This window comes from Felis catus, chromosome D4 (assembly GCF_018350175.1).
Source record: "Felis catus isolate Fca126 chromosome D4, F.catus_Fca126_mat1.0, whole genome shotgun sequence".
Classification (NCBI taxonomy): Eukaryota; Metazoa; Chordata; class Mammalia; order Carnivora; family Felidae; genus Felis; species Felis catus.
In genome coordinates, this window is record NC_058380.1 from 88,443,707 (window position 1) to 88,549,970 (window position 106,264).

Below are 106,264 nucleotides of genomic sequence, written 5' to 3' on the forward strand. Positions count from 1 at the left end.
TGGGGAGGAGGTGGAGATCGGAAGGAAAGGGCAGGCTCTGGATACACGCAGAAGATTCGAACTTCTCAGTGTCTCCGCTCGGTCAGACGTATGTGCCACTGTCCTTTTAGAGGCACCACCCAAGGTCACTTACCTAGGAGGTGTGGAGGGTCCTTCAGGAGCCCTGACCTGGGTGTGGGTGAAAGGTAAAGGTCACGGTGGCTCAGCGCCAGGTAGGGGAGCCCCTCTGGCCAGGCCCCGGCCGTGGACCCACGACCTGTTCTGCAGGGTGAGGGCCGGGGCAGGGTGTGGATGTCCACCTGGCAGGTGGAGGGGTGCATGATGAAAGTGGCTCATCCAGAAGCCGGCCAGTCCATCCTGGCCTTGATCTCTGCCTCTCAATCACCCTGGTGCCCAGTGGGCGGGACCCCTGCTAGCAGTTGGGCCCATTTTCCTCTTAGGAGAGCTGTGTCACCAGCTCCTGTGCGTCAGAAAGGGACAGTCCCCTGGACTGGAGCCATTTCTGCAGCAGAGCGTAAAGGTCCCTGCAGCCTGGGACCCTGGGACAGAGACCCTGGTGCCTCTATCAATTCAACCCAAGCCTGAGCTAGAGCAGAGGGTTTGGCCGGAGCTTCAGACCCTGGGGTCTAGTCCTGCTCTGCCACTAACATGCTGTGTGGCCTTGGGAAAGATATACCCTCTCTGTGCTGCAGGTTCCTATCCGTAAAGTGGGGATAACAGTCATAGTGGCCTCATATAGGGGGATCATGAAGAGCAAATAAAGCTAGGGAGAATAAAACCGTGCTTGGTGATATCCACAAGGGTGTGATTGAGCCCCAGATCCACCCAGATGAACTCACTTCCTCCTCCATCCCGCTGCCCCTCCCCCATCTGACGTAGACCGACAGGGGCTTATCCCTCACCCCTCCCTCTTCCTAAGGTTTGGGTAATGGGGCTTCTCTCTGGAGCCACCACTGGCTCTGGAGAGCTTGGGGGAACATCAGGCCTCCCTGCCTCAGTTTCCCCCCCCCACTTGCTCTGCAGTAACTCCCAGGAGGTGGTCCCTATTCACCCACACCCTCCCCAACTTTCTCAACCAGCAGTGACATCTTAAAGGAAGAAACAAAGACCCAGCACAAAGTCACAGGACGGTCCTTCCCCACTCCTGCTGGGGAAGGAAGCCGCCCCAGGCCGCACGCCCCGGGCTGCAGATATGTAGTGTCGGCCCGTTCCTCACTTGCTTCCTGCTAGTGTGGAAGGCCAGGGGCTCTGCGAGGCCCAGAGGCGGCTGAGCGAGTGGGTTCAGGGGCCAGCCGCCATCTCGCCTGCTGGCAGGAAGGTGCCTGAAGTCACCCAGCGCCACACAGCTCTTGGGGCGCTTCCTCGCCATCACGGCCACTCCTGGGGTTTGGGTGTCTGAGGCTGGGGCGTTCACAGGGACCAAAAGCCGTGGTTCTGCTTGTCAGTTGCTTTAATGCCTTTTGCCTCCTGATGGGCTCACAGCCACTAACCTGGCAGACGTGCTTGGTGGCCAGGCAGGGATGCCCGGGGCTGGGATGGGCCGGGGCGGGGGCGCTGACTGGGAGGACTAAGTGACTAAGCCAGCCGCCTTCACTCCTCTCTCTGCCAAGGGTCCCCTTCTCTGTCTGCTTCTTGGTTGCAGGAAGGGGACAGGGCTGCCTCCCCGACACCACCTATCCCCCACCTTCGCCCCCACTTTTACGAGATGGCTGAATGGCAAACCAGCAGTATGGTCTGGGGCTCCCACCTCCCGGGGGGGTCAGGGCCCAGAGGACTTGGGAGTCAGTCCTAACCATGGCGTTGCCTTGGACGGGTGGGCACCTGCCATTTTCCTCAGCTGTAGCGGCAGGGATTGGTGCTTTGGGGCCTCTAAACCAGGCTGGGGAACTTCTGACGCACGGAACCTTCTGCAGGCCAGACCGGGGTGGCAAGTCCCTGTTTCTTTTTTGCAAGCAAGAAGCTTCGCCTCTGTGAACCTCAGCTGTGAACCCCTGCTGCCCGCCGGCTTAGCAGTTGGCCGGTCTTCTCTTCACTATTTATGGGGTGCCCTGGAGGGGGGTGGCCCGGTGCCAGGCTCTGGGGAGACAGCCAAGAACCAGCCCTGGACGGAGGGCTGAAACCGCGGCCTTCTGGGGCCACCTTCACCTGGGCTCCGGCTCCCGGGGGGGCCACTGTGGGGGAAGGGAGGTCTGCAGGGAGGCCACCGCGGGATAAAAGCGGGCACGAGATGCACCGCGCCTAAGGGACTTCTGTTCCCACTCCCACCCCCGGGCGGTGGCAAGCCTCTGGCAGGACCGCCGGCCGTGGTCACCCTGCCAGTTGCCCGCGTTCCAGCCACTGCCGCGCCCCGAGGGGCCGCCTGCCCGAGGGTCAGGGCGAGAGGACCCTGGGCGCGTGCGCCCTCGGGAGAACGTGCCCCGGGGGGCGGGGCGGGGGCGGACAGGGAAGGAGGGAGGGAGGGACCGGGCCCCGCCCACCTGCAGGTGGCGGCGGCCGCCAAGCGGCTCTGCGTGGGGGCCGGGCCCGGGGGCGGGGCCTGTCGCGCGCGTTTCCCCCCCCCCCACGTGTCCCTGGTCCCGGGCCCTGCCCCCGGGCCGGGTGTTTATAACCCGGGATGCGCCACGCAGCCGGCCCTGCTCCGCCGCCCGCCACCGCAGCCCGGGCCACGGTAAGGAGCCCCCGGCCCAAGACTCCGCTCCCACCCCCTGGCCTAGGACACCCTGCCCCCGGGTCCCGCCGACAGCGAGCCGAGGAGGCCGAGGGGACCGCGCTCCAGTCGCCCGTGCAGGCGGGAGCAGAAGTCGGCCCTGAGTGGCCAAGCGCCCCGCGCTCGCACCTGGACGGGAGGGCAGGAGAGCGACGCCGGGGCTTCCTTCCTTCGAGGGTGGGGCCGGGGCGCGAGTCTCGGACAATGCGGGGGTGGGGGGGGGGGCGGCAGGTCAGGTTATGCGTCCCCTTTGCGGGCCGAGGTCTTTTCTAGATTCCCCGTGTCTAGCCCAGCTTCCTCTATGCCGGACCCCCCCAGATGGAGACCTTGGGAGTCCGGAGGGTGGGGTGGGGTCCGGATTCTCTCACCCCTTCTCTGACCTCCCCCTCCTGCCCCGGTCTCTGTCTCCGCCTCGCTTTCTCTGCGTGAAACCGGAGTTCCCGCCCGACCTCTGCCCCTCTCCCCGGGCCTTGGGCGCATGGGCCCCTCCCACAGCCCCGAACCTCAGTTTACCGCGGGCAGATGGGCAGCGGGACGCGGAGTCTTGGTTGTGACTGCGCTCCTTCCCCCGCAGGGGGCGTCAGTCTCTGCCTCCTGAAACCTATTAGCCTTCTCCGCCCGGGGGTTGGGGGCGGTGGCCGCGCCGGGTCACGGTGCCCGGTTTCTGGCTGGCACTGGACTCCGGGGCTGTGGGAGGGGCCGCTCTGCAGGAAATGTCCGCCGTCCGGGTTGCTGTTGCCTTTGGCCCCTTGGGCGGCTGCGCCCTCCGGAGAGGGAGGGTCATTGTGAAATGGAGGAAACTCCTCTCCCATCCCGCCAGGGCTCTTCCTGAGGAGGTCCCGTGACCCGCCACCTCAGTGTTCCTTTCTGCGCAGTGGGGGCGTCTCCTCCGGGGCATCGCGGCCCAGAGCTTGCACAGAGTCAGGCAGGAACAAACCTGTTCTTTCCCCAGGGTCGGATCAAATAGGCCCTGGGCTTTGATCTTTCCTTCCCAGCCCACGGCTGGTAACAGGGCAGATTCTGGAGCCAGCAGACCCAAGCCCGGAAGGCAGGCACGACCGGGTGAGACCTTGGGTCAGCTGCCAGCTTCCCAAGCCTCAGTTTCTCCGTCTGTCAGAGCTGGCACAGGCTCAGCGCTCAGGAAGCAGGAAGACGGCGGGGCAATCTCTGTAGACTGTTGGGAACTGTGGCTGGGTCCATTCACTCAGTAACTGTCTGGGGCATGCCTCACCACGTGCCATACAGGGGACATGAGACCGGAGACCGGATCTCTACCCTCCTACGGAAGCTTCTAGTGAGGAGACCGTAGACAGAAAGGGCCACAAGCGGAATGGATGGGTAGGGCGGGAGGAATCTTCATCCTACAAACCCTTCCCTCCTTCCATCCCCCCTCTCAGAGCCCAAGCAGGGGAGCCAGGGGGTGGGGTGGGGACCTGTCCCAGTTGGAGCCATCTGTGCACTGTGCTGAGAAGCACTTCTCATTCCGCTCAGTACAAGTTGAGTGATGCAGGCTGCCCACTGAGCACCTAGACCCTGGGCCAGGCACCGGGTGGGGCAGAGCAGGGAGGCCCCCACTCTGTATAGTCCAAGTTCCCCCGGGGACTCACAGGGGCCGCATCAACTGGCTGCCTGCTCTGGGCTTTGTGGTCGCTTGGCTGTGATGGTAGCCATTTCCCCTGACCTGGGGCCCCAGGAGTCTGACTCACGGAGGGGAGCCAGGCCCAGACTTACCTGCTGTGCAAGCACTTTCCCAGGTCCCATTTCTTCTTAGCCTCATGGGTCCTGGGAGGCGAGCCAGGACAGCCAGATGCCTTTATTGGAGCACAGAGCCCCTGAAGAGAGTGCCTTGCCTGTGGGCGCCCATGTGGAAAGAAACTCATTGGAATTCAGGGTCTAAGCCTCTGAGCTCTGCTGTAACACTTTGGGAAGGGTTGATCTTCCAGGCCCTGGTGCGTCCCACCCCCCCACCCCCCGCCCAGACTTGGGGAGGCGCCCTCCCCAGACTTGGGGGTAGGCCATGTACCCAACAGGCTTTGTAATATTATTGGTAGGATCAACGAATGAATGAATGCACTCTCCGCCGTGTGCTCCAAATGCTCTTAGAAGTTTGCCTGTCTTTTACCAGAGTCTGGTGAGATCTGCTTAGTCTCCCTACCACCTGTCTCAGGGGCTTTTCACCAGAAGTAGAGACTCAACCTTCCCAGCCACGGCAGACTCCCCAGTGACCCCTAACCCTGGGTGGAAGATGTTTGCTGGAGTGCCACTGTCCCCGAGAAAGCCAGTGTTCCCGATTTGATTCTCAGGCCCCAGGAATCCCGCTGCTGAGAGCCAGCTCATTGTCTAGCCTAGGACAAGCCCCTTGACCTCAGCTTCTCCCTCTGTCAATTGGGAAGAAAATCACTCACTGTCTTACCAAGGATGTGCAGACAGATGAGCTGAGCCCATCAAGTGGATGATCGGGCTGAAACCCGACAGCGACACCTCCTGGTCAAAGTTTGGAATTGCAGCCTAGCTCTGTCAGACACAAAAGAGGGCCCCAAAGTGCTAGGACCTCCAAACCCAAGAATGAGGAAACCCCAAAGTCAGAGAGAATTCTTCCGGCTTAGGCGGAGCTAGGGTTTTTAAAAAAAAAAAAAACTAACGAACCCAGATCAGCAGAGTTAGAATGTGAGGGAGGGGTTCCAGAAGAACATTCGCCAAGCTGTATCCCTGACTCGCGGAGAAATACACTACTGGTTGGTGATGCTTCATTGGGGGTTTTGGTTTCTGGAAGACAAAAGTGAAGGGGAGGCGATCTGTGGTCTGCGTTCAGCCTAGGCTTCAGTCCCAGTTCTGGCGTCTGGCAACCTGAGACCCGGGCAAGTAGTTGACCTTTTCTGAGCCCCACGTGGTAGTGATAGCTGGTATAATTAATTTTTAGGAATAGTCTCCACCTTGAAATGGCACCTGTGTGGCACCGAACAGAGTATCTGCTCTTGTCATCGTTCTAGCTTTGACGTTTAGGAGCCCACGGGTTTCATTAGAATTGAGGAAGTATCCAAGGCTGGCCTAGCAGGTGCATGGGAAGCTGGTGGGGTGGCCCGGGCTGGGGCCACGGAGAATGCCACCTGCCTGGGCAACTCAGACCAGGCTGGTAGGCGTCTTGGCATGAGGCCACCTTCTTCCCTCCTCCCAAGGTGTCCGTCCTCCGGGGAAGGGTGTCAGGTCTGGCGTGGGAGTGGGGGAACACGGATCTTCTCGGCAATGGGCACGTGCCTGGGAGCTGGGGAGGGGGGCAGGAGACTGCCCTGGGCCCTTCATGGAGGGTGGGGTGGGGACGAGGGTTTGCTAGACACCCCCCCCCCCACCAGGCAGGCATCCCAGGGTCCTGGGGTGTCAGAACCAGAACGGCTTCCAGGTAGTGCCGATGGCTAGACTGAGCCCTGGAGAGTGAGGGACTGGCCTGAGGTTAGCCGTGGCCATGGTAAGGGGAGTCTAGCTTGGTGCCCAACTCTGGCTCCTCCCCGCCTACCCCCCACCCCCCCGCCCCAGCATCTCACTGAATCCTCACTGTCGCCCGTCGACTGGTGGGCTCTTCTTACCCCCGTTTAGCAGGCGAGCAGCTGAAGCAGCCTGAGCCCAGGTCTGGAGGACCCAGCCCCTGGGCTTTACCCGTAGTGGGTACTCACTGGACTGTACCCCCCCTTCCTGCTCCTCTGCCCATCTCCCGCCCCCAACTCGAGGCCTCAGCTCTTGTCAGTTTCCACTCGCGGAGACAGACATCAGTGTCATCACACAGCCCAGGGACCGGGCTTGCTGGGGGAGGAGAAGCTTCACCGGTCCGGGGATGGGGGGTGGGGGCGCTGGGAAGACGCCAGGGTCAGATTGCGTCATTTCCCAGCCCACCTGCCCCGCTAATCTCTGCACACACAGGCCCAAACATCCCCCACGCGCGCGGGCGTGCACACACGCGTTCATGCTCCTGGGCACACAGTCCTAGATACGTGCATTCTTTCACACAGCTCAGACCTCGGGGCCAAGGTCCTCGGTGGGCATGCAGGCACACAGCCTGGCAGGCAGGAGGGGCGCGCCAGTTTCTGGATGAGCGCGTGCATAGAATTCTAGGCTTCGGGGGGACTTAACCCTCCTCTTACGGGCAAGGAACTGGCCTCTGGACAGTAGAACAGAAGCGTCGTTCTGAGTGCCTGCCAGGTGCCCGGCACTGTCCGTGAGATGGTCCCTGTCCTCGCGGAGCTCACAGTTATGGGAGTGGGGGTACAATTAGAATGCAGTGTGCCTGTGCCGTGATGGGACCACGGGGCAGAGGGGGGCGGGCACAGTCTGTCTGTCTCCGTGGGGCTCCCTCTCCCTTACTCCGGTGCCCACCTTCTTGGCCCTGCATCACCTGTCCCTGTCTTGAGCCCACCCCAGCCACGCCAGGGTGTCTGAGCCACCTGTGGCTTCCCAGACCACACCTGGCCCCAGCGGTTCCCTTCCCTGGGCCTTGTGCCTTCCAGCAGGGGGCTTCTGGGGCCCAGCTCCTCTGGGGTTGAGTCCCAGCTCTGCCACTTAACCAGCCAAGCAAGGCCTTGAGCAAGCTCCTTAACCTGAGCCTCAGTTTCCCCGTCTCGAAAATGGAGACAACACAAAGGGAAGGGCTCCGCACATGACGGGCATGTTCATTTATGTGGATTGTGGGACCAGCCGGAGAGGCCAGGTTCAGGGTCTCTGGCTTCACCTGGACTGCCATTCCAGACGGCTGAAATAGCTTTCGCTTTTGCAGAGTGGTTCGCCGAGCCGTGAAGTCAGGTTCCAGAAGCCGGGAAGCCGCACGTCCCATCCAAGGTACTTTCCGAGTCCTTCCTGCCTCCTTCCCTCCATTAAAAAAGAAATATTTTTTTCATGTTTATTTTTTTATTATTATTATTTTTTTATTATTTTTTTTCAATGTTTTTATTTATTTTTGGGACAGAGAGAGACAGAGCATGAACGGGGGAGGGGCAGAGAGAGAGGGAGACACAGAATCGGAAACAGGCTCCAGGCTCTGAGCCATCAGCCCAGAGCCTGACGCGGGGCTCGAACTCACGGACCGTGAGATCGTGACCTGGCTGAAGTCGGATGCTTAACCGACTGCGCCACCCAGGCGCCCCTCATGTTTATTTTTTGAGAGAGACAGAGCGCGAGCAGGGGAGGGGCAGAGAGAGAGGGAGACCCAGAATCCGAAGCGGGCTCCAGGCTCTGAGCCAGCAGCACAGAGCCCGACGCGGGGCTCGAACCCACGAACCGCGGGATCATGACCTGAGCCGAAGTCAGACGCTCAACCGACTGAGCCACCCAGGCGCCCCTCCTTCCCTCCAGTTTTGATGGTCTGCTCTTGCCATGAGCACCGTCCCTGGGCCCCAGGGTCAGGGTCTGCTGAGTCACCAGCAAGCCGGGCTGGAGACAGGGCCTGGCAGGCGGTCGAATGCCCAGTGGAGGCAGAAGTCGTCTGCATCCGTCAGGAACCCCCCCAACCGCACTTGTCCATGAGGTGTTCTCCCTTCCGCGTGCCAAGGGCCGCAGGGTGTGCGAGCCCTGGGGCCGGCCAGGGGTCTGCACACAGGATGCGTGTTCTAGTGTCACAGTCGGGCCCTGTCCAGGCTCTGCTGCGCAGGGCTGGGTGACTGGGCCAGCACATCTCCTCCCTGGACTTCCGGGCCCAGGCACAGGGGAAGTTTTCAGTACACGGGAGCCTGCATCTTCGTGGTCGTGATGATGGGGTGCCCCTTGTGGGCTCCCTCCTGTGGAGGGGCGTCCACGGCTTTTCCCAACAGTGCCTAATAAAGGCCTTGACCTTGGTCAGACTCCAGTGGGAACGCCTCTCACCAGACACAAGAATCCCCCCTACAAATGCAGGATGCCGGGGCCACGTCCAGGGAGGCTGGGACCAGATGGTTTGGGTCCAAATCTGGGCCTGCTGCCTGCTGACCGTATGACCTCCAGCAAATGACCCCACCTCCGCGACCCTCAGCTTCCTCGTTAGCAGAGCGGGCATGATAACAGCACCTACTCTCGGGACCTCGTGGAGAGTGCCGGGGGACACAGGGCAGGTCCTAACGGCCCAAAGGCTTAGGGAGAGCCTCCCGGGTGGAAGAAACAGTGGCTGCAAAGACAAGGACACAGGGGTCTCTGGTGCCTCAGTGTAGCTGAGGAGACAGATAAGGCGGGACGCATCTGTCCCTGCTGCAGAGGGTCAGGAAGGAACTCCCTCCGCCCGTCCCCTTCCTTCTCTGGACCTCAGTGTCTCCGTCTGTATCCTGGAGCAGCCGATCACTGAGGCGCCTTTGAAAAGAGTCTAAACTCCCAATGTGCGAGGGCTCGCTGGGGCACCAGGTTGGGGGGGGTGGGGTACGTGGAGGCAGGGACTCTGCACCCTAGCATCCTGTTCTGCTGGGAGGCAGCATTGCATGCTGGGGCGAGCTCTGTGACCTTGAGCCAGCTGCTCACCCGTCTGAGCCCCAGGGTCTGCCGCCCCAACGGACACAACAGCGGGTCACGGTAGGGGCGGGGGTGAGCCACGTGAGGCCCCCCAGGGCCATGCCTGGCAATCTCTGAGCTGCCCAAGGCTTGGGGCCAAAGCCCCGCCCAAGTCTGCAGAGCATGCTGGCCCTGTCCCAACAGCTCAGCCTCCAGCACTTTGTCTACCTGGTGAGGGATCGGCTCCAAGGCGTGCTTCCTTCCTCCCCCAAGCCCCTATCACCCCCAAGCTGCTCTCAGTATTCCCAGGGCCTTCCCCGCGTGTATGTAGGTGTGTGCGTGCAGTGTGTGGGGTTGGGTCCCCCGGGGTAGGGGTGGGGGAAGGGATGAGGCCGCAGGAAGGAACAGCTTCTCAGCTAGGCCTTGAGAACAGGTGAACACCTTGTTCCCATCCCTCTCCTCCCCGCCCCCCCCCCCCCCCCCGCGGCAGCTCTTCCGAGGGCTGAGGCTGCCCAAGGCCAAAGTGGGGGCTGCTGGCCGGTTGGGATGGGCTGGCTCTGAGTCACTCTCCTTCCTCCACGACAACCTCCCCCTCCCCCAGACGAGATGTCCAGCAAAGGCTCCGTGGTTCTGGCCTACAGTGGCGGCCTGGACACCTCCTGCATTCTCGTGTGGCTGAAGGAACAAGGCTATGACGTCATCGCCTACCTGGTAAGGAGGCTCGCAGTGTGTCCGTCTTTCTACCTGTTTGTCCTGCTGTCCGTGAGCTCGCTCTCACTGCCCCCGAGCCCAGCTTCCCCTCCCTAAGCCTGTCAACTGTAGGCAAATACTTCTTGCTGTTCTGCCTCCCTTTCTTCCCCGGCAAAATGAACATCCGTGGTGTCCCCAGGTCTGGGGTGCCCCACAGGGCACCGAGGAGGCCAGCCTGCCTGCAAGGGGCCGTGGGCTCTGGCCTGCAGCGGGGACCATGGAAGGCACACCGTCTTCCTGTTTCCGGAAGCCCCTTGTCAGCACCCAGGAAGTCTGCAAAGATCGTAGACTCCTGCAGTGGCTGAAGGGTTCTGACTGACTAGGCTTGGATCATGGGGGGATCCCTACCTTGAGCAGGGGACGTGGTTTGCTCCCCTCCATTCCTATGGAAAGAGGCCCCCGAAAAGAAGTTTCTGGTCCCAGAGGAAGCGAGGACAGTGCTCCACATAGACAAAAGTTCAGCCGTTGCCAGGAGTGATTGGTTTGCAGTTGAAGTCAAGATACCTAAGAGCGCCCGGTCCCCTTGTCATTCAGGTAGGGGAGGGTGAGGCCCAGGGAGAGAAGCGTCTCGCTTACAGTCACCTGGCAAGTGAGAGCCACCTCCATTCGAGGGGTGTTGTAGACAGCTTTGGCAGGGGGAGAAGGGGCTGAAATTCTTCTCCAGCTCTCCTTCGTGCCCCCGGGCTGATTAGGCCTCTCTGCTGCTGTTTCTCAGGCCAACATCGGCCAGAAGGAAGACTTTGAAGAAGCCAGGAAGAAGGCGCTGAAGCTCGGGGCCAAAAAGGTACCAGGTGGCGGCAGGATTTGGGGTTGGAAGTGGGGTTTTGACCTGGTGGAGGCAGCAGTGGGCATGGCTGCCTCAGGGTTCCTTGTCCCCTGCATCCTTTTCAGTTGGGTCCTCTCGCTTCCAAGAGTATGGGCTCGATTCCTTCTGTTTTCAGGTGTGTGGATGCCATCATCTCCCTGCCTTCCCTACCCACTTTCCCACCACGTCCTCATCCCCCCTGCCCTTCTGTCTTCCTCTTATCCATCCGTCGGTCTGCCTGCCCATCCCTCCTTTATGCCTCTGTCCCTCCACCCATGATTCACTCATCTATCCATCCATCCAACAATCATCCATCCAGCCAACCATCATCCAGCCAGCCGGCCATCCATTCACTCATGTATCGCCCCATCCAGCCAACCTTCTTCCATCCATCCATTCATCCGTCCACCCATCAACTATCCATCCATTCATCTGTCCATCTATCTACCCATTCTCTCATCCATCCTTCGTCCATCTACCTGTCCATTCCTCTTCTATCTCTGTCCATCATTCCACCCATTCAACAGAATCAGAAAATTCCAGTTGACTTCGGTGCCCTGGCTGAGCATCTAATCATGTGGCAGGCAGGCCCTCTGTGGGGTGTGGAGCCCATGTAGTAAACAGGGCCAACATGGTCCCTGCTCACTTAGGCTCACAGTGTAAAGTCTGAGCTGCTCCCCGGGGCCGTCCCTGGTACCCTCACCCCTTCACTTGGGCAAGTGGGCAGGGGACACAGCAGGGGTGGTGTGAAAAGCCATCAGCTCACCTGCTTGGTCAGAACTGGTCCCCTCTGCAGGGCACTTCCTTGGGGTTCTCAGAACCTAAAAAGGGGCCTGGCACATACAAAGAGCTCAATTTGCACATTAAAATAATGCAGGAGTCCCATATCCCATCACTGGCCGCAGGTCTAAAACTGGATCTCCCTCATGTCTCAGAGAGGAGAGGGGTTGTCTGAGCAGGAACCCAGAAGGTGGGATAAGAACACTTGAGTGATGGGGCGCCTGGGTGGCGCAGTCGGTTAAGCGTCCGACTTCAGCCAGGTCACGATCTCGCAGTCCGGGAGTTCGAGCCCCGCGTCGGGCTCTGGGCTGATGGCTCAGAGCCTGGAGCCTATTTCCGATTCTGTGTCTCCCTCTCTCTCTGCCCCTCCCCCATTCATGCTCTGTCTCTCTCTGTCCCCAAAAATAAATAAACGTTGAAAAAAAAAATTAAAAAAAAAAAAAAGAACACTTGAGTGTTGAAGATGAGCGGGGCCTTCACATGAGTTGGGCTTTTGTGTAAAGATCTGTCCTTAATTCATTACTCTAGATCATTCTTAACCTTGTGCTCTGAGGATCCCAACTACTTCTATGTATTTGGAATTGGAGTGGGAATTTCTTGCCCATACCATCAGGGTATAGCCTCGTTGCTTTTCTTTTAATTTTCATTTTCTTTCGTTCTTTGAGTCATTAAAAAAAAAAAATAGTTTCTTTCTTTTTTGATTATTTTTTAATGCTTATTTATTTTTGAGAGAGAGACAGACAGAGCACGAGCAGGGGAGGGGCAGAGAGAGAGGGAGACACAGACTCGGAAGCAGGCTCCAGGCTCTGAGCTGTCAGCACAGGGCCCGACGCGGGGCTCGAACTCGCGAATTGTGAGATCATGACCTGAGCCAAAGTCGGGTGCTTACCTGACCGAGCCACCCAGGCGCTTCCCCCCACGAAATGGTTTCATTTTAAGCTAAATAGAGGCTCACAGGAAGTTGCAAATATAATATAAAGAACCCCATGACCATTTCCCGCTCTTGGAAATACTTGAGTGCCCCATAGTTTTGTGGATTACGTCTGCTGATACGACGTTATAAATAAAAGCTGAAATTAAACACAGTAGCCCACTTTAAAAGACCAATATTAAACACATCCTATGTTAACATCAGTGACATTTTCACCTCAGAAAAATAAGTATTTCCAAAACAAAAATGTTTGGTGAAAGCAGGATTGTATATGTTACATTTTTATAAATCTTTCATGTCTGGTTTAGCAGAAGACAGGTGGATTCTTATAGCTGTGTCTCCATTCATTTTGCGATGTGTTGTTTTGGTTGACATTGTGAAGAAAATACGGCCTCATGAGTGTAGCCCCGGAAGAGAGAGGAATATTTTATTTTATTTTATTTTTTATTTTTTAAAATTTACGTCCAAATTAGTTAGCATCTAGTGCAACAATGATTTCAGGAGTAGATTCCTTAGTGCCCCTTCCCCATTTCGCCCATCCCCCCTCCCACACCCCTTCCGGTAACCCTCAGTTTGTTCTCCGTGTTTATGAGTCTCTTCTGTTTTGTCCCCCTCCCTGTTTTTATATTATTTTTGCTTCCCTTCCCTTATGTTCAACTGTTTTGTCTCTTAAAGGCCTCATATGAGTGAAGTCATATGATATTTGTCTTTCGCGGACTAATTTCGCTTAGCATAATACCCTTCAGTTCCATCCACGTAGTTGTACATGGCAAGACTTCATTCTTTTTGATTGCTGAGTAATACTCCATTGTCTATATAGACCACATCTTCTTTATCCATTCATCCACGGATGGACATTTGAACTCTTTCCGTACTTTGGCTATTGTCGATAGTGCTGCTATAAACATGGGGGTGCATGCGTCCCTTTGAAACAGCACACCTGTATCCCCGTGGAGAAACGCCTAGTAGTGCCCTTGCTGGGTCATAGGGCAGTTCTATTTTTAGTTTTTTGAGCAACCTCCATACTGTTTTCCAGAGTGGCTGCCCCAGCTTGCATTGCCACCAACAATGCGAAAGAGACCCTCTTTCTCCGCATCCTCACCAACATCTGTTGTTGCCTGAGTTATTCATGTTGGCCATTCTGACAGGTGTGAGGGGGTATCTCAGTGTGGTTTTGATTTGTATTTCCCTGAGGATGAGTGATGTTGAGTATTTTTTCATGTGTTGGTCGGCCACCTGGATGTCTTCTTTGGAGAAGTGTCTGTTCATGTCTTTTGCCCATTTCTTCACTGGATTATTTGTTTTTTGGGTGTTGGAGAGAGGAATGTTTTAATAGCCTTTTCAGAGAGTTGGGGATATTTTCTGATACTGCACCTAAACTCAGCAAGGGGTGGTTTCTTAAAGATTAGCGTGATGGGGAACTTGACCCTGTAGCAATGAGTTTTTCATGCATCAGAATCCACTGGTGCAGGAGCACCTTGGTGGTCCAGTCAGTTGAGCATCTCATCCCAGGGTCATGGGATCGAGCCCCACATGGGTCTTCTCACTGTGCATGGAATCTGCTTAAGATTCTCTCTCTTCTTCTCCCTCTGCCCCTCACTCTGGCTTGCGTGCTCTCTCACTCGCTCTCTCCCTCTCTCTCAAATAAATAAATAAAATACAAATACATTTTTAATTTTTTTTTTTCAACGTTTTTTATTTATTTTTGGGACAGAGAGAGACGGAGCGTGAACGGGGGAGGGGCAGAGAGAGAGGGAGACACAGAATCGGAAACAGGCTCCAGGCTCCGAGCCATCAGCCCAGAGCCCGACGCGGGGCTCGAACTCACGGACCGCGAGATCGTGACCTGGCTGAAGTCGGACGCTCAACCGACTGCGCCACCCAGGCGCCCCCAAATACATTTTTAAAAACCCTGTCCATCTTGCACTTTGGATGGATTTTTTTTTTGTCTGTGCAAGATTGTGTCACATCATCCATCCACCGATCATGTAAAAACCATTATTTCATTGAGTTATGCAGATCTTCCAAATGTCGGTACATTTCATAAGATATCAAAACATCGCATTTGTCAATCTCGCCACTACCCACGGAAATATTAGGAAGCTGTCAGATGGACGTTGTCCATAATTCTAACTTTTACTGGAAAACCTGAGTTTTCTCATTGGTAACAAATACTCAAGTGTTCCCTGAAGTGACAACAAGGTCACTTCATTTTTGTGAAAATGTCAAACACTCCAGTCTGAAAGACCATGTTTTGTCTGTCACGCTTTCAAGTAAAAACGATGTTTCATGAAAAAAAAAACATGGCTACTTCGGCTTGTAACTCGCTTTGGAAGGCACCAGAGGGACTTCATGTGCATTTCACCTTTTGTGCTTGAGATTCAACGGAAGTAATCCTTGCTGCAGCTTCGAGACCGTTCTTAAGAGAAATCATCGCGGTGGAAACAAGACGTTAGGAACACAGTGGCGGTGTCTCTGCCTTGATTTGGGCTGAGGCGCCAGTGTGAACGCCAACCCTAGTGAAAAAGGCAAATGACAGCTTAGCATCATCATAAAAAATCTTTCCGGGGCGCTGGGTGGCTCAGTCAGTTGAACATCTGACTCTTGATTTCAGCTCTGGTCATGATCCAGGGTCGTGGCATCAAGCCCCAAGTTGGGAGAACACCTGTTTAGGATTCTCTCTCTCTCTCCTTCTGCCCCCTCACCTCAACTTGTGCTCTCTCTCTCTCTCTCTCTCTCTCTCTCTCAAATTAAAAAAAAAAAAAATCTTTTCACTCACTCAGTCTCCTTGAAAGGGTCCTGAGGGTGTCAAGAGGTCTATGCTCTGAGAACCATTCCTTTAGATCGGGGCCTCTCAACCTTGGCACTCTTGGGACGGAGCTGGCTGCCCTGAGGTTTCTGGGATGTCTAGCAGCATCCCTGGCCTTTGCCCATGAGATATCAGAAACCCTCTCCCCCAACCCACCTGTGTGAGAACCAAAAATATCTCCAGCTATTGTCACTGCTCCTGGCGGGCAAAGTCATCCCTAGTTGAGAGCTTTTGTGGATTACTATCTCCTATCTACTGCTTTAGATCTTAGGTGACAACAAGTTTCATCTCAGGCCCAGAAGGTTGGGCTGGGAGGGACTTAAAGTCCGCATATGGTTTCAGCTAGATGGCCTATCAGGATTGATTAGCAATGTCTGCCATGAGTGCAGGAAGGGAGTAAGAATAATGTGTGCTAGGGTTGATTAATGATGTCTGCTGCAGATCAACAGAAGGTAAAGTGGAGGTGCCTCTGGCCAGGATCCATTAGTAGAGTCTGCCGTAGACACAGGGCTCTGTCGTCTGGCTGGGCCCTCTCCTTGTCGAGCCTCACTCCATGGGCTCCTCTCCCCGTAGGTGTTCATCGAGGACGTCAGCAAGGAGTTTGTGGAGGAGTTCATCTGGCCCGCCATCCAGTCGAGCGCGCTGTACGAGGACCGCTACCTCCTGGGCACCTCTCTCGCCAGGCCCTGCATTGCCCGGAAACAAGTGGAGATCGCCCAGCGGGAGGGAGCCAAGTATGTGTCTCACGGCGCCACGGGAAAGGTGAGCCAATGGGTGGACGGTGCTGGGAAGGGCTGGGCAGAGACGGGGGGAGGTGGCAGGGAACCTGCAAAGGGGACTCGGGAAACCAGGGTGGTTGCAGGCTTCGCCCCCAGGTGAGCAGCGGACACATTCGCTGTCCACACTGCCTGTCCAGTCTGAGTAGGACGAATGGCATTCATAGGAGCGGGTACCAGGGCGTAGGCAGCTGGGTGCTGTGGGTCCGTGTGTGTCTTCTGTCTACGGGGGGAGCAGTTTGGCGGACTTGACCCTGCGGCTCAGGGCAATCACCCCTGGCCCGGGTCACAGAGCACAGGTCACCATGCAATGCGGTGGAAAGGGCTGGAAACCCCGCATTAGCAAAGCGGGGTGGATCCCACCTGGGTGGCCCCTGTGGGTCTTTGTTGGCCAGGACCGCCGCCCCACAGCACCACAGGCCTGGTGGCTCCAGCCATAGAAGTGTGTCGTATCACGATTCCAGGGCCGAGGTGTGGGCGGGGCCAGGCTCCCCCGGTGGAGGGGGGGCGGCGAGGAAGGCGTCCATCCAGGCCTCTCCGGGTTTCTATGGGGCCCTCATCTGCCCTCGGGCATGGCTCGCTCTGTGTCCAAATTCCTCCCTTTTATACCACACCAGTCCTATCAGATTAGGGCCCACCCTTCTGATCCCATCCTAACCCCATCACTTCTACAAAGACCTGTTTCCGAATAAGGTCACGTTCTCGGGTACTGAGAGCTGGGGCTTCAACCTGGCTCTTGTGGGGGACACCAGTCGACCCGTGACACACCCCCGCCTTCCGGCCCCTGCGTGGCCAGTGACTGAGGGAGGGGGCCCGGTGGGGGACAAGGCAGGAGAGCCCTCTGCACGCTGTCCCACAGGTGGCCGTGCTCAAGACACAAGATTGCAAGGCAGACAAGTCTTGGGCGATGGTGTCAGCAAGGCTGTGTGGTCACGGGCTCTCAACGTCACTGGACGCCAAGCCAGTAGCCCCCCCGGTACAGGGCTTGGCTCCCTGACAACCCCACAGTCAGCAGACCCTGCCCCTCCCCGCGACAGGGAGCTCACTACCTTCCCCGTGCGCTCGTGCTAACCTGACCCAGGCCCCGCCCCTGCCCAGGCTGGTCAGGGCAGTGGGAGGGGAGGCAGACTCTGGCTCGCTGTGACACAGGGACACTTGTAGCCTAGATTATGACAGAGCAGACGTGACTTGAGGGTGGCCTCGCAAGCCAGGGTGGCCCCGGTTCCGGTCTACAAGAGCTGATGCGTTCATTCGGGCGCTTGGGCACGAGGTCAGCAAGCTTATACGGGGGCCTGTGGAAAGGGTTGGACACAAGCCGGGTCTGGCAACAGTATTGAACTTCTGGGGCTCCTCCCGCCCTCGGGGAACCTGTGTGTCCTAGCAAGGGAGAGGAGAGTGGACAGACAGACAGACACGGTAAGGTGGCTGTAGGGGTGGGGCCTCTCGGCCGTGGGGGCAACAGGCAGGGGAGGGAGGCTGATCTCCAGAGCATGGCCCTGCAGGACGAGTGTGGGTGAGTGAGTAATGGGATACGGGAAGAGTGTGCCCGGCAGAGGGATCCGCCTGTGCCAAGGCTTGGGGGCACGGAGCGCCGAACAACAGCCCGTCTGGGAGCATCTAGACAGAACTGTCGCTGTGGGGGGCAGCAGGCTCAGGGCCGGGCCGCGGCCATGCTGAGGGGTTGGCTTCTGAGAGCACTTCATCAGGGGGCACGGGAGGGCCCCAGGCTGGGCGGGGGGTGGCCAGCGAGTCCCCCACTGGTGTGTTGGGGATGGTTCTGGACTGAGATGGTAGGAGTTCCTTCTACGGAGGAAGGGGACTGGTATCTCTCACGCAGACCTGTGACCCTAGAGCCTAGTCGTGAGCGCATGGTGAGCAGGGTGACAGAGCTGGGCTGTTTGCACAGGGCGGTAGGACAGAGTGCACGAGAACCCGGAGGTTCGGGCCGTACGGCTCTCAGAGCTGTACTGGGGGCTCCTGCAGGCAGAGGAAGGTCAGTGAGAACACATGTCCGTGCGGAATAAAGAAGTTTCGGAGCCGTAGCATCCACCCCGGATGAGCTGAGCTGAGCAGTGAGCTCCCCGTTCTACGAGGCATTTAAGCTGAGACCAGATCAGGATTCTGGAAGGGCTCCTGCCTGGAGAAGATCCCCCCAGGACTGAGGATGGGTGGCGTTCAGGGCTGGCGGAGTGAATGGTGGGTCTGGCCCTGGTATGGGAGACTCGAGGGTCCAGGGAGAGACCCTCCCTGACCCCCCCCCCCCCCCCCCCGGGGCAACTAGCCCCACAAGGCGGTGAGCAGCCACCTGCAGCCGTGCGCACCCCTCCGTTTGGCCACAAGAGGACACCAGAGGCTTGGATTTGAGGCCTTCGGGTGAGAAGGTGTGTGCAGTGCTACCCCGGGTCTGCTGTCCCTTCTGGGGGTTGATGGGCGAGGCGTACTCCTGTGCCTTAGTTTCCCCTTATCTGCAGAACCTGAGGAAGCCCCCCAAAGTCTCTGAAGACAATTTCCTAGCCCCGAGAGGTGTGAGTAGAGAGAGCCAGCCAGGAAGGCTTGGGGCCGGGTCCAGAGAAATGCCAAGTTTTTGAGGGAAGAAGGAGCCGGGACAGGGGCCGGCGGCCTGCAGTGGGCACCAGCGATCAGGAGGTGGGCTTTGCGGGCAAGCGAGGGAGGCTTGTGACCCCAGATGGAGGCACCTGGGCCCCGTGGGGTGTGGCCGGCAACCCCAAAGACAGGGGCCAGAAGGACGCTCGGCGGAGTTTTCTGAAGGGGTTCACGGTAAAGAGAGAGCTGGGGTATAAACTGCAGCCCCGCGCCCCCTTGCAGATGTAGGGGAGATCCCAGCGTGGCCAGTCCTGAGGCTGTGGCCATTTGGAACACCTAGCCGCTGGCCTCTCCCAACTGTTGGCTCCTGAGTTGCGGATGGTGGAAACTCGTTCCAGCCTCCCGGATAGATGTCACCTTCCCGCGTGTGTCCATTCACTCCTCGAATACTGATCCAGCACGGGCCCTCCTCCACGCACGGGGACGCTGGTACAGGAGGCGCTCGGGACTTAGGAGCCCTAACCCAGCAGGGGCTGGAACAGGGCGGGAGCAAGAGTTAGCCAGGGATGCGGCAGGGAAGGGCATCCCAGGCTGGAACAGCCCTTGCGAAGGCCTGGAGGCGGGAGGGAGGCAGCCGGTCGGCAGCTCGTACTGAGCTGGACCTGGGGGTCCCCCCTCCACGCCCTGCCCTGATCCCTCGCTAGCAGAGAGCTGCACAGAAGCTGGGGTGGCCCTTCCGGCACCCCCCCTCACCCCTCCAGTTTTGGAAGAAGGGCCTGGAAATATGAGCCAGACTCAGGCAGGGGTGCGGGGAGCAGGTCTGTAAATGGCGCCATCTGTATGGTTAGCCGAGGAACAGATGGGCGGACCCCCCTCCCCCTGCCCCTCCGGGCCCCGTGGGCGCTGCACCCACACTTACGCACACCTGCACGTGTATCAGCGCGTGGACACACATGGCTACACCCCCCCCCCCCGTCTCCCGCCCTCGGGGCCGCCCTGGTGCTGAGGGTCCTGGGGTTCCAGGGGGAGGAAGGACTTAGACCAACTGGAGTCTTAACCTGGGACAGAGTTTGAAGCAAGGGGGCCCGTCTGGCTTCTGCGAGGGTCTCCGACTGTGGAACAGATGGGTGTCCTCGTGTGGGTCTGGACAGGCAGACACCAGCCCGGGTGTGCCTGTCCGAGGAGGCACAAGTGGCCATTGTACTGGGGAAACGTGAAGCCACGGTGGGGGGGGCGGGGGGAATCACCAGGAGACGCAATACCGTGGGCTTCGTGGGCTTCGCAGATCTGAACCGAGCCTGCTTCTTCATCGGCTGCCTTTGCTCCGGGCGCTGTGCCCGCCACGGGTCCTTGGGCAGGCGTGCCACCTGTGCCTCGGTTTCCCCATCTGTCCGGCAGGGACGATACCGGAACCTATCTCGGCTGTAAGGATTCAACGGGTTTAAGTCCGGAGCTCAGACCGGTCGCTGGCCTGTGAGCTGTTGGGACAGAAACGTTGTCTGTCGGCTGCGCGGCCCTGGGCAAGTGGCATCACTTCTCTGAGCCTTGTCAGCAAAGCTGGGTTAACTATCCCCCTGGCCCCAGGCGGCTTTCCCCTGTGGCCGCGAGCACATAGTAGGTGCTCACTACGGGGCTTGGCTGGCGGGCGGGGAGCCGGATGGGCCTGGGAGGCATCGAAGAGGGACGGCCTCGGCCCCTCGGCTCCTGGCTCCGCAGAGAGGGGCTGCAGCCTGTATTTCCACGCCGCCTGACAACTCTCTGGAAAATAACATGTTATTCCCGCCGCTGCCTGGCTGGGCCCGTGCAGTTTTCACAGTAGGCGAAAGGCCCCTCTGTTATTTCCACAGCTTAAGTCCCCCTCTGGGCGCCGAGCTGACGGGAAGCAGGCAGGACGCCGGCAACCATTGTGTCTGCGGCCTTCTCTTCCTCCTCCCCATCGTCAGCGCCCTGGGGTGTCAGATGAGTCTTTATTTTACGCAGGCGCGGAGAGGCAGGGCAACCCTCCCAGGGAGGTGGACTCAGTGCCCTTGAACTAGTTCCTTCTCTTTGGACCTCAGTTCCCTGTCCGTTCAGAGAGGAACCGAGGAGCAAAGAGCCCTCGGGTCACCTGGTTGCACCCATTCCCTGCCCCCCGCCCCCGGCAATTTATAGATGGGGAAACTGAGGCTCAGAGAGGAGACGGGATTCCCAACTGGATGGATATGAGTCATCAAAGGACCACGGAGCCCCAGCCCTGGGCTGGATCTCTGGGTGGGGGTTAGATGGGGCCAGGTGGGGGGAAGAAGGCTGAGGTGTGGACAGCTGGGGGCTCCCTAGAGGAGGACGGGGATCTCGGCGGGGCTAGACCCCCCGCCTCACACATGTGTGCACCCCCTGAAGTGTGCACAGACGTGATGATACGTGTGCTCGCCCTACCGTGTTCCCAGACAGGTGTACCCCCGTCGGGCCACACGCCCCACACCCACACCACTCGGCTGTGTACTCGGAGTCCTGGATTCTGATCTTGACTCCACCTAAAGGGCAGGGGCCAGGGCTTCCTCTCCAGGAAGGAGGCTCATAACAGTCCCCACCTCAGAAGATCTCGGGGTTGGAGGTGGGCCTGCCCTGAGCAGCCCTCAGGCAGGTTGTCGGCCGTCACACGGTGCCATCCCTGCCCCCAGCCCCTGTCCTGTGGCTCCCAGTGATCCCCCCCCCCGCCCCGTTCCGTGTTTCAGGGAAATGACCAGGTCCGGTTTGAGCTCACCTGCTACTCACTGGCCCCTCAGATTAAGGTAAGTTGTTGTTCCTCCCCCGAAGGTGGGTGCTGGGGGCTAATGTCACCGGCGGGGGAGGGCAGGGTGTGGAGTTCTGGGAGGTTCCACAGACAGGGACAGAGTGCCCCTGAGTCTCCAGGTGGGTGGTTCCCTTCTTGCTCGGGAGAGACGCTGTGCTCACGCCAGCTGAGAGGCCACAGCACCCTCTCTGACCATTAGTCCTCCTGGAAGGTGCTGCCCAGGGGCCTGGGTAGGTCAGAGCACTGGACAGAAAAGACATAGCCGCCCTTTGGCCAGGGTCCTTGGTGCTCCCGGGTCCGGCTTCTCGGTTCCAGGCCGGAACAGTTCTGGGACCATGTTGGCCTGTTTCTAGGAGCTCATAGCACACCCAGGGTCGGGGCCACCCAGCTAAGGCTCTGGCTCTGCTCCGGCTGCCTGAGCCCTGACCCCCTGCATCCTGGATCCTTTCCTGGTTGGAAATCACCAGGATCTGGGGAATCAACCGCCCCTGCCCGTGGCCTGTCACCCAGGCATGAGAGCACACATCAGGGCTGTGTGTCGGCCACCGCTGCCTCTGTCCCCCCCCCAGGCTGGCCTGGGGCCTGGGCCTGTGTCCATCTATCTTATCTGTTCCCTTCCTCCCTCCCTCTCTCCCTTCCTTCCTCCCTCCCTCCCTCCCTCCCTCCCTCCCTTCCCTCCCTCCCTCTCTCCTTCCTTCCTTCCTTCCTTCCTTCCTTCCTTCCTTCCTTCCTTCTGTATTTACTCAGATCAGACCCTGGGCCAGGCTCCAGGCATACAATGAGTAGACAAGCCTGGGCCACAGAGCTGTAATGTGCCACCAATGGGAGCCCTATGGGTAATTTACATTTTTCTAGCAGTCGCATTAAAACAAACCGATAAAAAAACACAAGATAAAAAGCGACGGGTGACCTCATTGTAATAATATGTACTGCACGTATGTCCTGAACCCTGTGTACCCCAGTGGTGTCATTTAATCTGCCATCGATGTGAACACATTACTCGTGAGATGTTTTCCGTTCTGAGTCTTCAAGCTCCTTGTGCTTTGCGGTGGCAGCACGTCCCAGTCGGGACCGGCCACGTTTCGGGTCTCGGTGGCCACACGTGGCTCCTGGCTGCCGGACTGGGCAGGACAGGCCTAGGTCTGAGCTCCTTCGAGGTCCCTTCAGGCTAAAGCTGCAGAAGATGTCTCTCCTCCTGAGCACTGAAGGAGCCCTAAGAGGTTTCCTTCTTTGTTTATTTAAAAAAAAATTTTTTTTAATGCTTATTTTTGATAGAGAGAACGTGAGTGGGGAGGGGCAGAGAGAGAGACACACACAGAATCCAAAGCAGCCTCCAGGCTCCCAGCTGCCAGCACGGAACCTGACGTGAGGCTCGAACTCACGAGTCGCGAGATCATGACCTGAGGCGAAGTCGGACGCGCAACCGACTGAGCCACCCAGGTGTCCCTTTTTTAAAGTAGACCATCTTTCTCTGTCCCTTTAACCAGCCAGCAGCTGCTTGCTGGGTGGGAGTGACCTGGAGGTAAGCTCTAATGGTCCCCAAACACGGGGCAGCTAAGAAGCCCTCAGCAGTGGCTGCTTGCTAGCTTGTCGCAGGCCGGTGGCCATGGGGGCTTTCTCTTGACCCCCCCCCCTCCCTGGGTTCCCACAGCAGCTTGGGGGAGGAGGGCAAGGTGTCTGGTTTCTGGATCTCGGTCTGCAGAGGCCGAGCCGAGGGGCTGGGATGGGGCTGAGGGCCGGGGCCAAAGCTGAGATGAGATGACACCAGAGGGTGCCCCCCATGGCCGAGCCTGTGCCAGGGGCAGCTTGCCATCAGAGGCAGGGGCCTGGCTGGCTCCAGGGCTGGGGGGGGGGGCTCTTCTTGGGGGCCTGACCCTTACACCCCCAGGCTGATGGGGCCCCCCGCGAAATGAGCTCAGTCCCCTCAGTCAGGCTGTGACTCCTCTCCCTTCCCCACCCGGCGCAGCTCCGGCATGCAGAAGGCAGGAGGACAAGAGAAATGGGTTGAGAGCACCATGCGTTGTCTCTGAGCCCTGCAGGGCTTCTGCAGTGGTGTGGACCGCCCCCCACCCCGACCCCGGGCAGGGGTCAGGGGTTGCTAGCCCTCTGACCGGGGGTCCTAGTAGGAAACCCGAGGCCTGTCTGGTTTAAACCCTCAAGTCTCAGAGAGATGGATGCCCGGAAAGCCAGGGAACCCAGCTGGGGGCCACAGGGCCATCCTGCCGTGGAGATTGGGCCTCTAAAAAGCACGCCCCCCTCTCCAGTGTAGCAGGTCCTGTCCTCCCCGTGCCTAATGGGGTACCACTGGCCACCCCACACGGACTGTATTCTCTCCGGGGAGGATGCAGTGGGGGACTCCCCACCCAGGTGACCGTTGGAGTCTTGGGCCCCTTAACAGAGAGGCCAGCTCTGTGGCCCCAGGGCCAGAAGAAGCCAGCATCTGGGCTCTCCCACATCTGACTCCTTGTTCCCATGCCCAGGTCATCGCTCCCTGGCGGATGCCTGAGTTCTACAACCGGTTCCAGGGCCGCAATGACCTGATGGAGTATGCAAAGGTATGGCTGAGTCCCCCCCCCCCCCCCCGCCCCATCACCCCCAGCCCTGGCCCTCCGGGCATATCCCTTCCAAGGGGCTGGACCAGCAGTACAAGGCTAAGGCTGATCCTTATCCCGGGGTGGCGGGGGGGGGGGTGGCGGGGGGGGGTACTGAATCTCTGTCCCAGCTGCCTCCTCCCCTGTGACACTTGTCCCCTGGGCCGGCCCCACGGCAGGCGCTGTGGTCACTACCTGGGCTGGGCATCTCCACGGAGAGTCTCCAGTCCGCCAGGTCAGAGGGTGACAGGCACCCCGTGCCTCCCCCTCCGTGGGAGGTGTGAGTGAGGTGTTCTTTGGCCCTCCGTTACCTGGCTGCTAATGGTCCCCGGCGCTTTGCAGGGAACAGGTAGGCACGCTGAGGGGCAGTGGCAGACAAAGGCTTGTGTCGAGCCAGCCCTTTTGAAGTACAAGTTGCAATAAAACATATTAGAAGTTTTGCATCAAGATCCTTAGCCGCTCCCCAGGGCACCTTTCTTTTTAGCGACTCAATGGCAGCTCTTGACAAACAGCCTCAATCAATCAGACGTGGTGGGGGGGGGGGGGAAAGCGACTCGTTGCACACGCCAGAAAATTGCTCAGGTTTTAAATAGCAGTCACCAGGGCTGGCTGTGAGCCCTCACCGCAGCCAAGGTGCCGCGTGGTAGGGGACCCGGCGGGGACGCGGCCCTGCCCCTGCCGCCAGCATCCCATTAAGACCTGGAGGGCTTGGAGGAAAGATCTCCTGGGCCATCTGTTGTCTTATTATTAAGAGGGGAGTTTACGAGAGGAAGCCCATATGTTGCCAAACAAATTGTCAAATAGCAGAGCTATTAAGAGAACCGGGTTGACAGGGCCTCCCCCCCCCCCCCCCCCCAAGCCCTTCGTCTCCTTGATCCTGAATATGGAACACGTTTCATCTTTAAGAATAATGAATTGGAACCCCCACCCCGAACTACATTCTCACGACTGCCGTCCTGGTCCTGGTTCAAGAGAGGGCCAGGACGACCCCACGCGTGGCCCTTCGTTTCCGTTAAGCCCCACACAAAAGCGGCTCCCGGTTTTCCCAGCAAAGATGCATTTCCTTCCCAGGTTTTGGGGGAGAAGTCACTTCACTGAGCTTCTGTCCCCAGTAACCTTTGGACAGGAGAGCATGGCGGGGGGGGGGGGGGGGGTTGGGGAGGGGGGTGAGGAACAGGCGAGTCTGGGGCCCCAGGCCTTGGGTTCTCCTCCCCGCCCCGCCCCTCCACGGGCGGCCAGTATCTGCATTGAGCTCCAGTGAGTCTGAGCGCGTTCTGGGAGGGAGGCCGTGTTTCTGCACCCAGGAAATGACTAGAATCACTGAACAGCAACCAGGCTTTGTCCAAAATTCAGAGCCAGGCAGCTGATTCAGCTGAGACAAAAAATCAATGGGGCTTTGAAAACCCCTGCTTTCAAGACCCGTAAGTTACCAAGGCCAAAAGGTGGGGTGGGAGACCCGCAAACATGTGTTGCCTGCATTTTCCATCCAGCCCCCCCAAGCCATCGTCCAAGGGGGAAAACACTCAGAACCACCCGTCCTCAGCATTGTCACCCTAATTAGTTTCTTTTAAAAAGCCAGCGGACAAGCGGGGTGGGGGGGGGGGCTACAAAGCAGGGCAGTTGCTGCAATACATGTTGACGAGGGTTTTTTTTGTCTCAGTTGCAGTGAGAATTTCTTTGCGGGCGGGGTGGTGGGGGGGGAGCCTCAGGACAGAGAGGGGAGGGGAGACAAAAATCTCTTTGGAGGGGCTGCCCATCCTGCCTTCCCTCTCTCGTCTCCTTGCTCCGACCACGACCAAGGAGCCCCAGTGGGAAAGAAGGCAAAAGTGTTTCCAAACCATCCCCCCAAACGGGCTGCAGGGAACCCATCTGCTGGCTTTCTCCGCCCCCAGCCCGGGGATGCCAGCGCCCGCACAGGGTCCCGGTCCCCACAGCTGGCCCACTCTACCTGGAGGGAGCGTAAGGCCAGCACGTGCGTTTGACTCTTGGCAACCTGGCGGGGAGACAGGCGGCCCCCCAACGCTGAGCAGCCCTCTAAATGGGGTGTTCTGTTTGCCCACAAATTCTCGAGTAGGTACGGACTTACAGTAACGTTCCCCTGGTAAAGCTTGAGACAAACAACTTAGAGGGCTTTTAGCTTCATTTACCTTGAAATTTTAAGGTGGGGCTGAAGGAAACCCAGGGGCTCCCTGGAGGAGGCTGGACTCTTACAGTCGTGGGAATAAGTGTGGCTCAGGGTGGCCCGACCAGGAGAGGCAGAGTGGTGCTGGTGGGGGCTACGGGGCTGGGGCTGGCTAGGTCTAGGACCACAGAGGGCAAGGTGCCGAAAGGGGGCTTGGAGGCAAAGCGTCAGGTGTCACTGCCTTAAAGGGGCCTGGCTGGGCCCCTCAGCTGCCTCTGCCCAGTAACGCGTATGCACTAGATTCCGGCCAAATATCCACCCGGGGCGGCGTGGGGTAGCTAAGGGGGTCAGCCTCCTCCTTATTCGGAAAGGGCCTTCACAGTGAGATCACCAACAGCCTTTCAGACCCAGGGTCTCAGGTGGGATGAGATTTCTCCTTGCACGACGGATGGAACCATTTGGGAAGCAAAACACGATTGGAACCAAGAGAGGAGGATGGAGAGGGTGCGGATCGGCCCAGGATGTTCTTTGCAGGGTTGCAGAGTGATGGGTGTGGCCGTTGCTCCAGGCAGGGGGAGAGGGGTGCCTCCCAGAAAGTGCCAGGCCCGTATCGTAAACAAGTGCTGTGGGCTAGAGGCCCTTTGCTTGGGGCACAGAAAGTACCACGCGGGCACAGATGGCTTCCGCGGTGGAAGTTTGGACCCTTCCAGCCCCCTCCCCTCCCGCTCAGAGGGTCGGGGACCCATTCTAATGCTCAGAATCTTCTGGAAGGAACCTCCAAGGTCAGTATCCACTCCACGACGTCGCAGACACCATCTTGCGGTCTCTGCACGGGCGCGTCCAGCCGCAGGGCCCTCACTCTCCGTGCAGCCTGGAGGAGGGGAGGGACACTAGAGCGGGGCCCTGGCCTTGACTGCGTGGTGACCAGTGTGTCTGAAGCCTGGAAAAAAAACCAAGGCAGCTGGACCTGCCCCTCAGGCCTCCTTCACGCTGCCTCACTCCCGCCCCCGTGTCACTTCTTACCTACAGCAACACGGAATCCCCATCCCGGTCACCCCCAAGAACCCGTGGAGCATGGACGAGAACCTTATGCACATCAGGTAAGGAAGACGTCCCCCGCCTGTCCGCTGCCCCGCCCCGTGTCAGGGAGCACCTGCCTGCGCGGGGCAGATGTCACGGTGACCGCATGCGTGGACCGACCCACTTGTAGCTCATTGCACGGCCCTCTGGGGGGTAGATGGATGATAGGCACCCGGCCTCCGCGGGGGTATCCGGAAGGCTTCTCGGAGGAAGTGACATTTGACATTCAAACTTCGATGAGAACGGACTGGACCGGCCGAGGTGCACGCAGTGTTTCAAGCAGAGAGAATAGCATGTCTGAAGCGCCCCCCATCCAAGATGGGAAGCCCTGGGGCGTGCCCCCCCCAGAAGATTGAGGGAAACGTCCCAGGGTCTTTTCTACAACCTGCAGTTCCCACAGACAACTATGGTGGGCTCAGAATGTTCCAGGCGGGGCTGGCAGCGGTTGCTTTGGCAGAGAAAGAAAGGCAGGGCAGACTTGTGTTGGGCATGGTGGGGGCGGGGGGCGTCTCCCTGCCCCTCCCCACCTGATCCCCTGTCTTCCCTCCCCCCCTGCAGCTACGAGGCTGGAATCCTGGAGAACCCCAAGGTAATCCCCCCCACCCCGTTTCCTGTGAACGGGCTGATGCTGTCTGATGTGATTGTAGCCTAATTTGAAATTTCACGGGGGCCGGGTGTGGGCCTGGGGCCGAGCCCTGCCTGCGTCCAGATCCTCCCCACCGCCCCCCACCTCCCATCACCGCCTCCCCACTCCATGCTGCTGCGTTTTGAGACACCCCCCCCCCCCACTCCCTGGCTCTCTTTCTAATTGCCGCCCGAGATGAATAGGGGAAGGAAATATTTCAGGACAGCATGGAGAGAGTGTGTGATTGTAAGACAATAAAGAAGCAATTAGGCAGATGAGACACTTGTAGGAGGGCCCAGGCTGTGCCCACCAGCTCTCAGGCCGCTAGTGCTGCAGTGGGGTGGGGGGTGGTACAGATTAGAGCCCCAGGACCCATTTGTCTGCGTTTTCTGCTTCCACGCAGCCTGAGGCAGGCCGCCCTGATCCCGGGTCCCCAGCCTCCCAGGCTGGCCAGGCTGGGCCTCAGCCCTGTTTGAAGTTTAGGATTTCTCTCCCTGGGGGGTTTCCCTTTGTATCTCCCCCTGCCACCGTGGGAGATGGGGGCTGGGGCGGGGGGGGGGTGGGTGGTGAGGGATGGGGGGGACCCGGACGAAATCTATCCTGGGAAGAGAAAAATCTCTTTGTCCCTGAGGGAACGTGTCTCCATTCCCTGGCCCAGCCCCACACCAGGGCGGCTGGTTTGGGGGTGGGGTGAGCTGCTGGGTGGCTGACGTTAGGGAAGAAGTGTGCTGTGTGGGGTGGGGGGTGCTTGGGCAGCGGGGTCTGGGGGATCCAAGAAGGCCAGCTGGAGCGGGGGGTGCCCTGGTGGTGCCGGTGAGGGTCGGGGAGCTGGAGCCCCTGCCGGGAGTCCTGGGGGGGGCCCCCGGAGGGACCAGGCCTCTCCGGCATTGTGGGTGATATTGTAACAGCTCCCAGTGACCATTTCTGGGGCCAGGCCCGGGTTTAGCTTCTTCTTGGATTCCTTTCCTTGGCTCCTAGCCATAAGCCAGTCCTCATCTTACGGGAGAGGAAAGGGAGAAACCAAGGCCCAAAGTTAAGTGGCTCCCCCCACCCCACCGCCTTGCTAGGGCACCCCATCTCGGGAGCTGGCCCTCCTGCCTCCGTGGTTCCCCCATTGCCCGCCCCCACCCACACTCGGCTCTGCCCAATGTGTCACTCAAGAGAGCCCGCACCCTTGCCCCCTGGGGGCTGATGGCCCCATGGGGCTGCTGCCTGCTGGCCACAGGTTTTTCCAGTTCATGCTCTGCTGACCCCGTGACACTCAGGCCAGCCACCCCTAATTAGCCAGTCAGTCAGCGCCAAGGGGGGCGGGGGAGGCTGAGCCTGGCAGAGGCAGAGCTGTGCAGAGGCAGGCTGTGACCCCGACCCCTCTCCAAACATCCTGTGGCACTCTCACCCACCAAGGGGCGGCTGGGGGGCGCGGGGAGCAGAGCCAAGGCCAGAGGGGAAAGTGCCCCTTGGGCAGTGCTAGGGGTGCAGATGGCTGTGTGACCCTGGGCAGACCCTCCCCCTCAGGCCTCCTGTCTAACGAGGGCGGTGGATGGATGCGTAAGGGCCAAAGAGTGTCTTTGTAGGAATTCTGCCACCCGCTCAAGTTGGGAAGGCTGGGGCCTCAGGCCCAGAGCTAAGAAACCGGGCTCTGAATCCTGACTCTGCCACTTGGGGCTGTGCCGCCTCGGGCAAGTGACCCAACCTCTCTGAGCCTTTGATTCCTCATGCACACAGTGGGAGGCCCCGGCCAGCCCTTCCCTTCTGCGGCTCTTGGCCTGTCCCTAGCACAGGGCGACGACACCTCGATCTTAGAGCCGAGCTCCCCGCCCCCCCCCCCTTACACAAAGATTCTTTGGGGGATAAAGGGGCCGAGATCCTCGCAGGACCCCTCTCATCGGGCAGGGAAGGCTGGGCTGGGTATGAGTGAGAGGAAACATCATTCCCGCTGAGCAGTGTGGGGTAAGGCTGAGGACCCCACGGTCCGGCTCTCCGGGGCCTGCCCGGCTTGGTGGCAGGGGTGGGGGGGCTCCCCCAGCCTAAACCCCAGGACCCCCCCCCCCTTGCATCTCTAGATGCCCTGTGCATGGTGCCAGCCTCCACCACCCCCCCCGCCCCACCGGCAGCCCTGGCCCCCTTGGGAGGAGATGGGGAGACAGCTCAGGGGAACAGGGGGCCCCCCGCCCCCTCTCCAAAAAAAGCCCCAAGACCTGCCGAAGGGAGGGTCTGAAGGCAGATGGCGGAGCCATTTTCTGCCTCCGTGAGGGCTGATTGAAGGGCAATGAGGCAGCTAATGCGAAGAAAGATAGAAATTTACTTGCTTTAACTTCATACGGCACACAGTGAAAGAGTTCATTCAGTCGCCGGCCCGCCATATCTGATGGATGAATAAACCATTTTCAGCATCGATCATGCCTCTACATCATGGTTTAGTTCATGGGCCATTTGCTTCCAATTTCTCCTCCTCGGCCCTGTTTCATGCTTTCTTTCGGCCTCTCCCCCCACCCCACCCCCCACTCTCTCTCTTTTTTTTTCTTCACTCTCTTCCCTCCCCCCAGCCCCCCCCCCAGATGACATTGGAAGTGAGCCCTCCCGCTGGGAGGGATAAATAGATAGATGGTATTGATACTCGGCAACAAACTATTTGTCATTTGAACTGGGCTTTTAGGAGGGAGAGTAAAAAAGAAGGCAGGCGCCCAGCCACCTCGGAATGCAAAGCAAATGTCACTTGATTTCTATTTAGTTATTTTATTTAATCGGCGCTGTCAGGGTGTCGGAAGCCGGCAGGACAGCTGCATCCGACGTCCACCGCGGAGTGTGGGTCGCTGGCCGAGCGGCTCTGCCCGCCTCCTCTGTCCTCCCAAGTACAGGCCATCTCGTCCTCCGATCCCAGCTTCGCAGAGAAGCGCGGCTGGAGGTCAGGCAGCGCTGGGGTGGGGGGGTGGGGGGGTGGGAGGAAGGAGCCGTGGGTGCGGGACCGGGGACTCTCAGCGCTGGCACCCCGCTTTGAGTTCATCCTGGGCTGTGGGGAAAGGGGCTGCGGAGTCAGGGGGGACACCCAGAGGTCCAAGCCCTGCTCTCCACTTTGCCTTTTGGCCAAGGACGGTTTGTCATCGGGCCTGCCTGTGCCCAAGGAATGCGGTGGTCGGCGGGACCCAGCGGTGCCTGGGGACCCAGCGGTGCCTGGGGAGCTGGGCATTTCTCTGAAACCACGCGAAGCCTGTCCCCACCGTGCACGATGGTGGCTGTCTCTGGCCCAATCCCTCGCGCTGTTTCTCAGCCCTTTGGTTTCGAAACCAGCTGGGGAACGGCAGGGGGTGATGGGAAGAGCACTGAACAGGGAGTCTAGAGTCGACACTGGGGTGGGGGGGGGCAGGCAATATGATTGGGTCAAGCCACTTCTTCGGCCTGGGTTTTCCATCTCTGCCGTGGAGGCATCAGGTCCTGAAGGACCCTCTTCTGCCCTGAGTCTGTCTTCGAGGTCAGCTCCGGAGGCTTATTCCCACCCTACAGATGGAAACAGGTGAAGGGATACAGACGGGCCCAGGTCGTGCAGCAATCTGGAGGTGAGGGGTCCACCGCAGACCCCTGTGTGAGCTCAGAGGTGGAGCTAGAAGCCCAAGCATCCCCCTTGCCCAGGACTGAGGGGTGCCTAGGCGGGCGGGAGCCAGGATGGCTGGTCACTTGGGCATACAGCCAAGAAGCAAAGCGACCACAGGTGAGGGGGCCCAAGGCACCTCTGCCGGCCCACCTCTCCTGGACAGGCTCTTCCTGGAAGCAGACGCCACCGGGGGTCTGTTCCAGCTGCCATACCCCCCCTGCAGGGCGGGTCACAATTTGCACCCGACCTCCCTGCCATTTTCTTGGGTGATGTGCACGCCCAGTAAAAATTACAAAAACCACCCTGTGTGCTTATGGTGGAAGATGGTCAAGGGCAGGGATCGTTTCCCCATTTTGCAGGTGAGGGAAACAGGCCCAAGGAAGCAAAGCAACTTGCCCAAGCCCCCCCCCCCCCCCCCCCCCCCCCGCCCCGGGCTGGAGATCCTGACCCCTGGCTGAGGGTATTTCCCACCAGTCTAAAACCCAGCTCGTGTCTGTGGCTGGCCTCGGGGTTCCCTGTCCCAGGCAGGGTTCAGGCTTGCACAGAACCTAGTTGCAGCCATGGTCCACCCCCCCGCTCCCTGCTCAGCCTCTATTTCTTCATCTATAGATAGGATGATAGCACTTGACCTTACCAAAGGGGGCTGCTGGGAACCTGAAAGAAACTGCAGGTAGAAAGAGACCCGTGAATGTCTGCAGGGTTCTGAAAGCAAAGATTTAAGGAACTATGTGTCCCAAGGTGTCCCAGGTGGAAACTGCTAGGTCCGGGGTGCCCACAGAAGAGACTAGAGCAGTCAAGCTGAGAGGCAGGCCCCCTTCCCCTCAGTGGCAAGGATCCTGGGCCGGCGGGGAGTATGTGTGTGTGTGGGGGGGGGGGGGGGCGGGTAGCCAGGGCCTCGGGAGCCCCAGGCAGTCAACGGTCCCTCTGCCGCTGGATCAAGACGAGAGGCCCATTTTCCAACACGCCCAAGGAAAAATATACATAAAGGTTGATGTGCTTTCAAATGGGTTTTTGCTTTACTCTTCTCTTTTCTCCCTGTGAGTATTAACCTCGGGGACCCCGGGGACGGCTCGGCCTGCCGGAGCACCTGCTGGGGTCACGCGTAGTCATTAGCTTTGCGGTCAGTGCAGAATAAACCCCAATTCCCGGCGCCTGCGAGAGCGAGCGCCCGCTCCCGGGAAGCCCGCTGCCACCCGCCCGCCCGCCTCGCTCCTCCAAAGTCACACTTTTCTTGCCTGACTTGTTCCTCTGCTGCTATTCTATTCTATTCTACCTCCAGCTGTGGGGGCGTCGAAGAAAAAGATGAGATCAAGTTGAGGGGAAAAATTGTCTGATTTCTTGAGCCCTTTGTTTCCCAGGCCCCTGGCAAGTGGGGGGGGGGTGCAGGGGGGAGGCCGGCTCCTGGCTGGGGGGCTGGGAGGACCATGGGTCCGTGCCAGGCGGTGGCAGGGGCCGTAGCCCCCTAGTTCCGGAGAAGGGGTGCAGATCTCTGCGGGAGGTGGGTGCGGGGACTGGCAGGGCACAGCTTGGCTCTGGGCACCCCGGCCTCCAACCTCTTTCTGTCTTTTATCAGAACCAAGCGCCTCCAGGCCTCTACACAAAGACCCAGGACCCCACCAAAGCCCCCAACAGCCCTGACATCCTTGAGATCGAGTTCAAGAAAGGTAGGTGCCCGCCTGTTGGGACCCGAGGGGGCGGGCTCTCGGGGCCCTGGGGTCCTGGCTCCTTTCCCCTGTGCCCAGGCCTGGGCATGAGCCCTCTCCATCCCTCCTGTGTTCCCGGAAGCCAGAATTCAGGTTTCCCAGCCCCCGCTTCCCCAGATGGCGTGGTCCACGGAAGCCCCCCAGGCTTCAGAGAAAAGCACCCTCAGTGGCCCATCACATGGGCTCACGGGCACCAGCTCTGACGTGACAGCATTCCAGTCCCCAGGCAGTCATTTGCCAGCTGCTTTGGGACTCGGGGCAGTCATTCAGCTATCCTGGGCCTCAGTGTCCCCTTCTGTAACCTGGTGACAAAAGCATCCGCCGCCCGGCATCTTCATGGCATGGAATGAGGTCTGAAAGGGGCGTGTCTGCTACAGGGTTCCGGCACCAAGGAGGTGCTCAGTAAATGGCGGGTCTTAGAGAGCCAGCCTCGGGGGGCCCCTCTGACCCCACAGCGAAAGCCGCAGCTAGCCCTAGGCTCGATGCCGTCCACACCCCCTAGCCCAGACTCAAAGCTGCCACCACTCTTGTTCGCTTTGGCCCTGGGTGGGTGTCCTGATCTCCCTAGCTTCACTGCTAGCAGCAAGACGTGTTTGCTGGCCCGGCCTGAGTGCCCAGTCTCGAGCCTGGCACCAGGCACACCTCTTGCCATAGAGGACAGACGGGAAGGCAAGGTGAGCCTGGTAATGAGGAGGGCGGGACCAGGCTCAGAGTGAGGGCTCAGGGCACCCAAGGAGAGGACCTGCCCAGGTAGCTGTAGAAATCGGGGAGGCTTCCTGGAGGTGGTGCTAGGCAGGAGCTAGAGGATCCAGCAAGGGGTGGGGGGGGGGGGCATCCTGAGTCTGGACAAGGAGGCTGGACAGTCCATCCACAAGGCCACTCCCTGGGCTAGAACAGAGCGGAGGGAGAGGGACATGGTCCCTCCCAGGGCACCTCAGAGACCTAGGATGGGGAAGGGGAGGTGGGGGTTCAGATCTGTGCCTCACTCATGCTGGTGTGACCTTGACAGCCAACTTCACCCCTCTGGGCCTCGGGCTCACTTTCTTATAAAACAGGCCATGGAAATGATGCTCGTAGGTGCTGAGTATGGTGTGTGGAGCGAGACAGTGGGAAATAGAGGCTGTTAGTACGCGGATCATCCGCCTCTCCTGGCCTTTCCCAGGAACCTGGCCAAGCCAGCGGGCGTCTTCATTGACCCCCCGCATCCATTCAAACGCTTGAATTTCATGCCACTTGGGAACCAAAGGGCCCATGGTGTGACGCCCCCGCAGGTAGATGAAGCCCTAAGTGCCCATTCTGTCTGACCCAGGTCTGGTCCGCAGGCATGGGGCATCTCCGGGCACCATCTCGAAGAAGGTGGCAGGAGGGGACCCAGGCAACACCTCCGGCAGGTTCCGCCGGGGAGCCTGGGAGAGGGTGAGAGGCGGGCAGGCGGCAGCGGGGTCCCGGACACAAGGCTCTGGCAGCCTTTCTTCCAGAAATAGGGCAGCCCCAAGGGCTGAGCTGGAGAAGAAACGTGATCCATTTTAATGATTGGGGGAACCGTCTGGAAAAAAAAAAAAAGCAAAAACAAAAAAACAGACGGGAGGAGCCGTCCCCGACTACTCCCATTCACTCTCTAGTTAATTTATTTGAAGTTTTAATCTAATTATTAACTATTTTTAAAGGCTAAGAGGCTTTCTCCGGCAGCAGCATCGACAATGTTAGCTCCTCTCTGGGGCAGGCCCCCATCCAAGGCCCCTGCGAAGGCCATAATAGGACCGGGAGGGAGAGAAAGGGAGAGGGGAGAGGCGGGCAGCGGCGAGAGGGGCTTAAGGTTCATTATTGGGCAGACTTACATTTAATAGCAATTTACAACCAAGTTATAAAACCCCTGGAAATGGGGGTGAAGAATGGCGAGGTGACAGCGCCTTGAGGGAAGCCCCTGCAAGCGGCGCCCGGCTAATAAAGACTGGAAAGCCGCTATAGAGGCTGATTGGCCCCCGGTCGCTGGCTACATGGTAATGAGCCGGGCAGATGGGTGGGGGATTATCCGCCAACTTTGAACAGCTTTTCTTTGTCACTGTTACAGCTCTCTTGTTAGCCCCCTGATACATTCATTGCTCATTTCACACCGCTCCAGAAAAGTGCCCCCTTGCTATTCAAAGTCAACCCTGAACCCACCCACTGCCCCCCTTGACTCGGCCCTGCCCTCCCCTCCCCAAGCAGCGGCCACCTCCCTCCTGCCTTCCTGCTACCCCAGCCCCGACTTCTCAGAATTCGCGGACCCCTCCCGACACCTCGCCTGCTGGAGCGGGCACCCCTTTACCCCGGCGATCGGATGGCTGTGGCTGTGGAGGTCTGGGGTGCGGGGTCCGGGGGGTCCACCTGGCAGACGTGGCAGGGGGCTGTGAGTGTGTGTGTGTGTGTGTGTGTGTGTGTGCGTGCGCATGTGCGTGCATGAGCCCGAGCCCCTCCGCATCTCGGCCAGGCGGCCTGGGTAGCTGGTGGGACAGAAGGTGCCCGGGCGTAAGACAATGGTGGAGCGTGAAATTCAATTAGTTCAGGGCTGGTTCCAATTTCACAGCCCCTAAATGCAAAAGGGACAGAGAGAATGGGAAGGGTGGGGGGCGCGTTTTTATTGCATTTTCCCTTTCATTCTGGGGGGCGTTCTCGCCCCGTCTCTCCCTCCAGCAGGCCCCAACCTGCACAGGGCTTTTCAAGGAGTCATTTGGAGTCTATATCTGTCACATCCATTTAAGGCGTTGCGGGTGGAGGGAGAGGGCGGGGTGCCAGGCACAGGCTCCTCCGAGCTCCGGCCCCGCAGGCCCACCGCCCTCTCCTCCTGCCCTAGGGGTCCCCGTGAAGGTGACCAACGTCAAAGACGGCACCACCCACCGCACGTCCCTGGAGCTCTTCATGTACCTGAATGAAGTCGCGTGAGTGCCCGCAGCCTTTCCCGGCCTCCTGGGAGACCACCATCTCGGGCAAGCCCTGGCACAGGCCACTGTGGCTGACGGTCACGGCCTGGGGCTTCGGGGCCAAGGGGGATGCGCCTGGGTCCTGCCGGCGGCCGTTGGCACAGCCCGTAGGCAGGGGGTCTCCTGGTTTGAGCTTCTGAGCCCTCCGTCCGACCCGAGACCGGGACAGAAGGAAAGATGAGCAGGGGGTAGGGCTGGTGCCAAGCAAGGCCTCAGGACGGAGGTAACAAGTGGCAAACTCAACTGCGTGACCCGGGCGATCCTTTCCACCCTCGGGGTCTCAGTTTCCCCACCTGTGCAATGGGCGGTTGAAGCAGGTGACTTGGCTCAGATGTCCCTTGAGTCTTGGATCCTGCGATGGTGCCGGGCACCTCCCCCCCCATGTGGCTCTGTGGCTCTGGCGCCCCGCAGCTGAGAGCCCAGCCAAGAGGGCGGCCTCCGACTCGCATCCTCGCGACGGCATCTGGTTTTCAAGAACCCGCTCTCCCCACAGGGGCAAGCACGGCGTGGGCCGCATCGACATCGTGGAGAACCGCTTCATCGGGATGAAGTCCCGAGGTGAGTCTGCTCTCCGCCCTCGGGGGCATGTCTCAGCTCCCAGAGACTCCAGAAGCCCCCCCATATCGCCATCCCATCGGGGCGTCGGGGCAGGTTCCTTCCCCCCCGCCAGACTCCGTTTCTCCCCTGTGAAGCGGGGATAGCGGGCCGTGTGTCCCTGACTCCCAAGGGCATCGTGAGAGGCACTGTCCCAAGAGTGAGGAGGAAGCTGGGGGTCCAGGAGGGGCTCAGAGGCGAGGGGAGGCCAGGGACGGGCCTGGAAGCCAGGCTCTCCTGTGCCCTGGGTGGGTCGGCCAGGTCTGGAGGCAGACCATGCAGGGCCGATTTCACAGTCATTAAGGCTTCTTTGAGGAGGCCGCCAGCCCAGCAGGGCAGGAATCCTGCCAGGGGTGGGCGCTATGGGCTGCGCTGCTGGTCACGAGAGGGGGGCCTGCGCCTGGGTTTGGGGCAGCTGACTCCTCGGCTAGGCGGCCCGTAGCTGCCTTTGGCTGGCCCAGGAGTGGAGAGAGGTTGGTCCCAACCAAACGGGTGCCTGTATCTTCTCTTTAGTAAGCAGAGCCCTGTGGCTTTCCGGCCATCGCTCACAGGGGCGTCAGACCGATCAGTCCCCAGGCCACACCCTCCCCTCCGGGACTCAGTTTCCCCATGCAAGGGGATCTCAAATCCCCGCAGGTCTGGGTCTGTCAGCATATGATATAAAGCAATGCTGCCTCCTTAGGGAACTTTAAGAGGGAGAGGGAAATCTTGCAGCAGTGAAAGCCCCCAAATCGAGCCCCTGATTTTTTAAATACTGGTGGTGAGCTCGGGGGGGGGGGGGGTCCCCTGTTTTGACAGATGTTCAGCTTGCTTTGCTTAGGTTCGATTTATTTTATGTTATTTTTTATTAAAAACATTTTTTTTTTAATCTTTGTTTTTGAGAGACAGAGTGTGAGCAGGGGAGGGGCAGAGAGAGAGGGGGACACAGAATGTGAAGCAGGCTCCAGGCTCCGAGCTGTCAGCGCGACCCCGACGCGGGGCTCGAACTCACGAATGGTGAGATCATGCCCTGAGCCGAAGTCGGACGCTCAACCGACTGAGCCACGCAGGCGCCCCGTATTTGATGTTATTTTTGAAAGTTCATTTACTTATTTGGAGAGAGGGAGCACGAGCAAGAACACGCGTGCGAGATGAGAGGGGCAGACAGAGGGGGAGAGAGAGAAAATCCCAAGCAGGCCCCACACTGCTATCGCAGGGGGGGACGTGGGGCTCGAACCCACAAGCCGTGAGATCATGCATGCCCTGAGCAGAAACCAAGAGTCAGATGCCTAACCGACTGAGTCACCCAGGCGCCCCTTCTTCGGGCCAATTTAAAAAGATAACACAAGCCAAAGGCAGCCAGGCCAAGGGATAGTCACGGCGCTTTGTCCTTTAGGACATTTTTACGAAGATTCTCAGATGCAGAGAGTTGATGGCCAGATTTCAGCTGTCAGAACAGCGTGCTGGGCCGGGAGGCAGGGCGTGGGAGCTGTCACTCAGGCTCGCCCAGGCTTGCCCGGTGACCTCTGACTTGTCAGCTCGGGGCCCCGGTTGGCCCACGTGTGCCGTGGTAGGCACGGGGGTGGAGGTCGGATCTTTTTGCCTATGACCTGTTTGGATGTGTCTCCAAAGGTGCGGGGAGGAGGGAGGCAAAGTGACTGCTTAGCCTCTTTCCCATGATTTTTTTTTTTTTGTCCCCTCCTGGACACAGCTACTATCTTCCAGAAGCAACCTAATTGAAACTCTCAGGGAAGGCCTTGTCAGAACAATATTGCTAATTAGCTGCTACCTTTTATCCTCCCTTACCTTTGTCTCTTACCTGTATTACCGTCTAATTAAACGTCCCTTTGTCTCCGTCTGCCCTTGGGAGACAGCACAATGTAAAATCGTGCGAGGCAGATCTAGGCGGACCTTGGGGAGCCACAGATCCGCAACTTTCATTTGACAGAAGGGGAAACCAAGGCCAGGACGGATGCCCAGACCCAGAGAGGCGTGGGGCTGAGGCCAAGAGCTGAAACTTGGGGGTGGGGCACACCCAGGTTCCGGCCGTGTTGCACAGTGGGATCAGGTGCCCCACAAATGACAGCAGTCACAGAGGCATGCTGGAAGGTCAAGGGTGGCCTGTGCCCTCGGGGAGCTCAGTGTGGCTCAGAGGCATCCTCTATGGCACCTGCCGTCATGACCTTCCCGAGCCATCGTTCGTGGATTGTGGACGTGTCTCGGTGCTTTGGAGAGTGACACCAACCGACCGGGACTGGCACTTGTGGTGAAAACGAATCACCTTCCGGGTAGGGACTGGCCTGAGGTCACTCTGTGGAATGGCATCCCGCAAAGTAGGGACAGTCGAGTAAACTTGAAGGGGGTAGTAATGAAGGCCTGGACGGGGCTATGCTGAAATGATACCCTGGAGACAGTGGCAGGAGAATGGACTTCAGCGGGTAGACGTGGAAGAGAGAGGGTGGAGTGGAACATTCTGGGGGGATTAGCGAAGAAGTTAGGGGGCACCCCAGGTGGCCTGTTAGGTCTGAGGGGGAGCTGAGCCCCTGGAACCTGACGGAGGCACATTGGAGGGCTGGGCTTCGATAGAAGATGTGAGTCCCTGTCTCAGCTCCATCACCACTGGGAAAGTGACTTAGCCTCTCCGGGTACTCTGCGTGTACCTGTGGGGAGCCGTCCCTAAAGGCACAGAATTGAGCCCGAGAGCTGTAGAGCCTTTGGAGCAGACAGTCGACATTCGGCTCCCAAGAACTTGCTGTGTGACCTTAGCAACTGGCTTTCCCTCTCTGTGGCCCCAGCTGTCGAAGGTGGGGCCGGCCTGGGTGATCTTACCCCCTGGAAGTTGTAATTTGCCTGTTTTCTTACTTGGATCAGAGCGGGTGAGAGGAGACAGCTGCTTCGCGATTTCTCGGGCGGTGTCCTGTTTGTACGTCTCCACTCTGAGTAATTCGTCGGGAGGATGAACGAGCAGGGGGGGAGTAAATGAGGGTGCTGGGGATGTCCACACGACAAGGTCTTTATTAAGTCTACCGTAATGGGAGAAGCTGTTAATTGTCAACGATATTGAGGGCAGAACAGGAAGACGCTATTGTCCGTCGCTCCGTGTACAAGGGGAAAATGTCGTTTGTATTGATTTTACCAAGCTCATAATTGAAATTCGTTAAAGGGCTTGGTTTCTTTTTTGGGGGGTGGGGGGGGTGGGAGTTGGGTAGGGAGCTGGGCAGTGCCACTGCCCTGAGCCTGGGGTGGTCGTGGGGTCAGAGGGGCAGGGGGCTGGGGAGGCTGCAGACGGAAGTGCTTTTGCTGTATTGTGGCGGTTCACGTTGTCATTATCACATTATCTTTTTAACTCTGGAGGGGGGCTAATTAAGTGAAGTAAATGAAATCAGTGGGGAGGAGAAGGGGGGCAGGGCAGGCAGGAGGGGAGCAGGGAAGGCGCCAGCTCCTGTCCTTCCGCTCACCTTCTTCTCCAACCACCTCGGCTCCCTTCTTCGCTCCCAGCCCTGTCCCTCCCCGGCTCACTTCTGCCTGCTGCTGCCTCTTCGCCCTGCCGACTCCCTCCCTCTCCTCCTCATTGCCTGCTTCTCCTCTTCCCTCCCCTGTCCCTCTCTCCTCCACCCTTTCCATCTCTCTCCCACTCTCCCCTCCTGTCTCACTTCCTCCCGATGATTCCTCCACTTTCTGGCTAAGAAAAACCAAGGGCTGCCCGCCCACTTACCCACCTGCCTGCCCACCTGTCCGGGCCTCCCAGAGGCTCTGCTCAGATGGAATGTTCCAGATGGAGAGGAGAGAGAGAGAGAGAGAGAGAGAGAGAGAGAGAGAGAGAGAGAGAGTTATGCAACAAAGATGTCTGTACCCTCAGAGGCCCACACTGCTCACCAGGCTGGGGTTCGCAGGGCACCAGGAGCACAGAGGACGGCTGGAGACCCACCATGATTTGCCTCCCCATTACCATGGCAACCGCTTCCATCCTTGGCCCTGGTACCTAAGAGGGGAGCCCTTGGGCTCCAGCCAGCCTCCCTTCCCCGGGTCTTTGCAAATCTCTCCCTCTGGATCCTGCTTTCCCAAAGCAGACCACCTCTGGTCCAGGCGCCCTCACCCCTATCCCCACCCGCTGCCCCGGACCCCAGCTCACTGGTGGATCTCACTCAGTTCTGCCAAGCTGTGCGGGTCCGGTTAACCTGGCAGCCTCGGGAACAGAGAAGCAGCGGCAGGAGTGTTTTGGTCCCCACCACTTCCTCCTCGGTCCACTCTCGCTCCCACCCCCCCCCACCCCCGCCAGCCTCCCCTAGATCCCTGCCCTTTTCCCCATCCCCCCCCCCCGCCCCAGCAGTAATTACGGTGTGATTGAGGCTGCTCCGCAGAGAGCCGTTGACACCCCTGTCTTTTTCCTGTAAACACGGGGAGATGAAAATAGACACTTGGATCCGCTGTGCATGTCACTGCGAAGATGTCTGTTGTCTCTTCCACCGCGACAGCGACTCACCTGTCATTTCCTCCTCCTTTTTCGCGCAGTGGTTTGTATGCCGACTGTCAAAAGCCCCAAATCCATAGTCTTTTAGCATCAGGTTTCTGTCACTGTTTGTTTTTTTTTTTTTGAAGTCATTTTTTTTTTTCCAGAAGGAATACACAGAAATCATCTGTACCCCCCTACCCCTGTGGAGAGGAGAGGGGAGATCTTTCAAACGCTCTCTCTCTCCCTATCACACACCATACACGCACACACACACACACGCACACGCACACGCGCACACACGACAGCAGCGACCTGAAAACAGCTTTTTGATCAGTCACGGTTAACTTTAACACCTAAGAAAGGGAGCAGGAATATTAATTGTGCTGCTGCGCGTCAGGGGCCATGGCTTTTCTTCTTGCCCGGATGCTTCCCGCAGCCGTCGGGCACGTTCTTTGCTCCTTTCCTGGGAAACAGCTATCCTGGGCCAGCAGCAGGTGGCCCTGGGGCAGGTCACAGGTCTTCCTGGCTGGGCAGTCTAGGTGTCCTCCTCGCATCGCACGTGACTGCTGTTCAGGTGATACTGTGGGGTCAGCCCCCCGCCGTGTTCTAGAGACAAAGCCAGCAGGGTGCGCACCCGCGATGGATGTGGGTGTGCCTGGGCGCTCACCTTCCAGGCAGGCCTCCCGTGAAAGTTGGAAGGAGGAGCAGTTTGCTTGGGGCTCAGAGAGGCGAGTGACGTGGGCCAAGGTCACACGGCAAAGCTGAGCTGGGAGCTCTGCGAAGATATCCTGTCCGTGGGACTTCTGGTCCCCAGCCTCAGCCCTTTGCAAATACGGCTTGGACTGCGCCCCATGCCTGGCCCAGCCAGACAGAAAAGCAAGGAGGAGTCAGGTTCCCCGGGAGCCGGAAAGGAAGAGGGCTCCAGGGCTCTAGCTATTGGCCCGCCCCGGCTGGCACTATGGAGACTGACCGTGCCAATATACGGAGAGGCTTTGAAAGTATCTGGGTTCTTCCAAGACGTGGCAAAACTGATCATTAGAAGGCCTGTTTGCAATTCAATAAATACCGAGTTCTTAGCTTGTGCCTGAGACGGACGAAAGGCCAGTAAAAGCCTCTGTCGGTATCTTGCTTTAGGTGGCTCTTGGAAAATTACTATGTTCCCGATGCTAAAGTTTCTAGGAGAGTTGAAAACCTGCCACTTGAGTATTGTGCTCATCTCTGCCATTCCGGAGGCCGACTTTGTTGATTTATTTATTTTGTTGATTTATTTATTTTGAGAGGGGGGAGGGGCAGAGAGAGAGTCCCAAGCAGGCTCCACGCTCATCGAGGAGCCCGATGTGGGATGGGACTTGATTCCATGACCATGAGATCACGACCTGAGCCGAAATTAAGAGCTGGGACCCTTAGCCGACCGAGCCACACGGGTGCCCCCGGAGGCAGGCATTTCTCAGTGTTCCCAACATGTCTGTCTTCGTAAACAGACGGCTGAACCTGTCGGGTCTTTCTCCGTGGCCCCGGGGGCCACTGGGAGCCACGCGTGTGTGGTACCTTACTGCCCCAACTTCTGTGCTAAGCTCTCGTAGGTTTTCTGTGGCTCCCCGTTCTCATGCTCTTGGCTTTTCTCAGCCATCCGTCCGCCACCAGCCTTTCTACCCTTTCTGGCTGGGGGCTGGGGGCCGCTCCGAGCCCATTTGAACCGCGTTTGCCAAAAGCTCGGTGAGGGTCTGAACAACTCTCCAGGGCTTGGGGCCGGTGCGTGAACTTGGGATGGTGGGGTCTTCCTGCTGGGGAGGCCGTTTCCCCTGCCCCCCTGAAAGGTCACAGTTGGAGCAGGACAGTAGACCTTGCCCTGAGGGCCACACAAGTGGAATGGGACAGGCTCCTTCGTGGCACACTGTGATCATATCAGCACCTGGCCTCTAGGTGGGGCTTTGACATGGATGTGCCCACCCCCCCCAAGACCAGGATATCAGAGGTTTGCAGATGAGAGACTCACCACCCGCCCCACACACACCCCAGAGAGGCTTTTTTTTCTACTGGGGAACACCTCGGAGCCAGGGTGAGCGCCCAGTCTTTTCCTCCTAAGCCACTCCTCAGATTTGTTCCCTTTCATGCCCTGGTAAGCGCGGGATTGCTTTGCCAGAGGCCCTGAGAAGCAGCCTGGGGCAGAGAAGGGAGGTCCAGTGCCGGTCCCACTCGCCTTGGGCAGGTCCCCTCCCTCCCCGGCTTCAGCCTGCCCCTCTGTAAAAGCGGTGTTGGACCCGGTTGGCATTTAAAGGACTTCTTGGTGGAAGCCCAGCGTTTTCAGAGGGGCCTCCGCTCCCCGCAGCGGGGCCTGGGCCGCGTGTTCTAAAGGCCGGGCTTCTGCCAAAGCCCATCTGAATAATAGGTTTGGAGCTCAAAGTTAGGACAACAGGGCACCGGCGATCCGAAAGGGCCTGTCCTCGCCCCGGCATTTCTGCGACTCCCAGACGGAAAGATCCAAGGCGGGCAGGTTCTCGGAGGAGGGCGTTTCTGGCCAGGGACAGCGCACTCAGCCGTGTCCTCGGCCCCTTGGGCTCCAGGGTTGAAAACAACCTCCTTTCTGATTTGGGCTCGGGGCAGGGGAGGCTTTTTGAAACCTTTTTTTGGAAACCGTGGTACAATACACTTAACAGGTGTATTTGAACTATTTTCAAGCCTACAGTCCAGTCCGAATACGTTCACGCTGCTGTGCAGCCGGCCCACCGGCTACCTCTAGCCTCGTTTTCGCCTTCCCGAACCGGAGCGTCCTCACCCTGTAAACCAGCGGCCCCCCCAGCCCCTCCTCCTTCCCAGCCCCTGGCGCCCACCCTTCTGCGTTCTGTGCCTATGAACTTGACGACTCTGGGGGGCCTCACGTAAAGTGGAACCGTGCAGGATCTGTCTTCCCACGACCGGCTGGCGCTCCTCGTGCCCTGTTCCCCGGGCGCATCCCCGCCGGATCCCGCGTCAGAACCCCCTCCCTCTTTCAGGCCGGATAATAATTCTGCTGAGTGTGTTTGCCACATTTTGTTGAGCCGTTCGGCCGTCGGTGGGCATTTGTGCTGCGTCCACCCTCTGGCTGTGGTGAACACGGCCGTGCAGGTCCTTTCTGGTTTTTAGAGCAGCCAGTGTGGCCAGACCGCGGTACGTTTTCAGGATAACCAAAATTATCAGGGAAGCGTCACACAGAACCGGAACGTTATGCGGTGGGAGGAGGGGAACCTTTTGGAGAGGCATCTGCGGAAGGGGGACGGTTACGGCCCCGCCATCGGGACAGCAGACTCTGTGGTCAGCTCAAGGCGCTGCCCTGAACTTCACCCGAGAGGCTGTACTGCTCGCCCCAAGAGGGGGTCTGACCGTGCGCGCGCGCGGGCGGTCCTGCCTCTGGGCACCGCGGTGTCCTCCCCTCTAGGGAGGAATCTGTGAATCACACCTTCCTCCCGGGACCGCGCTCAGCTCGGGGCCAGGCGCCTCAGTGTCACTTCGGAGACCGTCTGGTCCGAGCAGGCTGTTTAGGAAACGGAGGGGCTGGGCCTGACGTAATAGGGACGGAGGGGGGGGGCCCTGAGCAAGACCAGCCTCCCCACGACCTTCTGGGTTTGGGCCCCCACCGCCAGCTGAGCCACAGGGCAGCCGACAGCACCGGTCAGGGACGTGGCCCCACGTGGGGCACGTCCTTTCTCCTCCCAGGCTCAGTTTCCCCGTCCGTGCGTGGGGCCAGCACGGGATACCGCCGAGCCCTCTGCGGCTACCCCAGAGGTGAGGGCTTCTCTGCAGAGACGTGACTTATGAGGGAGCCTCCGGCTGAAGGTGGCATGTGTGTGCACAGCTGTCCCCTCCCCTGGCTCCCCCAGTGGAAGGGAGGAAGGGATATTTGGGGCCCTGGGCTCCACTGTGGTTGGTTTAATTATAGGTTTTCAGCCGCGGGCCGGTGGGCACGCGTTGGGGGGGGGGGGGGGAGCGGCTCCGAAACCCTGTCATTTTCCAACGTCTGAGGGCCTCTTCAAAGGGGGGATCCAGACATTTTCTCTGCAAGCTGCAGAGTGGACTGTCGCGGCCCCAGCATGAGCATAATGGCAGGAGCGTTTTGCGGCAAGCTGGGAGTGAATGGGTCCGACCGGCTTGTCTCCTGTCAGACGAGTCATTATTTTTTTTTTTTTCCATTTTTTTGTCATTTGCTGACAGTTTGGGTTTCATGCGTTTCTCTCTTTTTTTCTCCTTTTCCCCCTGCCTGGAAAAATGGCTAGGTATCTACGAGACCCCAGCAGGGACGGTCCTTTACCACGCTCATTTAGACATCGAGGCCTTCACCATGGATCGGGAAGTGCGCAAAATCAAACAGGGCCTGGGCCTGAAATTCGCCGAGCTGGTATATACGGGTGCGTAGACCCCGCTGCCGCCCTCCCCTCCCTAAGCAAACAGCACCCTCCTCCGGTCCCGCTCCACCCACCGCCATCCTCGCGAGAGCCCGAAGGATGCAGGCTGAAGGGGGTCAGGCGAGGCCAGGGGACAAGGAGCGAGGGGGGCGGGGGCGCCAGAACCTGCCTTCCTCGCAGGCTGTTGAGGGGAATGCGTCGGTCCCCCCAGGACGTCCAGCCGCTCCGCCACCTGCGATTCGCGTGACGTCAGCGGGGGCCAGGGAAGCGTCACACATCATCCCTGGGGTGGCCGACTTTTACGCGGCACGCGTGCCAGGCACTGCGTGGGGACACCCGCCATGCCCGGGAGTCCCTCCCAACGTTCCTAGGAGGGCTCCGGCCAGCTCTCGTTAGAGACGAGGAAACTGAGGCTCAGAGGAAAAGGACCTTGTACAAAATGACACAACCGGAGGTGGCCTAGGTGGGTCTGGCCCCAGGTCAGGCTGTCTCCAGGCAGAACCTGGAACCACCTCAAGCGAGGGAAAGGCTGCCTTGACCAAGAACTCGGCCCCAGGTCCGGGCATCGCACGAGCCAGATGTCACTAACCCACGCTCGGAATGACATTAGCACGCGGTATGGGTGGGCCCCCGATTTACCGTTGAGACTCGGGTTTCCGTGCCTTATCTGTCATCCCAGAGTTGGAATCCACATTGTAAAACACTGGTCCCCAGGTCCGGCCCATCTTCCATGCCTGTTCAGCCCCTGAGGGGAGCCTAGTGGTTTTTTTTTTTTTTTATACTTCTTAAATAGTTGGGGGAAAGTTAATGACACTCTTTCACGTCACAGGAAAATGACAAGTAATTCGGATTTCAGTGCTCATAAATAGTTTTGGGGGCACGGCCGCGCTCTTTGGCTCCCATGTTGTCTCTGGCCGCCTCTGAGAGATAATGGCAGCGCTGAGTAGTTGTGAGAGAGACCGCACGACCCGCAGAGCCTGGAATAGTTACTGTCTTCAGGGCCCTTTCCGGAAGATGTTCGCCAACCCTGCTCTATGACATTCACCGGCTCCTTAACGTGAGCAACCACATCACATCAAACAGCCCCTCTGAGCTGTGGCAGGGGACCGGCTGCTGCTGACACCTATGGGGTCCTGGACGTCAGGGGGACCCTGGAGAGTGAACATTAATAATCCCTACCTGGGATAAGACTCCGCGGCTCCTACTCACCCCCTCCTCCTCCACCCGGAGCTTTTATTTCCTTTGGAAGCTCCTAACCACTGTAACTCATCTTGGGGCTTCAAGGGGACTCGGTGGTTATTGGCTGGGTGATCTCTCCCTCCCATTGTATCCGGCAGCTTTGAAGCCGGGTCCCCCTCCTTCCCAGGTAGAGACAGGTGTTTAAATATCATTGTCTCCTGCGGGCTCTCTTGCTCAGCAGGGTTTCAGCTGGAAGGTGGCTTCTGGTTACAAAGGAGGAGCGTCGTGAAGCATGGCAGGCCAGTGGGGGAGAGCACCTGGCCTGGGCGGCGGGCTGCTAGCTCCGAGGCCCCGGCCGCTGCGGGGAGGCCGAGCGGGGGCAAGCCACCAGTCGCCAGCCACCTCCCTTCTCCTCACAGAAGGGCTGCTACCTCTTGCCGAGGGGCCCCGAGCTGGGCCCTCACGGGTATCACCTCATCTGGGCTGCACAGAGGTGAAGACACTTGAACGGTCTCACGGCTGACGAGTGGTGGCTTTGAGCCCGGGACAGGCCAGCTTCGGAGGGCAAGTGCTCAGCCGCTCCAGTAGATCCCAGGAGGCAGGAGGGGCGTGGGGGGCAGGGAAAGTGGGCTGGGGCCCTTAGGAAAGGGAGATCAAGGGTGGGGTGGACGGAGCATGCACGGGGGGAGGGGGGAGGCGGAAGAGGGGCAGAGAGAGCCGGAGACACAGAATCCAAAGCAGGCTCCAGGCTCTGAGCTGTCAGCACAGAGCTGGAGGCGGGGCTCGAACTCACAGACCTCGAGATCATGAACCGAGTGAAGTGGTAGGCTTGACCGACTGGGCCACCCGGGTGCCCCAGGTGCCCCGGGTTTAAGCAAGTTACTGAACCTCCCCGTGCCTCAGTCTCCTCATCTGAAGAGTGGGGATAATACATAAATAGTGAGGACTAAATGCGTGCACATTTGTAAAGCATCTAGAACAGGGCCTGGCATGGCGGGGGTGGGGAGGGGGGGGTTGCTACTGCAAAGTGTATTGAAAACTACAAATGCCTGGCATGTTTCCCAGGATAGAGGCAGGGACCAGGGCCATGCCTCTGGCTGGTTTGATGACCTTGAGTAGGTCTGTCTACCCCAAGCCTCAATTTCCCCTCCTGTAAAACTCAGGGCACCAGGCCAGGACTCTTCACGGTTCCTAATTCTAACAGCTCAGTCATATAGCCACTCTGCTGTGACACTCGGCTTCCCCGGAGCACAGACAGGGAGACTGAGGCACGAGGGAGCCCTTCTGCCTCAGCCCCACTCCTAGATGCCCTGGTGACTGACCACTGTTCATTTCCGTCTCCTCACCCCATCCCCAAATCTCCCTACGGGCTTTTACAGATCCCCTCCCTCCAGGCGCAGACCCTGGTCCTGACCCACAGGGTCATCCTGGCAGGATCCCGGCTTCAGGACCCATCTCCTTTAGGGCACATAAGCAGCTCACCTCCTCTCCCCTCGCCTCAGTTACTTCAGCAGAAAAATGGGTATAACGCACCCCTCGTACAGAGGGCCGTTATCCCGATTGGCACAGTGCCTGGCCCAGCCCAGAGCTGAGATGCCCATTGCAACGCACCAAGTTCACTGCCCCTCTCCCCAGGCTGGGTCCGCTGGGAAAAGAAATCTGAGTGCACGACCGCCACGTAGTTGAGGTGGGGAGGTCCCGAGATAAAGCCCAGGCTGGGTCTTCTTCCCGCATGGGTTTCAGCCCCCTATCTCTGGCTCTGTCTTCCAGCCTGAGAGCTTAAAGGTCTAATCATCCTGACTTAGAAAGATGGCCAAGCCCCCGGGGCATGGCAGGGAAGGGGCGCGGGGGGCATCAGTGTCCCCTCCCACAGGGGTCTGGGCCAGAGTCGAGAGCACTCTTCAGGATCTGACTGTGGCTTGGGACAGCCTCTTCCTCTCCGGGTTTCTGTCTCCCTGTATGCAGTGAGGGCTGGCGGAGGCCGAGTTCAAATCTGGGATTTAAAATGCTTAGTGTTCGGTCCACATCCTGTCATTGAAACCACACAACTCCCCCGGAGAATGGTTAGTACTCTCTCACCATACAAACGAGGAAACCGAGGGACAGAGAAGTTGCATCGCTTGTCAGCATGGAGCGGGAGGTGAACCCAAGTGACAGGTGGCTGGAGAGCGAGGACCCAGTCTCTTCTCTCCCTGCCTGGCCCCTCCCCCACTTCTGCAAGCCACCGGACCCCATCCTGGAGAAGGCCTGCTCCGCTTTCCCACGGAGAGCCTCAGCAGGTGCCCCCCCCCCCCCCGCCCCTACCCGGAGGCCCGGCCTCCAACAATAGCTGCAGACCCGGGGCTGACCTGGCCCTTTATCAGGGCAGGAGATCGGGCACCATCTGGCCCCACAGCTGCCCAGGTGGGGTCACCTTCCCGGCTCCGTTTCAAAGAAACCCTACCGCCTGAGCTGCCCCTCCCCCAATCCTGCCCGTGCGGCCACCCGCCCTCCACAGGGACCAGAGAGGAGATAGCTGTCTGCAGGTCTGAGCCTGTTGGGGCTGAGATACAGGCCCTGGGGCAGCCTGGGGACTGAGCACATGGCCTTCGCTGGCCTTAGGGCTCCGGGGGTCAGAGCTTGGGGGCGGGGGAGGCGGCACATTTCTCAGGCACCTTGTGCGCTGATGGATGTTCCATCCCGGGACAGGAAAATTCCAAGATTATCATGAACTTGGGAACTAAGGGCAGACCCAGGCCCCTCAGGGTCTGCTTGGGTGTGACCTTGGAGAAACCTCAACTTCCCTGAGCCTTACTTGCTCACCCAGAGAAGAGAGAGGCTAAGAGAGTTTTTCTCGTAGGGCTGTTTATGCCCATTCGAAGAGCCAGTCCAGGATACCTGTGCTTCATTCATAAAAATATTTGCATATGCAAATATTAGCAGTATGTTGACAGGTTACTGACATCCAGGGAGTGGGGGGGGGGGGGGCGGGGGATGCGTACTGGCTCTTGGCCAGGACGCCAGTGTGTGGATGCCTAGGACTTCCACACCCAAGAAGCCCACTAGTCCTGGGAGGGTGATCTTGTGTCACCCCAACTCCAGACATGGGGAAACAGAGGCAGAGAGGTGAAGGCCACGCACACGTGGCCTTTCTGCACCCGAGCCACCATCCAGCTGCCCGTGCTGGGTGCTTCCATTGCTCAGGCTGGGGTCACACACATGCCTGAGTCTCAGGAGGCCTCCTGCCCCACCGCTGTCCGCTGTCCTCAGGAGACTGAGCTCCCAGCGGGCAAGCGTCCCTTCACCGCCGTGTCCCCAGTGCCTGGCCCGTCGTGCTCCCTGAATGTCTGGCATGAGGCAGAGGGTTATAGCTCCCCTCCTCCTGATCGTGGCAAGGGTACCTCCTCACCCACAAGAGACCTGCAGGGCCACAGGCCCGGCCTGCGGGCTTATGCACAAGTGTGCGTCATGCCGAGACTCGGCAGTGAACAGGGCCGACCCACCCCCGAGGTCCACCATGATGGGCTGAGGCGTGCGGTACCCCAGCACCGTGGGCCACCCTAGCACCCTCACTTTGTTCCCCGCTGCAGGTTTCTGGCACAGCCCTGAGTGTGAATTCGTCCGCCACTGCATCGCCAAGTCCCAGGAGCGCGTGGAAGGGAGAGTGCAGGTGTCTGTCTTCAAGGGCCAAGTGTACATCCTCAGCCGGGAGTCCCCACTGTCCCTCTACAACGAGGAGCTGGTGAGGTAGGTGCCCTACACTTGCCCCAGCTGGGGAACAGACCCCCACAGCCAGTGTCTCTTCCGACGGGCTTTCTCAACAAAGATGAGCACGAGCAGGGCACGGAGGAGACGGTCACGGTCACGAAGAGAACAGACATGCTGCCTCTGCCCTCGGGGCCCTTACAGGCTAGATGGGGAGAAAGGCACCAAGCCAATGATCGATTGAATGAGGAAAGGGGGTGTTAGGCTGTGGCGAGGTGCAGGGTACTCTGGGTAGAGTGTGGAGAAGCTTCCCTGAGGAAGTCACCTTGGAGCTGGCCTCCAAAAGACAGGAGCTAACCAGGTGGAGAGGCAGCAGGCAAGTTTCCAGGGAGGTTCTGGGCCTGGGAAGAGCCTAGAACATTCCAGGCACTGCCAGAAGCCTGGTAGGGACCAGAGCATGGGGTTCCCGGAGCCAGATCTTAAAGGGAAGGACCCATCAGATCTTTTGTTTCCCAAGGGTCCCTTTCTGGCCGCCCTGGAGAACGGATTCGGGCGAGGAGGGAATGAGCAAGGGTAGAGCACATAAAGCACCCCATGGGACATGCTGGTGGCTGGGACCCGGCTGATGGTCCTGGAGACCGAGAGAAGCAGAAGGATGTGACAAATGGTTAAGAGGGAGAATCGAGGGACAGCTGGGTGGCTCAGCCGGTTGAGCCTCCGACTCTTGATTTCAGCTCAGGTTATGATCTCCAGGTTCATGAAATCGAGACCCCCGTGTCGGGCTCTGTGTTGATGGTGCAGAGCCTGCTTGGGATTCTCTCTCTCTCTCTCTCTCTCTCTCTCTCTCTCTCTCTCTGTCTCTGCCCCTCCCGCACGCACTCTTTATCTCTCAGAATAAATAAATAAACCTTAGAAAATTTAAATAAAAGAGGTAGACTCGAAAGGGCTTGGACGTGGACGAAGATGAGGAGGAGGTATGAATCACCCAGCACGAACAGCTGGGCGCGCTTTGGTGGCAAGTCCTGGGTTGAGGGAATTCTTGAGGAAAGAGAGTGCATTTGGAGTCAGACACCCTGAGGGTGAGTCATCTTTGAGACTGACCAGGAGAGTGCCTGGTCAACCCTTGGACACACGGGTCTAGAGGGGAGGAGAAATGGGGTTGAAGACAGTGGAGAATGGCGGACAGCTGGATGTTTTCCGAAGCCAGGAGGAAACTGGCTGGGGGCTAGGATCAGACTGAGAGGGCAAGGGAGCCAAGGAGGGATCTTGAGGCCAAGCCGAGGGTGCTGACAAGGCCCCGGGGGACAGGCTGCGGAGGCCAGGTGGGCCGGGTCAAAGGCAGCCTTTGCATTTGAGCTGCACCTCCACGTGTGTAGGAGAGCGTGGCCTTCGCCGATGATCAAGGCATCCCTTTTGGAGGTCATCTGGCCAAACCAGAGGTGGGGACAGACAGCCCCCCCACTCCCCCGACTCAAGTCCCAGGCCTAGGTCAGCCCCCCCGGGGGGGGGGGGAGGCCCGTTGGGAATTAGTGTGTGAGTTTTGTTTGGCAGCCAATATTATTTTTCTCTTTCCCTTCTCCTAGCCGTGTTGAGCGTCTCCCCCCCCTTCCATTTTTCTAAACACTCTATAAGCCATAAATATAACCGAATCAGTTTAGATCAGTCGGGGTAAATGTCAAATTATCTTCTCTCTTTCTCTCTCTGGCTCTTTCTTCCCTCCCCCTCCGAATCAACAGCCTCTAATAATCTGCCCAACCCTTCATTAAGCCTTACAGCCTCACTCAGGGAGATTAAATGAAGAAAGTAAAAAGGGGAAGGGAAAAAAAGAGAGAAAAGCAGGCGCATTTATTCTCACTGTGTCTCCGACCATTTCCCCTTTCTTTTTGATTTCTACATCGCTGACTTGAAAGCCCTTGAATGACAGCGTCACAGGGACCAGCGAGGAAGCCGTGAGAGGTAGCAGGGCTGGAAATGCCGAGGCACAGTAGGTAGAAAGTAACGTAATTATAGAGCAGGTCAGAGCCACTCGAATGAACAAAAATAAAAGCACAGAGGTTTTCTGTAGACCGTCAGGGGAGGTAAAAAAAAAAAAAAAAATCATTGTAAACTCTTTTTCCACCACCCCCCCACCCACCCACCCCAAACCACGATTTTAAAAAGAGGTTTTTCAGCTCCTGAGAAACACCTCTCGGAAACTCTTCGGCAGCCTTGCGGGACAAGTTGGTCCCTGGACGTGGGCCTCCCTTTGCAGGGGCTGCTGGGGCCGGTGGACGGGCCGACGGGGAGGGGGGAGTGGGGAAGTTTGTTTTGACACGTGCAACGAGATGGTGTCGCAAAGGCAGGTGTGCATGGAGGGGAGCTGGAAGCTCGGAGCCCTGGCTTCTCCCTGGGCCGAGCACAGGGGTCCTTCTGAAGGGGATCGGTGGTAATGTGTTCCACAATTGGTGGGGGGAGGGTGGGGGGAGGGGTAAGCTTCATTTATCATCCAGGGCAAAGTCCGCAAAAGGGATCCGTGGAGGCTGATGCTTTAGTTTGGTCCGGCTTTTTCTCCGCCCAGTCAGGGGCGGGGGGCAAGAGGCAGCCCCCCGAAGTCTGTCATCTTCCCCCTTACAGGGGAACTTGCTGGTCGGCTCCTGGTGGCTTCAGCCACCTGAGACCTGGAGGGGCCAGCGGAGGTGAGGAGGAAGGGAGGGGTGGGAGTTCGTGGGCAGCTTCACAGCCCCATGAAGGTCAGGGCAAGGGCATGGTGTGGGTCGGGCAACAGAGCCCACGTCCTGAACAAGTTTCAGGACAGCGGAGCCCAGAGACCCCATTGGTCCTTGGAAAAAGCCCACATCCACAAAGAGCCAGCCAGAGGCACAGCCTTAGGGCGAAAACACCCGCAGATTCTCCCCTGCCCTCCTCCTCCCCGATCTCACCCCGGGGGAGAAGGGCTCCTGAGGGGACAGGCCGCCCCCCTTGTCATTGAGAACCTCGAGACTGCTTTGTCCCGAGGCTGGAGTTCTGGAGACGTGAAGACAAGGGGCTGATTCAGAGCAGGATGCGTGAGAAACCGAGGAGGGTCCTCTGCCCACGGGGGGGCCTTGGAGGGTGGCCGTGTGGAGACAGATCTGAGACCGCAGCGCCCCTGAACTTGTCCTCAAAGAGCTTATCACAGTCACAGTTAAGGAAGGCAGGTGGGTGCTTGAGTGCTCCCCTTCTGCGCCACCCACGCCCCGCGGGCCCTGTTCTCGTCTCCCTCTCGGTTGCCTCGTTTCCTCGGCACCTGCGGGTCCTGGGTGCCTAGAAGACCCCCAAATAAATGAATGAGTGAATGAATGAATGATACAAGTAGCAGTGAATGCTTGCCATGAAGTGCAGTGACACCATTTCGGGCGGAGCCAAGTAATGACATTGAGAGCCCCCGTTTGGCAAGTAGAAGCCTGAAGTTCAAAGGACAGGAATATTTGCCCTAAGCTCCGTGGCAGGGGGAAGGGGCGGCAGAGCTGAGAGACAGGCCCCTCCCCACCCCACCCTGAAGGACTGTGGTTGGGAGGGGCTTTGGAAGCTAGGGAAGTGAAAACAGCCCCAGAGAGGTCGAATCTGGAAGATGAAGGTTGTAGATGGGGGGGGGGGGGAGGGAGACACTGGTAACAGCAGTGGTTAACCAGGCGCTTCTGGTGGCCAGCTGGCGTGGGGCGGGCACCAGGTTCGTGGATGGGTCAGGCAGGGTCTTGCCGGGACCCTACCTGCCCCTTCGTGTAGCAGGGATGAGGCTCCCCGCTCTCCAGCCCCGGACACGGTGCCTGGCCCGTAGTAGGGCTCCTGAATTGGGACGGAAATGCAACAAGAAGCCAGAGTTTGGGCCAGCAGGGCAGAAATACCCCGGGTATCTGGGAGCCTGAGCTGTGCCCAGCCCCAGAGATCCTCTGACATCGCAAAGCAAGGCCCGGGGGCTGTGCTGACAGGCTTCTACTGTCTCCTTGCAGCATGAACGTGCAGGGCAATTATGAGCCCATCGATGCCACCGGCTTCATCAATATCAACTCCCTCAGGTGAGCGGCTCTGGGCCCTGATGGGTCCTTAACACCCCCCCCCCCCCAGGTGTGGGCAGCAGGCAGTGACGGGACCTCAGCTGCCCTTTCCTAGACAAGCCCCACCTTTCTGTCCCCCTGCCCATGGCGTCTGCAGCGCCCGCTTTGGACCCAGCCTGTTCCTATTCTCAAAGAGGCAGAAGGCACGGCCAAGAGCCACAGAGGGTCCTGGATACTTAGGTTCCATGTTTCCGGGTCCTGCCCTTTGCCTCTGACACTTACTCCCACCCTCTCCAGCTGCAAGAAGGACTCCGCTAGGAGCCCCTTGCCTGGGTGGGTTAGAAAGGGAAATGGCCAAGAGGTGGAAAGGAGCCTCAGAGAGTCACCCGGCCACAAGGCACCCGTCGCCACAGCCGAGCTGCGGGTCTAACTGGAAACCACCCTAGCCACGTGGATCCCCATGGCCTAGCGGGGTAGCGAGTACCATCTGAAGCCACTCAGACCTGGGTTCAAATCCGAGCTCTGCAGTACGGTCTCAGAGCCCTTGCCGAACCACCGGGAACCATGTGGGGTCATTGACCATAGCCACCTCACCGGGGTGGCAGCCCAGACCCTGGCCTACAGGAAGAGCCCAGAAACTGGTACCACGTGCTCAGCCCGGGCGGGGGGGGGGGGGGGGGGGGGCGGGCTGTACAAGGGCAAACAGGGTCATTTATTCCCAGCAGTCACCATACACTAAGCCACTCCCAAGGCACTCTCCTAACTTGTCTCCTTTAACTCTTACACAAAGCTGTGACGCCAGAAACAGGCCCAGAGCGGTTAAGTAACCTGCCCACAGTCACACAGCTAGGAAGCCATATTGCTGAGTCCAGAAGGTGTGTCTGTCCAGCTCTGGGTGCTTAGCCACCAACTTCCTTCTCTCGGGACTTGGCGTTGGGTAGAAGGCACGAGTCTCTCTTGTCTCCCTGACGCATGCACTGGGCACAGAGCCACCGTTTTCCCCCAAAGCCCGGCTCCTGCCCCTGGTGCCGAGACCGGCGGAGACGCTGAATCCAGCCTGACCTTCCCGGGCGCTCTCCGCTCCGACAATCACCTCCGCCAACCCGCCTCCTTCGCCCTCTGTATTTTATGATTATAAACCCTTTTTCAATGGCTCCAAACACATCGGGTTTTCATAATGGCCTCTTCATCTCTCCCATTGCCAGTTAAATGCTTTGTCTTCAACAATGCCAAGCAATGTTTTCCCCCAAAGATAAATTAATTACATTATCCTGATTGGAGGGCAGGAGGGGCCGGGGGCAGGAGTGGGAACAGAGGGGAGAGGGGGGGGAAAGACAACTTCACACACACACATCTTAACAAGCAGCTGCCCCCAGCCACCCGGGTTGGGCCCGAATTAATTGAACCGAGTGCATGTTGTTATTGTTAATTTACATTTTTCTTTGTTTTGAATCTGGTTTACAGGCTGAAGGAATATCATCGCCTCCAGAGCAAGGTCACTGCCAAATAGACCGGTTGACAATGAGGAGTTGGGCCGCCTCCTTTGCCCATCTCCCAAGTACAGGCGCTAATTGTTGTGATAATTTGTAATTGTGACTTGTTCTCCCCGGGCTGGCAGCCTGGTGGGGGTGCCAGCCCCCAGCTTTGTTCCCCACTCCCCTGCAGCCTGCAGAAGTGGGCACGGAAGGGAAGGGGGGGGGGTGGCTGCAGTGGGGAGATGTAAAATGACAATTAAAAAGAGATACATTAGTCTTTTGTTTCTTTATTTCTGCAGAGAGAGGGTGTGTGTGAGACTGTGTAGTCAGCGGTGCCCTTCGTAGACCAACCTTTGTGATTTAAGCGCTACCAAAGCCACCTTTTTGCCGGGGACCCTGTGTATCTGGAAGGATCGGACCGTCTCTCCTCCCGCAAAACCCCCCCAGGGAATCCAGATTTGGCCCCCTGGGTCAGCCTGGCATTTTGTCACCGACTGTGGCCCCGTGCCATGTCACAGGGAACCAAGGAGAGTTTGGGTGACCTCCTGGGGAGCTGTCCCGCCCGCTGCCCACAGAGAACAGCTGGGAATGGTGGCCATGACTGCCCACAGGAGGCTCCCCCCAACAGCACGGTGGCCTTATGTGGCCCAAATTATGGAGGAGGAGGAACCCTGAGTTAAGAAGAAAAGCCTGAACAGAGAACAGAAAAGGACAGCCACAGAATTTAGTGTCAACCCTTGGGGGGAGGCCACCTGGCCTGCAAGTTTCCCCCCATCCTTCCAACACAAAACAAGGCCCAAGGCGGCCATGTCTGTGCAGTGACTCCGCCCCCTCAGCCATATCTCATTGGGCCGGGCCTGGACACCTGACCCAAGCCGGGCCAATCAGAATCTTGCTCCCAGGGACACAGCAGGCACAAATAGGCAGAAGCCAGGCCAGGTGCCCTTGGGCTGGTTGGGATGCCTCGTTCCCGGAAAAACGCGGAGGGAGAAGAAAGCAGGTGGCAGGGGGATGGGAGGAGTGGGCTTCAGGGTTAGAATCCCAGTTCCCATCCCGGGGCGCACCATGGCAGTGGTGGCGTTTCTTCATCCGGATTCTCTGAGACAGCCTGGGGTTCTCATAACCCAGTATCGTGTGGGGCCTAAGCTTGAGGAGGGAGTGCCTGATACTCCCAACCAAAAACCGCTTTACTGGGAAGACTGGAGTGCGGGTTACTCTGGACCCTGCCCTGGTTCCGATCTCCCCTCTCCTGCCTTGGCCAATGAGGGTTTCTTTCAAAACAAGTTTTGTCTTTGAAACTTCTTTTTCTCTGCTTATCGGAGTTATCGGTGAATTCCTCAATACCACCGTTGCCAAACACTTTGCTATACGCTTTATTCACGTGGTTTCCCCGGACCTTCAAAACACCGTGTGGTTGACACTGTCCCCTCCATTTTACAGAGGAGGCAACGGATGCAGAGAAATTGATTTGCCAAAGGTCCCTCAGCTGCAAGCGACAGCCAAGGACCAAACGCTGGCCTGGCTGCCCCGCAAAGGCTCCCGTGTTATGTCGTGATAGGCTGCGTCTTACTAAAATTAATTGAAATTTTATGGAAAGAATGAACACTCATCGGCCTGCCACCCAGTTACAAACACTGCTCATACTTAGTTTATTTCCTTACAGTTGTATTTTTCTATGCTTATAAATATTTTTGCAGAGTCCTTTAAGCTAAAATGTTTCAAAAAAATTTTTTTTAATGTTTTATTTTTGAGAGAGACCGAGCACGAGCGGGGAAGGGGCAGAGAGCAAGAGGGAGACACGGAATCTGAAGCAGGCTCCAGGCTCTGAGCTGTCAGCACAGAGCCCGACGCAGGGCTCGAACCCACAAGCTGTGGAGATCATGACCTGAGCCGAAGTCAGACGCTCAACCGACTGAGCCACCCACATGCCCCTAGGCTAAAGTATTTTATTTTTTTTTAATCTTTTTTAACGTTTTATTTATTTTTGAGACAGAGAGAGACAGAGCATGAAGGGGGGGGGGGGGGCGCAGAGAGAGAGGGAGACACAGAATGGAAGCAGGCTTCAGGCCCTGAGCCATCAGCCCAGAGCCCGACGCGGGGCTCGAACTCACAGACCCCGAGATCGTGACCTGAGCTGAAGTCGGACCGGTTAAGCATCTGACTCTTGCTTTTGGCTCTGGTCATGATCTCGCGGTTCATGAGTTCGAGCCCCGCATCGGGCTCCACGCTGACCGCGCAGAGCCTGCTTCGGATTCTCTCTCTTTGCTCCTCCTCTGCGCGTGCTCTTTCTCTCAAAATAAATAAATAAACTTTAACATGTTAACATTATATCACGAATGGTTCCCCACATCATGAAATCTCTTCTCGAACACTTCCAAGAGCTACGTAACATTCCATTACATTGAAAAAAACAAAAACAAAAACCCAAGTTACTCACTTACAGATTTATAGATTTAGTTTTTTTCCACTCCTGAATTGTTTCCCTCCCCTTTGTTGGATTTCATTGGGTATTTTTGGTAGTTGGTTTATTAGCTATACTTCTTTTTGCCTTTCTGGTGGTTTCTCTAGGGGTCACAATATCTATCTTTAGCTTAACCCCAGACTACCTTCAACGAATACCGTACTGCCTCATGTGTAAGGCGAGAATCTCACAACAGAGCCATCTTTGGACATTTCCCTTTGTGCTGTTGTAGGCATTACTTTTCTCAAACCCCTACGATACACTGCTATTTTTTTTTGTAATGTTTTTATTTATTTGGGGTGGGGGGAGAGGCAGAGAGAGAGTGGGCAGAAAATCCGAAGGGCGCTCAGTGCAAGCACCAGAAAGCCGGATGCGGGGCTCGAACTCACGAACCGTGAGATTGTGACTTGAGCCGAATTTGGACCCTTAACCGACTGAGCCACCCAGGTGCCTGGTTCAGGGTGCTTTTAGTGCCGCTTCTGTCTGAAGGAGCATCCTTCTGTAAGCCTCATTTTTCCTCCTGTAGGCTGACAAAGCCTTTTTAATGTATGTGGGATTGATAACGGTGTCCTTCTTTCATTATTCACCTTGGTAATTTGTGCCCTTGTTTTTTCTTGACTAGTGTCACTAAAAATTTACCATTTGGGGGGCGCCTGGGTGGCTCAGTCGGTGAAGCGGCCAACTTCAGCTTAGGTGATGATCTCACCGTCCGTGGGTTCGAGCCCCGCGTCGGGTTCTGTGCTGACGGCTCGGAGCCTGGAGCCTGTTTCGGATTCTGCGTCTCCCTCTCTCTCTGCTCCTCCCCCACTTAGGCTCCGTCTCTCTCTCTCAGAAATAAACATTAAAAAAAATTTTTTTTACAAACATCGTTTTTGTCCTTGTACGTATAATGTCTGTTTTTCCTGCCTGCTTTTTTTTAAGTTTTAAAAAAATGTTTATTTATTTTTGAGAGACAGCGGGCGAGTCGGGGAGGGGCAGAGAGAGAGAGGGAAACAGAGAATCCCAAGCAGGTTCCCCACTGTCAGCGCAGAGCCCGACTCAGGGCTCGAACTCATGAACCATAAGATCACGACCCAAGCTGAAATTGAGAGTCGGTGGCTCGAGTGACTGAGCCACCCAGGCACCCCTTCTCTGCCTGCTTTTAAGACCATCTCTTTATTGCTGGTCTTCAGCAACCTGATTATGACGTGCTTTGTTATTGTTTTCTTATGCTTATTCTATTGGGGTTCGTTGGGCTTGAATCTGTGGGGTTTTATCCAATTTGGAACATTTTTGGCCGTTTCTCCTCTCAGTTAACACACGTCGCATAGTTCCCCATCCTTCCTGTTTCCACCACGTCTCCTATCTCGCTCGGCACAAAAACCCAAATCCTTCCTCCAGCCGGGACCAATTAGCAGACACAGAAGTGAGACCACATGGGAACTCCGGCTCCAGTCGAGCCACAAGATGACAGCGGTTGCCTGAATGATCCCACATAAGACCAGCAGAAGAATCACCCAGACGGGCAACCTCTGGGCTCCTGAGAATGAATACAGTTTTGTTCCGTTGCATTAAGTTGGGGTTGCTTATGACGCAGAAACAGATCAGCAATCCATTTACTAGGGCCTGTGAATCCCTTCGTGGCTCCCTACTGCCTCCCTCCCTCACCTCCTTCACTGCCCCCCTCACTCTGTCCAGCCCCCTGCCTTACTTGCTGTTCCCCAAGCAGGCCCGGCTCTGCCTGGAGCCACCTGCCCGAGACGGCCACAAGTCTCACTTGTTATAGAGCCCCAAGCTGGCACCTACTATACCCTTCCCCCTGCCTTTCTCTGCTCCGTATTACCTATCACCACCTGACACGTTATGCGTTGCTTTGCTTTGTGTGTCTAATAATTTTTTTATTGGATGCTGGGCATTGTTGAGTGTCTCTCCCACCAGAACAGGGAGCTCCGTGTGGGCAGAGACCCGGTCTCCGGGTCAGACCCAGACAAGCCGTGTCCCTGGTGCTGAAACCGTGTCTGGTCCATAACAGGTACTCAGAACATTCTTGTTGGATGTTGAATATCCACCCAATCTTGATTAGCTCAGAAGCCACATCCAAGGAACTTTAGAAGCACACATTCCCTCTGCCCCCAGTTCAGAGCCCATCCCTGATCTCGAAGTACAGGGAGGGAATGGTGGTTAGGCACTCGGGAGCCGTTCCAACCCAATCCTCGTGCCACAGCCCAGGTTCCTGCCTTCACTCGCCTCCTGTTTTTCCTGTAACTTCTCTCCAGCCACTACCTACAAGCTTGACATGCCTCCGCCCCTGCTCTCAAGAGCAGGGACCCCCAACTCCACTGAGAAGTGGGTAGGACACCACCACCTTAGGGGATCCAGAGTAGGGTTGCTTGGACACTGAGATGTTAGAACTCCTAGCGGTTCACACACCCAGCGCTGCCCCATCTGAGCACGCGGATGTGGCCAAGCGGTCTGGGTTGCTGGTGGTTTCTACCGACAGCCCCCAGCTCTCACTAGGACCGCCCTGTCTTCCGGCCACAGACCTTGTTGCAGGGCTTGGCTCACCGGGACTGACCCTACTTCTCTCGGGGTAGATTTTATCCTTGGGAGACCCTAGATTCCCTCACCCCCTGGCTATAGGCTTCCATGACATGGCCCCCAGACCACCACAGATGTCCAGGTATGTCTGAATCAGGCCATTCCCAACATTGGAGTTCTTTCTCCAGGCATGTCCTCAGCTCTCAAGTCAATCAGGAAATTCAAATAGATATTGGATTGTAGATGGGGCTGTTGGTAGCTCACATCCATTGTTTACCTGGGCTCTGCCAGAGTGACCGAGCAGAGTGATACTGAAAAGTACAGAAACTTTGGAAAATCGTTGGGAAGAAATTCATTTCTGCATCCACATGGGTTTTTTTTTTTTTTTTTTTTGGAGGTCTTTTGGTTTCTTGGTTTGTTTTTCTGTGTGCGTGCGTGTACGTAATTTTTATTTTAGAGAGAGGGGGGAGAGAGGGGCAGAAGGAGGGAGAGAGAGAATCTCAAGCAGGCTCCACACTCAGCATGGAGCCCAATGTGGGGCTCGATCCCATGACCCCGGGAGCATGACCTGAGCCAAAATCCAGAGTCGGCCGCTCGACCAGCTGAACCACCCAGGTGCCCCTCTGCATCCACAGGTTAGCGAAAATATTTTGGTGAATATTTTTATGTTTCCTGTTAGTCATGTTTGCATATGCACATTTGCTCTCATGCGTGTGATGTAATATGTTTACGTTGTGTACTCGCACATTTCATTTTTTTTTTCACTTAACATAATAGCATAATTAATTTTCCACAGTGTTAATATGGGCTTCATAACAAACTTGCATTATATGCTTGAAATGGGTAAATCTCGTCTGAGGTGTAAATCACGTTTCAATGTGAGGAGGAAAGACGGCCAGCATTAAAGAAGGATGGGTGGGGCGCCTGGGGGGCTCAGTCAGCTGAGCGTCCGACTTCGGCTCAGGTCATGGTCTCGCGGTCCGTGAGTTCGAGCCCCGCATCGGGCTCTCTGCTGTCAGCGCCCCGAGCCTGCTTGGGATCCCCCGCTGTGTCTGCCCCTCCCCACCTGGGGCTCTCTCTGTCTCTCTCAAAATAAATACATAAACTTTAAAAAACAAAAAGGACGGGGAAGAGCATGGGCTGGAAAGGTGGGGCTGGATGGAACCTCGGGCCGGGGAGGAAGGTGTCCAGCCAGTGTGAAGCAAAGGGCTCTCACAGAGCAGCTATAAGCAAGGCAGGGGGGACGGGGCCAGGGGGACAGTCCAGGGGCCAGACACAGGCTACCCACACCACATCCTGCCTACTCCTCTGTCCCCCTGAGCTTTGGTCTCTCCAGCCGTAGGATGGGACCATAATGGGTCCTTCCTCCCAGGGATCTCAGGGGACCCTCAGAGGCACACGACGGGCCGTCGGGACACAGCCTGGCCTCAATCACTGCTCCACCCGAGAGGCACTCCAGTGTCACGGAAGCTGGTCACTGCAAATAAAAACTGCCCCTTATGTGCCCCCTGGGTGGGCCGTTCAAAAGGCTTTTTCTTCTCCTTTACATCGTGGGAGCTTGACCATCATCATGGTGAGAAAAGGAGGGGTGGGGGGAGGAGAGCCCTCATTTCACAGGTGAGGCTGCCCAGACCTGGGTTCAAATCCTGCCTCTGCCACTTCCTAACCAGTGACCCGGGCTGACTTCTTCAGTATTTCCGATTGGCCTCCGCATCCTCAGCTATAAAACCGGGATAATAACCGCGTCCGCCTCGTAGGGGCACTTTATGTATTATGCAGCAACCGTAGGTCTCCGGGCTCCCGGCTTCCAACCACGTCAGCCCATGTGGCATGCCTACAAGGGAACAGGCACCCCTCGATGTGGGTTGGGCCTGCGACAATCTGACCTTTTGCATCTCAGCAGCCACACGGCCTCGGAGCTGACGAGCCCCGGGCCCTGACGAGTGCCACTTCCTTGGCGTTCAAGGTTGAGGAGCGCATCCTCCAGCTTTCCCTAAATGCTCAGCCCCGGCCATTCCCGGGGTGGGTCCCAACTACCCCGCAAGGCTGCAGACACCCCGAGAGCAGTGACTCTGCGTCCTGTGTCCATCGCTGGACCACCGGGCGCTCGGCACAGGGTTCGGCAGCTAAGAAGTTCTCGATGAGATTGTGTCGAATGGGTGAATTCTCCCATCTCGTGTCAGTTATTATCTTATTGTTTCCAAATCTCCCCCCCGTCCCTCCTCCAGCTCCCGGCTGGGGGAAGGAGGGGCTCTCGTGTCTGGTGCTGGGGTCCCGAGCCTGGGCGGGACAGACTGATCAAGGACCCCAGACCCCTTTCACCTTCTGGGGCTGGGGAGACAAGGAGGGATCTCCTTGCTGGCCAAGGAGCCAGGCCAGCCAGCCAGGCCCACCCCCTTCCAGGCCTCCCTGGTCCTAGAAGAAGCCAAACATTCTATTCGAAGGCAGAAGATGGGGTTGGCTTCCGTCGAGGCACCATATACGTGCACGCTAATGCATATACACACACGCACATGCACACACGGTAAAGTGCATAAATCTTTGATGGACAGCTCGATGAGGTGTATTCATCCGTGTTAACACCACTGAGATGAAGATATGGAACATCCCCAGCGCCCAGAAGGCTCCCTAGTGCCACCGTGAGACTGTTAGAAATCATAGGGTTGGGGCGGGGGGGGGGGGGTGCGGCGCGGGGAAGGAGAACACCTTGCTTCTTTTAAAAAATTTACGGAGGCAGGCTGGGCAAATAAGAAAGTGGAGAAAGTTCAAAGGCACCTAGGCCGCCCCCTCACAGTGCCGGTGGCAGGGATCACCAAGGGCTCGTCTGTTGAGAGCTCTGGGCCGTGGCTGGGTCCTACCCCGCGGGATTCCCTGAATGAGTCAATGAGAGAACGAGTGAATGAAGGAGCTTGCACCTGCCTCTGATCTCTTGCTCTCAGCTGATTTCTACGGAGACATTTGGCTCCCGTGGGGCCTATGTGCGCAGCCTCGGGGCCGTGGTGGGGGGCGGCGTGGTGGGGCAGGCCACTGCTGGTGGCGCCGGCCTGAGGGTACCCCCCCTCCCTTTCCATTTCAAGTGCTCCGGTGCCTGAATTTCAGAGGGAGAAAGAGCAGACCTGGGGAGCTGCCAGGAGGCCGGGCTGCCTGGGACCGGGAGGCCGAAGTCTCGAGTGACAAAGGTGAGGTTGAGATCTCGTCACGTCCTGCCCCAGGGCTCGCACCGCTGGCCCAGATGTGGCATCAGATTGGCCGCCCCGACGGCGGCCTCGCTTCCCCCTTGTCCCCATTCCCTGGCCAGACGTTGCCTCTGAGGACCTAGGCAGACCGTCCCTTCCCACTCACATGCCTTTGTTCACGGAAACGCCCCTCTCCCCAGCCGCCCTTCACGGGGATTAAAGGCCCAGAGCCCAGGCGTTGGCCAGCCCACAGGCCCACCTGGTGGGGCCACTGCCAGCCTCACCTGGACCCCAAGGCCCCAGGCAGCTGCAGGGAGGGGCTTCAGGGCCTGGCAGCCAAGGTCCAGGCACAGAACCGCTCGGCGCGCCTCTCAGGCTGGGGAAAGGGCTCGCCTGGGGTCAACACAATCGATATCTCATCTGTAGCTCTCCTAGCGGAAGTGATGGCTATTGGAACATGGTAATGGGTGTTGTCTTGTGGAAGAGACTAATCTTCCCAGCTGTGGAGGGGCTCCGCAGGTGGCCAGCCACGCTCTGCTGCTGCTGGGGCCCTTTTAAAGCCACAGCAGCCTCACTGCCTGGCGGTGGCCGTCCTGCTTTCCCAGCAGCTTCCCGGCACAAAACCTCGGGGGTGACCCCGACCCGTCCTCCAGCGCGTAGACGGGGAGGCTGAATGGGTCGTATGTCCGAGGTCACACGCTCAGAAGATAGCCAGAGCTAAATCCTGGTCTCCAGACTCCGCATCCAGTACACTGAATGCTGGCTGGGGCCAACTCATGGCCATAGACCCCGCTTGGCCGTGAGGGCACGTGGGGTTTTTCACTGGCTGCCTCAACACTTGTTGAAAAATAACTAGGTTCCGGACGCCGTTGCCGTCGGCCGCGGTCACTACCGTTCCTTAGCGTCTCACGCTCAGCAAGCTTTCACGCATCTCATCACCTGTCTGAACTTGGACTAGTAAAACTGAGGTGTTAGCCCAGTGGGATGAAGAGGAAGAGAATTAGCCACGTCCCCTGGAGAAGTGGGACCCCCCCCCCACTCCGCGCGCGCGCGCACACACACACACACACACACACACACACACACACTCAGCCTTCCTTATCCTGGCTCACAAGCCATGGAGGTGACAGGCTGTGGGCCCTGGGACAGCAAGGGTTGCATCTCTCTTATTCACTGCTGTGGAGGACATTCAGCGCACATTTCAAAAATATTAACTGAGTAGCTACTATATGCCGGGCCCTGGGCACATGAGCCCAGCTAACACGAAGCCCTTTACATTAATGCCTCCCGGTGCGCTCCCGGGAACCTGGAAGCAAGTACTGACCCTCAGGTGGTGGAATTGTAGACACCTGTTACCCCACGCAGCTTGACGTCATAGCAATTTGCGGAACTGACTCCACCACTCATTTGCCGTGTGACCCTTAGGCCCCTGAGCCCTTCCGGGCTTTAGTTTCCCCAAATGTAAAACCAAAGGGCCAGGGTCCTCACAACTCCTAGGTTCCCTTTCTTTCCAAATGTCTTCTTTCCAGCTTGTGAGGCTGCAAAAGTCCCTCACGAAGCTCCAGGGGTCCCTGCTGGTGACAGCCGGGAGCGCTCAGTGGGACCAGGCCACAGAACTTAAAAAAAAAAAAAAATTTTATGTTTTTATTTATTTTTTAGAGAGAGACAGACAGAGACAGAGACTGAGTGGGAGAGGGGCAGAGAAAGAGAGGGAGACACACAATCCGAAGCAGGCCCCAGGCTCCGCGCCATCAGCACAGAGCCCGACGCAGGGCTCAAACCCACAAACCACGAGATCATGACCCAAGCGGAAGCCGGACGCTTAACCGACTGGCAGGTTGGAGTGCTATCTGTTGAACCCGGATGGTGCGGGCTTGGCCCCCGCTGGCCAGGCTCCTTAGGGAAGGCCTTTGAGGGTTCCCTGCACAGTCAGTAACAGCCGGGAGCGCAGAGGGGGCAAGAACCCAGGAGGCAGAGAGCGTCATCTCTCTGAGTCTCCGTTTCCTGGTCCATAAAATGGGCCCAATATAGCACTCGTCTTACGAGGCTGCCCTGCGGAACGAATTATCCACATAAAGAGCTTCAAACGGGCCAGGCACCTGGTAACCCTTCAACAAGTGAGAACATAGTTAGTGGTTATCACAATTGGCGCCCTCTCCCGGCCCCTCCCCCACACCCTGACCCTGGGAGTTGGGGGGGGGCACCAGTTGTGACTAATCACGACACTAGCCACCCCCCCTGGGGCTAACAGGGACCCAGCCGGCCACTCAGTTAATACGGTAATGAAGCGACTGGGAAACAGGAGGCCTTTCCATCTGGGACCCCGGCTGACCCGAGTCCTGCCTGAGGTTCGAGAAATCCCTGTGCGCACTCTGCCCCCAACCCCACCTCCCACAGCCCAGCTGTTTATCCCTGGTGCGATCATTTATTGATGTCCGCGTTACCCGTGCGCAGGTCCCCCACCCCCCCACCCCGGGCCTCGCTCTGTCCCTGCCAGGCCTGTTCGTGGAGACAGATGTCCAGGGCCACGGCCCTGATGGAAGCAGCCCCCAGCCCTTTGGGACCACTCAGAGGAAGGGGTGGGTGTGATAAGACAGAGGTAGGGGTACGACCCCCTCATTCTTGGGGTGGGAGTGGCCCAAGGGAGACCCTCCACAGTTATGGAGGGGAATCTGACAGTTGCTTCCACTTGCTGGGCAACGCGCCCCAGGGAAACAGAGATGCCTATTCGTTCCACGGTTACTCATCGTATGTGTCCTGTGTGTCCCTGTGCTGGGGACACAGAGGTGAAGGAAACACGCTGCCCCGTGTACGAGAAAACAGACCCGAGTTGGGGGGGGCGGTCACTTAGGGCGGTCAGGGAGGCCTCCAAGGGTGGCGAGCAGCGGCAGCCATGTGAAAAGTGCAGGGAACGGCGTTCTAGGCAGAGGGAACGGCACGGTTAAGACCCGAGGTTGGAGGAACCAAACGGGTTGAGTGGGCGCAGGAAGAGAGAGGGAGAGACACAGAAGGCCTGGGGAGGTGGGCACAGCCGGGTCACCTGAGGTCTCAGGGGCTTTGGCTTTACTTTAAGAGCACTGGGAGCAACGGGGGTCTCATGTGGCCAAGGAGAGCCCGGTGAAAAGCTGCCAAGGCATTCCCAAACCCAGGAGTCCAGCTCCCAGGGATCCAGGCCCCTCGGCACCCCCAATTCCACCCTCGTGTGCCTGGGGCTCAGTGAGGTCGATGGCCCTGCCCCTGGGAGCAGCTGGCCCCACGTACCCTGGACAGCGCCTGAGGGGCAGGGTCTCACCAGGGAGTGGGGTCCCTGCTCCCTCTGAGTCCAACCAACAAGGCGGCTTTGTCAGGCGGCGCAGAGGACCCCAGTGCTCCTCCCGGACCCTCCGAGGGCCCCTGCAGCGGCCCGAGGGGGAACTCTGAAAGGCCGCTTTATCTGTGTCCCAGGCCAGATTGCTGGGAAGCGGGCGGTCTGGGCTGACACACGGAGCCACGCAGCCGCAGCCGTGGCCGCCCTGAGTCCTGGGGCTGCAGATGCGGAGAGAGGCCGGGGACAAAAGGGTGCCCTAGGGGAGCAGCCGGGTCGGAGCCTGGCCTCGGAGGAAGCCAAGAAGACCACACAGGCATCCCTGTCCCTCCTCACCACCCCTGCAATTTGGTCCCTCGGTTGCAGTGGCCGGTGACACGGCCCTTTGTGTGGCCCCCCATCCCGTGGGAGGCAGGAGGCAGGTAAGGCCGGGGCGCCCGTAGCCGGATCTCCTGGGCCTGCTCCCCGCTCCTCTTCTCTGGTCCTGGCAAGCACCGGCGAGTGGGAACAAACCGGCCAGGAAGGCAGTTTTCCACATGAAAAGGAACTTCAAGAAAGATCTATGCCCTTAGCCACCACCGGGCAGACTGGAGGGAATGTGAATCAGCAAGAGGAGATTCCAGAAGGGTGGATGTTCCTGCACAGACTCTTCCTGGGTGCCTGGGGTGCTGCCTCCCAGCCTGGTCCCTGTCGCCCTTGCGAAGCCCGGGTTGGCGCTGATAAGGGCAATCGTGGAGTCCGGGCAGTGCCTCCTCGGGGATTATTTCTAATGCCCACGAGACCCTTTGTGGCACTCGCTAAGGATAGATCAACACCAACCCAAGGCTTCCCAGCACAATGGGAAGGGATGGAAGAGAATCAGAAGGACAATATTGTTGGGGCGCTCGGGTGGCTCAGTCGGTTAAGCGGCCGACTTCAGCTCAGGTCACGATCTCGCGGTTCATGGGTTCGAGCCCCGCGTCGGGCTCTTGTGTTTGGGCACCAGGGACTTGGCTGGTGCGTCGTGAGAGCTACGGGAACCCTGAGGAGGGGGGAGGCTGGGGCCACCGGGAGGGGAGAGGGAATAATAGCGGCCCCATTCTCCCTGCTTGACCCCGGGTGCTGCCGGCCGAACACTCAGACGCGTAAGGATGAGGAAATAGAGGCTCGGAGAGGCAGAGTCCCTCGACCACATCTGCACAGCAAGTCAGGCGCAGAGATGGGATTCGAACCCGGGTCTGTCAGACTCCAGGGACGGCGGGGTGAATGCCTGGGGAGGTGGTGGGGGCCAGGGAGCAGTGCTGGGAGGGAAACTCAAGCCTGGTCATCCCCGTCACAGACGCCACCACCGCCCCTCTGGCTCCGCCCAAGCAGCCCCACAGAGACCTTGACTGCTTGAGATTTCCTGAACGCGAGATGCATCGTGTCGTGCCCCTCCCCCACCACGAGCCAAAACCCTCCAGAGTCGCTCCCTGCCACCTGTGGGCCCCGCCCCACAACCCGTCCAGACCCCCCCCTGGATTCTGTCCGCCGGCCGGACTGACCCATTTGCAGCCCCTCTAAAGCTCTGCCACCGGCGAGCTGGGCCACCCGGGCTGAGTCTAGCCGCTCTCCCCACTGTCAGATGGGGCCCTGAGCCCTGCCCTCAGAGGCTGCTCCCAGCAAGGATGATGCGCAGAGTTCCACGCAAACTGTCAAGTCCGAGGTGTCATTATACGACGATGAAGGAGAGCGGACAAACCCAGCCTGGCCGGGGACGTTGGGCATCTAGCCCTGGCATCCCCCTCCTCGCCTCCCCCCTGCCCCTGTCCCCACTGTCCCCTGGGGAGGCAGATTTATCCCCAGATTTCCTAGGGCAGGTTAAGACCGTGGTTTGAAGCCATCTCTGAGGTCACGGGGTCATGACAGTTTCCCATCGATCTCTTTGTCCCTCCCTGGGCTGCGGCCCTTTGCCCCGCCCGCCAGCCCCCAGAGCCGGATCAGGCTTCAACAGCCCCCTCCCAGCCTCACTCCCGAGCCCGGCCCCAAGGAGCCAAAACACAGAGCCGAGCTTTAAAGCACTGCCCCTGGGCGACTTACCGTTGGGGCTGCCCAACCCCTGACCTCAGGAGGAGACCTAATGCATCTCCCTGGTTTAGCTGGATCAATGGTGCTGTGAAAAACAGCCCCATGTGGGCCAGTGAGGACCGCAGAGAAGGATCCCCTTCCCCGGAAGCCCCACGGTGACAGCCACCGAGTTGAGGTCTGTGTGCACACGCGGGCTTGGGACATCTCTGCACTTGTCCACGGCTCCACCGAAATGTCTCGGGCGAGAGTTGGGATTGGGGGGGTCCAGCAGCCTTGGTTTCAGATGGGGAAACTGAGGCTGGGAGGTCACAAGCAAGGTCCTCAAGGTCACAGGGCAAGTTCAAGGTGGTTCTTGGTTTCCCGGTGGGGCACTGTAACAGCCGTGGCACTTGGCATGTCACTGGCGCCTGGAAAGGCCAAATTTGGCTCTCCCGGAGCCTTCCAGCTGGACCACAGTGGACCCACCATGCCACCAGGGTAGAGCGCCCTGCCTCTGACTGATGTGCGGCAGAAACCAGACCTCTAGGACGGTCTTCTGGCTCAGTCGTAACATCCTGCCTAGAGCAGAAGCCCGGGGCATTGAGCAAAAGGCTCAGTGTGCTCAGATACCCTCGCTCCCCCAGAAAGAACACCACATTTGGAGGGCCCTGAGTTCAAATGTTCCTCAGTCCTCACGGGACTGGGATAGACAATCAGGGCCGGTGATCCACAGAGTTCAGCGCTGGAAATTATTTTTAACTAAAAAAAAAATTTTTTTTTTTCAATTTAGGTATAAGTTACATACGGTAAACGGCACAAATCTTAAGTGTGAAGCTTGAGGGATTTTTCCTGTATCATGTACTGCACGACCACCACCCAAATCCAGATCTAGAACATTTTCAGGACCCCAGAAGCCCCCTTCTCCCCGCTCCCAGGCGCTCTCCCTCCAGGGGTGCATTAGTTACCTCCCGCCGCGTAACAAATGACCACAAACTTAGCAGCCTCGAACAACATCCGTGTAGGATCCGGCAGTTTCCGTGACTCAGGAGGCTGGGCATGGCTTCCTGGGTTTTCCGCTCGGGGTCCCCCGAGGCAGCAGCCAAGGCGTCAGCTGGGCTGCGTTCCTTTCTGGAGCTCGGGGCTGTCTTCTCAGATCTCGTGGCTGTTGGCAGAATTCAGATCCTTGCAGTTGGAGGACTGAGGTCCCGGTTCTCTTGCCGGCGGTCGGCCGGGGCCTGCTTTGGCCACATGGTCTTCTCCCGGGCAGTTCACACGACAGAAGCTTGCTCCTTCAAGCCAGCAGGAGAGTCTCTCTTTTTAAGGCTTCTGCCTGATTAGGTCTGGCCTCCCCTTCGGAGGAACTGAAAATCAAACTGATATGGGACCTCCGTTAACATCTGCTAAAACTCCCTTCCCCTTTGTGTCACGCTGGGTGAGCGAAAAGCAGCTCACTGGCCCCACCCACAGTCAAGGGGAGGGATTACACCGGATGTAAACACCAGCCAGTAGGATTTAGGGTGCGTGTGTGTTTGGGCGGGGGGGTCACTCTAGGGTCTGTTGCCACAAAGGGTGATGACTATTGTGCCCTCTTTCATCATCAGTTAGAACCCCCCCGAAATGGAAGCACACAGTGCCTTTTGCTTCAGGCTCCCCTCGGGCATCATTGTGTCTGTGGGATTTATCCATGTCGGAGCCGGTGTTGGCAATTTCTCTTTCCACGGCTGCATAGTGTTCCGGTCCGCGAATGCACCACCGTTTGCTATCCGTCTATCGACGGATATTCGGGTTGTTTCCAGTTCCTGGCTATTAAAACAGAGCCGCCAGCCTGTGGGATTCCTGGTTGCATTCTAGAACAGTGAAAGGACGGTAATGGAAACTAGAGAAATCACAGTAAGGTCTGTGGCTCATTAGTAACAGCACACCAAGGGCAAGTTCTCAGTTTGACAAACGTGCCACGGCTATAGATAAGGTGTTAACTTCAGGGGAAACTGGATGAAGAGCCCAGAGAAGCTCTTGGCCTTGGCCTTGGCCTTGCAACTTTTATGCAGCTCTGAAACTCTTCCAAAATAAAAATTGTACTTAAGAAACAAACGGATAGGGGCGCCTGGGTGGCTCAGTTGGTTAAGCAGCCGACTTGGGCTCCGGTCATGATCTCACAGTTCGTGGGTTCAAGCCCCCGCGTCGGGCTCTGTGCTGACAGCTCGGAGCCTGGAGCCTGCTTCAGAGTCCGTGTCTCCCTCTCTCTCTGCCCCTCCCCTGCTCATGCTCTGTCTCTCTGTGTCTCTCAAAAATAAATAAATGTTAAAAAAAATTAAAAAAAAAAAAAGAAACAAACAGATAAGCTGCTAGTAAGCACCTGTTACCGGCCGTGGTGGAACAGTGGGCACACAGCCAGCCCTCCCACCATAAACATCCATGAAACTGGACAAAATATATGATGTAGCTGTTTTCAGGCGGCATGAGCAAGAAGGGAAACCCACGAGGTGAGCCCACGGTCACCTAGCTCTCTGCCTAGGGCCAGTTTCCCAACCACAGATGAGAGAGCTCGGGTCCCCGATGAACAGAGGCATCCCACTGAGCTGCGGAGTTGAAAGGCAGGATTTGGAGCTGCCGGAGGCAGCTAGACTCTGCAGGGCTAGAGAAGAGGGAGCTGCCCAGGGGTGGGTTTCTAGGTTAGTCCAGATCTGGATGGCATGTGCCCGGGATATGACCTGAGTCTTCCCAGAGATCAGCTGCTATGGGGTGGAGGGTGGAACAGAGATACGGGAAGTCAAGCAGTGCTGGGAGATGTTAGAGTTCCAGTCCAGCCCAAGAGGAGAGACCGCATTAACATCATGAGAATCCAGATATCAGAAGAGTCTCCCCTTAGGAATAAGGACCACGGGAGCACCTGCGTGGCTCAGTTGGTTAAGAATCCGAGCCTTGGTTTCGGCTCAGGTTCGTGAGTTTGAGCCTCGTATCAGGCTCTATGCTGACAGTGTGTAACAGACTTGGGATTCTCTCTCTCTCCCTCTCTCTCCTTTCTCTCTCCCAAAATCAACAAATAAACTTAAAAATAAAGGAATAAGGGGGCGCACCTGGGTGACTCAGTTGGTTAAGCATCCGACTTCGGCTCAGGTCATGATCTTGCAGTCTATGGGTTCGAGCCCCGGGTCGGGCTCTGTGCTGACAGCTCAGAGCCTGGAGCCCGTTTCAGATTCTGTGTCTCCCTCCCTCTCTGCCCCTTTCCTGCTCATGCTCTGTCTCTAAAAAATAAATAAATGTTAAAAAAAAATTTTTTTAAGTGTGTGAGGTTGGTATTGTTAGTAACCCCATTTAAAAAAATCATAAAAGAAAATAAAATACAGGAATAAGCACCATGCCCTAGAGTAAGCCTTCATGCCCTAGTAATTCCTAAAACCAAGCCCTGACGAGATCCACAGAGAGAGCAAAATTCAGAGTTTAGGTCCTGCCAAGTTAGAGGGGTTTGAAAAACACCTTGGTCTACCCACAGATCTTCTCTAACAAGATACAAACCCAGGCATGGGTAGGTCCAAGGTGATCAGCCAGTAATTAAACTGCCTACTCCAAAAGGAATCAGTAGACCTTGTAAGAAGAGAATGGAATCCACAGCCTCTGTACTGTGTCATTATAATGTCCAGAATATAGTAAAAAATTACTAGAAACACAGGAGTAAAACTCCTTTGAATATTTTTCTTAAATATTTTTAATATTTATTTTTTTAAAAAAATTTTTTTTCAACTTTTATTTATTTTTGGGACAGAGAGAGACAGAGCATGAACGGGGGAGGGGCAGAGAGAGAGGGAGACACAGAATCAGAAACAGGCTCCGGGCTCTGAGCCATCAGCCCAGAGCCTGACGCGGGGCTCGAACCCACGGACCGCGAAATCGTGACCTGGCTGAAGTCGGACGCTTAACCGACTGCGCCACCCAGGCGCCCCTTAATATTTATTTTTGAGAGAGAGAGAGAGAGAGAGAGAGAGAGAGAGAGAGAGACAAAGCATGCGTGAGACAGGAGCGGAGAGAGAGGGAGACACAGAATCCGAAGCAGGCTCCAGGCTCTGAGCCATCAGCACAGAGCCCAATGCAGGGCTCGAATCCACAAACTGTGAGATCATGACCTGAGCTGAAGTTGGCCACCCAGGCGTCCCTCCTCTGAATATTCTTATACACGACCTTCATCTGTTATTTCTCAGAGTAGAATGACTAGGTCTCACTGTTGTTTTACTAAAATTATTTATTCATCTCCCTGGGAGGCTAAGAGGAAAAGGAGCCCCCAAACCCAGCCCGTTCCCCAGTCTTCAGACTATTTCAGTATGGCTGCAAAGGGCAGTCAATATCCAACACACGGGGCAACTTTGAGCTCCCTAGACTGGGCTTTCACCAGGAGGTGGCCAGGCAGGGTCCCCCAAGGGTCTCCATCTGCCTAACACCTTGTTCCTTCAGTGTGGCTTGGAGCTGGTGCCCTCAAATGAAGCTCGACCGTTTTGTTGTTATTCTGAATCTCTCCTGTGCACCAGGGCCAGGGAGAAGGAAAATAAAATCATACGTCATTCAGCTAGACAAATTACCCTTAGAAAATGGAAACCTGTGACCACTTACCCATAAGCTCTGCAAGTGTCCATTCCCTCCCGCCCCTACTTCCTTACCTCGGTCACACAGGATGGCAGGAATTGGACCCCTTCACAGTCGGGATCATCTCCGCAGCCAAGGTGAAAAGGACGCCATGGGAGCATTCACCTGTTGGGGGCACAGGCCAGTCTCCACACTGTGGCACTTGTGAGTTATATGCCAAGTGTTGGCTAGCCCTGGGAGAGAACCGGAAGGGACAGAAAGAAATAAGAGCTGGGAGGGGGGGCGCCTGGGTGGCTCAGTCGGTTGAGTATCCCACTTTGGCTCAGGTCATGATCTCATCATTTGTGGGTTCAAGCCCCGCCTCGGGCTCTGTGCTGACAGCTCGGAGCCTGGAGCCCGCTTCGGATTCTGTGTCTCCCTCTCTCTCTCTCTCTCTCTGCCCTTCTCCCCTCCCCCACCCCCACTCTTGTGCTCTCTCTCTCTCAAAAATAAATAAACATTAAAAAAAAGGTTTTTTGTTAACTAGAAATAAGATCTGGCCCTGCTCTTAAAGAAGAGAACAGCGGGTGCAGAGTATGTGTTAACGAATGTGCTCTGGATGGACGGAAGGACGGACGGATGGAGGGACGAAGCTGGAGAAGCCAGTGCTTTCCCTGCCCTGATGCTGGGATGGAGAAGGAGGAAAAGACGGGGGGGTAAAAGGTCAGTGTTTGGTCCAGGCTCGGCCATTCTGTGAACTTCCCCTCCACCAGATGAGGCAGATGCCACGGTGAGCGAACCGAGTTTCTATGCCCGTGGGACCCAGGCGTGGGGTGGGGGGTGGGGGACAGGGGAGCACATGATAGAACCGGAAACAAGCCTGTAAAAAGTCAAGGAGGTCTAGAACGAAACATGACGCAGAACAAAGAGGTAGAGAGCTATGGGAAGGGACTGTTGGGTGGGGGCCTCCTGTATTGGAATGACCTCCATGGTGGTGAATGAATGCCGCGACAGCCTCCCCTCCGAGAGCCGCTGCGGGACTTAGTCGTTGGAAAGAGCGTTTAAAGCATCCACCTGCTTCCACGTCAGAGTCCTAGAGAGTGAAGGCACCTGCGCGTAGGTTGGAGTTTGGATGAGCAGTGCGTCCTGCCCAGAGGAGCTCCATCGGCTGCACTGGCGTGCACGGTGGAATTTTCTTTATTTTTAGTTGCGGCAAATGCACACACGATCTACCGTCTTGGCATTTCTAAGCGTGCGATTCACTGGCGTGAAGGGCATGCGCGTTGCTCCCCATTCCCCCCTCCCCCCACCCCCGCCAGCCCGTAGGAAGGGACTATTTAAACAGGGTCCCGAGGGGAGCCTTTCTGAACGGGTGACATTTGGGGAGTGACCTGCGCTAGCCCCTCAGATATGGTTGAGAAGGGCGTTCAAAGCAGCAGATGCAAAGGCCCTGAGGCCAGAGTGGGGTCGTGGGTTCAAGGAGCAGCAAGGGGGCGGCTGGCGGGAGGGTGGGTAGTGGAGAGAAGGGAAGCGGGAAGGAGGACGAAGGCCGATCACTCACGCCGCGCCTTGTGGGCAGAGGACGACTTTGTCTTTTGCTCTGAGCGAGGGGAAAGGTGTCTGGAGCCTTTGGGGCAGAGCTGTGTCCCGGTTCCCTGCCCCCTCAATGACACGGTCCCCACTGGCTGCTGAATGAGGAGTCTGAGTAGGAGGCTCGGTCTGGAGGCCATTAGGAGGCCACCGCCCGGTCCAGAAGATCCATGGTAGGGGCGTGGGCTGGGGTAGGGTGGAGGTGATGGCCAATGTCAGGGTCAGGCTCCATTCTGAAGGTAGAGCCACCGAGAATGGCCGCAGACTGGACGCAGAGGTGGGAGGAAGGGAGGAGTCCAGAGGAACCAGGGTTCTGAGCCTGTTGGATTCTCAGATTCTGGGCTGTCTCTCACAACCAGCGTGTGGTACTATCATCATGAGAAAGGGTGGGGGCGCAGACGTGTCTTTTACTCGAGGGGGTGAAGAGCATCCCCTGATGGAAGCGACCCCCAGTGTGGTGAAAGACAAGAGGTGCCACCTTTCCGCCAGGACGGCTGACCCCGCCCGCCGCACCTGCTCTGTCCTTCTTCCTGCTCCTTCTCGCTCCTGGGCAAGGACTGCCCCTGGCATCTCCCTTCATCCCCGCTTCGGTTACTCCCAGTGTTTACCAGTGTTTACATGGAGGACTGGGCCCCTCCTGGTGTCACCCCTGTGCCCGGCATCATGAGGGCTCTGTGGCTCTGGCTGGGCACCTTCCGCCCTCGGGGTTCTGGCCCCCAACGCATTCTCACTGGCCCCTCTGCACCCAGACGCCTCCTTTCCATCCCTCTCTGCTCCCCGAGGCTCAGCTTCCTTCAAGGCTCAGTGTCCCTGTCCCCTCCCTTCCCGCCCTGACCCTAGCAGTCCCCCCAGCAAGGCTTCTTCCCCTAGGCAGCCTTCCTGACCCTCCACCAAGTTGTCCACAGGCTCGTGTGGCTTCTTCCCAGAGCCCGCTCTGTAACTGTAACTCATGATTATCCCTGGGATTTAAAAAAAATTTTTTTTAATGTTTATTTATGTTTGAGACAGAGCATGAACGGGGGAGGGGCAGAGAGAGAGGGAGACACAGACTCCGAAGCAGGCTCCGGGCTCCCAGCTGTCAGCACAGAGCCCGACGCGGGGCTCGAGCTCACAAACCGTGAGATCATGACCTGAGCCAAAATCGGTCGCTCAACCGACTGAGCCACCCGGGTGCCCCACCTGGGAGTTTTAACCGATGGTCTGTGCCCCTGCCGGCCTGTGAGCTCCCCGCTCACCAAGGCGTTCCCGGCCCCTCGCAGAACACAGGGTCCATCATCAAGACTCAGAACATACTTATTAAATGATATATAAATCATATAGAGTCAGCTAAAACTCTGGAAAGGCACCACACAGGAGCTAGTATGCAAAATAGGCTTTGGAAGTAGATAAAGTATCAATAAGCCAAGATAGAGAAATGGAAGTTTCCAAGGAAAGAGGTCACAGGAATGGACGCAGGAGAGACTGTGGACCAACTTCAGTGACTCAAAGCTGCATGTAAAGCAAAATAAAAAAAAAATGTTTAACCTTTCTTCAAAAAAGAAAGCTTACTAGATGAATGACTGTCCGTCTGGGTGGATGGATAATGGGGTGTGGGGTGGATAGATGGAGGGATGGAGGGATAGACAATGAAACGGGTTAAATCAAATCCTCTCTGTTAGGGAAGCAGAAATAGACCTGCAGAGAAGAAAGGACTTACAAAGACGGCTGCACTGAATCAAGGCCAAGGAAAGTCGCTTTAACTCCAGACCATGTCCCACTGTCTACTCTTGTGTCATCAATGCCTGTTTGCCAAACCCTTCTCTGCTCCTAGGGCCCCTGCCCCACCAGGGGCAGAGGCTACTCCTCTCCACGGGTAGCTCCTCCCCCTCCACAGGTAGCTACTCTGCCCCATGAGTAGCTACTCCCCTCTATAGGTGGCTACTCCTCTCCATGGGCAGCTACTCCCCTCCACGGGTAGCTCCTCCCCTCCACAGGTAGCTCCTCCCCCTCCACAGGTAGCTACTCCCCCCATGAGTAGCTACTCCCCTCTATAGGTGGCTACTCCCCTCCACGGGTCGCTCCTCCCCCTCCACAGGTAGCTACTCCGCCCCATGAGTAGCTACTCCCCTCTATAGGTGGCTACTCCTCTCCACGGGTAGCTACTCCCCTCCACAGATAGTTACTCTGCCCCATGAGTAGCTACTCCCCTCTATAGGTGGCTACTCCTCTCCATAGGTAGCTACTCCCCTCCACGGGTAGCTCCTCCCCCTCCACAGGTAGCTACTCCACCCCATGTGTAGCTACTCCCCTCTGTAGGTGGCTACTCCCCTCCACGGGTCGCTCCTCCCCCTCCACAGGTAGCTACTCCGCCCCATGAGTAGCTACTCCCCTCTATAGGTGGCTACTCCTCTCCATGGGTAGCTACTCCCCTCCACAGATAGTTACTCTGCCCCATGAGTAAGCTACTCCCCTCTATAGGTGGCTACTCCTCTCCATGAGTAGCTACTCCCCTCCACGGGTAGCTCCTACCCCTCCACAGGTAGCTACTCCGCCCCATGAGTAGCTACTCCCCTCTATAGGTGGCTACTCCTCTCTATGGGCAGCTACTCCCCTCCACGGGTAGCTCCTACCCCTCCACAGGTAGCTACTCTGCCCCATGAATAGCTACTCCCCTCTATAGGTGGCTACTCCTCTCCATGGGTAGCTACTCCCCTCCACAGATAGTTACTCTGCCCCATGAGTAGCTACTCCCCTCTATAGGTGGCTACTCCTCTCCATAGGTAGCTACTCCCCTCCACGGGTAGCTACTCCCCTCCACAGGTAACTCCTCCCCCTCCACAGGTAGCTACTCCGCCCCATGAGTAGCTACTCCCCTCTATAGGTGGCTATTCCTCTGCATGGATAGCTACTCCCCTCCACAGGTGGCTACTCCCCTCCACGGGTCACTCCTTCCCCTCCACAGGTAGCTACTCCGCCCCATGAGTAGCTACTCCCCTCTATAGGTGGCTACTCCTCTCCATGGGTAGCTACTCCCCTCCACAGATAGTTACTCTGCCCCATGAGTAAGCTACTCCCCTCTATAGGTGGCTACTCCTCTCCATGAGTAGCTACTCCCCTCCACGGGTAGCTCCTACCCCTCCACAGGTAGCTACTCCGCCCCATGAGTAGCTACTCCCCTCTATAGGTGGCTACTCCTCTCTATGGGCAGCTACTCCCCTCCACGGGTAGCTCCTACCCCTCCACAGGTAGCTACTCCGCCCCATGAATAGCTACTCCCCTCTATAGGTGGCTACTCCTCTCCATGGGTAGCTACTCCCCTCCACAGATAGTTACTCTGCCCCATGAGTAGCTACTCCCCTCTATAGGTGGCTACTCCTCTCCATGGGTAGCTACTCCCCTCCACGGGTAGCTCCTCCCCCTCCACAGGTAGCTACTCCCCTCCACAGGTGGCTACTCCCCTCCACGGGTCGCTCCTCCCCCTCCACAGGTAGCTACTCTGCCCCATGAGTAGCTACTCCCCTCTATAGGTGGCTACTCCTCTCCATGGGCAGCTACTCCCCTCCACGGGTAGCTCCTCCCCTCCACAGGTAGCTCCTCTCTCCCCACAGGTAGCTACTCTGCCCCATGAGTAGTTACTCCCCTCTATAGGTGGCTACTCCTCTTCACGGGTAGCTCCTCCCCCTCCACAGGTAGCTACTCCACCCCATGAGTAGCTACTCCCCTCTATAGGTGGCTACTCCTCTCCATGGGCAGCTACTCCCCTCCACGGGTAGCTCCTCCCCTCCACAGGTAGCTCCTCCCCCTCCACAGGTAGCTACTCCCCCCCATGAGTAGCTACTCCCCTCTATAGGTGGCTACTCCTCTCCATGGGTAGCTACTCCCCTCCACAGATAGTTACTCTGCCCCATGAGTAAGCTACTCCCCTCTATAGGTGGCTACTCCTCTCCATGAGTAGCTACTCCCCTCCACGGGTAGCTCCTACCCCTCCACAGGTAGCTACTCCGCCCCATGAGTAGCTACTCCCCTCTATAGGTGGCTACTCCTCTCTATGGGCAGCTACTCCCCTCCACGGGTAGCTCCTCCCCCTCCACAGGTAGCTACTCCACCCCATGAGTAGCTACTCCCCTCTATAGGTGGCTACTCCTCTCCATGGGTAGCTACTCCCCTCCACAGATAGTTACTCTGCCCCATGAGTAGCTACTCCCCTCTATAGGTGGCTACTCCTCTCCATAGGTAGCTACTCCCCTCCACGGGTAGCTCCTCCCCCTCCACAGGTAGCTACTCCACCCCATGAGTAGCTACTCCCCTCTATAGGTGGCTACTCCTCTCCATGGGTAGCTATTCCCCTTTACAGGTAGCTACTCCCCTCCACAGGTAACTCCTCCCTCCCCACAGGTAGCTACTCCACCCCATGAGTAGCTACTTCCCTCAATAAGTGGCTACTCCTCTCCACAGATAGCTACTCCCCTCCACAGGTAGCTACTCCACCCCATGAGTAGCTACTCCCCTCTATAGGTGGCTACTCCTCTCCATGGATAGCTACTCCCCTCCACGGGTAGCTACTCCCCTCCACAGGTAACTCCTCCCCCTCCACAGGTAGCTACTCCGCCCCATGAGTAGCTACTCCCCTCTATAGGTGGCTACTCCTCTCCATGGATAGCTACTCCCCTCCACAGGTGGCTACTCCCCTCCACGGGTCACTCCTTCCCCTCCACAGGTAGCTACTCCGCCCCATGAGTAGCTACTCCCCTCTATAAGTGGCTACTCCTCTCCACAGATAGCTACTCCCCTCCACAGGTGGCTACTTCCTTGCTCGCTACTTTTTACCAAACCTGGAGCCAAAGCCCCAGGCGTGAGGGTGGCGAGGAGACAGGCCCTTTGTCCAAGCCTCGGCCCAGGTGGGGGGCTCCCTCCTCCCTGCTCCCTCTGCCATCTCTCTTGGTGACTTTTGTCCTTGGATGGTCTGCGTGCTCAGAAGAGGTTTCATTCTCTGGCAACCGGGCGGCCATTAGGAAGAGGCGGACGCATTACCCTCTCAGCGCACAATGGTTGGCTAATTCAGTTATTCTCTTTTACCTGAAGACTTGCTTTGCAGCCGGAGCCTCCCCTTTGGAACAGGGCAGGCCCCATCTGTCGGACAGTTTGCTCCAATGTCTCCGGCCATTATGCCGCCACTCGGAAGGCTGGATGGCGCACGTGCGAGCGAGCGAGCGTGTCTGCCCATCCGCTCTCTCTCCCTCTTGTCTCTTTATCCTCCTCCCAGGGCTGCGCCCAACTTGCTCCAAAGAATGATGTCAGATGTGTGCAAAACAGACCAATAAAACCTAATGCACTCACTCCCCTTTGTCTGCCTGACTCTCCTACAGAACATTTCCCACTCAGAAAGCCACTTAAAACACATCAGCAGTAACTCCGCAAAACAGCCACTTGTTGGCTAATTGTGCTAAGCAGCTGCCAGCAGGGCTGGGGGAGGGGCGGAGGCGGGGGGGGGGGGGGGGGGGGGGGGAGGGGAGGGACCTCCAGCCCAGCCCAGCCCTCGGGCCACACTTCTGGGAGAAGCCCAAGCTCCTGGGGAAGGGTGCCTACCCCGGGCACCTACCTCGGCAGGCAGCCGGGAGAATCCCCTAGAAGAGGCAGCTCTCCCTGGGGGGGGGGGGGGCACTCCTGGGTGGAGAGAGGAGGCAGGCCTGGGCCAAGAGGGTAGAATTCTAGCCCCCACCAACTCCCAACTCGCTGTGGGAGCCTGAAGGGTTCACTGCCTATCTCCGAGCCTCATATATCACTGCCCATGCATCACTGGAGCAGTATGGACTGTGGCTTCTACAATCTCTTCCAGCTTCCAAATGCTGCCCGGTGTAGCGTTCCAGAATCCTCGGACAGACCCGGGGCTCACATCCTGCCTCTGCCGCCACCTGGCCCCGTGACCTGTGGCTGCAGCCTGTCTGAGTATTACCTTCCTCATCGAGAAAACGAGATGATGCAGTGCCTGCACTCATCGGGTACCGAAAGAATTCAGTGACGTGCCTGTATGGACCTTGGAGCCAGGAGCACAGGCCCTCCTCGACTGCACTCAGGAGCTCACAATCTAGAGGTGGCCCATAACAAGGCACCCCGACCCAGTCTCAGGAATCGAGAACCAACCCGGCACAGCGTTTGGTCAGAGGCAGGGCAGGATCACAGTTAGCAGGAACCGGTATATACAAAGGTCCTGAGGCAGGGTTGGATTGGAGGCACCTGATCAGGACTCCGTTAGGGAGGCACCGGGCAGCAGCTGTCAGGCCGAGGGTCCTGAGGGGGACAAGTCCTCACGCCCTGTGCCCACACTCGAGGACAGCTCTGTCTGCTGGTCGTCCCGCCCCTTCCCCAGCGGCTGGAGAGCCGTGGGCACGGCGGGCACACGTGAGCTCCGGGGTCTGGGCAGCCCAGGGTTTGAATCCCGCGTCTGCCACTGCCCGCTCCTGGACCTCGGATGTGATGCTGAAACCCTCCGCTCCGTGGGTCTCTCGGCGGTGAAGACAGCCATGGCGGCTCCCCAGAGGCGGCAGGGACAGGTTCTTATGAGACACCAGGCTTGGAGGAAAGTGCTGAGCACACTGGACCCACTATTATTCCTGCTTCCTTAACCCCGCCTTTCCGTGCGCGCTGCGAGGCACGAGTCACTTTCATTACCCCATCTTCTACCTCTGCCAATTTCCCCCTTGGCTTTGGCTCTGGCAGCTCAAAGTCAAAGTGAACCGCTGGTCAAAATAACTCTTCCCAGTTTCCTTCATCGGTGCTTCTGAGGCCTCCTTCATTTTTCTTCTTTTTCAACTTGATTTTAAATTTTTTTTTTAACGTTTATTTATTTTTGAGACAGAGAGAGACAGAGCATGAACAGGGGAGGGGCAGAGAGAGAGGGAGACACAGAATCCGAAGCAGGCTCCAGGCTCTGAGCTGTCAGCACAGAGCCCGATGCGGGGCTCGAACTCACTGACCGTGAGATCATGACCTGAGCCGAAGTCGGACGCTCAACCGACGGAGCCACCCAGGCGCCCCTCAACTTGATTTTAACGAACTTTCATGCATGTGATGTAAGCAGCGGCGGCGGGGGGGGGGGGGGGGGGGGGGGGGGATGTGCAAATGAAAATGACGTCTTTGCATTTTTTTTTGTTTTATTTTCTAGGTAAACTTGCTCGTTACGAAAAACCTCCAGACCATACAGAAAGGTAGAGAGAAGAAAACCCACGAGACGATTCTGCAGCAGCCTGAGGTAGTTGACAGCAAAGATGGAATAAGGAGGCCCCCTCTTTATAAAACTGGGGTGTTCCCAAGGGGCGCCTGGGTGGCCCAGTTGGTTAGGTCGTGATCTCGCCGTCCGTGAGTTCGAGCCCCGCGTCAGGCTCTGTGCTGACGGCTCAGAGCCTGGAGCCTGTTTCAGATTCTGTGTCTCCCTCTCTCTCTCTGCCCCTCCCCTGTTTATGCTCTGCCTCTCTCTGTCTCAAAAATAAATAAACGTTAAAAAATAGAATAAAACTGGGGTGCTCCCTGGCTGCCCCCTGTCGTGCCTGGGCTCCCCGGCTCCAGCCCCCTTTCCCTTGCCCATCGGCATCCTGCCCACCCCAAGCCCCAGCTCACCCCAGCTCAGGCTCTTGCTGGCCACAAAGGCTCCCTAGATCTCTGCGGCCCGGGGCTGTCTTTCCCTCCATGGAGCTCAATTCTTTTCATTTCAAAGAGCATTTATGGAGTGTCTGTTTTAGACTCAGCCATATGGACTCACTCCCTTCTGCCTTCACTTAACTAGTATTGCATTATTTTGTTACCCTGCATCGAGACTTCTCCAGGGCCTGGATTATCAGCTCCTGGAGGGCAGAGGCACAGCGTCCGTCTCCTGGTAGCCCCGGTCCAGCCTCTGCTGTTCCCGGCCGGGACTTCAGGGCGCCTGGAGGAAGGACAGCCGCCGTGGATGGCACGTGCTGGAGTCCTTTGCACACACGATCTCGTCTGATCCTTGCACTGACCGTGGGAAGCGGGTGTTGTTGTTTCTGCCACTCGGTAGATGAAGAAACGAAGTTCAGACAGGTTAGAAAGCTTGCCCCAGGGACCACAGCTGTAGAGCTTTGAGCCAAGATTTAAACGCTAGTCTCTGAGGTCAAGGCCCACGCTCTGAGCTCCTACATGGGACGGCCTCTTTGCGCAACCCCCATCCTACAGGGCCTGTGATAAATGCCCTCAGCGAGGTATGCCCAGGACAGGAAGGATAATGCCGTCATCCACAGGGACCTGGGAAGGCTTCCTGGAGGAGGTGATGCTCGACTGAATTTTGAAGGATGCGTAGGGGCCAGCCAGGTGGAAATGGGCAGAAAAGCATCGGAAGGTGAGGAAATAGTCTGTGGGACTGGCCCAACGTGTGAGTCGGTTGGGGTGGGAGAACCAGGGGCTATATCCTGAGTGCGGCCGGCACGCACGCACGTAGGGCAGGCGAGAAGGTGAGGCGAGTGAGGCAGTCAGCTGGCAGCGTCCTGCCATGCCTCGTGCACTCGGTTCAGGCATCTGGACCTGAGCTTTTGGCCAGTGGTTCAAGTTGAGCTCGCTGGAATGAATGCTAGGGGTTCCTCACAGGCCCCCGGGCAACCTGGCGAAGATAAACCAGAAGGAGGCGGCCTCAGCTCAGGCCCCGCGGCCAGCCCCCCGCCCCGGGTCTCAGGCGCGAGTGCGGCTGGTTATACGTTTAGATTTTCTGCCTAAGATTTCATTGGAAGGGTTCTGCAGCAAACATGTTTGAAACGGCTCCCGCAGGAGGGGGAAGTTTTCAGCCGGGAGAGACAAGCACCGGTCTTTAGGATTTGTTTGTTCTTCAAAACGTTGATTGAGCCCCACCCTCCACCCTTCCTGCCCAGGCTCTAGGGAGGGTAGGTTCACCAGTCCTGGTCTTGGGTCCTTGGGGGGCCTGGGGCCTGGGTCTGGGGTCAGGAATCTTGGCTCCCTGTCCTGGCTTTGGACAGATAACGTGCATGAGTGTCCCCTCTCTGGGGCTTGGGACCGTGGCCCTCAGACTTGACCTGTGCTTATGGCCGCACAGTGGACATAACCTCACCCTCAGCCGTTTTCTTAAAAACAATACCGGCTCTTTGATCGGGCAGCGGCTGGCTGAGGCAGAGCCTCCTAGATCGGGAGAAAAGATCGTGGGGCGCCCGGGTGGCTCGGTCGGTTAAGGGTCAGACTTCAGCTCAGGTCACGATCTCCCCATTCGTGAGCTGTGCCGACAGCTCAGAGCCTGGAACCCGCTTCAGATTCTGTCTCCCTCTCTCTCTGCCTCACTGTCCCCCCCCCCCGCCCCGCCCCGGCTCTCTCACTCTCTCTCTCTCTCAAAAATAAACATTAAAAAAAATTTTTTTTTAAGGAGAAAAAGTCCTGACGAGCACATCAGCCGCCGGCCGTCACCAGAACTCGTACCCAGCACTCCCTCCGTGACAAGAGTTCCACGTATCATGTCACATTGAATCCCTATAATCATCCACGTTACAGGTGGCAGAACTGAGACTCATCTAGGAGGCCAGCTGCTAAAGACACACAGCAACTAAGTCGTGGAAGCGGGATTCGAACCCAGGGCCTGGGCTCCAGAACCTACATTTACAACCACCCTCCCCCTGGGGGCTTCCCGGGGGGGGGGGGGGGGACAGAGGCAGTGGGCCTACAGCCACAGTGAATGCCCGCCTGATGCCCTCCAGGCTGGGATGCCCCAAGGAGCAATGTCTGGGCCCCTACCTCCTTAGGTAGGCCAGGAAATGCTTCTTTTCTTTTTAATTTTTTAATTTTTTAAAATGTTTTATTTATTTTTGAGAGAGAGAGAGAGAGAGAGAGAGTGCAAGCAGGGGAGGGGCGGAGAGAGAGGGAGACACAGAATCCGAAGCAGGCTCCGGGCTGGGAGCCAGCAGCACAGAGCCGGACGCGGGGCTCAAACCCACGCACTGGGAGATCATGACCTGAGCCACCCGGGTGCCCCCAGGAAGTGTTTCTAAGGACTGAGAAGGATGGGGGTGGTGCTAGAAGGAAGGGGAAGGGGCAGGTGTTGGTGCTGGAGAGAGGACAGCTTGGAGCTGGGGTCTGGTCCTGCCTGGTTCCCACCTTCAGACCACATCCCCCCTGACTCCACCATGGGGGCCCAGGGACCCGCAGGCTAACACCCACAGACTGGCCGAGCCCAGATCTCTGGCCTCTGCGGGAGAAATGGTGAGCGCTGCACCGGGGGGGGGGGGGGGGGGGGGGGGGGGGGGCGGGGCCTCGCATAGAGGCACCTCTCTGCTCTCCCTTCTTCCCGATTTTGGACCCTGGCTCTGAGATCGACCCACCGGATGTCTGCTGGGGCCGCCCTGCCCGTGGGCAGTCACTTCCGATCCTGGGACCCAGGATACCTACGTTGGGGCTGGGGCGGCAGAAGGAGTCTCCCTCCCTCTTGGCCTCCCCTTCTGCCTCTGTGGGTTAACCTTTTCTCAAGCAATCCCGGCAGGAGCCGGGTCCTGTTCTCATCATCTCCCTCACATGGCATCTGTAGTTCTTGTGGCCTTTCCTGAAGATGGTTGGGGGGGGGGGTCCCACGGGACCTCTGCACTCTCCTCTCCCTCTGCCCTGCAGGGCACCTGCCGACACCCCAAAGCTCAGGCTCGGCCTGAACACCTGCATGCCTCCAGCACAAGAGGGAAGGCCTGACCTAGAGGTTCCAGGAAGTCTGGCCCCGCAGCACGTTTAACGTTGCAGTTGGCTTTTGTGCAACACCAACAATGGATTAAGCGGCCCAGTAACCCCCATGGGGTCCAAGGATCAGGGAGCGTGCCCCCCTCCCCCGGAGCTGCTTTGCACTCTCTCCAAAGCCAAAGCTGTGGTCGCCAGCGCTTGGGGGGGATAGTCTCCCTCCAGTCTCTCCGCACTGGGAGTTCATTGATCTTCCCCGGGGTCTTTCGCATCCTTCTTCTTCAGGGGAAAAAAAGACCTCCCCCAAACACTTTTTCTAGTGAGATGCTCATTTGGAGGTGTGTTCCCCAGACAGGGCAAGGCTCTGTGAAGTGACTGCTTTTGTTAGCCATTACATTTATCAAAAAAGAGCCGCGAGGTTTCTGTGGCTACGGGTCACTTTCGCAGCTTGGCTGAGAAGAGGCTGGGAGAGCGGTTTCGGCAATTTTTCGTTACTTTGTTCATTTGGCAAACATGCGTTGCGCCCGGGCTTGGTGCTGTGCCCTCAGGATATGACTCTGCCTAGGGAACTCCCAGGCCCCTAGGGGAATCAGGCGGTGAGTGTAACAGCATCCGGACAGAGCAGGCCCCAAGTGGGGAGAGCATTGCTTCATAGCCTCAGGGAGACCGGAGAGCATCCCTGAGGAGACTGGGTCTGGCTGAGACTTGGAGGAGAGGAAAGGTTACCAAGAGGAAGGGAAGGGTGTTCTGGGTGGGTGGAAGAGCATGTGCGAAGGTTCAGAGGTAAAAGAGCGCTAGACCTGTCTGGGGAACCGAAGGACCAGTGTGGCTGGAGGGAGGCACCCAGCCAGGGTGGAGGGGCTCCCGGGGGACAAGAGAGAGGTAGAGGAGAAGGTGCTGCGAGACCCTTAGGGTGGGGCAAGGAATATAGAGGCTGCTGTAGAGGATTATGCAAAGGAGTGGCTCAATCCAATTCGCAGATGGAAGTTCAGGGTCTGGCTTCAGAAGGGCCCAAGCTTCAGATCTTTTTTTTTTTTTTTTTTTTTAACGTTTATTTATTATTGAAAGGCAGAGAGAGAGCGTGAGCAGGGGAGGGGCAGAGGGAGAGGGAGACACAGAATCCGAGGCAGGCTCCAGGCTCTGAGCCATCAGCACAGAGCCCGACGCGGGGCTCGAACTCACGAACCCGCGAGATCATGACCTGAGCCGGAAGTCGGACGCTCAACCTTCGGAACCAGCCAGGCGCCCCTGCCTCTGAGCGATCTTGGGTGAGTCGCTCCAACTCTCTGAGCCTCGGTGTCTCCCTCTGTAAGATGATGACAATCACAGTTTCTACTGCTGAGAGATACTGTGTGAAGCCGTCAGCCGGGCACCCCACATGCACCCAAAGCTGCCAGGGGCAGGCTTTTTGCCCAGTTTGTTCACTGCTGTGTCTTCCCAGCCAGAAAATAACGGACACTCCGTAAATACGTGTCAAGTGAATGGAGGAGTGGACGGTGGCTTGGAAGGGCAAGTCAGGATCAACCGGGGGTCCCTCTTGACCACGGAAGGCAAGGGGATAAAAATAGCGACACCAGGGGCACCTGGGAGGTTCAGTCGGTTAACCGTCCGACCGTCGACTTCGGCTCAGGTCACGATCTCTCGGTTTCGTGAGTTCAAGCCCCTTGTCGGGCTCCAGGCTGTCGGCACGGGGGTCTGCTTGGATTTCTCTCTCTCTCTCTCTCTCTCCCCCCCACTCCCTCTCTTCCTTCTCTCTCTCTCCCTCTTCCCCGCTCGCTCTCTCTCAAAATAAGAAAATAAACCTTAAAGAAAAATAAAGAAAACTAGCTAAATCAATCATCAATATGCTACATGCAGGCGGCAGGAGTTAAGTAATTTACATACATTAGCATTTCCCCTTCAGGGGAGGGCTGTTCAGCACTGAAGTTCCAAGGGAGTCAACAAACTGCCCGAGAGAGAGAGAGACAGAGAGAGAGAGAGAGAGAGAGAGAGAAAGAGAAAGAGAGACACACAGCACCCACGAGCGCATACACACACACACACACACACACACACACACACACACACCTATGCAAGAGAGAGCAAGAAAGGGGAGGGAGGCAGGGAAGGAGAGGGAGAGGGGCAGGGAGGGAGAGAGAGCTCTCTCTCCCTTAGACCCTGAAGCCTTCCAAGTTCAACCCTGAAGCCCAATGCCACCAAGGTCATGTTCCACAGGGACTGCGCTCACCCTGCTGGCCAACGGCTCACGGCTAAGCTACATAGAGGCATAGGAGGGTCTGGTGGGCACAGAATTCACTGGTCCCCAGAAAGGGCCTGGTCCCAAGGGCCCTGCAATTGGTCAACAGCTCTTTACCCATCACCTACTTCATGTGCCACCTTGGATACAAGCCCGAGCAGGAAGCACACAGCTCGCACGGGTGGAGGGGAGGGCCGACAAACCAGGAATTCCAAGTGGGCAGAGACCTGTGTGGGACGGGGACAGGCAAGCGGACTGTCGTGGCAACGTCAGCGATTAAACTGCTGGAATACTTCTGTGACCATTTCCCTCGAACCCACCCCACAGGCCCGGTCACACCCACCAACTAGAGGGTTAAGGCCTGCCCGGCCCAGGGCCGCACCAGCATCCGTTCTGATTGGTTGTCTTCTCCCGTGGGTGGCTATGATTATTTTATTATTAAAAAAAAATGTTTATTTATTTTTGAGAGGGAGACAGAGTGTGAGTGGGGGAGGGGGAGAGAGAGAGGGAGACACAGAATCCGAAGCGGGCTCCAGGCGCTGAGCCATCAGCACAGAGCCCGACGCGGGGCTCGAACTCACGAGCCGTGAGATCACGCCCTGAGCCAAAGTCAGACGCTTAACCAACCGAGCCACCCAGGCGCCCCTGTGATATTCTATATATTACCCCCACCTGCAGGGGCCAGGAGAGCATTGAAGGGGGCCTGGCCTGCTGGGCGAGGAGCCCTGATTAGCAAGGCTTCTTGTCGAAGGGATATTCATTCCAGTGAGTTGGGTGGGTGAAGAGAGGGAGGCAAAGGGCGAGAGCCAGGTAGAAGCCTCCCAGCTGCAAAGGCTCAGGGCCGGAGGGGCGGGGAGTAAAAGGAGGGAATAGGTGATGACCTTGGAGTAGGGGTGTGGCTGGATCTGCCGGGCCTTGTGGGCCAGGGGAAGAGATTTGGTTTTCTTACAAGGTCAGTGCACCGGAAGGGGTTCTAGGCAAGGGAGGAACCTGGTCTGGTGGGAGGAAGCAGAAGGGGGGCCAGGAGGTGGGTAGGAAGAGAGGCTGTGGCCTGGTGGGGGCACAGGTGGTGAGGGGGGCCCAGAAGAAGGTCAGGGCAAGGGATGGAGAAGGAAGCCCTGCCCTGCACAGGCAAGTAGAGCTAATCTGCGTGGGCAGGTGCCCCTCCCCAGTTTGTCCCCACTCATCAGGGTCCTGGGACCTGATGCTCAGACACCATTCCCTGCTGCCCCAGAGATCTTTCTGGAGCTTTCTGCGGGTCCTGAGGCTCGGCTCCCTCGCCCGGGCGGAGCGGGCAGGTGTGAGCGCGGCAGCCTCCAGGCCCGGCTCCCCGGAGCGCCAATTCCGAAAAATGACAAACGGAGAGCCAACGAGAAGGTTGGAAAATGGGCACCTCCGCGCCTCCCTGTGTCTATTGCAGGGTTTGGAAATGGCTGGGATGAAGGGAGAGGCCCCAAGAAGCCGCTGCCCCTGGAGCAGGGGCAGGAGGCCGGGGAGGGAAGGGGAGGGGAGGGGAGGGGCGGGGCGCGGGACAAACGCCCAAGCCAGACGCACACAAAAAGCCCAGTCGTGCGTGTGTGTGTGTGTGTGTGTGTGTGTGTGTGTGTTGTGTGGTGTGGCCCGAGACGGAGTGGTGGGGGTGCGGGTGCGATGCGGGCGTTGACGAGTAATTCAAAAGCCTCCGGCCCCTTAGCCCATCGGAACACCCCCTTCTCTCTTCACCCCTCCCTCCCCACCACCACCAAAAAGAGAGAGAGAGAGGAGAGAGCAAGAGAAAGAAGGAAAACAAAATATCTACAGTTGTCGAGACAAGAGGAGAAAAATAGACACAAACATCCGTAATTTTCTCTGTGGGGCTTTGCGGTAATTGAGCCATTTGGATAAAAATAAAGGCAGCAGGCCCCTTAGGTAAGAAGAGATTTTTGCAATCTAAGAAGCCTGAATTATGCGTCTTGTGTCACTTGAAATCCCCCGTTCCCCCCCTTCCGCGGGCGACCCAAACCACTTTCCCTTTTCTTATTATTTTTTTAAGTACCCTGTCAAATGTCGTCTGTAGAGCAGAGAATTTCAGCTGTCACAACTAATTTCAATTTTCCCATGTGTTTCCTCCACCAGCCCCCTCCTTTGGGGGCCCGGGGGAGGGGGAGGGGCCAGGTGGAGCCCCGTTTCCCTCCCTCCTGCCTCCCCTCACTCTTCTTATTTACCATTATTGTTATTATTTCAAAACCAGATTTACATCATAGATGTGTTTGGGGGAGTGTTTAAGGACGGCGGTTTGCTCCTGTGGGAGGCTGGGCCTGGCCCTGTTGGTTTCCACCTACCCCTCCCCTCCGCCCCCCTGCCCCAATCCCCCCAACAGGTGCACCCCCACCGCGAGCCCCTGGGGAGGATACAGGTACTCCCGAATGCCTAGGGCACAACCCTTGACCTTGAGGTGACAGTCCAGTGAGGTCGGGGAGACAAGGGGACAGAGAGATTGGCACAAAGCGTTCCGAGTGCTGGCCAGTGGCTGTGCGCGGACAGCCGGGTGCAGCAGACCAAGGGTCGCCTTTAGCGGTGCTTGAGCTGACTTTTGGAAGCGAGTGGATGCTTGCTTGCTTCCTGGACAACTTGGGGAGGAGGGGAGTTCCAGGCTGAGGGAACAGCATGGGCGAGGGCTGATGTTCTGAGGTGAATTGGGGCCCCCCTCCCCCATTCACGTGTTAAAGTGCTGGCCCCAGGACCTCCGAACGGCACCTTTTATAGGATCCTTGCGGGTCACACAGGGGCAGGAGGGGACCTTAGTCCACTGCGACTGGACAGAGAGGCATCCGGAGGGAGAAGGCCAAGGAAACATGAAGGCAGAGATTGGGGTGATGCTTCTAGGAGCCGATGGACCCCCCAGCAGCTGGGGGGGGTATTGAGCAGGGCCTCCCGGCCTCCAGCAGGGATCTGAGCACAGACTCCCGAACTGTGTGGGACGAGAAACTAATGTGGTTTAAGCCACTCAGTTTGCGGTACTCTGTTTCAGCAGCCCCAGCAAACAGCGATGTGTGGACGCGAGAAACGGCCCATCCTGAGGCCTACATGTCACACAGCAGGTGGGTGCCTCTGGGTGGAGGGGTGGGGCTGGAGTGGCAGGACCAGATCCTGCAGAACGGGGACACGGTGGCGACTGGGGGGAGGGCGGGAAGGGGTAGCATGAGATGAGCTTTGTTAAACACTCACCCTGGTTACAGGCAAAGCCTGAAGCAGCCAAGACACAAGGAGGGTTCCCTTCCTCTCCCTTCCCCTCCCTTCCCTTCCCTTCCCCTCCCTTCCCTCCCTTCCCCTCCCCTTTCCCTTCCCCTCCCTTCCCCTCCCTTCCCCTCCCTCCCCTTCCCCCTTCCCTCCCCTTTCCCTCCCTTCCCTCCCTTCCCTTCCCTTCCCTTCCCTTCCCTTCCCTTCCCTTCCCTTCCCCTTCCCTTCCCTTCCCCTCCCTTCCCTTCCCTTCCCTTCCCTTCCCCTCCCCTCCCCTCCCCTTCCCTCCCTTCCCTTCCCTTCCCCTCCCTTCCCCTCCCCTCCCTTCCCCTCCCTCCCCTTCCTCCCCTCCCTTCCCTTCCCTTCCCCTCCCTTCCCCTCCCTTCCCCTCCCCTCCCCTCCCCTCCCCTCCCCTTCCCTCCCTTCCCTTCCCCTCCCTTCCCCTCCCTTCCCCTCCCCTCCTCTCCCTTCCCCTTCCTTCCCCCCCCTCCTCTCCCCTCCCACACACACCCCAGGGGCCTGGCCTGGCCTGGCTGTCCTCATCAGCAGGTCCCAAGGCCCACGATGGGGCCTGTCCTTCCTGACTCCTCAGCTCTTCCCCTGGTGCCCCCAGGTTAACAGCTCTCATGGAGCATCTTGTATATGGAACACGGTTTAAATGAGGGAGCTGAGGGGTGCCCGGGTTAAGGGCCCGGCTCTTGGTTTTGGCTCAAAAGGTCATGACTGTTGGTCGTGATCTCCTGGTTCATGGGATCAAGCCCCTGCTGTCACCACAGAGCCTGCCTGGGACTCTCTCTCCCTCTCTCCTTCCCCCACTCGCTCTCTTTTATGATAAAAATAAACATTTTTATAAAAATGACGCGGCCGAGTGACAGTATGTCCACTGTGGGACACGCCCCACCCCACAGCCAGGTTGTGACAGCAGAGGCTACAGCAGAGGCCCTGGGACTGTCCTCACCAAAGGAGCATCGCCTTGGAGGGCCGGTCAAGGTGGCGGCGGGGACCTACTTCTCAGCCTCCTGTCTTCCTCTTTGCTCCACCCATAGTCCCCTGTGAGCAGCTCCATTTCCTCCTGTGTGGTCCTGCCTCCCTCCTCCTGCCCCTGCAGCCCCAGGGAGAGAGCAGGGAGGGACCCACGAAAGGGCAGGGTCCTCCTCCAGGAGTGGAGGACCTGAGCCACAGAGAGGTTCCGAAGTCACACAGCAGGTCACAGGCAGAGTCAGGGAATGAACCCCCTCCCCCGGGGAATTTGGGGGCCGTCCTCACTCTTAACACACACACCGCCCCCCCCCCCCAAGGGCCCTGCTGTGAGTTCAGCACTCACGGCCAGAAAGGCAGTGTGGCCTCGTGGTTAAGGGCATGCTCTCTGGAGTCAGAGCGCCCACCGCTGGATCCCAGCACCACCCCCTCCCGCCTAGGCTCCTGGACGCTCTGAGCTTCGGTTTCCTCCAGACAAAATCCGAGGATTTTCTCCCCGTGGCGAATGCTGGCTGCTGTCCGCCAAACGGTTTTCCCTTCTCCTCCAGGAACCCCCAGATACACCGCAATCCCCAGGCTCCCGGCAGGCCTGAGTTCCGGCCCCAGGACTGCAGGAGGAAGTGTCTCCCAAAACCTTCTGGGCTATTCTTTCCCGGGCCCTCTCCGCCCTGCGTCCGCCTGGGCAGAGTCTCCCCACCGGACGCCCCATCTCACGCTGGACTGGGATGTGAGCGGGGATGAGCCCCCCCACCGTCGTGGGGTCATGTGTTAAGACGGTGAGGCTGTTCTTATGAATGCACCCCCTCCCCCGTCAGGCTCTCAGCAGGTTGAAGAGTGACTCTCTCCCAAAGTGCTCACCGCCCTGCTTCTGCTTAGTAAGCCTGGGCGAACGGTTGATCCGCATCGTTGCCCTGCCACCTCCAGCCGGAGCGTGAGCTCCGAGGGCCTGGTGCATCCTGGGTGCTTACGAATCTGTGCCAGATGCCTCGTGTGCCTGTGTCTGTAGTTGGGTCAGTGTTCGCGGGGCCTCTGGAGCCCTCCTCGTGTTTGCCTTCAGAGGGCCTGAGAGCCCCCCCCAAGTCATGTACCGTAACCCGGACAGTACTCCCCTGTCTCCCCCCTCTCGGCGCCCCCAGCCCCACACAGGACTGCACCTGCTAGCCAGCCCCGCCTTCCTAACGTTCAGGAGCTCCTTGGGGAAGCTGTGTGATTGCGGACGCGCCCCTTAACCTCTCGGAGCCCCAGTTTCCTGCTTTTCCGCTCCTCGGCCCAGCCCGCTGCTTACGGAGCACAGAGGGAACGTTCAGCCAACACGCCGGATCCAGGTTTTGCCCACCCTTCTCGTCCCAGCGGAAACTGGGGAGATGAATCTCCAGCACTAAGGAACCGGTTCTGGGATAACGTCTCCCCGGGGCAGACGCAGGGGAGCCAAGCCCCGCGCCGCGCGCCCCTGCTCTGTGCCGGGGCTGGAAGTCACTCGGCTGGGAAATCGCTTGTCCGCAAGCCCCAGCCCGCTCACGGAATTGCACTACCATGAGGGAAATTGCCCTAAATGTGAATCCACGTCTGAGCCGGGGAAAGCGATGTGGCTGCTCATGGGCGGGTGACGGTAGCCTTTCCGGGCGCAATGTTTTCAGCTTGTCTGCCTTCCAATCACTCCTAAATAATACGTTTGATTTGGCGTGACTGCTCACGGGGGCTCTCCTCTACCCAGCGCCGGCAGCTGAAGCACGACACTTAAGATCACATCTGCTTTTCATTCGTAGCGAACAAAGTGGGTTTCAGCCTCCCGCAGCCCGGTCTCGTCCGGTGCTGAGGAGCGGCTCTCCCCAGGATTGCTCTGGGCCGCTGACAGGCCGTCGCCCGGCAGGCACTGGCCTGGCCCCCGGGCCTCAGGAGAGAGTGGGCAAGGGTGGCGGAGGTCCTGGGAAGCCGCGCTTCGCGCCACGGTTCTGGGTTTGAACGCTGACTCCACTTCCTGGCTGTGTGACTCCAGAGAGGTTGTTTGTCCTCTCTGAGTTTCATCTCATCTGCAGAAGAGGTAATAAGGTCTTGGCCAACGGGTGGTCCCCCGATCCCGATTTTCCCCAGCAATGAACCAGTAGGGGGAGTTCTTGCCCCTCCTCCCCCCTCCCGCCTGCCTCCCAAAGTCAGCTTCTATGTGTGCATGTTCATAGTGGCATTATTTACAGTAACCAAAAGGTGGAAACAACCCAAAGGCCCACGGATGGAGAAAGGCATAAACAAACTCTGGTCTATCCGTACCACGGAATATCGTTCAATCTTAAAACAATTCTGATACGTGCGACCGTGTGGATGAACCTCGGAGACATGATGCCGAGCGAAAGAGGCCACACGCAAAAGGACAAATGCTGTGCGATGCCACGTACGCGCCGTACCCAGAGTCGTTCAATTCATGCCAACAGTAAGGAGAATGGAAAGTACCAGATGCAGGGCTCGAACCCATGAAGCGGGAGGTCATGACCCGACCCGGAATCAAGAGTCGGATGCTTAACCGACTGAGCCACCCAGGTGCCCCAAGGTTACTATTTTCATCACCTCGGACAGAGCCAACCCTTTGGGCCCCCAACCCCTCTCAAAAGAAATTGATGGGGTTCTACCGTCAGTGGTCCTCTGTCCCAAATCTCTCCTGCCGCTGGTGGGTCGCTCCCTTGAGCATTATAGCAGGTGGCCAAATGCAGAGAGGGGTTGAGATTATGGTTTGGGAACATGGCAGGGGGTGAGCGGTCGTATTTTCCAGAGAGAGTCCTCACAATGTCCCCGATCCCAGTGCTTATGGACAAGGGGACTTTGACACAGACATCAGGAAGTGATGTCTGTGCCTCCTCCCCTTGAACTTGACCGGGGTTTTGGTACTGTGGCAACCGACAGAAGAGGCAACGGGATTTCCCAGGCAAGATCCTAAGGGCAAAGCGGTGTCTACACTGCTTGCCGGATTTTCGTGAGGGCTTCAGCCATCGTGGGAGCAGGCCAGCGGCCCTGAGGCCGTCACGGAGTGAGGAAGCCCAATCCAGCCCATGTGGAGAGGCCCTGAGACTTCGTGATGAGGGAGGGGTGCTCAGTGAGCCCCCCCCCCCGCAGTCCCAGACCTACCCGCCCCCAACCGTCTTCCGTCCCTCCCCCACCGTTCCAGTTCACCCACCATCACATCGCCAGCAAGTGATCTCCCCAAGCCAGAAACATCCAGCTGAGCCTTTCCCAAATCCCCCCACTTGGCAAATCGGGACCAAGACAAAAACGGTTGTCTTAAAGTGGTAACGCTTGGGTCAATTTGTTATTTCGTGAAGGTAACCGGCACACGGGTGAAGGGGCCATTCTGCAGCAGGGAAACTGGTTACCAAAATCGGCTCCCCCTTAGCTTGCCGCTGTCTGTCTCCGCGAGCCCTGCCCGCAGGAACTGATGGGAGATCCGCCTTCCTAGGCCACGGTTCTCCATCCTGGAACCTCAGGGCTGTGTGGTGCCCGCAAAAGCCTGGCTTGATCGCCTCCAAAGGGAAAGTCTGCCGATCGATCGTTTGCTAGCCCTGTGATTGCGTGGTGAGAGCCAGACCCCAGGGCTTAGCAACCTGGACTGCCTCCATCCACACCTTCCGCAGGGGATCTTCTCGGCCCCCTGACACTTCTGTGTGATCCACGGGGAAGCTGCTGCAGAGATAGGCCTTGGCACAGTCGGCCCTCTCTCCTGCAGGATGGCGTCCCCGTCTGGGCCTTGGCCGGGACGGATCTGCCCTCGGGGCACCTTCACCCACTCTCAGAACCCTCCGGAGGCCTGGCTGGGGTGGGCATACCTTCCTGCTGCCTGCCTCATGCACTGTCCGTACCTCGGCCACGGAGTGGAAGTCGCTCTGTCCTTGGGACCCAGCCCTCGGCTCCATTGGCGATGCCAATCCCAGCCACAGGCAGTTCTTTCTTTGTTTAAATTTGTGTTAATGTTTATTTCTTTTTGAGAGGCAGAGCATGAGCCGAGGAGGGGCAGAGAGAGAGGGAGACACAGAATGGGAAGGAGGCTCCAGGCTCCGAGCTGTCAGCACAGAGCCCGACGCGGGGCTCGAACTCAGGAACCGTGAGATCATGACCTGAGCCCAAGTCAAGAGTCGGGCGCTTAACCGCCTGAGCCACCCAGGCACTGTCCCCACCCCCCAATTATTACTTGTAATGAGGGGCAAATGATAGGCAAATGTTAATTGCCATCCTTCCTTTATCTGATCTATAAAACATTTTTCACCCAGTTTGATATGCACCGAAGAATAAGATCTTCTTAAAAAGTGTTTTTAGGGGCGCCTGGGGGGCTCAGTCGGTTAAGCGCCCAACTTTGGCTCAGGGGTCATGATCTCACAGTTGGTGGGTTCGATCCCTGGGTCGGGCTCTCTGCCGACAGCTCGGAGCCTGGAGTCTGTTTCGGATTCTGTGTCTCCTCCTCTCCCTGCCCCTCTCCTGCTCACGCTGTCTCTGTCTCTCAAAAATGAATACACATTAAAAAAAATGTTTTCAATTGACTTTTAATTGCGTGAGCAAATATATACGTATACATATTACTTGTTTTTAAATGTTACCATTATACATAAGACTTTTGACTGCTGGTTTTGCAGGCCTCCCTCCCCCACCCCCCACCCCTTCCCCTCCCCCCTCCCCCTTGGCTTTCCCTCGCCCTGTCCTCCAGAGGTAGTCTCTGTTCGCACTTCACTGCACGCGCATTTGTCTGTGTCTTTTTTTTCTTTTTAATGTTTATTTACTTTTGAGAGAGAGACAGTGAGAGCCAGGGAGGGGCAGACAGAGAGGGAGACACAGAATCCCAAGCAGTCTCCAGGCTCAGGGGGACGTGGGGCTCGAACCCACGACCCTGGGATCATGACCTGAGCCCAAATCGAGAGTCGGATGCTCAACCGACTGAGCCACCCAAGCGCCCCTGTTTGTTTCTTCTTTATGGGCTTTGAGGCCCAGGCCTGTCTTTGGAAGCCGTGATAGCCAACCGGAAGACACAGAAAGGCACGTGTCACCATGAAGCACGGACTACACACCCGAGTGAGTGTTATAAAAGCAATCAGTGATTTCGCCCTGGAATCAGACCCTGCCCCAGGCACTTGGGCTTAGAGGATAAGCCGCAACCTGACCTTTCAGATTTTTGGACTCTGGGGACTATCCCAGCCCCTGATTTTTTCTTAGAGATAAAACACCCCTAGCCAGGAGGGACATTTTGGTGCAACTGCAGCCAGGTTCCTCCCTGGTGTCACACAGGATGGAATTTTCTTTGGAAGCCTCCCATTTTTCCTGCATCATGGCAGCCTCGTTCTCAGTGAAGTACTCATTGTTCCTCAGCCTGGCCTCCAGGATCAGAGCTGAGCCAACCACAACAGCCAAGCCGCAGAGCAGAAAATGAGTGTTCCCGAAATGAACGGGAGACAGACACGGGATACCTGTGTGACCAGGAGAGGGGAGCCCGCCTGCCTCTCGTCCATTCCAGATACTTTCAGCCTTAACCCAGTCTATACCACACAGACAATTTTAACTACATCCCTAATTTAGGGGACCAGAAGCCAGGAAAGTTTAGAATCTCTAGAAATCTCTGGGTAATGAATAGAGCATGTGTTCTAACAGTAACTGTTCCCTAATCCCTGCCATGTCCTTTTCCTTCATAGCAAGGAGGCCTCTGCGCCCAGTTGATTCAGTGCGATATTCATCACTGCTCCCCCCCCACCCACCCACGTACCCATTTCTATCTACTGACTCATGCCTCTTTCCAGTCACAGACATCAGTGGTAAGCTTTCTTGATGGTTTGGTTATTACCTCGTGTCCTTTGCAACTCTTCCCTAGATTTCATGTCCAGTTCCATGCTAGATATCTTTCTCCTGATGTCATGCCTTGATCTCAAGAATGGGTTATTGTAGGCAAGGGCCTTTCAGAGAACCTGGCCTCAATAATCCGTTCACAGAAGAGCCTTTATTGCATGGATGGATGGATGGATGGATAATCGATGGACAGATGGACGATTGGATGAATGGATGGACAAATGGACAGGTGGATGGATGGTTGGATGAATGATGGACAAATGGACAGGTAGAGGGATGGATGGATGGATAGATGGAAGGATGAATGGATGGACAAAGGGACAGGTAGAGGGATGGATGGATGGATGAATGGATGGAAAAATGGACAGGTAGAGAGATGGATGGTTGGATGAATGCATGGAAAAATGGACAGGTAGAGGGATGGATGGTTGGATGAATGCATGGACAAATGGGCAAGTAGAGGGATGGATGGATGCATGAATGGATGGACAAATGGACAGGTAGAGGGATGGATGGGTGGATGAATGGCTGGAAGCGAGAGGGTTTAATACAATAGTCCCTACCAGCATTTTTTACTCTCTGTGAAGAAGGAAAGGACACAGTTTCACAGACAACCAAATGGTTTTGTATCAGTCTAGCCAGGGAAGAAGATATGTCTGCCCAGTGCTTAGGTAGAGGTGAGGGAGTATGAATGTGTCCAACAAAAGCACACATATTTTGGAATGCAGGGTGAGCATGACCCTTTTGAATTCATCCTCTTCCATCAAATCTTTTTCCCCATCCGTGAATATTTGTAGTGGTCAAGAGTTGTTTATTGCCACTGCATCCATTTTTCTTCTGTTGACAGCTCTCTTTCCCTTGGTGAATTGGTCCCTTCGCTCACACTACACTCAAGATCGGTGGCCCTGAGACTGCTGAGATCTATGAGACTGCAGAACTCTATGGTTGAGATCTATAGCTCAAATTCCTTCCCCCAAAAATGATTCATGGCATCTTCCTTTTCTAATATATTTTTGACACTTTCAATCATAGAGGAAAACTAAAGAATTTCACAGTGAACACCCATTAACCCACCACCTAGACTCTACTATGAACACTTTTACTGCACCTGCTTTATCTCATGTCTGTCCTCTATCCATCCCTCTATCTTGCAATTAATCCATTTCGTCTTTGGTGTCTTTGAAAGTAAATTGCAGACATAGGTACCTCTCCTCCCAAACGTGTATCATCGACTGGAGTCCGATATTTGTTTACATGTTTTTTTTCTTTGTAAAATTTCTATATATTAACCTTAAAAATAAAACATCCCGTTGTTTTACCAGCAAACTGGGTTTATTCAGGAACAGCAGACAATTACCATTTGGGACATGCAAGCTACAGCAAAACCACAGTTAAATCCAGAGAACAACGCAGAGGGAACTTCTCTCTTATAAAGGGAAGGGGGCGATCGAGAGGGGCTGTAATTATTATTTTTTTAACGTTTATTTTGAGAGGGAGGGAGAGAGAATCCCCAGCAGGCTCTGCTCTCCCAGCGCAGAGCTCTCCAACCATGAGATCGTGACCTGAGCCGATCATGGTCACGTAACTGACTGAGCCACCCAGGTGCCGCGAGCCAGTGGGACTGTTATAAACGAGAAGTCCAGTGGGATAAACCCGGAGTTGGAAGTGTTGTTGCTCTGCATTGGCCAAGTTGTAACAGTTTCTCACTGGGTGGGCTGCTGACGGGCAAGAAGAAAATCTTCATCCTGGTGGGGTGGGAAAATACAGGCTTCTTCCCGTTGGGAATCCAAGGTACGTCTCTTGCTGTTGGCGTCTGTAATTGACTGTGAGTGGTAGGACGTGAGAGTTCCCCTTTCCAGCCTCCTGACTCCCCTTTAAAAGGAGGCTTTCTTGGGGTGCCTAGGTGGCTCAGATGGTTAAGTGTCTGACTTTGGCTCAGGTCATGATCTTGCAGTCCACGAGTTCCAGCCCCGCGTCGGGCTCTGTGCTGACGGCTCGGAGCCTGGAGCCTGCTTCAGATTCTGTCTCTCTCTCTCTCTCTCTCTTTCTCTGCCCCTCCCCAGCTAGTGCTCTGTCTCTGTCTCTAAAAAATAAGTAAACTTTTAAAAATTTGAAAAAAAAAAAAAAAGGAAAGAAATTGCCACTCCTTTTTTCTAAGTGGTTGTACCATTTTTCATTCCTGAGAACAATGTGAAAGTTTCACCTTCCTCGTAATCTTGTCAACATTTGGTGTTATCAGTCTTTTTAGGTTTAGCCATTCAGGTGGGTGGGTGGAGGTTTTAATTTGCATTTGTTTACTGGCTAATATTGTTGAGCACATTTTCTTGTTCTTATTGACCATTCATCTTCCTTTGTGATGTGTCCAAAAAAAAAAAACACCTTTTTTTTTTTTTTGCATATTTCATTTTTTTTTTTATTTTCTAACGTTTATTTTTGGGAGAGAGAGAGAGGGAGGGAGACAGAGAGGGAGAGAGCACATGAGCGGGGAAGGGGCAGGGAGAGGGAGACACAGAATCTGAAGAAGGCTCCAGGTTCTGAGCCATCAGCACAGAGCCCGACTTGGGGCTCAAACCCACAAGGGTGAGGTCATGACCTGAGCTGAAGTCACACACTTAACTGACTGAGCCATCCAGGTGCCCCCCACTTTTAAAATTTAGTTGTGGGTGTTCTTTATATATCATAAATACTAGTCCTTTGTCAAATGTATGTTTTGTAAATACTTTCAGTCTGTGGCTTGATTTTTCTGGGTTTTTTTCTTTTTCTTTTTTTTTTTTTTTTTTTTTTTTTTTTGAGAGTTTATTCGAGCAAAAATTGACTCCAACTGGGTAGGGCCAAACTGAAAGTGGTTAGGGGTGTTCCCGCCTTTCTATTTTCTTAATGGTGTGTTTTCTGGGCATGTAATCGGGATCTACACTAATTAGTAAATCTCATTACCGTGGTCACAAGATTATTTCAGGCAGGAGTATGGGATGGAGTCAAGTCAATGGATCATTTTCTAGGAATGTTGAGACAAAACCAGACTCTCCTTGTGGCTGGACATGAGCCTAAGGGGATGCCATGTCTATGCTCAATCTGAGAATGGATTCAAGATAGGGAAGCAGACAGAGCCCAACAATGGAGAAAACAGGTCCCAGTGATGCTGTCTGAGCCCCTGCCTCAAGAGGTCAAACTGTTGTCCACACAGATCCCACATCTTCTTGACTTTATACCTTTGCTCATGCTGTTCCTTTCACCAGGAATGCCCTTCTGCCGCATCTCCAAATGTCCACGTGGCCCATCTGAAATGCCACCTTCTCCATCACATTTTTTCTTGGTCTCTCTCCGTTGTTTCTGTGCCCAGCCTGAAGTGACTTCCTCCTCTCTGGGTGCTGAATATTATTTTATCGCTTAACATATATTTTTTGTAATGACATCATCATCATCACTATTTTACAAAACTGTATCGGTAGAGATTTCTGGAAGGAGGAGCCAGGGGAACTTAAGTTTCTACATGAAGCATTGAGACTGCTGTGTCTACAGAAGCAACTTTTGCTCTTATATTTAGAAAAAAAGATTTTGAACCTCATTGAATGAATTAACAATTGAGTGTATTTATCAGATTTAATTCCACCCACAGAGTTGTTTTTTTTTTTTAATTTTTATTTCTTTTTGAGAGAGAGAGCATGAGCAAGGGGAGGGGCAGAGAGTGAGGGAGACACAGAATCCGAAGCAGGCTCCAGGCTCTGAGCTGTGAGCATAGAGCCCAGTGTGGGCCTGAACTTGTGAACCATGAAATCATGACCTGAGCTGAAATCAAGAGTCAGACACTCCACTGACTGAGCCACCCAGGCACCCCTCCCCACCTTTTTACTTTGCTTTATTTACCCTTTCAACCGTCTTCCCCTCCTGAAAGTCCAAAGCAACAATCAGGGGTGTCCAAGGTAGCAAGACTGGTGCCTTCAGGAGGGTGAGGTTTCATGCGTCTGTTCTTTCTACATCTTGAATCACCAGCTTATCCCAATTTTCCCACGACCTTCCTGGTTTTACGACCCGAAGTCCCCAATCCTGAAACCCTTCCTTCCCAGGCAAATCTGATCGGTTGATCACCCTCCTTACTCCCCCACACCCACCAATCCTATTTGGTTACATGGAAAAGAAACTTCTGTTGATTTCTGTGGTGCAAAGCTCCTGTCGCCTCTTGTAGAAATCCTGTATAATCCCCTTGCCTTGAGAGCAGATGAGATCTAGGCATTTGATGGGATATCATTCCTGTCATGAGGCCACTAATCAGTTGATTTTATGTTAATCAAAAGGGAAATGATCTTGGGTGTGCCTGACATAATCAATTGAGCCTTCGAAAGGAGATAAAGTGTCAGAGAGCTGTGTTCTTACGAGTCAGGAACATTCAGCCTCCTTGATTCTGCAAATGCAAAGACGTGAATTAAAAAAAAACCCACGCGGGGCGCCTGGGTGGCACAGTCGGTTAAGCGTCCGACTTCAGCCAGGTCACGATCTCGCGGTCCGTGAGTTCGAACCCTGCGTCAGGCTCTGGGCTGATGGCTCAGAGCCTGGAGCCTGTTTCCGATTCTGTGTCTCCCTCTCTCTCTGCCCCTCCCCCGTTCGTGCTCTGTCTCTCTCTGTCCCAAAAATAAATAAACGTTGAAAAAAAAATTAAAAAAAAAAAAAAACCCACGAGCTTGGACGCCAAGCCTCCGATAAGACCTCAGCCACGGGAGTACCTTGATTTCGGCCTTGCGGGACCCCAGGAAAAGATCCCAGCTGCACTGTGACACAACTTCTGACCCACAGAACTGTGAGATAATACATTGTTTTAAGTTGCCGAATTTGTGGTCCTTTGTTGCACAACAATAGAAAACTAATATAATCTTATGAGGGCGGAAAGCTAAGTGGTCATGGCTCGTGTCTTGACTTGTCTGAGCCTTGGTGTCCTTATCTTGTCCCCTCCACCATCAAGCAGATCAGATCCTGCCTCCCCTGGCTGCCAGTTGAGCATTTGTAAAACCTGAACAGCAAAGGTCAAAGGTCTGTATCTGGCTGTGCTATGCCTTCACCCCCTTCTTTTGATGAATAAAGCCCATCTTATCTCAACTGGTAACTATGTTGCTAGAATAGGAACCAGTCCCCGAATAGTTAGTCCTGGCTTGGAGAGTGTGGCCCACAGGGCAATTCCTGTTCCTGGGAGATATGACATTTGGTGAGACTCTATCTCAGAACCTCCCCAAGAATAATCATGGCGTGTCCCATGCATCAGACATGGTAACCATGACTGGCTAAGGGTGAAATACGACCTTCTCTTTCCACCAATGAGCCAACCCTTATTTTTCTAAGTACTCGCTATATACGAAGTGCTGAGGGGAATAGAGGTAAGACCCGGAGGGACTTCTCTTCCTAGGGAGCTAGTGTGTGCTCATCCCATGGAAAGAACATAAACTAAAATTCATTTTATTGAAAGCAAAGACTCAAACAGATATTTGTGCAAATAGATATTTGTACACAGATGAATACATAAAATGTAGTGTATACATACCATGGGCTGTCATTCAGCCTTAAAAAGGAAGGAAATTCTTTTTTTTTTTTTAATTTTATGTTTTATTTTTTTCATTTGCGTCCAAATTAGTTAGCATATAGTGCAACAGTGGTTTCAGGAGTAGATTCCTTAGTGCCCCTTACCCATTTCGCCCATCCCCTCCTCCCACAACCCTTCCAGCCACCCTCGGTCTGTTCTCCATATTTATAAGTCTCTTCTGTTTTGTCCCCCTCCCTGTTTTTATATTATTTTTGCTTCCCTTCCCTTATGTTCGTCTGTTTTGTCTCTTAAAAGTCCTCATATGAGTGAAGTTATATGATGTTTGTCTTTCTCTGACTGATTTCACTTAGCATAATACCCTCTAGTTCCCGCCACGTAGTTGCAAATGGCAAGATTTCATTCTTTTTGATGGCCAACTAATAACTCCATTGTATATATAGACCACATCTTCTTTATCCATTCATCCATCAATGGACATTCGGGCTCTTTCCATACTTTGGCTACTGTCGATAGTGCTGCTATAAACATGGGGGTGCGTGTGTCCCTTCGAAACAGCACATCTGTATCCCGTGGATAAATGCCTAGTAGTGCAACTGCTGGGTCGTAGGGTAGTTCTATTTTTAGTGTTTTGAGGAACCTCCATACTGTTTTCTAGAGTGGCTGCACCAACTTGCATTCCCAAAGAAAGGAAGGAAATTCTGATACCTGCTACAACATGGATGAACCTTGAAGACTTTATGGTAAGTGAAATAAGCCAGGCACAAATGGACAAATGTTATATGATCCCACTTACATGAAGTACCTAGAGTAGTCAAATTCTTTTTTTTAATTAAAAAAATTTTTTAATGTTTTATTTATTTTTGAGAGAGAGAGACAGAGTATGACTCTGTCAATGCGGGGCTCGAACCCACGAACCGTGAGATTATGTCCTGAGTCAAAGTCAGATGCTTAACCAACTGAGCCACCCCAGGCACCCCAGCACAGGGTTTTTCGCTAGTAACTGCAGTGCTGATTTCTTATATTGGTATTGGGTAAATAAATGGCTGTCCATCACATTAGTCTATATACTTTTTTATATGCCTATGTTATTTCATAATACAAAATAATAAAGCGGGGATTAAAAGAATATCATGGGACATTGTCAACAGACTCCATTCATTAATTTATAGAAATAATTGTTCGTTGAACACATCTTATGTGCTCGATGCTGGAGATACATAGCAAACAATATGGACACAATATCTCCATCTCCAAAGTTCATGGTCATGTGAGGGAGACAAGTATTAGTCAAAGAATCAGGTGAATGAAGATATAACTTAAACTAAGATAGGTGCTCTGGTTTCCAGGAAGGAGACTGGGATAAATTTTTGTAGGGAATCTAACTTGCCCAAGAGGAACAGCTTAAAGAAGCTGACGTTGGAGGATGCCCCAAAACACCCCAGGTGGACCTTCCTACAGTGAAGCTGAGAGTCTACAATCCTCACCTACCCAGAGGCATGAGCAGACCACCGTGGATTCCCCAGCATCTGAGAAAAGTCTGTACCATGAAATATAGGTACCATAAAGCCCACTTACCTACATACATAGATGCATAAAATAAATGGGAACAGTGAGCTATAAGGAACATACACTATGCAGAAAGAATAAACTTCTTCAAAAGTACTATAATCCTCAAAAAAAGTACTATAATCCTCAGATAAGGGAAGGTATTCCATCCCCAAAATAAGGAATGAATGTTATTTTTTCCTTTATTTATTTGTTTGTTTGTTTAATGTTCAAGTCGGTTAACATACAGCATAGTCTTGGCTTCAGGAGTAGAACCTGGTGATTCATCTCTTACATATGACACCCAGTGCTCATCCCCAAAAGTGCCCTCCTTAAGGCCCGTCACCCATTCAACCCATCCTCCCACTGCACCTGCCCCACCTCTAGCAGCCCTCAGTTTGTTCTCTTTATTTAAGAGTCTCTTATGGTTTGCCTCCTTCTCTGTTTTTATCTTATTTTTCCTTCCCTTCCCCTATGTTCATCTGTTGAGTTTCTCAAATTCCACGTATGAGTGAAATCGTATGACATCTGCTTTCTTTGGCTGACTTATTTCGCTTAGCATCATACCCTCCAGTTCCATCCATGTTGTTGCAAATGGCAAGATTTCATTCTTTTTCATCACTGTGTGTGTGTGTGTGTGTGTGTGTGTGTGTGTGTGTGTGCACGCACCATGTCTTTTTATCCATTTATCCGTTGATGGACAGTTGGGGTCTTTCCACAATTTGGCTATTGTTGATAGCGTTGCTATAAACATTGGGGTGCATTTGCCCCTTCGAGTCAGCAGTTTCATATCCTTTGGATAAATTCCTCGTAGCGCAATTGCTGGGTCATAGGGTAGTTCTATTTGTAATTTTTTGAGGAACCTCCATACTGTTTTCCAGAGTGGCTGTACCAGTTTGCATTACCACCAACAACAGTGCGAAAGCGTTCCCTTTTCTCCG

General features: G+C 56.6%; 1 protein-coding gene across 2 annotated transcripts; it reads left to right on the forward strand.

The window, feature by feature from the left end:
- Positions 1 to 2,570: 2,570 nt before the first annotated feature.
- Positions 2,571 to 56,010, forward strand: ASS1 (argininosuccinate synthase 1). Of its 2 annotated transcripts, XM_045042828.1 has the most exons (17): positions 2,571 to 2,668; positions 7,470 to 7,531; positions 9,744 to 9,853; positions 10,608 to 10,676; positions 15,791 to 15,979; positions 21,252 to 21,308; positions 23,791 to 23,865; positions 27,053 to 27,123; positions 27,662 to 27,692; positions 32,891 to 32,981; positions 35,854 to 35,938; positions 36,474 to 36,538; positions 45,257 to 45,388; positions 50,134 to 50,290; positions 54,217 to 54,282; positions 55,052 to 55,136; positions 55,726 to 56,010. In XM_045042828.1, exons 3-16 carry the CDS (start codon positions 9,749 to 9,751, stop codon positions 55,086 to 55,088), a joined length of 1,230 nt encoding a protein of 409 aa, XP_044898763.1. In that variant the 5' UTR covers positions 2,571 to 2,668; positions 7,470 to 7,531; positions 9,744 to 9,748; the 3' UTR covers positions 55,089 to 55,136; positions 55,726 to 56,010. The 2 variants fall into 2 exon arrangements, with proteins under 2 accessions (XP_044898763.1, XP_011286676.1); XM_011288374.3 differs by lacking the exon at positions 55,052 to 55,136 and having other exon boundaries at positions 2,572 to 2,668.
- Positions 56,011 to 106,264: the final 50,254 nt, after the last annotated feature.

Bases quoted from the DNA above. Each gene is read 5' to 3' on its own strand.
- ASS1 (XM_011288374.3), top strand. From the start codon at position 9,749: ATGTCCAGCAAAGGCTCCGTGGTTCTGGCCTACAGTGGCGGCCTGGAC. The intron at 10,677-15,790 runs GTACCAGGTGGC...CTCTCCCCGTAG, and splicing joins TGAAGCTCGGGGCCAAAAAG to GTGTTCATCGAGGACGTCAG. The intron at 36,539-45,256 runs GTGAGTCTGCTC...AAAAATGGCTAG, and splicing joins CATCGGGATGAAGTCCCGAG to GTATCTACGAGACCCCAGCA.